This window comes from Leopardus geoffroyi, chromosome D4, assembly GCF_018350155.1.
Source record: "Leopardus geoffroyi isolate Oge1 chromosome D4, O.geoffroyi_Oge1_pat1.0, whole genome shotgun sequence".
In the NCBI taxonomy this organism is placed as follows: Eukaryota; Metazoa; Chordata; class Mammalia; order Carnivora; family Felidae; genus Leopardus; species Leopardus geoffroyi.
In genome coordinates, this window is record NC_059342.1 from 64,657,051 (window position 1) to 64,801,229 (window position 144,179).

The 144,179-nt window shown below is 33.6% G+C and overlaps 1 protein-coding gene, 1 long non-coding RNA gene and 1 other non-coding gene across 10 annotated transcripts; all 3 read left to right on the forward strand.

Annotated features, from left to right (window-relative positions):
* The first annotated feature begins 19,853 nt into the window (after positions 1-19,853).
* On the forward strand, positions 19,854-34,587 carry CYLC2 (cylicin 2). The gene is made up of 5 exons (XM_045468597.1): positions 19,854-19,918; positions 29,804-29,844; positions 31,226-31,347; positions 33,025-33,511; positions 33,827-34,587. Exons 1-5 carry the CDS (start codon positions 19,902-19,904, stop codon positions 34,264-34,266), a joined length of 1,107 nt encoding a protein of 368 aa, XP_045324553.1. The 5' UTR covers positions 19,854-19,901; the 3' UTR covers positions 34,267-34,587.
* Positions 34,588-34,612: 25 nt separating this feature from the next.
* LOC123593072 lies at positions 34,613-101,564 on the forward strand. 8 transcript variants are annotated; one of them, XR_006710100.1, is made up of 9 exons: positions 34,613-34,920; positions 35,539-35,600; positions 48,189-48,257; positions 48,377-48,507; positions 50,423-50,567; positions 61,987-62,120; positions 63,227-63,340; positions 96,328-96,479; positions 100,729-101,564. It is a non-coding gene; the product is annotated as an uncharacterized LOC123593072 (long non-coding RNA). The 8 variants fall into 8 exon arrangements; XR_006710102.1 differs by lacking the exons at positions 96,328-96,479; positions 100,729-101,564 and adding exons at positions 37,487-37,534; positions 63,672-63,833; XR_006710099.1 differs by lacking the exons at positions 96,328-96,479; positions 100,729-101,564 and adding exons at positions 60,867-61,009; positions 63,672-63,833.
* On the forward strand, positions 56,649-56,754 carry LOC123593960. The gene has a single exon (XR_006710634.1). It is a non-coding gene; the product is annotated as a U6 spliceosomal RNA (small nuclear RNA).
* Positions 101,565-144,179: the final 42,615 nt, after the last annotated feature.

Consider the following 144,179-nt stretch of genomic DNA (forward strand, 5'->3'; position numbering starts at 1 on the left):
TTTCTGGCTTCATATACTTTCACACATATGTAGAAAAAAATGTAGATATACTGTAAACATCAGCAATTAGGTACATCATAAGTATGAATTTTATTCCCTCAAGAATTAAGAAACACTCAGAATAGCAGCTATAGAAATCTATATCCATATGTACTCTATCTCTATAAAAGCCCGCATTTCATTTATAAATTACTCATTTTGTATTGCTGAAGTTTTATAAAAGGAGCACATCCATCCATTTTGTAGGCAATTACATGATAAATTAATGACAAAGGCTTTATGACCATGTTTTTGGAAGAAATAAAAGTATGCAAATACTTATTTACATATATATTTAGAAATTGAACAGCTTATTTCTATCATTCAAAATCTTGCAAGAAGGTGTGAATGCTACTTGACATTGTTATGGGAATTATTAAGATATAATGATTTTTCATAAAGCCATTACAGAGTAAATCTATATCCAGTTACCTGTGTTATAATAACCATTTTGTGAGGCTGAGTATCTTTCCCTTACAACGAAATTTAAGATCAGTTTTAGCTTAGGAATTTGAGAGTCATCACTATTAATGAATCAAATTCAATTGTGTGTATTTCCTTATATTTAAGATGAAGATGTTATGGTGGATCAGTGTTTTTTTTAACAAATATATATATATATATATGTATATATATATATATATTATTTTGAGAGAGAGAAAAAGAAAGTGAGCATGAGTGAGGGAGGAGGAGGAGGAGGAGAGAGAGAGAGAGAGAGAGAGAGAGAGAGAGAGAGAGAGAATCCTAAGCAGGCTCCATGGTCAGCGTGGAATCTGATGTGGGGCTCAATTCATGACTGTGAGATTATGAATGGAGCTGAAATCAAGAGTCAGACACTTACCAACTGAGCCACCCAGGGACCCCAGAGGGTCAGTGTTTTTAAGACTGCAATATATGACCTGCCTCTAGGTTACAGAGTTTGTTTAATAATCTCTGACCAGTATTTTAAGTGATAATCTTAGAATGTACTAAAATAATAGAAAAGAAAATGAAAGTATGGTTCATGCATAATGAGGATAATTTTTTATAATACACAGTGATTTTTGTATTCATATATATTTGAGTATACTGGTCAAAATAAACAAAAAGTATATTGTTGTGGGTCATGGCCAAAATTTTCCAAATCACTGGTTTTGTGAAGACAAAGATTCCTTTCAGAATCAGATGAATTTTATGCATACATATTTCCATGCCAATTAATTATGATTTGCCAGAGGTCCTCCACGGATTAATCCCTTGTTGAACACAGAAATGTAGGTCAAATCACAATAGAATATATGTGTCCTGATTGCTTTTCTAGCTTTAAATATTCTACTAATGGTATTTTTGAAGTTATCAAATGGCCTAAGTAGGAGACAGGTGTCAGATAAAATCTATTAATTATAATGAAAATAAGGAAAAACCATGAATTTCAGCTGAAATGGGCTTAAGATGACTTAATTTGAGTGGTGATAAAAATGTAGCTGAGTTGAAGAAATAATAGATCAGGAGATGTGTACTGAGAAGGTTATAAATTCGGGGCCAATGTTGAGAGACTAATAACCGTTATTATTTAAATACCTATATATTAGGCATACAGTATACAGTAATAACATAAGAATTAGTAACTAGTGATACAACAATGAAAAAAAGAAATGAAAATTACCCTCTGTGGATCTTGTGTTCTAGTGGGACCTATGGAGAAAAGTTGTGTGTAAGATGATATTGTAGTTGAATGCTGACAAGGCAGGCATACAGATTATAGTAAAATGGAAACAGTAGTATGGATTTATGGAATTATGGAAACAGTACTATGAACCAGAGAATTTTAAATTAGTTTGGTAATGTTAATAAGAAATACAGGAAAACATAGTTTGGAGCCTGTTTGCAAACACCTAACACAAAGGTAAGAAAATGATGAAAAATGTTTGATACACTAAAACTACCATTTTTATTTTACACATAACATTCAAATCTTCCCTCAGGGTGTAAGAGCATTTTGATGGTATTATTGAAAAATTTAAATAATCCTAATTGTAATGAGTATATTTTTTGTCTGCAGGTCTGTATATTAACAGAATGTTTGAGAAGTCTTATGGAGGATTAAAATAATTTATATATGCTCTAGTCAGTAAGGAAAAAAATTAAAAATTAGTTCTCAACTTCCAGAAAATATTCTCATGCTACATAAATTTGTCATGTCTATTCTCTTCACACAGTATTTTAATATTTTACGTACAGAATGAAAAATCTAGTATTTCTGCAAAAATAAATTAATTTTACAAATATGAACTAGAAAAAACAACTTTAGAACAATAAAACATCTGTTGCACTATCTGTTTTCTCATTACATTCCTTTTAAAAAGTTAACTGCAAAATTTTACATATTGGATATAACACAATTCATCATGTGTAATTATTTTAGCATTTTACTGAATTCTATTACAGTTTTAGCATAACGGATGCTAACATTTGCACTTGAGAACAATGTAAGTGAATCACTGATATTTTATAAAAATAAACAACTATCATTTACCTATATTCAAACTACTTTTTCACCTTTGAATAAAGATATGCTAAACACATATGCATACCAACACTTTATCCATATCAACCCTTCTCTTCTGTGTAATACTATTTCTTACACTTTTTAAGTTTATTTATTTATTGAGAGTGAGCATGAGTGGGGAAGGAGGAGGAAATCCCTAGAAAGCTCTGTGCGCAGAGCCCAATGTGGGACTCACTCCCACGAACCATGAGATCACGACCTGAGCCGAGATCAAGAGTCTGATGCTTAACCGACTGAGTTACCTAGGCACCCCGACTATGTCTTACACTTTAATTACAAATATATTTATATGTTTATTTTTGTGTATAGACTATCATCTTCCAGAAGGCAAAAAACATATCTTCTCGGTCATTTTTAATTGGTTGAACTTTTATTGTTCTTCTTTCATAATTGCTGTAAATTTGTTTTGGCATCTTTGAAAATGAGCAAAATGTTTGAGAAAACCTCAGGTATTCTTTGAGTGCAGGGAAACTTAAATTTTGTTGTTGTTACAAAGGATCAATTTTTTAGTTTTATTTTATTTTTTTGCAAAGTATAATACACATTTTTATTTTTAAATTTTTTTTTTTAATTTAAATTCAAGTTAGTTAACATGCAGTTTAGTCTTGGCTTCCAGGAGTAGGACTCAGTGATTCATCTCTTACATATGACACCCAGTGCTCATTCTGCAAAGTGCCTTTCTTAATGCCCATCACCCATTTAACCCATGCCCCCAACAACTCCTCTCCAGCAATTCTTAGTTTGTTCTCTGTTTTTAAGAGTCTCTTCTGGTTTGCCTCCTTCTCTGTTTTTATCTTATGTTTCCTTCCCTTCCCTTATGTTCATCTGTTGAGTTTCTCAAATTCCACATAAGAGTGAAATCATATATTTGTCTTTCTCTGACTGAAGTATTTCACTTAGCCTAATACCATCTAGTTCCATCCACATTGTTGCAAATGGTAAGATTTCATTCATCGCCAAGTAGTATTCCATTGTATATATATACCACATCTTCTTAATCCATTCATCAGTCGATGGACACTTGGGCTCTTTCCATAATTTGGCTATTGTTGATAGCTTTGCTATGAACACTGGGGTGCATGCACCCCTCTGAATCAGCATTTTTGTATCCTTTGGATAAATACTAGTAGTGCAATTGCTGGGTGTAGGGTAATTCTACTTTTAACTTTTCAAGGAACCTCCACACTGTTTTCCCAAGTGGCTGCACCAGTTTGCATTCCTACCAACACAGTGAAAGGGTTCCCTTTTCTTTGCATCCTAGCCAACATCTGTTGTCTCTGGAGTTGATACAAGGTTAGTATCCAAGATCTATAAAGAACTTACCAAACTCAACACGGAAAAAACAAATAATCCAGTGAAGAAATGGGCAGAAGACAACTCTTAAAATTTAACTCTTGAAAAATGTAGTTTTTTTTTTTGACTATTGCAGTTTTTAAAATGAGCATGTTTACCTTTTATAAGAATAACACCATTCCTTTTTATTAAAGCTTTAATATACTAATTTTAATACCATATTATATTTTTATAGGTAACTTTTTAAAAATGACTACAGGAAAATTCCTATTCAACATGAATGTTCATTTACTTGACCAGAATTCTACAGTCAGCTTCTTATTCAAGGTTAATCCCCAAGAAGTAGTTCTCAGCGCTTATTGGATAGATGAAGACTTAAAAAGATACTTCCATTGTTTGTAAGGTAATATTATGCCAAAATTTATGCTCAAATTAATGGGCTTCTTTTATTTTACTTTACTCAGCCTTTACTCGCATGAAGCTACTACTCCCTATTATTGTGTCTTGGGCATTTTGAAGAACATTAGACAAGAAGTGGGAAGGGAAACTATTATCCTTATATACTATTATGATATTGTTTGTAGTTTGTGTCTTGTCCTGCAAAATCTCAGTTTAATCCATACCATAACCCTGTAAATCACGTTTCCAAATTACAAAAATATTAACTTTACAGTGCCAAATATTAAAGAAGTCTAATACTGAACCTAAATATACTCAGATGAGTAGAAAGCTTTTAAATGGTCACTCCCTCTATTCTCCTCACAGAATATCCTCAAGGCAGAGTAGTTTTGAAGGCCCTACATTGGACTCTAGCAAGAATGAACTTTTATAAATCAAATGATCACACCGCTTAAAATCTTCCCATGACACAGGGTGCCTGGGTGGCTCAGTCAGTTAAGCATCTGACTTCAGCACAGGTCATGATCTCATGGTCGGTGAGTTTGAGCCCCACATCGGGCTCTGTGCTGACAATTCGAAGCCTGGAGCCTGCTTCAGATTCTGTGTCTCCCTCTCTTTCTGACCCTCCCCTGCTCACACTCTTTCTCTCTCAAAAATAAATAAACATTAATTTTTTTTTAAAAAATCTTCCCATGACTCTCAGTTATTGGAGGATTCCATACGAAATCTCTCCTGCTGGGGTGCCTGGGTGGCTCAGTCAGTTAAGCATCTGACTTCAGCTCAGGTCATGATCTCACAGTTTGTGAGTTTGAGCCCCGCGTCAGGCTCTGTGTTGACAGCACAGAGCCTGGAGCCTGCTTCAGATTCTGTGTCTCCCTCTTTCTCTCTCCTTTCCTCACTCTCTGTCTCTCTTTCTCTCTCTCCCTCTCAAAAATAAACATTAAAAAATATTTAAAAAAAAAGAAATTTCTCCTGCTATCTTTGTTACATTGGTTTCCATAATTTGTTCATCACTAACAATATCAATTGAAGCAGAAAATGTCATTTAAAGTTATTAATAACATCGATAGATTATAAGGGATTTAACCCATTCACTGCTCAAGTTACAGTTATTTACTTATTCACACACTTAATGATCTAAAAGGAAAAGCACTTCCATCCATGAATTTTTGCTTTAATAATAGTGTTGATTCAGTAGAAATGGAACTGAAAAGAACATCAAGTTCCTTACTTTTCTTTTACACACGGGAACACTGAAACCAAGATTAGTGCCTTGTCTATTTCTCATGCAGGGTGACAGAGACACTAAATAGGTGGGGAACTGTATATAACTGCTTGAATTCCATGGCAACATATTATTCACATTTTTCACAAAGATCACTATTTTGTCTTATGTTTCTAAACTGTGCATTTGCCCCCTCCTCTACCATCACCTTAATTTTTCTTTGCAGAGACATTATCCCAAATTTACCCCTATCTAAATCCCAACTTAATCATTCAACACTTTTTCTTCCAGTTGTTCCACATACAACTGCTTTCTTTTGCTCCTTGCTTTGTTTAGACCTCTATGGCTTTATAGATGGTTCATATACTTCTTGTCCCTTGACAAGCAGATTAAATATTAACTTTCTATAACACATTACTCTCTGAATTCTCTGGGCAGGAATGGTTCTCTGTGATTACATAATCTCTCAGACTTGCTTCTGCAAATAGAAAAATTATGATTTATATGCATAGTGGTTAAAAGAACTGATTCCAGAGCCATATTACCTAGGTACAACCCCTCAATCTGCAATTTAATCAAATGTTACCCTTAGGAATCAGGATAATAATAACAATGGAACCTGTTCTGTTAATTGAATTATAACAAAATGTAAAGTAAATCTTTGATAATTGTTTACTTTTACTTTTATAACACTTCTTAAATTTGTTTGAAACTATTTGATCCCATATTTCTCTATTTTAATATATTTAAGGAAACAAAATTCATGCATTTGCATATCATAAATAATACAACTCCTGATATGCCATAGAAATTTAATAAATACCTGTTGTATGAGTGAAAAGCTGCATATCTGTAATCCTGTAACAACTGATTTAGCCAAAGCGGTTTCTCTAGAATCCCATGTTAAGAAATACTGTGTTTTGACATTCACAATACAAAAGATGCTTGGGTTTGACAGATGCCTACATTTGGAGAATATCCCCAAACAAATAAAATAGATGTACTTTAGCATCAAAGTGAAATGGAATAGTGTAAAAAGAAGATTTTGTGATCAAAATCAGTTCTCTTCAAGGCAATGTATTTTGTTCTATGGTTGTCACTTGTATAAGTTTTTCTGTACTTGGCATAGCAGCAAAACCAAAATTTGCACGTTATATCTTGCATGTTTAAACATCCTTTTCACTAACCGTTTAATTACTGTCACTTAGGTAACCCCCCCAAAAAAATACATTTGTCAGAGGAAGAAGATTCTGAAGCTAATAAATTTGCAGCTAAGCACAAAGGAAGGAAAGCAATCTTCTAATTATGTAGTTTAGGTAATTTTCCAAGCCAAAAATGATTTATGGATAAATGTCATTGATGACAAACTATTTATCCAATAGCATTTGCATTCTCTTGGTTTTAACAGAAACATGAAATATAGTATAAAATGTATTTAAAGATGAACTAAGAATTCTTATCTATATTTTTTTCCTAGATTATTCCTTATGAAAAGTATCCCCAAATGATGAATACATTTTATATGTAGATTTTTATTTTAACACAGGAAAAGAAAGATATTTTCATTTTTCCCAAAAAAAGACAATGTGATGTCATTACTAATAGATGTTTACATATGGTAATAATGACTCACTCTAACAATCCCCTATAACAAAATTAAACAATCATTTACAAATTTATCAAGTCATAGCGTAAAACAAGAGTTTTCAACATGGTCCCCTGACCAGAAAGAAGCATTATATCCACCTGGGAACTTGTCAGAAATGCAAATTCACAAGCCTACTAGAGAATCATTAAATCAGAAACTCTGGAGTTGGGTCCTAACAATTAGTATTTAATAGGTTCTCAAGGTGATTCCAACATGTGCTAAAGAAATATTCCCACATAGAAAGATGCATACTGATAACCAGCATTAAATGGAGGAGAGTAGATGTATGTTAATTGTCGAGTTTAATGGAGCACACTAAATCACTGGTTTAAACATCTAAGGTTCTTAGAGATAGTATGAAATTGTTGGATCACTATGCATCATCGTATTTCAACTATACTTCAACAAAAAGAGTTCTTAAAGTTTATCAATAATTTTGTCTACATTTACTGATAAAAATTTGAGAATAAGAATGGTTAGATCTTTTATATACCGATACAAGTTAATCAGTATTTTGGAAATCACTTTTTCTATGGCAATAACTTGATTTCTTCAATATGTCAAAATTCATCAGGCCTGAAAACACTCGATCTAACTTTATTAATACACATATGTTTTATGAGACTACTTTGACACTTAACTTTGCAGACATTTGGACAAGGGGATGAAAAGCCCAAACTGCCTCTTTCAAATTCTAAGTTGTGTTTCCAAGAAAGACAATGGTAAAGACTGTGGCACTTATTTACTTGATCTCTTACTCAATAGCTTATTTGATTTCTAATTATTAATTTATTCAAAAAATATTTTTCATCATTTATTTTCTTCCAGGCAGCAGGTAAGAGGCAGACTGCTCCTGATGCTTCCTGAATGGGTGACATCAGCTTAAAGAAAGGAAATTCTTGAGGGTCACAGAGAGGCCACTTGTTAAATTTCCATAGTCCCTGTAGACCAATGTCAGGTAGTTTCTAAATGGATCTGAGGTATCTTCATATTTTAAAGACAGAGCTACTGATGATTCACAAATATATAAAAAGCTATGAAGTTTGTTTTGCATCAGTCATTATATGAAACAGAAGAATACTTCAGTTTCAACTCACTGATAATCCCCCCATATTTACATGTTCATATTTGATGTGGAAATTCAGACGTTACTTCAATAGTTAAGTAAAGGTCTGCCTTCAAATCCACAGACACCTTCAGAAATGCACAAACCATGGCAGGCAGTAAACTGAGCACATGACAAAAAAATCTCTAATAACTTCTCAATACATAGATATATTAAATATATTTAAATGAACACATAGTTGTGCTTGACACCAAAGAAACTTTTTATAACCCAGAAATAGATATTTTCACCAAAAGAAAGCTTTATAAATAGAAATATACAGATTTCCGATAGAAGCCTAGATAGCTTTATAAGAAATTATTGGGAGTTCTGTCTCACAGGACCTAGACAGATGTGCGTCAAGATTCTAGTAATTTGAAAAAGAAGCCCTAAACTCAAGGGGAAAAAATAAGGAAAATAGCAGCCACCATATAGATCTATTTGGATAAGATATTTTGTAAACCAATAATAGTATTAGAAAGATCTAATTTTTTTGCACTCAAAATTTTGGTTTATGTTAAGAGACATCATTAATCAGTAGATAATTCAGTCTTACTTTAATCTGTAATGCATCTTCACTTTCTCTGGGAAGTAATTTTATCCCTAGGTAAATTCTGCATTTTTTGTAGTATTCTCATTACATTTGTCTTTTCAGTTTTAAGTTTTTAAATTTCAGTTGGTTAACATAGTGTAATATTAGTTTCAGGTGTACAATATAGTGATTCAACACTTTCGTACCACACCTGGTGCTCATCACAACAAGGGCACTTTAATCCCCATCACCTATTTCACTCATTCTCCCACCCATCTCCCTGTTGGTAACCATTAGTTTGTTCTCTAGAGTTAAAAGCCTGTTTCCTGGTTTGCCTTTCTCATTCTTCCTTTTTTCCCTTTTGTTCATTTGTTTTGTTTCTTAAATTCCATATGAGACAAATCATATGGTATTTGTCCTTCTCTGACTCACTCAGCTTAATACTTTCTAGTTCCATCCATGTCATTGCAAATTGCAAGATTTCATTCTTTGTCATCACTAATATTCCATTTTGTATATATACTACTTCTTCTTTACTCATTCATCAGTCGATGGACACTTGGGCTGTTTCCACAATTGGGTTATTGTAGATAACGCTGCTATAAACATCAGGGTGCATGTATCCCTCTGAATTAGTGTTTTTGTATCCTTTGGATAAATACCTAGTGCAATTGCTGGGTAGTTGTATTTTTAACTTTTTTGAGGAACCTCCATCCTGTTTCACAGAATGACTGCACCAGTTTGCATTCCCACCAACAGTGTGGCTCGCCTTTTACTACATACTCACCAACACCTATTGTTTCTTGTGTTGATTTTAGCCATTCTGACTGGTGTAAGGTGGTATCTCATTGTAGTTTTCATTTGTATTTACCTGATGATGAGTGATATTGAGCAACGTTTCATACATCTGTTGGCTATCTCTACATCTTCTTTGGAAAAATGTCTATTCATGCCTTCTGCCCATTTTTTAATTGGATTATTTGTTTTTGGAGTGTTGTTTCATAAGTTCTTTATATATTTTGGATACTAACCCTTCATCAGATATTTCATTTGCAAATATCTTTTCCTATCCTGTAGTCTGCCTTTTATGTCTTTTGCAGTTTTATAATCACCTTTATTAGATATATTTACATATATGTTGCTAGAATCTACATTGAATATTTGAGTGTATCTGGGAGTTTGGAGTTTAAGAGGAAAAGTGTAGTCCTGGGCATTATCCCTGGTACCAAGAGACCTTTTTTATCTTAAAGAAACTTTCTAGTGTTGATTAGTTGATATATATGCAGGAACCATGAGATCCCAGGATATGACACTGGTGAGCATGGCTCTGAAAAAGTGGTTTAGATAGCATTTGCAAAATCATCTCTTTTTCTTTCTAATTCCCTCACTGTAAATTGAAGAATGTGCGTTGTTATAAATTTATAGAGTATCATTAAATAAGAGAAACTGTTTACCTGATTTGTCTACAGTGGGCAGGAGAAAAATAATTTCAAATGTCTAATGACTAAAGAGTTATGAATTGTTGCTAATGAATTACACATGGGAATATGTGATGGATATTAACTGAAAACATCTATGCACAACAGTATCAATACATAGAGTTGTTTACGTCTAATCCTTTCACACTAAATGTTAAGATCCTTTACATATATGTATAATGCAAACATAGTTTTCATGTGTCTTTACAGATATTCTCTATTTATATTCTTAATTAATTTTTTAACTCTTTTCTGTGAACTCTGGTGAACTATGCCAAGTTGATACCTTTATCTACATTGATATAATTACTGTTGGACATTATTATTCTCTTACTCTGCTACTGCACATAGTTTATAGGTTCATAGTAGATCAAGGCATGACATAATGCAATAGATAAGAAAAAGACTACATAATAACAAAAGTTAGTGTGAAAAAAGATCTGACTAAAGTTGCAAAAATTGTGATTCAGATTATACTCTCCTCTAACATCTGCTGGGGCTACCACAAGAATACAGCTGTAAGCCCACATGCCATATAAATTAATCTGTAACTTGTATATCAAGTTAAGGAGTTGGCCCACCAAGCATTCCTGCCCAGGGCCAAGTTGCTCTAGACTTTTTCTGATCCAAGAGCTGATTCTGATTTTTCTCATCCCTACCCCTCTCACCCTATTCCTGAAAGCTCTTTGGAGAACTATGTGTGTACATACATGCACGTACACTCACACACACATATGCATACGGGCACAAAGACATACACCCACACCCACACATATATATGCTGGAGCTCCATCAGCGCTGAACCTCTGGCCTAACGGCAAGTTTGGTTTAAGATCTCTCTCCCATGAGTTTAGTTTGATCAAATTGTCACTGACCTTTCAAAACACTCTTACAAGACCAAATTGAAAAATATATATAGAAAATTTTGTATTTCTGTTTGTGACCCAGAGTCTTCTAAATTCATTGATTTCTTTTGAGAAGAAAAAACAAAAATGTGAACAGTTTTGTAACAACAAAATATTAAATATACATATACAGGATTTAAGATGATTTCACAAATATACACAAGAATATAGAGGTCTAAAATATAGGCAGATAAATGATTAAAGTATCACATTTGAAAAGCTGTTGTATCAAAATGGTTTAAACATTTGCCATTCTAATTTGCAATCTGACTGAGTCACTTGTTTGTATGCAATATAACAACTACATTTCTATAGTGGTGATTTTTCTATTCAGTGTTTTAAATTCAGACTTAATTATTCATGTCATATTCTAATGACATTTTCTAGGTCCTTCAAAGCTTCTGCGTTTATTACTGGATTTATTCTCTAAGGATGAGTTGTCTCTTTTCTCTCCCTTAATTTATTTATACAACTATTTATGAACTCATGGATATTTACACTATTTCATGGATTACAGTCCAACACACATATTATTTTGTTTTCAAATTGTTCCAGATTTTGCTGTTGGAAGATCTTTCAGTTTGGCTCCTGTGTGTTTTCAACCTATTCCCACCATTTTTATTGAGCAATTCAATTTTCAGTTTATTTTAATCATAAATGGGTTTCAAGATAATGATAAGTCCAGAAAATATATAAATCTGTATTCATAATATCATCTCAATTTAATAAGTATTTGTGTGGAATAAATGGTATTCCATCATTTAAAATCTATTGATTATAATTTTACACTTCTTTTGTGGTATAAACACTATATTGTGATTTCAAAGCTGTTATCTCTGTGAAGTGAGTTAAAAGAACAAATTCTATTATGTGTATTTTTGTATTTTTAAATTGCTTTCTAACATAAGTTTAAATTTGATGTTGAGAAAGAGTATTTTATTCTTTATTTTTTAATTTTTTTAATGTTTATTTTTGAGAGTGATAGAGACACAGTGTGAGCAGGGGAAGTGCAGAGAGAGGAGGATACACAGAATCTGAAGCAGGCTCTAGGCTCTGAGTTGTCAGCACAGAGCCCAACGCGGGGCTCAAACTCACAGACCACAAGATCATGACCTGAGCCGAAGTTGGATGCTCAACTGACTGAGCCACCCAGGTGCCCCATGAGAAAGAATATTTTAACCTGAAAAGAAGTAATACTTTCTGGATAAGGGGAAGACTTTTTTCTTCTGTTTTAACTTCTTGAATTTGACATATCTGTGGAACATCTTCAAAAAAACAGATACGCAAAACCAACAGCTGGCAGTAAATATCTGTTAATATCTTGGTTTTTATATAAGGGACCAGGGCTTAGAGAAGTATTTGATTTTAGAGCCAGAGAAAGAAAAAATATTGATGAGCCTAATTTCATAGTTTTGCTCGTTGTGAATGATGTTAATGTAAGTTTTGGTTAGGATACAAGTTGTTAACATCAGGGGGATTTGGATAAATGTGACAATATATTATTTTACAATTTATTGACAATTCAAAAATGAGTTAAAATAAAAAGTTAAGCAAACTTATATATTCACTTGAGTTTTCTTGATACCTGAGCTATTTGAAGAATTTTGTGGGTTTTTTTAATGTTTATTTATTTATTTGAGAGACAGAGAAAGAGAGTGAGAGAGGGGAAAGAATCCCAAGCAGGCCCCATACTATCAGTACAGAGCCCGACACAGGGCTCAAACTCACAAACCTTGACATCATGACCTGAGCTGAAATCAAGAGTTGGATGCTTAATGGACTGAGCCACCCAAGGTGCCCCTAGAAGAATTTTGTTTAATCTCTAAATAGCTGGTGACTTTCTGGATATTTTCTTATTATTTTCTAGTTTAATTCCATTATGGCCGATGAACATACTTTGCATGATGTATATTTTCAAGATCTTTTTATGGTTGATGATATGCTTTATTTTGGAGAAAGCTGCATACACTTACCTAAAAACCTGAATAAATATTCTCCTATTGTTTGGACTGAATATTTTAAATGCTTATTTATTTATTTTGAGAGACAGAGAGCTCTCATGAGTGGAAGAGGGGCAGAGAGAGAGAGAATCCCAAGCAGGCTCTGCACTGTCAGCACAGAGCCCAATGCAGGGCTGGATCTCACAAACCATGAGATCATTACCTGAGCTAAAATCAGGAATAGAATGCTTAGCTGACTAAGCCCTCAAAGCACCTCATATTGGACTGAATATTTTGGCTCAGGTCTTATGGTTCAGGAGATCAAGCCCCATCTAGGTCCCTGTGCTGACAGTGCAGAGCTGTTTGGGTTTCTCTCTTCCTCTTTCTGTCCCTCCCCCACTCATGTGTGTGCTCTCTCTCTCCAAAATAAATAAATAAATAAATATTAAAATAAAAAAAACAAAAAACCCATAGTTAACATCATACTTAATGGTGAAATACTGTGAGCTTTTCCTCTTGGGTCAGGAATAAGACAAGAATGTCAACTTTTACCATTTTTATTCAACATGGTACTAGAAGTCCTAGCCACAGCAATCAGATAATGAAAAGAAATAAAAGGCATTCAAATTGGTAAGGAAGAAGTAAAACATTCACTATTTGTGGATGACATAACACTAAATATAAAAAAACCCAACGACTCCACCAAAAAACTACTAGAACTCATCAATGAATTCAGTAGGGTAACAGGATACAAAATCAATATACAGAAATCTAATGCATTCCTATACACTTAATAATGAAACAACAGAAACAGAAATTAAGAAAACAACCCCATTTGAAAATGCACCAAAAATAATAAAATACCCAGGAATAAGCATAACCAAGGAGGTAAAAGATTTGTATTCTGAAAACTATAAAACAGTGATGAAAGAAACTGAAGATGACACAAATGGGATGGTATTCCATGCTCCTGGATTGGAAGAACAAATGTTATAATGTCCATACTACCCAAAGCAATATACAGATATAATGCAATCCCTATCAAAATGCCCACAGCATTTTTCACAGAACTAGAAAATTCTTAAATGTGTATGAAACTATAGAAGACTATGAATAGCCAACACAGTCTTGAAAAAGAAGTACTAAGCTGGACATATCACAATCCCAGATTTTAATATATACTACAAAGCTGCCATAACCAAAACAGTATGGTACTGGCACAAGGAAAATATAAATCATGGAACAGAATAGAGTCCAGAAATAAATCCACCATACATGGTCAATTAATCTTTGACAAAGGATGCAAGAATATCCAATGGGAAAAAGAGTACCTTCAATAAATAATGCTGGGAAAACTGGACAGGTACATGCAAAAGAAAGACTGGACCACTTTCTGCATATACAAAAATATACTCAAAAATATACAAAAATAAACTCAAAAAGGATTAAAGACCTAAATGTGAGACCTGAAATCATAAAAGTCCTAGAAGAGAGCATAGGTAGTATTTTGGCAATAGCAACACTTTTCTACATAGGTCTCCTGAGGCAAGGGATATAAAAGTAAGAATAAAAGAATGCAACTACATCAAAATTAAGTTTCTACACAGCAAAATAAAAAATCAACAAAATAAAAAGACAAGCTATTAAATGGGACAAGATATTTGAAAATGATATATCTGATAAAGGGTTAGTATCCAAAGTATATGGAGAATTTTTTGCAACTCAACACCAAAAGCAAATAATCCCATTTTAAAAACTGGGCAGAAGATATGAACAGGCATGTCTCCAAAGAAGACATACAGATGGTTATCAAACAGGAAAACATGCTCAATATCACCTCTCATCAGAGAAATGCAAATCAAAGCCACAATGAGCTATCGCCTCACACCAGTCAGAATGGCTAAAATCAAAAACACAAGAAACAACAAGTGTTGGTGAGGATGTAGAGGAAAAGGAATAGTCATGCACAGTTAGTAGTAATGCAAACTGGTGCATCCACTGCAGATAACAGTGTAAAAATAGAATTACTATACGATCCAGTAATTCCAATGCAGGGTATTTACTCAATGAAAATGAAAAACACTAATTCCAAAAGATATATGCATCCATGTTTATTAATGAATTATTTACAATAGCCAAAGTATGAAAGCAATCCAAGTGTCCATCAATAGATGAGTGGATAAAAAAGATTTAGGGGACACACACACACACACACACACACACACACACACACACACTGGAATATTACTCAGCCATAAAAAAGATGCTTAACTGACTGTGCCACTCAGGTGTCCCTATGTAATATTCTAGGAAATATAATCCTTGGTTATATTTCTTGGTCTGATACCTACTTTGTACAAAGTTAATATAGTCATTCCAGCTTCTAGTTGTTATTTCTTCTTCTTAATTTTTTTAATGTTCATTTTTTTTTTGAGAGAGGGTAAGCAGCAGCAGGGGAGGGGCAGAAAGAGATGTTGAGAGAGAGAATCCCAAGCAGGTTCTGTGCTGATGTGGGGTTTGATCCTGAAAACGGTGAGGTCATGACCTGAACCAAAATCAAGAGGCTTAATCGACTGAACCACCCAGGCAAACATTCTAATTATTATTTCAATATGTTATATAAATTTCTCTTTTGCTTTTAATACATCTATGGCTTATGTAATTTTTTTATGAAAAGTTTGCTATAATTCTTCTTTTTCTCCTTTGGTAGGTTATGTGTCGTTGTTGTTGTTTTCCCTACACCTTCTCTTTCACCAGTGTTCCTAATCATTAATAATCAGGAAAATGTAATTTAAAACAACAGTGATATACAATCACATAACTTCAAACTAGCTAAAATTAAAATAATTCATAAAAACCACTGTTGAGAGGACAGGGATGAACAAGAGATCTCTCTCATACACCACCAGTGATACAGATACTTTGGAAAATTATTTGGCATTGTCTAAAGTTGAGCATCATTAAACCCCACCATCAAATACTTTTATAAATGTTATATATCAACATACACATATGATCATGTCTGCCAAAATACATATGAAAAATTGACCATAATAAAATAATTAAAAATAGTTAAAAATTAGATGTAAAATAAATTCATCAATTTAAGAATATATAAACAATGTTATATACATATAATGCTATAATACACAAATAATTACACATACAGAAAAATTATGAACAAACTGCAAACATATGCAACTAGATGGATGAATATAAAAGTGCATATTGAAAGAAACCACATTAAAGAAAATACATATTACATACTATTATAGGATTTCAAAAACAGACAAATTAATAGTATAATAGTTATGATAATTGTGGTCACTTTTGGGGAGGGCATAAGGTTAACAATTTGAGTAGATCATAGGCTACCAGTAATAATCCATTTGTAACTGAGATCATTGTTAAAAACTTTGTTCATTTTACAATATTTTATCATGCTGATCACTTAACACTTTAGTTACATTAAAAAATAATAAAAAACTTTAGATATTTATATAATTTTGTGGTTAATCTTTACAATAATGATACAAACTACTATACAATACAAATGGCTTAAATTATATTTAATCATTTTATTTCTACATTTATAATACCCTTGTTAGGTGTCTTAAATCTTTTAAGCAACACAGAGAGAAATAAATAAGTTGATGATACATGGATACATAAATAAGTTAATAATCACATATATATATTGTATACATAATTCTGTGAACTTTGAAACCAGCACAAGCTTGAATAATCAATCTATCTATCTATCTAATGGTCTATCTTTTATGGGCAAAATTATATAACCATACTTTTAAATTGGTAATCTATTATAAAATGTTAGGAAATAGCTGTAAATATCAAGGACCAACTGTACCCACTTCATACTGTATTATTATAAGAAAAAATGAGTTAATATACACAAATTATTTTATAACCTATAAAACACTTAAAATATATTATCTATTTATACTTTTATATTTTTATTTTACACATAGTTTTTTTTTTAATTTTTTTTTCAACGTTTATTTATTTTTTGGGACAGAGAGAGACAGAGCATGAACGGGGGAGGGGCAGAGAGAGAGGGAGACACAGAATCGGAAACAGGCTCCAGGCTCTGAGCCATCAGCCCAGAGCCTGACGCGGGGCTCGAACTCACGGACCGCGAGATCGTGACCTGGCTGAAGTCGGACGCTTAACCGACTGCGCCACCCAGGCGCCCCTTACACATAGTTTTTAAATACAATATTTATATTTGAAGACATACTTACTAAGCTGAATGGCCTTTTAAAAAACAACAAAATGCTTGTATATAATCATAGTGCTGCTGGATAGACATTGGCAAAATCTTAGGACATAAAAATAACATATATCAGTTTGATATATTTCTCATAAGCCTCAAATAAAGTAAGATTTTAGTCTAATTTTGGCTTTATGTGAAGCCATAGGCAGAATGTGAAGAATGACCCCCAATGACCTTTCATTTTGAGCACAGGTGGGACTTGTGACTATGAAGAGATATTATCCCCATGGTTATGATCTGTTATGACGGACAGGTGACCTTCAGAGAGATATCTACAGGGGCCTAATGTACCCAATGAGCTGTTTAGAAAACAAAATTTTCCTCATCTGGTAACAGTGGACGAAGGGAGAAAAAGAACACAGATATAAACTAGGAGAAGGATTTGAAACGCTGCTGGTTTGAAGAGGGAGGGGGTCATCTGAGAAGGAATGTAGGCACCTTCTAGGAGCAAAAAGTAGCAGACAGTGATAACACACAAGAAAACACAGACATCAGAACCAGCGACAAGGAACTGAATTCTGCAAGTGGAATGTTGCTTGGAAATAGATTGTTTCTCAGAGCCTCCAGATAAAGAGACTAGTCAACAAATTGACTTCAGCCTATGAGACACTGAGCAGAAGAACCAACTGAACCTGAGATTTCTGAACTACAGAATATGAGATTATAAAATTTTTTTAATGTTTATTTTTTGAGAGAGTGAGAGAGAGCGAGCATGAGCAGGGGAGGAGCAGAGAGAGAGAGAGAGGGAGACACAGAATCTGAAGCAGGCTCCAGGCTCTGAGCTGACAGTTCAAACTCACGAACCACGAGACCATGAACCGAGCTGAAGTCAGAAGCTTAGTCAAATGGGCCACCCAGGTGCCCCCAGAATTATGAGATTATGTTTTCTATTATAACACTAAGTTTGTGACAATTTGTTATACAGCAATAGAAAATTAATACAAACTTAGAATAAAAAGATCATTAGCTCTCTGAGATCTTAAAAGATTACATACAGTTAAAATGACTGAGAGATTAATTCAAGAGGTCATGGTGCAGAAGGCAAGTATTGTTGGCTGCCCACTAATGATCTGGACCTTACTACATGCTGACAGAAGAAATGCACTGGGTATACCTACTTTCATAAACCAGGTATTTATTATAAAGTCTTAACAAAATACTGTGGATTCAGAAATCATACTTTGCTAATCATCACTTTGCAAAAAACCAACAGCATTAATAGTGTTAAGTTAGTGGATAATGAAGCCATTAAATCAGAGAAACCTGAATTACTAAACATTGTTTTGGAGGAGCACCCGGGTGGCTCAGTCAGTTAAGCGCCGGACTTCAGCTCAGGTCATGATCTCGCAGTTCGTGGGTTTGAGCCCTGTGTCTGGCTCTGTGCTGACAGCTCGGAGCCTGGAGCCTGCTTTGGATTCTGTGTCTCCCTTTCTCTCTGCCCCTCCCTTGTTTTCTCACTCTCTCTCTCTCAAAAATAAACATTAAAAAAATTTAAATCTTGTTATGGAAACCTCCTACCTCAACCACCCTAGAGCTTACCATGGTCTGAGACATAAGATAGTAAGTTTCACTGAGTTAAAACCACTGAGATTTTTGTAACTGATCTCCTACAGTAGCTGAAGTTTAATCAAACTATTCCTTAAGGGGAAAAAAATCAGCTGAATTTCCCTAAAAGGAGCAAGATAATGGCAGCATGTTCAAATACTACTTGTATTTGCATTCATCTGTTAGTGGGGTGGAGGGTGGGTATAGTAAAAATGACCTGAGATCTATCAGTAACTTGATAATTAAAAAAAATTAAGTTTATTTATTTTGAGAGAGAGAGAGAGAGAGAGAAGAGGAGAGGAGAGGAGAGGAGAGGAGGGGAGGGAAGGGGTAGAAAGAGAGACAGAGAGAGAATCCCAAGCAGGCTCTGCACTGCGAGAGCAGAGTCCAATGGTCATGAACTGTGAGATCATGACATGAGTTGAAATCAAGAGCCAGATGCTAAACCGACTGAGCTACTGACGTGCTCCTAAATTCAAATTTTAGTAAGCACCTAGCCTTCTTTAAAATCTTGTATCTATGAGCAACCCGTGTGTTTAAGATGGGAAAAGGTAAAAGGCACAAAGTTATACAAAGAATTTAACAAAAGACACATGAATATCAAGGAAGTTAGGATTACAATTTATTTTAATAGATACTCACATTCACCTTTTTGTCTTATTAGTCAATAAATTAAAATTACATGAAAATCTGAAACAAGAATTTTATAAGATGAAAAACCAACTGGTTATTTTTAAACCATCAGTTGTAGTCTGTCAGTAATAATGAGTGAAAGAAAACACAAATCTTAGACTGAATATTAGAAAACATAAAATACAAGTTAAAGTGATTGTTTTTGTTTTCCCCTTTAACTCCCAGGGCTCCTGGCCTCTTTATGATGTCACCTCTCAACATCATTAATTTGAACTTACAGGGCTTACTTAAGTCCTGGCAAATCATAGGTGGTGGAAATGTCTATACCAAGATTGTAAGTCCTCTTGTCAAATTTTATATTTTAAAATAACTGAAATGCTCTAGTTAGCTTTATATTCATTCTCTTTAGTATAAAGAGATGTCCATTATTATTCATTATAAACAAGAAAGTATGTGTTTAGCACATACATTCTCAAGCAACACTCATAGGCTGTTTTGATCCAAGACTTAACTAATTCATTCATTTCAGTGAAATATATGCATAGTTTTGGATAAATCTTTTTGAATGTGATCCTTACTTCATTTTTTTTTTTTATCATACTGTATTTTGTAACATACAGAATAAAATGTTTCATGGTTCTTATTCAGGGAACTTTCACCTCTTGGGGCCTATTTGGAAATCTCTGGGAATGTTTTTTGTTTTGTTTTGTTTTTGTTTTCTGTTTTGTTTTAAACTTTATTTTTGAGAGAGAGAGTGGCACTGAGAGAGGAAGAGAGAGAATCCCAAGCAGGCTCCTCACTGTCAGCACAGAGCTCGATGTGGGGCTCAAACTCATGAACTGTGAGATCGTGACTGGAGCAGAAATCAAGAGTCAGACACTCAACCGATTGAGCCACCCAGGCGCCCCTTGTTTTTTTTTTGTTTGTTTGTGTTTTTAATGTCACAGTGACTGAGGAGTCTACTGACTTTTAGAGGGCGTGTATCAAGGATGCTAAACCTTTGGTAATAAGTGGGGCATCCCAACAGAAAGAAGATCAATTAAATACTAACTGTATTCCCCTTGAGAAATACTGAGTAGGCAAAAATACTTTGCAATGAAAAGCAGATTATGCAGACATGGGAAGTTTGATGATAGTAGCTTCCTTACGCTTAATTTATGTTGTGTTATAATGAGGTAGGGAAAGAAGACCTTCAATTATGTAAGCCTTTTAACTATGTAGACTTGGAACAAAGGTGAAAGTATGAACTATGAAATAGAAAGAATGTAACTGGTTTTTATTTTGGACAGTAGTTTTGAAGAAAAATAAAATACAACTCTTGAAAATAAACAAAATGGGCTTTAAAAGTCCCTAGTGCCTACTCCCTTATAATGCAATCATAAAGGACTACCATCAGTAAAAGGGTTCAACGTATGTGTGATAATTAAAGGGTGAGGGACTTGCTGATGATTACAAAGCAATCTGTACTTTGGCATGTAACATGAAAGAATTACACTGTATAATAATTACTTTAAAATGTTGAAGCACAATAAAATATTGATGGCATTACTATTATCATGAGCACTGCATGACTTTCAGAGAACTTCACACAAAGAGTTAAAAACTTATTTTTGGTTCTATGACTATTTCTTTGTGTTGTTTTCTGGTATAATCCTAAAACTCTCATGTATCACAGAAGGAACATGTGGTTCAATTCATAATCAAATGGCCTCACTGTTAGCTAATGAAGCACACATACAAGTCCTTAATAACAAAATCTTATATTTCTTTGGGTTCAAATGGCAACTTTCAATTCACTTACAAGAGAATTTGAGATGCAGAAAATAATTTTGTGCTTTTTCCTCTGAATTCTATGACAGGACCTTAATTCTGGACTTACATTTCTGTGTCATGGCTATCAACTTATAGTTGATAGAAGAAATTTTCTTTCAGTTCAGTTTTCCTCCTCCCCACTTATTCCTCTTTAATACCCTTGTTCATCAAAACCTCAACAGCACCATTCAAATGTTTCTCCTCTTCCTGCCTTTTCCTCCAACTCAGGTTGTATCAGTCAACCCAATCCTTCCATTTCTAATACTGAATAGACCTAAGGTTACTGAAGGAAGTAAGAGAGGTTTTCGCAAAGAATGGGGCTATCTAAAACGTGAACTTCTTAAACTTCCAGTATTAACTTTTGGATCCCATATTGACTATACATTTTTTTCATCCCTCGAGTTGCATTAATAAGGTCCTCTCCTACCATCTTGCCTAGGAATTCACCTTGATACAGAACAAGGTATAAGAATCTTAACACTATTGACTTATTAGGAAGGATAACTACTTATTGGAGGACTGGGCAGGCGGCAGGGAGGTACTCTGCAGTGTAAGTAGCTAGCAGCATCCCTGGTCTCTACCCACTAGATGCCACTATCAGCGCTGTGTGTACATCCCCTCCCCCCAACCCAAAAGATACACACAATTGTGATAAAAATATCTCAGACGTTGCAAATGTCCACTGCAGGCAAGGCATTAGTAATAAACCCAGGTTGAGAAACACTACTCTAGAAAATGTTAAAAAAAAAAAAAAAGACAGCGAATTTCACCATATTATACCTAGAGTCATCTTTCACCAAGACAATAACCATGTGACAGTTGAGTTTTGCCTTAAAAAAGAGACCTCTAGAGCAAATACAAGAGTGACTCAGACCCAGTATGTCCCTGGAAAACTTTCTGCCAAGTACTTTATGGCTTTATTTGTCATATATCTGATGCAGAATACAAAAATCCAAAGTCAGCCAACAGGATATGTTATGAAACTCACATATAATGATTGTCTGTAGCCATTTCAAATCAAAATAAATTAGGTATAACATTATTGAGAGCCCTTATTCTTTGAATTTATTATACATTTCAAAGATATACCAGAGATACAGTTAAAGGTAAGAGTAAGGGCAGGTTTACTGTATACAAAGATTAAAAATTTTAAGACTAAGAAAAAAAAGTCCTACAAATACAGTTACACGTTTATTCCTTTAAAAGGAAAAAAACAACTTATTTCCAGTGGTAATATAAAAATAGATTTTTGTCATAAAAAATAAAGATCCCTATGTCTCCTACTTTGGGATCTCAATTTTTTATTTAGGAAAACCCAAACCCAGTTTCCCTTTCTAACTCATGAATGCATGACATTCCACAATGCTAACAATGGGCACCTTCTTTACTTAAAGCTCACACATATGTGGAATCTAACACAAAATGAAGAATCAGACCTATAAATACAGAGAACAAAGTGCTGGTTGTCAGAGGGGAGGAAGATTGTGGGGATGCGCAAAATGCATGAAGGAGAAGGGGACATACAGGTTTCAAGTAATGGAAGAAATAAGTCATAGAATAAAAGGCACAGCATATGGAATACAGTCAATGACACTGTAATAGTGTTGTATGGTGACAGATGGCAGCTACACTTGCTGTGAGCAAAGCATAACATATAAACTCATCCAATCACTATGCTACACACCTGAAATTAGTGTAACACTGTGTGCCAACTATACTCAAATAAAAAAAAATTAAAAGGAATTTTGAGATTAAGGAAAAAAAAAAAAGCTCAGAGACACTGAGACTGATTTTGAAATGATTAAATGTGTGCACTACACCTGAAGTGAAGGCAGGTTTTTGTGGCACCTGTTTTCCATTGCACCATGGTTAAGATGAAGTACTAGTTATTATGTTTCCTTATATATATATATAGCCAGAGATCTTAATTCAAAAACTAGGTATATCAAGACAGAACAACCTTTTTGACTTGTTGCATTTTTTATGAATTAACCAGTTGTTTCAAAATAGAAAATATAAAAAAAATATGTTGACTCTGTGTGTGTGTGTGTGTGTGTGTGGTTTAATAAAAACTTTAAAAATGGAATCTAACTGCATCCTGGTCTAGAAAATTTCTTGATGTCCCAGAGAGGTAAAGGGAGAGATGCTATTACCAGCAGGACCAGATTTAGGCAAAAAAGTAGAAAAATGCTATCTATTCCCAACAGGTTAAATTTATTGAATTGCTTATGGCATATGTAAATTTACACAGGAAGTGAGAACTAGAGTATTAAGATCATGGCTATTTTGGGGTCCTATAAAATCTTCCCAGTGAAAATGAAAGAGAATTAAACTTATTTGTCACTAACCCTAACCTAACCAACCTTAAGAAACGTTAAGAATTTTCAACACCATTGGGGCGCCTGGGTGGCGCAGTCGGTTAAGCATCCGACTTCAGCCAGGTCACGATCTCGCGGTCCGGGAGTTCGAGCCCCGCATCAGGCTCTGGGCTGATGGCTCAGAGCCTGGAGCCTGTTTCCGATTCTGTGTCTCCCTCTCTCTCTGCCCCTCCCCCGTTCATGCTCTGTCTCTCTCTGTCCCAAAAATGAATAAACGTTGAAAAAAAAAATTAAAAAAAAAAAAAGAATTTTCAACACCATTAAGTTACATTGTGTCACTTTCTAATCAACCACTCTGCCCCTCCCCCACAACAGGCTGTTAAATTACCATAGAGAGCCTTGCCTATGCTTGAAATGCATACAAATTAGATCATACAGTATATACTTTTGTGTTTCTGGATTTTTTCTTTCAGTATAATTTCTTTTTGATTCATTCATGTTGCATATATCAAGGGTACATTCCTTTACATTGCAGAGCAGTATTCCATTACATGAATATACCACACTTAGTTTTTTGATTCTGCTGATAGACATTTGAGTTACTTTAGTTTTGGGTTATTATGAATAAAGCTGTTATACACATTTTGTCCAAGTCTTTTTGTGAACTTCTCCTGGGTAAGGTACAGTGGAAATGCTGAATCACACATATAGCACACATATGTTTAACTTTATTTTACAAACATCAAGTGGTTTTCCAAAGTGACCGTACTATTTTACACCTACCACCAATGCTGAACATGTCAGATACTCTACACCTTTGCTGTTATGTCATTAGCCTTTTATTTTAGTTGTTTTGGTAGGTATAAAGTACAAAGGATGTCTGTGAATCAGAAAATATATATTATGTATATGAATAAAAATATAGGTTTATACATATGCATATGCGTGTAAGTATGTATGTATGTGTGTGTGTGTGTATATATATATATATATATATATATATATATATATATATATATATAATTTTCTCAAAAATTCACACAGAGCCCAATAATCTCATAGACTGTGAGATCATGACCTGAGCCAAAGTTAGACACTTAACGAACTGAGCCACTGAAGCACCCCTTTTAGTGTTTATTTTTGAGACAAAGAGCAAGCGACCAAGAGCAAGCATGAGCAGGGGAGGGGCAGACAGAAAGGGGGACAGAGGATCTCGAGTGGGCTATATGCTGACAGCAAAGAGCCTGATCCAAGACTTGAACTTGTAAACTATGAGATCATGACCCAAGCCAAAGTCGGACACTTAACTGACTGAGCTCCCCAAACGCCCCTTAGTTTTCTTGCACATATTTCAATAAATTTACCTCTAAGTTTTCTTGCACATATTTCAATAAATTTACTGTGTTCTTAAATTTATATTTTTAAATTTCTCCAGTTATATTTAAAAATATGTAATTTTAAAAAAAATTTTTATTTAAATCCAAGTTAGTTAACATATAGTGTATTAACGGCTTCAGGAGAATAATTTAGTGACTCATCATTTACATGTAACACCCAGTGCTCATCCCAACAAGTGCCCTCCTTGATGCCCATCATCCATCTTGGCGATCCCCCCACCCAACACCCCTCCAGCAACCTTCAGTTTATTCTCTGTATTTAAGAGTCTCTTATGGTTTGCCTCTTTGGGTTTTTTTTTCTTATTTTTCCTTCCTTTCCCCATGTTCATCTGTTTTGTTTCTTAAATTCCATATGAGTGAAATCATATGGTATTTGACTTTCTCTGACTTTCTTTGCTTAGCATAATACATTCTAGCTCCATCCACGTTGTTACAAATGGCAAGATTTCATAACTTATGTAATTAGAGCCTATATCATACAATCTTATTACATTCACTTAACAGCTCTAAATAATTTTTTAAGTTTATTTTTTTATTTATTTATATTATTTAAAAAATTTCTTTAAACGTTTCTTCATTTTTGAAAGACAGAGGGTGAGCAGGGGAGGGGCAGAGAGAGAGACACAGAATCTGAAGCAGGCTCCAGGCTCTGAGCCTTCAGCACAAAGCCTGATGCAAGGCTCAAACTCAAGAACCATGAGGTCATGATCTGGGCCGAAGTCAGATGCTTAACCAACTGAGCCACCCACGTGTCCCAATTTATTTATTTTGAGAGAGAGAAAGAGAGCACAAACAGGGGAAGGGCAGAGAGAGAGAGAGAGAGACAGAGAATCCCAAGCAAGCTCTGCCTTGTCAGCATCGAGCTCAACACAGGGCTTGAACTCAGGAACTGTGAGATCATGACCTGAGTGGAAACCAAGAATCAACCAAAAGTGGGATGTTTGACTGAGTCACCCAGGTGCCCCTCCCTAAATCATTCTTTTTGTAGATGTTACTGAATAGTCCACTCAAGCATGTCTTCTATGAACAAAGACAATTTTACTTCTTCCTTTCCAATCTTAATGTTTCATTGTCTTATGGAACAAAATAGTCTGGATTGCAAGGTTGATTAGAAAGAGTGAGCATCTTTGCCTTATTTCTGGTTTCTAGAGGAAAGATAGTCAACATTCCACAACTGATTTTAGAAATGAGTATTGTCCGGAGACATTTTATCCATTTGAGGAAGGTGTCTTCTATTTCTATTTTTCTCAGAGTTTTAAATTATGAATTGATATAATTTTTTTCAAAAATTCTTCTGCGAGACGCCTGGGTGGCTCAGTTGGTTAAGCATCCGAGTCACAGAGAACTCTCTCTCTCTCTGTGCCCCTACCCGGCTGTGCTCTCTCTCTCTGCCCCTACCCCACTTGTACTCTCTCTCAAAAGTAAATATTAAAAAAAAATCTTCTATATATCTTGAAATTATTAGATGAATTTCTTATTTGTTATTTGGAGTTACTGCCTGGGTTGATTTATACATGTTAAACCAAACTTATATTCCAGAAAGTAAATTTCAATGACCATGATGTATTTGCCATTTTATATATTGTTCAGTAACTGGTTAACAAATTGCTAAGGAAGTTTTGTGTCTGTGTTAATGCAAGATATTAGTCTATATACTCATTTCTCATACTTCTCAAAACTTCTTTGAGAAGTTTTAGTGTCAGAATTCTTTATATTGGTGTCAAAAATGAGTTGAAACTTCTTTCCCCTACCTCTTGTTTCTCAAAACCTTGTGTAGAGTTAGTATTTTTCCTAAATTTTTTTTAAGATCCGAGTTTAGGTCTGTGCTTTCCTTTCTTGGAAGGTTTTTGATAATGGATTCAATTTACTTATTATGGAGCCCATTCACATATTTATTATTTAATCATGTGTTTTGCTAAATTAGTTTTACAAGGAGCTCATCTATATCATTTAAGCTGCTGAACTTTTTGCCATAAAATTATAAATAATATTTCCCATTATCCTTTAAAATCTACGTAGTTAAAAAACTTGCATCAATCCTGATATTGGTAATTTGTATTTTCTCTTTATTTTATCAATCTAAGAGTTAATCAATTTTAATAATTAAAAAAACAAATTTTGGATTTTTTAATTTGCTTTAATTTTGTGTTCACTTTGTTTCTGGCTTATAGCTTTATTATTTACTGCAACTTTGAACTTAGTTTGATATTTTCCTAATTTTATTCATTTATTTTTCATATTTTCCTAACATTAAAGCAGGGATTTAAAACACTGTTTTAAACTTTTTTCTAATACCAGTCATTAAAACTATAAATTCTCCTTTGTGAACTGTAGTCCACAATTTTTGATACTATGTTATTGTTAATTGTTTCTTTTCGTAAATGTGCACTGTGATTTGATAGGTTATTTAGAAGAATGATTTTTTAAAAAATTGTATATTTTCTATATAGTGACTTTGATTTCTAATTCAATTACTTGTTGATTAAAGAACAACTACAGAAATTATACAAGGAATAAATGGATCATGCCTATGTACATTTTAAATCACAAATTTAATATTGTTTCATGAATCTGAAATATTTCCTCTTTCAGAGTATTTAAAACAGAGATGTTCATAACCATAGCTGAACATCAAAATTTGTTCAGCAATATATTAACATACATTGGCTATATCCAACCCTAGGATTCAGATTGGCCAGATCCAGACTTAGAGATTCAGATACAACAGGACAAGTGATTTTAATGCATGTCCTCAGTTAAAAAGAAAAACCATCACCAGCAACAAAACCCAACTGTGTGGATGGAGCTACAGAGTATTACGTTAAGCGAAATGAGTCAGAGAAAAACGAATACCATATGATTTCACTCATATGTGGAATTAAGAAACAAATGAACAAAGGTTAAAGAAAAAGAGAGGTAAACCAAGAAACAGACTCTTAACTACAGAGAACAAACTGATGGTTACCAGGGGGAGATGGGTGGTGAAGTAGGTTAAATAGGTGATCGGAATTAAGGATTGTTGTGATGAGCACTGAGTGATGTATGGAAGTGTGATAGCACTATATTGTAACCATGAAACTAATATTACACTGTATGTTAACTGGAATTTAAATAAAAGCTTAAAAAAAACTAAACCAGGTAACTTATTGGTTAATACATCCTAAATTTTATTCAATTAAAATCATTTAAATTTTTATAGAGTGACAAAAATGTGCCAAGTTTTGTGCTAGGAAATAGAGCCTAAATAAAAATATCAAGATACTTATTTTAATGTACTTTATTTTTCAATTTTTTTGAGTACAGTTGACATGCAATGTTACATTAATTTAAGGTGTACATTAGACTTCTCTATTCATTATGCTATGCTCATCCCAAGTGTAGCTACCATTTGTCACCATAAAACATTATTACAGTATCATTGCCTATATTCCCTATACTGTGCCTTTTATTCTCGTTTATTCTAGTGACTTAGTCATTCCACAACTGGAAGCCTGTATTCCCACTCCCGTTCACCCATTTCGCTTTCCCCCACAAACCATTAGTTTGTTCTGTTTATGGATCTGGTTCTGCTTTTTGTTTATTCACTGTTTTGTTTCTTTTTAATTTTACTATGTACTTAATTCTTAATACTTATATAATGTCAAAATAAGTAAGATCCTGTGTATGTGTGTTTGTGTGTGTGTGTGTGTGTGTGTGTGTGTGTGTGTGTGTGTTTATGCGTGTCTGTAAGCCCCAAACTCACACACGATCAACAATGGCTTTATTTTTGTAATGCAATGAGATGCTGTAAAATAACATTTTTTAGGGGTACCTGGGTGGCTCAGTGGGTTGGCATCTGACTTGGGCTCAGGTCATGATCTCAGTTTGTGACTTCGAGCCCCACATCAGGCTTTATGGTGACAGCTCAGACCCTGAAGACTGCTTCGGAGTCTGTATCTCTCTCTCTCTCTCTTCTCCCCTACTCCAATTCTGTCTCTCTCACTCTCAAAACTAAACAAACATTTAAAAAATGTCTAAAATAACCTTTTTATATGAAATATTAATGTATGCCTCCAATGCAAATATTAGATAATAAAATTCCCCTTTGTGGGAGCAAACATGCTCATATAGTACTGAAACAAATGGAAACTTTTAAATGAAAAATACTTTGCAAAATAGTTTTTATTTCTCAGATATTCCTGAAGAACAAAAATTAAAACAAATAAAAATCCGTATCGATACTTATGGTGCACACTGACACACACACACATTCACACACATATGTCATTGAATGATTCAGATTTGCTTAAGTTCTGAGAATATTTTGAGGATCTGATTTTGCTTAAGTAATGCTTTTAAAGTGACATATTTGCTAAAATTCAATTGCAAGTGAATCTGGAGCATGAGACAGAGAAAAATAATTCAACTATGATGTCACAATTCTTTTTTAAAGTTTATATTTCAGATATGGCAATTTGGTAACTTTCTAAACTGTTTTCTATCTACTTTCTTCTGGTTATGTTAAAGTTTGTGCAAAAGACACACATGTACTCATTTCTGTTTCTTCTAGATTGAAGTAATCTTACATAATAGTAGAGATCTGAGAATGCAAAATATTTCTCTAGTTGGTGATGGCAAGTGCTTACACATAATAGTGATCATTAGAGTGATTATATATAAATTAATTAAAAACTTTCCCTCTTATTTTAATAGCCAAAAAATAAACTTTGGAACATATGATAATTACATTCCAGGTAAGAAAGAATTTAATATTTACTTTTGAAACATGATTAATTTTAGGATTATGATTATTTTAAGGATAAGTGATTATTATCCTCTATTCAAAGGGATAAAGCAAGAGCTCTTACAGAATATTATTAAGAATAAACCCTTTTACTTATAAGGCATCTTACTCATGGACTCAGCAAACACTTTCTAAGATAGTTTGTTTTTACATCAAACAAAGTTTAAGCAAATAGGTTCAGCAACATAAAGGTGTTATGTTAGAAATCATACATGTTAGAAATAAAAAATCAGATAATCTTACAGTTGAAAAGTAGTCTAGAAACTGGATAAACAACTCGCCAAAATCCACAATGACTTGTACTACATTCCTGCTAGACTATATCCCCCTGATAATAGGCCAAAAACCCAACAATCTGATGTTGAAGGCCTTCATATATCAAATGATTTTCCCTCATATAGTGAGCTTAAATATCTCTTTCATTCTGTGTATTTTCTCATCGATCCTGTTTTCAGGAGACTCATGGGAAAAGTATATTTTCTCTTACACAAAGTACTACTACTGCACGTGTTTAAATGCAGTGAAAATCTCTCACTAGTTTCATTTGTACCCTAAATGTCTCTAACCATTCTCTTATAGTTTCCAGGTAACTTTACCCTCACAGTCACAATTCTATAGGTACTCTTAATTTGTTAGATTTTTTCATTAATATGCCACTTACATTTTTTTCAAATTTTTATTTAAATTCTAGTTGGTTAACATATAGTGTAATATTGGTTTCAGGAGTAGAATTAAGTGGTTCATCACTGATTTATAATACCCAGTGCTCGTCAAAACAAATGCCCTCCTTAATACCCATCACCCAATAACAACAATGCTGTTATTAAGTGCACAACATTTACTCTTGTAACTTGGAAAATTACTAACTAAAGGAATCTTAAGCAGTAGCATTTAGATTCAATCATATATTTACAAAATATTTTATAACAAGTACTAAGTACTTGTGCTAAGTACTAAGTACTTTGGAGGCTACAGAAGTAGTTACCATATTTTCTGATCTCAATAGAATTTATTCTAACCTAAAGAATCTATAGCAAGAATCCAGACCTGGAGAGACAGATTATAAGAAAGCAGTAAAGATGTTTCTTTGCATTTATATCACAGACTATATTAGTTTTACAACGACTAGTTATCTGTAAAACTGATCAAAATAGAAAAATAAATTTTTACTTTCATGTACTGATAGCAGAGAATTCCAAATATTAATAAAATAAATGAAGCCATAATTCGTATCATTTGTTTATTCATGAAGTCTATTATCTTACTGCCGTTTTAGTTCTGATGAAATTCTACTTACTCTAAAATGTTTGTTAAATATTTTCTTATTTCAGTCAGTGAATTAAGCAAAAAATCATGGAATCAGCAACACTTTGCCCTGGTATTTCCCAAACCACCACGGCCAGGAAAAAAAAGGAGATCAAAACCATCTCAACTACGAGACAATACAGCTCCTGTGAGTATTCAAAAGATCATATAATCTTACTAGTGATAAACTTGTGAAATCATGTATAGTTATGTGCTTTACAGATCAGTGCTGACCAATGGGATTTCTGTGATGATGGAAATATTTATGTCTTTGCATTCCAATTTAGCTATTGAACATTCATTTTGAGAGGCTAGTCCAACTGAGGAATTGAATTTTACATCTCAACTCAATTCAATTCATTTCTCTTGAGGCTTGTATACCATATTGGACAGCACAGTTAAAGGTAATTCAAACTCTACTACTTGACAAAAGTAGATATATTTTATTTTCATTTCACTGTATAAAAATTGGCCTCTTATTTCACATTATTTCTTTAGTAACACCACACTATAGAAAATGTGTGTTCAAGAAGCACAAAAATCTGAGGATCCTAATGCTGCAGTTAATAAGAACATTCAGAAAATGTTCCCTAGCTAGAGAAACTCCCTCATTAAAGTTGTGGGGTTATATTATACCCTGATGAAGTTTTAATACTTCTTCAATGTAGAATTCAGTATTCTGAATACTTGAAGATAAATATTTCTTTTTTTTTTTTTTTTTTTAATTTTTTTTTTTTTCAACGTTTATTTATTTTTGGGACAGAGAGAGACAGAGCATGAATGGGGGAGGGGCAGAGAGAGAGGGAGACACAGAATCGGAAACAGGCTCCAGGCTCTGAGCCATCAGCCCAGAGCCTGACGCGGGGCTCGAACTCCCGGACCGCGAGATCGTGACCTGGCTGAAGTCGGACGCTTAACCGACTGCGCCACCCAGGCGCCCCGAAGATAAATATTTCTTAATGTGTGTGGAGTCATGATGGGATATGAAATGTTAAAAAAAAAAAAAACTTTCACAAGATAAATGTATCAACTCTTGTTTGTTTTAGGGAGTGTTTCTAATCAGTAGTGATCCTAGCTTATTCTGTAATCTCACACTCTTTGCTTTTCCTTTCTTTCTTTATTCAATTTATTTTTCCATTATTTGTTATCATTACTTGCAAAGTTTGCTTTTTCTGCAATTAAGATTTTACAAATACTTGGTTAGGAGTTGAAAATAAAATGTACCATTCTGCACAAATTTACTTGCACTGAATGTTACAGATTTTATCATTGTAGTTTCCTATCTGAAATATATCAATTTATACCTTGCCAAACAGTAGCAGTTTTAGGCTTGTACTTTTAACCACATATAGCAATCCAAATTCCAGAGACCTTGAATGTGATAACAGAGAACAGGATATGCCTGAACATGAAACTATTAGATATTAGAGAATAGTTTCTGAGTTAGCCTAGTAATGGAGAGTGGGCAGAATATTTTAAGAATTCTCCAGAACACTGAGGAAAAAAAAGCCTCCCTGATTGTGAAATCAGAAATTCTGATATGTCATTAGTCAGTGGAGGTCTCTACCAATTTTAACATAATATCTTGAGGGAATTATGAAGATCCTCTAAATTGAAATAAGGCCCACAATAATACATGAATATCAATTAGTCATAAAAAGAATGAAATTGGAAAAGCAAAATAAACTATGAGATCTACAATGTATCCACTTATCAAAATCTAAAATCGTTTAATGGTTGAAGTTAAAATGTATTTGATATCTGGTAATAAAGGCTGTGTAACTTGCACACAAGTTGTTCATCATTATTCTAACCAATATTTCAGAAATATGATGAAGAGAAATTAAGAGAAGGTCCTAAACGACCGTTATGGATGCACAGTTCTTTAATGAGAATTTCTGAAAGACCATCTGATTATTTAGCTGCCAGGATATGGCCCCAACATAAACCAACCCATCACCCCAAGGAGGTTGCTAAAGTAGCAGATGTACACAAACCTGTATCTCCAGCAAGAGGTAAGAAAGATAAAGAACACAAGAAAGCAGACAAGAAAGACAAATCAGAATCAGAATCAGAATCAGAATCCACAGTTTCAAAGGGGCCACTAATAACTAAGAAGGAGTCAAAGAAAGATAAGGATATAGAAACAGGAACTAAAGATGAAAAAGATGTTGCAAAAACAGATGTCAAAAAAGAGAAGAAACATACAAAGAAGGGTAAGGAGTCAGCTACAGCATCTGAAGAGGAACAAAAAGGTGCAAAAAAAGATACCAAAAAAGAAAGAAAGGATTCAAAGAAGGGTAAGGAGTCAGGTACAGAATCTGAAGGTGAAAAGAAAGATGCCAAGAAAGGTGCCAAGAAAGAAAAGAAAGATTCAAAGGACAAGGAGTCAGGTACAGAATCTGAAGGTGAAAAGAAAGGGGCCATGAAAGGTGCCAAGAAAGATAAGAAAGATTCAAAGGACAAGGAGATAGGTATAGAATCTGAAGGTGAAAAGAAAGGGTCCACAAAAGGTGCCAAGAAAGATAAGAAAGACTCAAAGGACAAAGAGTCAGGTACAGAATCTGAAGGTGAAAAGAAAGATGCCAAGAAAGAAAAGAAAGATTCAAAAAAGGGCAAGGAGTCAGGTACAGAATCTGAAGGTGAAAAAAAGAATTCAAAGAAAGATGCCAAGAAAGATAAGAAAGATTCAAAGAAGAGCAAAGAATCAAGTATAGAATCTGAAGATGAAAAGAAAGGTGCCAAGAAGGATAAGGATGGGAAAAAAGATTCAAAGAAACCGGGAGAAAAAGATGATGAGTCAAAAGACAAGAAAGAATCCAAGAAAGATGCAAAGAGAAAGGTGAGTAAAAAAGAGAAGAAAGATGAAAAGCCCAGTGGGACAGATACTGAATCAAAAGATGATGCCAAGAAAGAAGCCAAGAAGAATGCCAAGAAAGATGGCAAGAAAGATGCCAAGAAAGATACTGACACAGAATCTCCTGATGCAAAGAAGGATGCAAAGAAGGATACAAAGGATGCAAAGAAGGATGCAAAGAAGGATGCAAAGGCAAAGAAAGGCAAGTAGGCCTTGGATAAAATTCAAAAGCATGTTCAATAAAACAATTTTAGCAATCTGATACCAAATCTATGAGTGACAGGGGGCCTGAAAGAATCAAATAATTTTTAAAATGGAGCAAAGAAGAATACAAAGAAAGACTCATAAAATCATAAAAATATAAAGAAGAAAAGAAAAATTAAGAGATGATTCAATGAAGAACTTGGAGGATACATATGCTAAGTTTGGGGATATGAAGGATTCAATGAAAAATCCCTAGAAATGTTCAAAGAAGAATATTCAAATCAGGATGTAGAAGTTAATGACACTGGATCTGTGGATAGCAAAAAAAAAAAAAAAAAAAAAAAAAAAAAAAAAAAAAATATCAAGACTTCAAAAAAATCCAAGGAGATAGACATTCAATCTATATAATCAAACTGTGAAGCTGCATCCACAGATTTAAATAAAGAACTATAGGGTATCAGAGGAGGTCAAAAAAATTTCAGAAAGTCTTTCAAATAAATACAAATTAAAAGTAGCATTCTTCAAAAAAAAATACGGAAGGAAGGAAGGAAGAAAAGAATTGCTTCCTTGTGAACCTATACCGTCATCTCTGAAGCGTAAACAGCCACACCAGGTTGATGGAAATTAAATTCCACATCCAAGCCAAGACAAACACACTTGGTAAGTTAGTTTTGTTTTTTAAGCAAAACTGGATTAAATAATTGAATCAATTTAAGGAAAATTGATTCAATTTAAGGTTTGAATTGAAATATACCATTCTTATAAAAATCTGTGTCATCTGCCGAGTATGTTCTGCTGGAATTTGGTAGAATTGAGTAGAATTTACTTACGGCTTTCTCATTATAGAAATTACTGATGAATTTGGTAACAATAACACAAGAATGAAGACTTTAAAAGTATCAACAAAAAGGTTAATTAGAATTACTTATCATGAGAGAGGAGACTGAGTTTTTTTTTTTTTTTTTTTTTTTTTTTTTTAATTTTTTTTTTTTCAACGTTTATTTATTTTTGGGACAGAGAGAAACAGAGCATGAACGGGGGAGGGGCAGAGAGAGAGGGAGACACAGAATCGGAAACAGGCTCCAGGCTCTGAGCCATCAGCCCAGAGCCCGACGCGGGGCTCGAACTCACGGACCGCGAGATCGTGACCTGGCTGAAGTCGGATGCTTAACCGACTGCGCCACCCAGGCGCCCCAAGAGGAGACTGAGTTTTGATACATGGAAACTAATAATTATCAAGAGTTTGTTGTTGTTTTTTTTTTTTTTTTCTTTAAACAGAATATAGTAGCCAACTTCTCTCCATTTAAGACAGGAAAATCAAACTTTTCCAAATTACCAAGGTAAGTAAATTTATTTTTTATTTTATTTATTTTATTTTTGGGGGTGTGAGGGGAAGGAGAAAAGGGAGGGAGAGGGAGAGAGGGAGAGAAGGGGGGGGAGAGAGAGAGAGAGAGAGAGAGAGAGCGCGCGCGAGAGAGAGAATCCCAAGCAGCCCCCATGTTCAACACAGAGACCAACATGGGGCTCAACCCCACAACCGTGAGATAATGACCTGAGCTGAAATAAAGAGTCAGATGCTCAACCTACTGACCCACCCCAGGTGCCCCGCACCATAAGTAAATTTAAACAAGTCATATTAAAGAGACACCTGATAAATTGCTAATACATATACAAAACCAAATTATCCAGAATTCAACAGGGTCTAACAGAGTGAAAGCATTTACATATTTTTTATATATGAAAACAATTAACTTTGTATTTTTATAACTATGTTAAACTCTCTCGTGATCCATAAGTCCTATTAATGTGACAAAAAATAAAAAAAAAGCAATATAAAGCACAACGCAAAACTCTCTGAATGCCCAATTAGTGGAAATTAAATTTCTTTAACATTCTCTCTCAGATAAACTCAATATTGTTGCAGAACGTGCTAAGTGACTTTCTCTCACTTTTATGCATCCCAATATAAATTCTGAATACAAAATAAAGCTTCTCCTTGATACTCCTATTCCACATACTTTCAAGAGCTAGCTTTCTGTGAACAGAAGTATAATTATGTTGCCTGGTCTTTAAACATTGGCCCTGTTCCCCTACATCAACTACTCAAGGATTCATGGCTATTGTAATTTATGGTCTTCCAGGCTGCCCTACCTTGCAGATCTGACTCAGCTGTAATGACAAAGAGTCAAATCCTGTCCCACTATTCTCTCCCTCTTCCAGGAAAATCATTCTTTTTCTCCCTTTGGTTTATAGTAAAATACTATATTCAGATTTTCAAAATTTTCTGAAAATGCTAGCGTCTCTCCGAGGATTTAGGGAATCATTTAAAATCCCCTAGGGGAGCCTGGGTAGCTCAGTTAAGTTTCCAGCTTTGGCTCAGGTCATGATCTCATGGTTCGCGAGTTAGAGCCCCACATCGGGCTCTGTGCTGACAGCTCAGAGCCTAGAGCCTGGAGCCTGCTTCGGATTCTGTGTCTCCCTCTCTGTCTGCCAACTCTCCCCCACTCATGCTTGTCTCTCTTCCTTTCTCTCTCTCTCTCTCAAAAATAAACACTAAAACATTTTTAAAATCCCCTATTCCTTTTAAAAAAAAAAAGCCCTTAGATTATTGTCTAACATAGTATTCAAAAGTCAACTTTTAGGTTAAAATTTAATGTATAGTACAATAATAACTGAGCTCCTGTCTTTACCATTCTACTGAAATGCATGAAGGTCCCCCGAGAACCTCTTGGAGTTCCAGTTGCAATGTCTTTTTATCCTAGCCCCTCTTTTCTGTCTATGTATTTCTCTATATTTATTCCATCTATTCCCATGGCTTTATACATCATTCTTATTCTGCTGAATCCTTCGTTTTATTTTTTTTTAAGTTTATATTTGAGAGAGAGAGACAGAGACAGTGAACGGAGGAGGGGCAGAGAGACAGGGAGAAAGAGAATCCCAAGAACACTCTGCACTGTCAGCACAGAACCTGATGCAGGGCTTGAATGCATGAACTGTGAGATCATGACCTGAGACGAAACTAAGAGTCAGATGCTTAAACCCACTGAACCACCCAGGTGCCCTGAATCCTGTATTTTAAATCTAGTACTGACCTTTCCATTTAGATCCAAAATCATGTGTCTAAATATTAAGTTAAAGCATATATTTGACTGTCTTCTAGACATCGCAAAATTAACAAGTCTCAAAGAGAACTCAATACCTTTCCACCCAAACCTGTTTTCCCCAGGTATTCACCAACTCAGTAAATGATGACTTCTGACTCAATCAAAAATTGGTGGGTCATTCACAATTATTTTGTTTCTCCATGCTTATCTAGTATTAAGTCCTGCCTGGCTACCACCAATATTTAAATTGTTCACTCCATTTATACCACTTTTACATTAGAAGTCCAATCAGCCATTATATTTCACTTGGAAATCCTAAAGCCCCCTAAATGCAGGTAAAACCGCCTACTTCAACTCTCGTAACCACCCAACACCCCTTCTCAACACAGAAATCATGTTCCTCCATTACTCTAAGTCTTCTAGTGTATTGATGTCACATTTAGCATAAGCTTGCTTGCTTTCTTTTTTTTTTTTTTTTTTTTTTGCTCTAGCTTATATAGCCTTTAATTATCTGGCTTCTGACTACTTATCTGCCTTCATGCGGTAGCAAAATTGTCTACCATGTTCTTGTCACACTGGATTTCCTTCTGTATTTAACCATATAGATCATTACACTTTCAAGGCTTCACACTGTTTCCTCTGCCTATAACACAATTCTTCTAGAACTTCACATTGCTGACTCCCAATTATTTATACTTAGCTTAAATTTTACCTTTCCAAACATTTAAAATATATTTTATTTTTAGAGTATTTTTAGGTTCACAGAAATATTGATGATAAGGGGCAGATTTTTCCCATATATCCACCTATACATGCATAGCTTCCTCCATTTATCGACATCCACCACCCGGGTAGTATATTTATTACAACTGATAAGCCTACATTGACATATCATTATCACTCAAAACACATAATTTCCATTAGGGTTCACTCTAGGTGGTGTACATTCTATGGATTTTTAATGCATAATGACATATATCAACCAACAGTATCATACAGAGTAATTTCACTGCCCCTAAAAATCTACGTGCTCTACTGTTTCATCTCATCTTTCCCTCTTACATCTGGCAACTGCCAATCTTTTCACCGTCTCCATAGTCATATAGCTGAAATTATAGAATAGGTAACTTTTTCAGGCTGGCTTCTCTTATTTATCTACATGCATTTAATATTCTCCCATGTCTTTTCATGGCTTGAAAGCTCATTTCTTTTTAGCATTGAGTAATATTACATTATCTAGATGTACCACAGATTATTTATCTATTCACCTACTAAAAGACATCTTGTTTGACTCTAAATTTTACCAGTACTGAATAAAGATGCTATAAACATTAATGTGCATTTTTGCATGTACATATCTTTTCATCCTATTTGAGAAAATACTATGGAGTGCAATTGCTGGATTGTATGATAAGGATATGTTTAGTTTTTTCAGAAGTAATGTATGCTTAAAAAATTGCTAAGAGGGGATCTTATGTTATGTTTTCTTATCATATAGATGATGATAATAGTATATAAAAAAGGTAGGAGGAAACTTTTGGAGGTTATGGATAATGCTTATGATACAGATTGTGGTGATGGTTTCAAAGGTGTATACGTATCTCCAAAATCATCAAGTCATCAAGTTGTACACATTAAACTTGCACAGCTTTTTGGGTGTCTCATATATATATATATGTGTGTATATATATATATATATATATACATATATATATACATATATATATATATGTATATATATATATATAAAATTCTAATTCTGTTATTTATTTAGCTCAAAAGGATATGGATATGGCCCAATCTCATTTGACAAGGCTCCTCTAATGTAACTTTACTCCATTTCAAAGGGCATTGTTTTTTTTTAAGTTTATTTATTATTATTTTGAGAGAGAGAGACAGAGAGCACACAAGTTGGAGAGGGGCAGAAAGAGACAGAGACAGAATCCCAAGCAGGCTCTGCACTGTCAGTGTGGAGCCTGACGTGGGGCTCTAACTCACCAACTGTGAGATTATGATCTGAATGGAAGTCAGACACTTAACTGACTGAGCCACCCAGGTGCCCCACTTTACTCCATTTCTAATGGTTAGCTCAACTTGGAAGTTGTGTTACCTAGCTTAGTACCCTCCTTCCTATTTATAGACTGGTATTAGTAGACTTTTAATTTCCCATTCCCACTCCATAAGAGAAATTAAGATTTTATCCCCTCTAAAATCCAGGGGGAAAGTACACATAGTTTTTTGTTTTTTGTTTTTTGTTGTTTTTTGAGTCTTTATATGTAGCTCTGATTTCTGAACTAAGTTACTTAATTCTTCCATAAGGACTACTAGGATAACCTCTAAATGACTTTATTCATCAGCTTATATCTTGACATATGGCAGAGGATATTAGCTTTTCTCCAAAGCTGTGTTCTATTTCCCAAATGTAGGTTATGAGTTGTTAGAAATATATGGAAATGATTAAAGAAAAAATTATATTGCCACTCATATGAAATATAGGGTTTTGGCCATTAAAATAAAAATATAATACAGCAATATAAATATCCTCCTATCGATGACAATTATACATGTCTCTAAGAAGTATCCAGTTTTCTAACTTTTAGTTATTTGCTAACTTTTCTTCACACATAACAACGAGCAGCAGAGACAATTAGTTGTCAATTATAGGGTGTTTTTCTAACCCTCTTTACCTTGTCTCCTTAGTACCAAAGCCAAAAGTGGAGATGAAACAAGTTAGCAGATCAATTCAAAGGCAAAAATCCACATAAAGGACAACCTCCTACTCAATAATCCTGCCATATCTTTCACTTCTCAATTTAGCCTTTTAATCACACAGTTTGAATGTATAAGATATTTTTCCTCTTTTACTGATTCATTTTCCCTCGAGTAAAACTGAGAGCTGTAAAAGTGAAATACAGACGTGAAAGAATTGCTAGCTTTGTATGCTTGTTAATATATGATTAATTCACTGCAAAGGCTTGGAGTGGTGGCTAAAGAATTTCAAATGTGACTAAAACCACAGAATATCATAAAAAAAAGAAATATCATAAAACAAAAACAAATCTTTAGAAACGTATATGTCCTGATAGAAATATGTCAATCTTCTGGCCTCCTTATGTGAAAAAATAAAGTAGTATAATAGATCATTAATTAGTCATGTCTGATTTTATAGAATTCTATAAATATTCCACATCATGACTTATCAACTGCAGTGGTATGGTTATTTGCAAGGTGCTTTCGAATTATTTTTCTCCTCTGTATGTGTATGTCTGTGTGTGTCTATGTAATATTGTCAATAATACAGAACAAGTAAGAAAATCTGTTAAAAGTGAATGTCATGAAAGATGAAATGACTGATGGATTTGAGAACTCTGTTTTATGTAGGGGGAACAAATATCACATTATGTCCAATTTTCTAAAACTGTAGGAAAATTTAGATATTATCATTTTTCTTTAATTCTAATAAAACTATCAACAATAATTTTAAACATATAAGTAGGAAATAAGTACTAACATCAGTAACAATTGATTTTGCACTCAAAACAGTATTTTCTGCCTGTGTTTCACATAACTCAAAGCACCACTTATCTGTTTTATAGATGGAAATAGTTCAAGCCTTGTCCTAGACTTCTAAGATGCTACTCCAAATGAAAAACAACCTAGTTATACCTGTATTACAATCCACACTCCAGCATGAAGTAGACATCTGGAGATTAACATGACTTCTCCATGCCATTCATTATCTCCTTTCAGTTGCTAGTATTCATGAGCTTCTTTCAAAGGGTCACATTTTATCCTTCCATGTCCTCAGTGATATCTGCACTGCAGTATATATATTATCTCCTTAGGAAATGTTGCTGTAAAACTAATTGAATTAAAAACATTTTCTCCCATTCCACAAATTGCCTTTCACTCTGTTGATTGTTTTCCTTGCTGTGAAGATATCCTTTGAAGTAGTGCCACTTGTCTATTTTTTGCTTTTATTGCCTGTGCCTTTGTTGTCATACAATCATTGTCTACACCAAAGCCATAAAGATTTTCCCCTGGATTTTCTTCTAGGTTTAAGTTTTATATTTTGCATTTTTTAGACTTTAATTCATTTTAAGTTGATATTTCCATACAGTGTAAGATAAGGTAATTGCCCACTTTCATTCTTTTGCATGCAAATGTTGTTTTCCTAACACCCTTTGTTGAAGGGACCATCTTTCCCCATTGTACTCTTGGCACCCTTGTCAAAGCTCAGTTGACCATTATGTGTGGATTTATTTCTGGGCTCTCTATTCTGTTCCACTTGTCTATATGTCTGTTTTTATGTAAGTACCATACTATTTTAATTACTGTAGCTTTGTAATAAATTTTGACATCAGAATGTTGATTCCTTCAGCTTTGTTTTTCTTTATCAAAATGGTTTTGGCTATTTGGGGTATTTTATGGTTGCATATATATAATTGTTTTTTCTGTTATAGTAAACAATGCTATTGAGATTTTGATAGGGATTGCACTGAATCTAGAAAATGCACTGTGCAGTATAGACATTTTAACAATATTAAGTCTTCCAATCCATAAACATAGAATGATTTCTATTTGTTTCTAATTTCTTTCATTAATGTTTTATAGTTTCAGTACACACAATCTTTTACCTCCTTGGTTAAGTTTATTTTTAAGTATTTTATTTTTGATGCTATTGTAAATAGAATCATTTTCTTAATTTCCTTTTTCAGATAGTTTATTACAGAAACACAATTTTTTTAATTAAAGTATAATGGACATGCAATGTTATATAAGTTTCAGTTGTACAACATATTGATTCAATAATTCTATACACTACTCAGTGCTCACCATAAGTGTAGTTACTATCTGTCACCAAACATTATAATATTATAGACCAAACCCTCTATCCTGTACTTTTCATCTTCATAACCACTTATTTTATAACTGCAAGTTGTATCATTCTCTTTATGTATTTTACTCATCCTCCTACCAACCTTCTCTTGGGCAACCATAGTTTGTTCTCTGTATCCAACAATGTCTATGTGATACAACTATTTCATATAAATTTCACCTACATCAGAATCTAAAAAAACAAATGAACTAAGAAGCAAAGAAACAAAGTAACACAACTGATTTTTGTATGTTGATTTCACATCTCAGGAATTATTGAATTTGTCCACTAGTTTTATTTATTTATTTTTTGAGTTTACAATAAGGGTATAGTGTATTTATTATTATTTGTAAATTGTGTGGTATACACCCTATATATAAAGTGTATAATAACCTTATGTATAAAACACATACATTTTTTCTGAGAGAGACAGTTGTTAAACATTTATCGACAAACCACCACCTGTGCCTCACTCTCATATAGGGAAGGGGGGATTGGTTTTGTTTTCACTCTTAGAACAATTATCTCTTTTTATTGAGAAATATCCAATTTCAGATTTCTGGCTATTGGCCCTTTGTTGTTTTCTACAGTGTCAAAAGAGCTTGGCTTAAGGGCTACTACAAGGAAAAGAAGGCAGCAATTACCTATTTTCTTTATAATTAAAAGTGGCTTTTAAGGATGAATGTAGATGACCCTTGAAACACAGTTTGAACTGTGTGGTCCACTTATACGCAAATTTTTTACAGCACAGTTCAGTAAATATACTTTCTCTTCCTTATGTTTTTCATAATATTTTTTTCTCTAGCTTACTTTATTATAACAATACAGTATGTAACACAAATAACATACAAAAATATATGATAATTGACTACTTATGTTATGGGCAAGGTTTCCAGTCAACAGTAGCTTACTACTAAATTTTGCGGGGGCGAGGGTGTCAAAAGTTATATGCAGATTTTTGACTATGCAGGGGATGGGTCAGCACCCCAAATTCCTGCATTGTTCAAGGATCAACTATATGTACACACTGCATTATCTTTGCTAATAATCAAACTGACTCAAAATGTATTAGTTGTGTCTCTGAAATTATTTTATGAGTTTGAAAAAGATTTATGTTTGTGATACTAGAAAAACTTAAAAAAAATTTTTTTTTTTACTTTTTAAGAAACCAGTATGCACTCTGAGAACCAGAGTACCTACATTTTAAACCTGCAAACTACCAACTCTGTTATCTGATTAAATAACCTCTCTGTACTTAAGTTTCCTCATCTGTGAAATTAACATGATAATAGAATCTATGGCACAGGGTTGTTGTGATAGTCAATGTGTGTAAAACATAAACAGTGCCTGGCACACAACAGAAGGCTTGCCATTATCATTACCATTGCTATTACTACTACAATTGCTGCTGCCCCACAAAGAAGTCAACTCACTGACATCTTCTTTGGGTTCTAATACTACAGACTGTGTGATCTTTGGTTAAGTCACTCTTTCTACACCAGCATGGATCTAAGGTTAGGACTCTTTACAGTTTACTTTTAATATCTGTAACTCAGTGAGTTAACTACTTTGTTTATTAGTTCCACTAATTTTTTGTGGAGTCTTTTGAATTTTCTACTTATATGTTCATGTCATCTACAAAGATAACTCTTTCTTTCTGTATTAAATGCCTTTTATTTATTTTTCATGCCTGACTTCTCTAAGACTTCTATTAAAATGTTGAATATAAGTTGCTGGAGTGGGCATCCTGGTCTTGTTACAGATCTTAGCGGAAAAGCTTTGGGTGGCAAGGTTGAGTAAGAGGTTAGTCAATGGCTTTTCATATATGGCTTTTATTATGTTGAGGTAAATTCTATATTTCGTTTTTTTAAAGATTTTTTAATCATGAAAACACGTTGAATGTTGTGAGATGATTTTCCTGCAGCTATTGAGATGATCATTGATTTTTGTCATTCATTGGTGTTGTGTATCACATTACTTGTGTATTTTAAACTATCCTTGCATTCCCAGGGATAAAACCACTTGATCATGGTGTATGAGCCTTTTAATAATGTGTTGTTGAATTCAGTTTACTAGCATTTTGCTGAGGAAGTTTTCATCTATATTAATCAGGGATATTGGCATGTAATTTTTTCTTATAATGTTTTTATTCAGTTTTAGTATCAGAGTAATGGCCTCACAAAATGAGTTTGCAAGTATTCTCTGCTTTTCTATTTTTTCTGGAGGAGTTTGAGAAGAATTGTTATTAATTCTTCTTTAAATGTTTGTTTTAATTCACCAGACAAGCCATGTGGTCCTGGACTTTTCTTTCCTGGGATTTTTTTTTTTTTTTTTTTTATTGAGTCAATCTCTTTACTCATTATTGATCTGTTCAGATTTTTTATTTCTTCATGATTCAATATTGGTAGGCTGTATGTTTCCAGGAATTTATCCATTCTTTGGGGTTATCTATTATGTTGGTGTATAACTGTTCATAGCAGTCCCTTATGATTCTCTTTATTTTTGAAGCATCCCTTGTAAATGTCTCTTCTATTGTTTTATTTGTGTTTTACCTTGCTTGCTTTCTTAGTGTAGTAAAAGGTTTTTCAAGTCTGTTTATCTTTTCAAAAGCCGTCAGTTTTAATTTTTTTCTATTGTATTTTTGTACTATATTTCATTTATTTCTGCTTTATTATTTGTTTCTTCCACTGGCTTTGGGCTTAGGTTGTTCTTTTCTTAGTTACTTGAGTTGTAAAGTCAGGTTAAGATATCTCTTCTTTTTTAACGTATATGTTACTGTTACCGGCTTTCTTCTTCCTACTGATTTGGCTCCATCCCATATGTTTTGGTATTTTGTGTTTTTTTTAATATGTATTAAAAAAAATTTTTTAATGTTTATTTATTTTTGATAGAGAGAGACAGAGCATGAGTGGGGGAGGAGCAGAGAGAGAGGGAGACACAGAATCCGAAGCAGGCTCCAGGCTCTGAGCTGTCAGCACAGAGCCCAATGTGGGGCTCAAACTCACGAACTGTGAGATCATGACCTGAGCCGAAGTTGGATGCTCAACCGACTGAGCCACCCAGGTGCCCCATTTAATGTTTATTTATTTCTGAGAGAGAGCACAAGTGGGGTAGGGGCAGAGAGAGAGGGGGACAGAGGATCCAAAGCAGGCTCTGCACTGACAGCAGCAAGCCTGATGTGGGGCTTGAACTCACAAACCATGAGATCATGACCTAAGCTGGAGTCAGACACTCAAATGACTGAGCCATCCAGGTGCTCTTGGTACCCTGTGTTTTTGTTTATCTTGAGTTATTTTCTTATTTCCCTTTTGATTTCTTCTTTGACCCACTCATTGTTCAAGAGTGTGTTGTTATATTTCCACACATTTGTGAATAAACCCATACATATACAGTTAATTGATCTTTTTAACAAAGGTACCAAGAGTACACATGGAGAAATGATAGATTCCCAAAAACGATGTTTAAGAAACTGAATATCCACATTCAAAAGAATGTTATAGCTTATATCATATACAAAATATATATGATACATATATCATATACAAAAATGAGCTCAAAATGGATATAGGATCTGAAAGTGTGAAATTCCTAAAAGAAAAGATAGGAAAACTTCATGACATTGGTCTTGACAGTAATTTCTTAGATTTATTATCAACATGCAGTCAACAAAAGCAAAAAATAGACTACAAAAATCCTACAACTCAGCAACAAAAAATCAAATAACGAACTTAAGAAATGGTGCAAGAACTTGAAGAGGAATTTCTCCAAAGAGAACATAAAATCGCCAACAGACACAGGAAAATATTCTTGGCATCCCTAATTTCCTCCCAGAAAAACAAAGATAACAAGTGTGGGTGAGAACATGGGGAAATTAGAACCCACGTACATTGTTGATACAAATATAAGATAATGCTGTCACTATGGAAATCAGTACAGAGGTTCCTCAAAAAATTAAAAATAAAACTACCAAATGATCTAGCAATCCCACTCCTGGGTATATATCCAAAATAACTGATAACCGGATCTCAAAGAGATAGCTGCACTCTCATCCTCACTATGGTATTCAAAAAGCCAAAATATGAAAACAACCTAAATGTCCATCAGTGAATGAACGAAGAAAATGTGACATATGCATACAATATTTGACTTTAAAACAGAAGGAAATGCTGTTATATGCAATTACATGACTGAATCTGGAGAACATCATGCTAAGTGAAATAAATATGTTACAGGACAAATACTGCATGATTCCACTTACATGAGACATCCAAAATAGTCAAGCTCATAGAAACAGAGTAGAATAGTAATTTCGAGGGGATGGAAGGAGAGAGATTAGGGGAGCTGTTCCTCAACAGGTATTAAGTTTCAGTTATACAAGATGTATACATTATAGAGATCTGCTGTACATCATTTATTAACAATACTGTACCACACACCTATAAAAAAATTAAGATAGATTTCATGTTAAGTGTTTTTACCATAATGAAAAAAAATGAGTATCTAGGATTAGATAGCTAACCTTGAAAGTGCTACCTAATCTACTAGCGAATCTCTGTACCTTTTTCATGGAAAAGTACTTTTCTTGGTTTTCCAATCTGATAATACCCCTTTTAGATATATCACATTTTCTAGCCTTGGATTTTCTAAACTATGTAGATATTTTAACAGGTGAAATCTGAGAGAATTTTTCTAATGCTACCTATTGAAGAGACTGAGGTCAAATGAGATTCAGTAATATACCAGTTTTTATAGTTTCTCAGTGACATAATTTGGATAAGGATGCTGATCTTCAAATTCCCATTCCACTGGTTCTGCTTATGCCTACTAAGGAAAAAGTTTGATTATTAAATGTGTGTCTTTATTCTCCCTTCTCACATCATCTCTAATCTAAGTTTTCTTTGGTAGCTCTATTCAAAAAGAAAAAGGAATTGATATTTTCAGGCTTTATTGAAGAATAGAAAATAATGTTCTAATCAAAACCATAGAAATATACATATTTTAATCCTCAGGAAAATATATTTGACAGGTAAAATACAGCATTTCCTAGTAACAATGTTTTTTTTTTTATTTCATCAGTAATATGGATTAAATGTCCAAGAAAACTGACCTTACTATTTTTTTTTTTTTGCTTCATATAGAACTAATTTTTAGTCCTAAATATATAAATTCTGGGAAATGTACTTAGAGATAGAGTTGGAATTTTTTCAAGTAGAATGTAAACAAAATGTATAAATTCAAATCATTTAAACAATTTTAATTATAGATTAATCTCCAAATTTCAAGAGAAACAGATATTCTTGCAACAAATTTGGATGAATGATACACTGTCTTGTTACTTGCTATAAAAATTTTTAATTTTAAGATAAAATGTTTTACATTAGGTTTGATAATGATTATCTGCTACCAAAGAAGAAAAATTAAGCTCTATTACTGCAACTTTTCTGAAGACTGAAATTATGACAAAATGAAAAGTTAAAAACAAACTACTGAAAAGTAAAATGCTCTGATTTAGGCATAATCACTATTAAAACATTATATTCTTTGTATCTGAAAAAAAATCTTGACTAAATTAAGTACCATCCCTTTCTCTCTCTCTCTCTCTCGCACGCGTGCGCGCGCACACACACACACTCCTGATATATCTAGTGTTCATGTATATGTATGTGTGTGAGTAATCAAATTACCTCTTTCTTCACCATTTTTTGTGAATTTTTACAGTATCTATAAAATATTCACCATTCATGGATATCCTATGACAAGGCCCTTAATTAAAAAAAAAAATAAAAAGCATGGTTATTGGTCCATGTACATCTAGGAATTTTCTATATATATACATATACATACTATCACCATATAGAATGGAATAAAACGCTTGAATTCCTAAGTTCTATAGTCAATAACTTATTTTCTTTTCACAAAATTCATATGATTTTTGTATTGCATAGACACTGCTATGAAAGAAAACATTTGCAGTAGACATTGTATAAGAAGAGTGAAGTAATAGCACCCGAGAGGTACATCAAGTTCTAAATTTAGAAATATTGGTGTAGTTGTTTGAGTGGTGTAAATTTTTATTCCATTAAACTCATCCCCAGAGGCAATCATTAATTCTTTGTAATGTTCTATCATTTAGAGAATATTATAAGACAAGAATATGCTAAACAGCATAGAGATAACTGCAAACATGAGCATGGAAGAACTAAGGAAAGATATGTAGAAAAAGAACACTTATAAAGGTCTTTCTGGAAGTACAAGGGAACCTTGGTGAAGATTTTTCATGGTTTTATTATTTAAAGTCTATGATATATACTCAGTTTTAATTATGCTGATTTACATAATGTTTAAGCGCAGGATGGTATACAAGAAACCATCATTTAGGTCATACATAAACCTTGTCTGCTGGTCATCCAAATTCATCAAAATATTCTCTGTCCAACCTCTGTGTACAATGCATTAGTTTTTGCAATGAGTTAAAATGTCTTTAAATTATTATCAATTCAGTTTTCTAGATTTGGAAACATTTCTTATTATTGGTACCATAGAAAATAACTTAAAATAGTAAATTATTTGCATGGAAAATTAATAGATTTTCCATTTTGTTTGCAATTAATTCATATAACTACGTAGAGTAGGAGATGGTCACACCATTTTCCCCATAAATATCTTGCTGTATACTCTAGAGAAACTAGAGGTAGCAAAGATATTAGTAAATCTAGATTTTATTATGAGACAATTGTAAGAATTTTGCTCCACTAATGAAAGGGGATTGACTCAACTTTGAGCCATTCTTGAATTGTATATATAACTACGTTTCCTTAAAAAAAAAAGAAAAAAAAAAGTGCATGACTTCCATCCATCCAAGTATTAAACTTTATTTGTGCTTTTTGGTTAGACATAAGTCACATAAAGAAATTATTTATTTAGACTCTAATTATTATTCTATATTTTAATATTTATATTTCTCACATTATTATACTATTATATATCATATACTAATATAAGTATTAAATTATCAAAAGACTACATTTGAGAATAAAACAAACTATTTCTTCTGTATATATTCAATATTGAAATTAATGTGAATCACTAAAAATATTATTACATATGAAAACAACATTTCACATTCTGGTGCTGTGAATAAACATAATCTAGTTGGTTGAAAAGGCTATTTATTTGCTTTATTATTTGAGTAGTGGCAAACATTTAAGAAAGCAGTTTTTATATCTGTGGTCCTAATTCCATATCAGAAACATCAATAATAGTAATAAAATAAAGAAAAATTTAAAAAATTATTAGATATATTTAAAATATATGTCACTACTTGTGGATATATTCAATCTTATTTCTAGGAGGTATCAACTAGTGTTCATGAAAAAAGCCAATAGTAAATCACTGAAAAGAGACAGAAAAGTTAGAAGTTATCTACTGAGAAGTCATATACCACAATTCTGCACAACCAGGAAAATCTTTTAAAAGCAGTGGCAAAATACAAAAATATTTCAATATAATAATAATTCATATCACTACTCAAATAATCAACAAAATATTTCTAAATTGAAATAACAGCAATAGCAAAATCACCCAATATTTATTTGCCACTAACAATTTTCTAAACACTTTTCTTGTATTGTCATTTAATCCTCATACCAGTCCTAACATGTTGTCTCTGTTTAACTGAACATAGAGCAGTTAAGCTAACAGGAGAAAATTTTCAAAAATAATGGTAAAAGCAGACTTTCAATCTGAATTTAAATCTCACAGCACACTAGGATTTAGACCAAGATTTGTGGCTTAATTGTTCTGGGATTTGGGGAAATTGTTCTTTAACACCTCGCCTCAGTTTCTTCATAGCATCATTACTTTATCTGCAAAAATGTACAGTTCTGTTAAAATTACATAAAATTACATCACATATGTAAAGTTCCCACTCTACAATTTTTTAAGAAAAGCAGTTGTTCAATGCATAATTGCTTAATGCCTAACTCCATTATGTTCAATGCATAACTCCATTAGTCTCAAAGGAACCTGTCCTGCTACTACTCTTCCCACTGCTGATAGCCTTTAGTGTGTCTCTTCACAAATATTGCACTCTGATTAGTAAGTCATAGGAGTTGTATTTGCAGGAATATGCTATAGAGAACAAAAATACGGAAACTGAAAATATGCATTTTAATCCTAGCTCAACCATCATGTCATCATGAAGGAGAGACAAGAAAAGAATATAAAACACAGAACTCAAGGCAGAATGGGAAAGTACCATCTCACATCCAAATACCATTAATTCTAAAAAGCATTAGAAAAAATGAATTATGCCTGGAGACAAGGTAAAGATTCATCTATTTATCTATCTATGATATTATTAAGGAATCAGCTCTAGTTAACACAATATTTTCCAAATTATTTCATGTTTTCCCCTTATCTTTATGTATGTCATCAAGAAATACCTCTAAAGGGGTGCCTGGGTTGTTCAGTCGATTAAGCCTCCTACCTGGGCTCAGGTCATAATCTCACAGTTGGTGAGTTCGAGCCCCACATAGGGCTCTGTGCTGACAGCTCAGAGCCTGGAGCCTGCTTTGGATTCTGTGTCTCCCTCACTCTCTGCCCTTCTCCCACTCACGCTCTGTCTCTCTCTCTCAAAAATAAATAAAAATGTTAAAAAAAAAAAAAAAAAAAAAAAAAAAAAGAAATACCTCTAGGGATGCCTGGGTGGCTCAGCCAGTTGAGCGACCGACTTCAGCCCAGGTCATGATCCTGTGCTTCATGGGTTTGAGCCCCGCATTAGGCTCTGTGTTGATGGCTCAGAGCCTGCAGCCTGCTTCAGATTCTGTTTCTCTCTCTCTCTGTCCCTCCCCCACTCTCTGTCTCCCATAAATAAACATTAAAAAAATGTAAAGAAATACTTCTATAATTCCTTTATTTTACATTTCAATTAATCAGTTTATGGTATCTTAAATTCTGCTAAGAATTGAATAGAATAAGAGAAAACTGATGTCTAGTGTCAAATAAATCACATAATGGTGAGTACAAGATAAAGATTACTAGAAAATTGTTTCATGTATGGTTTCTGCAAGTAGTGAATATTGATAACAGGCCAATTGGTTTTGCAATGTTTTACTTTGATACTGATAGTTTAAAAAAAATTATTTTGAACGAGACTGAAAGTGGGGGCAGAGGGAGAGGGAGAGAGAGAATCACAAGCAGGCTCTATGCTGAGCACAGAGCCAGACATGGGGCTTGATCTCATGACAGTGAGATGGTGCCTGAAACAGGTCTGGATCTCACCACTGTGAGATCATGACCTGAGCCAAGAGTCTGTTGTTTAACCCAATGATCCACCCAGGTGCCAGACATTGATACTCTTTAAAGCAGACATTCTCATATATATAAAAGGAGATTTCAATGAATGAGAGTTGCAGGTCAAATGATATAATACTAGCAAATCCACACACACACAAAAATCATGCTTATACATTATTGAAATACCCTAGTCTAAATTAGAGGGACTTAGTTTGGTTAACTAGTAATCAGGAGAGTGGGGTTTAAGTCTAAGGTTAGTTTAGACAAGTAAACATTACTGAGCTTCAGTGTTTCTTCAGTAGCATAAAGGCACTGAAACAAATTCTAATATCTCAACAAGTTACATTATATGGTTTTAAAACTCATTAATAAAATGAAAAACAAATATTTTTAATAATGTCAAGTCATATAGACCAAAGTCAATATTGCATTTTATGTGGTATTTTAATCCATGGTAATATAAAATATTACAAATGCCAGAGATATAATTTGAACAAAGATAAGTGATTTCTTGTAATCCTTCATAATGCCCATGTCAACTACTGGGGATTATAAAACAAGAAGTAGTAAACACATTATTTCTGACAAAGAAACTAAATACCAGATATTCTGCTGCTCTGACATTTCAGAAAACTGATACTCAAGATTATATTTTTAAATGCCAGCATGCTATTACTTTATGTGCTATGTGAATGCAGTTGCATGCATTCAAAAAAAAAATGATGGAATTTAGTTTATCTTAAAACAGAGCATAATAAAATAATTATAAGTTAGAATAAAATTAACAGGACTATGTCCCATTTTAGTACAAATATAGGGAAATACACTTTTCATTCATAATAATTTTGTTATTTTAAATATTTTCTAAACATATGGTTTTACTCTTATTCAAATACATTTTTATGCATTTTAATTGTCTTATTGTGAAAGCTATGTATCTGAGGGCAATAGAAAGAATTCGGAATTCAAGTGTTACATTATAGAAAAATAACTAATAAACTAAATTTTCTGCAGGAAATTCAAATGAACAATTCTAAGAAATTTTAATGATAGTCACTAAAATCTCAGTCTAGATAATTATATATTTGATTTGAAAAATAAACTGTAGCTTTTAAATGTTCTTCTAAAATTTTATGAAAGTACAACAAAATTTATGATAGATTTAGCATATAACACAATCATGATACACAGAAATACTTATTGAATAATTATTACATTAAACTTTTATTATAAAAGGATATAAAACTAGTATTTTGTTTTACTTTTATGAAATGTAAGTTTAATAAAAACTGATGGCATATGCAATAAACATTTACAAAATTTAGACAAGTCTATGTAAGTAGAGTGTAAGTATATGTGTATGTGTGTGTGTGTATATATATATATATATATATATATATATATATATGTTTGTGTAATGTATATGTGAATGCATATGTGTGTACATATAATGTGTTGTATTTCAGAAATGCTACATTAGAATTTTAGGTTGATTCCTTGGAACTCTTTATTCTAGAAATATATAAGTATCTCTAAAAAATTTAAAGCATATTTAAATCGACTTCTGACTCAGGAGGTAAACCTTGACAAAGGTAAAGATCTTCTACAGAAATTTCTAGTAAGCTAGTACGTACTTACAGAGTAGGTAAATCCTTCACCCCTTAGTAAGATAAAACTTCTCAGAATAAATTGTGTTTAAGTACTATCCATAATTTCCTTCGAAGTCCATGATGTGGCAAGCTTAACAGCCTTTGTTTTTGCAACCTAGTTACTTTTCTCAGGACACATGTGTTAAAATAACTCAAGAGAAGCTGACAAACTGGGAGGTCTGACAAACTAAAAATTCTGTATGTAAAATTCCCTCTCTCTCTCTCTTTGTAGGCATACATGTGCACCTGTTTCTTTCTCTGTCTCCAACCCCATTGGTTTTTTTCTATAATAGTTGTTATGGATTGGTAAAGACAGGGCAATGCTTTTGGGTGGTTTGCTCTGCCTAGGAAATTAGAACCTTGAACTCCAAAAGAATGAAAGTGACACATCTGAATTCCAGGAGCACATTCTAGTTTTTCCCTACAATTATCAAGTACAGTTTGATCTAAACAATATGATAAAACTCATGAAAGGCAGATACATTGTATTTATATATCATTTCATACAAATGTTATATTTCACACTAAACAATAAGCCACCTATTACAAATATTTTCCGTATCAATAAAATATATCAAAAATATCAATAAAATGTAAATGTAAAAAAATTAAAAATAATAATTAAACAACAATAACATTAAAAAATTGTAGGTTAATACCAAAAGCCCATTGGTATCAATATTTTGAAGTCAATAAAAGAATCACTAATTAGGGAATTAAAAGTTTGAAATGAGAGTCACTACCAATAACATATGATTCAATTCACCAGGAAAATATGATAATTCTAATTTTTTATGCACCTAATTAAAAGTATCTCAAAAATATAAAGCAAAAATTGACTGAAGTAAAAGGAGACACAGATCCACTATCCTAATGGGAAAATTTAACTCATCTCTCTCTGTAAATGATAGACATTAAATATCAGCAAGAATTTTAAAAGTTCAACATAATCAACACCTAAATATAATCGATAAATTATCCAACCTTACACCTAATAACTAAGAAAATATATACCCTTTTCTCTACCATGCAAGGTCCACTCATGAAAACCGTTCTCATTCAAATCTCGAAAGCAAGGTTCAAGAAATGAAAAAAAAAATCATATGTTAAGTTACAAATAAAGAATACACATAGTTTTGGAAAATTCTAATTGTTTGGAAATTAATAGCTATCCCTATATAAATTAAAGAATAAAATATTTTAAATAAAATCAGAAAGATAAAGAAATGACAAAGTTATACAATAAAACTTGTGGATCTAATTAAATTACAGTAGAGAACTTTCTATAATGCAACTTAGCAAGTTAGAAAAACTAAAACAGAATGTAATAAAATATCAAAGGACAAAGAGAAAATTATAAAAATAAAATTAAAAATATATGATCAACATATCAACAAAAGTGAGATTCACAAAATAAGATTCATAAATCTTTAAGATTTACAAACTAAGATCAATGAAGAAAGAGAGAAAGCAAAAAACAGATCACATTAGGAAAGCAAAATAGTGTGAAAAAAGGGGACAGCAATATTAAAAAATAATGGATGGAAATTGTGAAAACTTTATCCCAATAAATTCGAAAAACATAATATTTGCCAAAACTGACTCAAAACAAAAAACTTAAGTATTACTCTAACCATCACAAAACCCAATATGGTTTCTAAAAATCATCCTATAAAAAAGGGCAGGTCCAAGCAGTCCTACCTTCTAACATTCAAGGAACAAACAAATCAAATTCACCACAATTATTGTAAAGTCCAGAAAGAGAACACATCTATGTTACTTTAACCAAATCTCTTAACCTTGGTACCAACATAAAAATAATATTAAAGGTAGAAATTATAAGCAAATCTCACATATAAATATAGATGCAAATATCTTAAAATAAATACCTTCACACCAAATTAAGAACAAATAAAGGTGATAACACACCTTGAATAATTTAAACTTACCACAGGAATTTACTGTTTTTAAGCATTAGAAAAAAATTATTATAAACTGACTAATTTGTATATGAGAAAATCAAGTAATCATCCCAATGGTTACCAGAATGGGGATTAAGGAATCACAACCTGTTATGTTAAAAAACATCTCACCAAAATAAACAGAAAATAGAGTTTTCTCAATGTGACAATCCTTAACCATTATAAAACTGGAAAAAAAAACCACATAATGTGAAATATTTAAAGTATTTATTTTATGACTAGAAACAAGTAAAAGGCATCCATTTTTACTGATGTCATTTCATATTCTGCTGGAGACACTGTCCAGTGCAAGTCAAAGAAAATGAAGGGGATAGGAAAAAATAAGTCAGATCCTTTTTTATAAATGATATAGTAAAAAGAATCTACAAGTAGATTTATAAAAATTTTAGATTGTACAAAATTATTAAAATTAACACTGGAAAATTTGCTTCTATACAAAATTAATATTTGAAATTTTATTGCACTTTAATGTTAAAACTACAAGCATTTCTAACATTTACTTAAAATATATCACTTAACATAGAAACAAAACCTCTAATGTACCTAAGGGGTAAAATCTAAGAAAATGTGGGTAAAATTTTTACAGAGTAAAATGAATTTATAATATTTATATATAGTTTATATATTTTATGTATAGTTTATATTGAGTATACATAAAAATTACTGATATATATTGGAGAAGACATTAATAAATCAAGAGATATGTACTCATACTCAATATAACAAGATCCCATATTTATCATAAATGAGATATAAATTCAATTTAATTCTAATCAAAATTTCAACAGGATTTGATAGAAATTAATAAACATAAATTTAAGTCACAAAATGCCAAGAATAGTCAAGGATTCCCAAAGAGTAAGACTTATCTGCCACATAACTTTCAAGTATTATTTTTAAAGATGCCATATATGTCAATGTCATATGACAGCACTTTAATCAATGCTATTTTCAACCCATGTGACTGCAGAATTTAGAGCTGAGATTATATATAGGATTCCTATAAACTTACAAAAAAACCCCATAAAGTATCCAGATGATAAATGGACATACACAGAGGCAATTTACAGAGAAGGAAATATGAAAGCCTAATTATTTTTATGATATCACCTATTGAAATGTCAAATACATGTAACTTAAAATATAATTTTTAGCAATTCACACATATGTGATGACGTTGTCAAGAAAGACAAAACATAAAACAAAATTGAGGCTAGTAGTCCTCTAGATGGAAGAAGAGGATGTTGATTTTTGTCAGGGAAAGGCCAGTAGGAATTCTACAATGACCACAAAGTTCTGGATTAAAGGTGATTAGTGGGCACACAAATATTTTTTTCTTATTCCTTATGTGTCACATGTTTCTTATATTTTTATTATATATTTTCATATAAAATGCACAATTTAAGGAATATCATGGTAAATTATTAAAAAAAATTAAAAAGACAAAAACGTAGTATAAAAAGTTTCCAGAGAGACCTTGCTTCAGCAGCACATAATACTAAAAGTGGAAAGACACAGAGAAGATTAGCATAGTCCCTGGACAAGGATGACACAAAATGCTTCCAGAGAGAGTAAACCTCTTTACTCATAACAAACTCAACCACAGTAGTATATACCACAGAAAGCTAAATAAAACCATTTTCAGAAATGCAAGCAGTGAAAATCTACCATGCAATGACTTTCTAAGAGTGAACTACTCCTAAGTGTATTCTTGCACACTAATAAATTCATCAATGAAGAATCATGAAATATAAGAAATAATGATGAGAAAGAAAACTGGTAAAATGTATACTTAATACTAATAATTATTAACAAAAAACAAAACTCAACAAAACAAAAATGGGCCTTTCTCTGATTTTTCATTCTGAATGGAAATAAATTTGATTCAAGACTTAGGTGGTCCTATTTTAGTGTATGGCACAAGATGTATTTTCCACTGCAGGTTCTGCCAGAGTCTTTCATTGGCGATACAGACTGTTCAAATTATACACACACAGCAATTGTGTGTGTGTGTGTGTGTGTGTGTATGTGTGTGGCTGTGCACACACACTACAGATCCAACAAATCCTAAAGAGAGCCTAAGTAGAACACACTGTACCCTCCTTTATACAAAGGTGTTCTGGCTAAGCTTCAGTAAGTACATGTAATATTTTTAATATTTGCTATCTAAATGCTACATGGGAAGATGAAGGGTTATGTTGATCAAATTCTGTATCATTTTAACCATCCTCCTTCCTTGCTTGGCTTTAGTATACACAGGTTGATTAGTAATGTAGTTTCGAGTATTGTGCTTACTCACAAGATCACAATTGGGGTTAAAAAGAATAAGAATCTTCATTTTTTTTCAGCAATTTCAAGGTATTAGTTTCAGAATTCAGGCCTTTTCTAGGGCCAAGTAAGATGTATCTCACATCGAACTTATTTCACATTTGGCCTCTGGCATTAAGGGGAATATAAGGTCCAGCAAGTCCATTGTTTGAGATTTCCTTTGAAATATTAGGTAACAGGTATGGATTGAATTATCTTCCCAGATGCTTTCCTTCAATTCTTTCTGTATGAAATGCTAGGGTTCTGTTATTTAAGACTGCAACATGAAAATAGAGCCAAAAATATATTCTGGTTGTTTTGGAGCAATGAAGTTTAACGAAGGCCCAGTTTATGAAAAATTTGAAGATGGTAAAAAATTGTGAGAAAGACCCTAAAGCACACTTTACGTTGAAATTCTGAAGGCTTAGGGAATGTACCAACTGGAACTGAAGTCATACCGTAGAATAAATATTGCATTATTGAATATCTGCTTATATATTTGTATCTTGTGAATATAATGTTGCTGCCATGAAACTATGCGGGTGCTTAATAAAAATCATTTCACTTGAAAGATGAGCCAGTATGGAGCTGTTGCAGATAGAGGCTAGGATATAGGTTGACACAAAGAAAGGGGTTATGAAGTTTAAATGAGGTGAAAAGAAGGAAGCTTCTCTTCTGCCCTCAGCCCTCTCCATGTTTTCTACTCACTTTTCTTTCATTTTTTTATACAAATTCTTGCCAAAATTAAGTTGATACTTGATTTCCTTATCTAGTAATCTATGCATGTAATGCTTACTGGTCATAAGCCTGTAGAAGAGGAGGGGTCAGTGGAAGAATACACTGCTGGGCTACTCCTTAGACACTGATGCCATTTAGAATTTTTCAAAAATAGGATGCTTATGCTTTTGATTTGGTGATGCTGCTAGATTTTGTTTCTGCCACTATTACTGGAAGGAAAAACGACAGTGGTCCTACAAATTTCTAATTTCTATTCTGACATATATGCCCAGGGGCATATCACTCTCCCCCCATTGGAGTTGCTTAAGATTTTATACTTCCATAAAATCTGGACTTGGTATAGGAGAAGATGTCTACTCTTGTAATCCAGATGTTTGCCTCATATTCTGCTCTATTTTCAAGGATGATAAAGAGCAGGGACATCCATTCTCTTATGAAAATCGTTTATCCTCAGCTTTTCAGCCATTTACAAGATTCCAATGGAAAAAAAGGATATTTATCATGTGCAAATTACATAATTTTAACATGTTTGAATATTGTAGTCAATTTATATATATGTGCATATATATATACACTTATATACATAGAAAGTGCAGTCTTTGTCAGAAAATATATATTTAAATTAGCTATATTGATAAAAACGACAATTATTGGAAGGATTTAGAGATATTGTTCAGAATCCAAGAAAAGAAATGTAGCAAAAATCCATGAGGCTCTGGAATCAGGAAATACAATGTTGAGAACTCAGGGCATAACATAATACAGATGTTTAGGGATTAAAGCTTTGGATAGTGGAAGCTTGTTAATATTGAATCACGAATAGGTCAGTTCTTTATTAACTAGAAAACAATATACAACTGTAGTGAGTTTGTCATAAAGGGTATCCATATTATATGAAAGGATAGAAATCATCCAAAAATGTTCTCTAACCCCTTCTACATAAGGATTTCCTTGGTATTCATACATGTATTGAAGGATTGACATTTAATGCTCAAACTATCCATATATGCATACATACACCCCTATATATAACTAATTGATTGAAGTTTTCATTTTCCTGATCATTGTTTTTACATATAAACAAAACTTGCATTTCTTCTCTATTTTTTGCTTCTATAAAGCTGAAAGTTGCTTGGATTTTCTTAAGTTACTATGTAACTTTGATAATGTAGGCTTTCCAAATACTACAAGACATGAACTATATTATTTTTCTTAAAAAAATGCTTCATGTTTGACATTGTCAACGTAGGTTTGATGGCTAAGTCACTTACTATTGAATTTTGGTACTTCAGGTTAAGGGAATTTAAGATTTTCTATAGAAGAGGTGACAGTCATTCTGCAGCAGTTCTTGAAAGCTGATGAAACCACCTAAGTGACAAAAATGGGGTCCGGTTGAAGCTAACCAATTTTGAAAATTGGGGGAAGGGAGGATGGCTAAGTGGATAAAGCATTACTAATACAGTTCTAAGTAGGGTTCAATTTCACAAGAGATGTCAGAAATCCAAAACCACTACTCTGTGGGTTTACAGTGTGAAGTTTTCTAAAGTTTCCTTCTAAAGTTTGCCTACCAGTAAGATGGGATTAACCTAAGGCCCATAAACATCCAGAATTTTATTTGTATTATTTGTATTTGTATTATTTGTATTTATTTGTATTATTTTTTACACAAAGTTTGGTCTCTTTGAGAACATGTTAAATCCAGAGAATAGATGAAAGTAACTCTTAAGAAACATTACTCAAATTCCCTTGGCAACATATATCTTTGTCAAGTCACAAAAAATAATTTGCTAAATCTTGGATTATTCTTTTTTAAAAATAAGAGGGGAGTAATCATTTTAAGATAGAGAATTGCTCAAAAGCTTATAAATAATGTGGAATATCCATTTATCTCTTCTGGTCTTTTTTCAGTAATTTTAGTATTTTTCATCATGCTCTGTAAGATCTATTTTTAATCTATTGGACAATAATTCATGAGAAATTTGGAAGAACTCTGGTGTTTTGATCTTGAATTCAATATGGCATCTGGAGAGATCTAATAATTTTTAATAAAGCACAGCTTCCATTTCAACCTTCTCCTTGTTAAATGATTTATTTTTAAAATTTTTCTAAATTTAAATTTTTTTTTCTTATTTGAGAGATAAGAGAGAGAGCAAGAGCAGGGAGGGACAGAGAGAGAGAGAGGAAGAGAGATCTCAAGTAGCCTCTGCGCTGACAGCCAGGCTCAAACTCACAAATCATGAGGTCATTATCTGAGTGGAAATGAAGAGTCCTACTCTTAACCCACTGAGTCACCCAGGTGCCCATTCTTGTCAAATGATTTAAATGAAACTCGTGACTTCTTCAGCCTAATCTGGAGCCTCATACGTGATAAAATCAAAATTGCCTATGGAGATAAAGTATAATATGTTACAAATGAATAATATTTTTAGGAGAGAATATTGAGGGGGGTAACTAAAGAGTAACTCCTAGTTTTCTTATTAGACAAAAGTATCAGAGAAAAAATAACAGGAAATCTACTCAAGGTGCTGAATCTGTTCAAGAATTAACTTTATGGTTCTCAAAAAGTTATAAGCTAAATTTATACATTTCCTAAGTTATTACATGCAAAAGGAGATAGTTGCCACAGTAATTACATTTGTAATTCCTATAGCTGGCAATAACCAGAGAAGGAAGTTTCATGGTGTATAGAGAGGGTAAAAGAACATGGAATGGTAAAGTTCAGCCTTTGGATAAAGGAAATGAAAAAAAAAAAAAAGCCTGGGCATTCGAAATATATTTTTGTGGAGAAAAAAGGTAAGATGTGGTTTTAACTGATACCACAATTAAGCACCACACAATATGTTTGAAAATCTAACGATTTATCTAAATAAAAGCATCCTTAAGACAATTTCAATATAAATCATGTCCAAAATATTTACCTTGAATGTTCCTTGGAATGCCTATGTGAGTATGTCAAGTGATATGGATCACTACCTTTCAGCGTAGGGATTTTTATGTAATTGAACCACAGTTGATATACAATATTAATTTTACATTAGGTTCAGGTGTACAACAATGTTTCAACACAGAATAGGGCACTTTGGCTTTGACTAGCTATAACTTTTAGAAGATGTTCTCCTTAGATCCAGGATTGCACAAATATCAGTATCTCTTCAACTTCAAATATATGCAGAACCAGAAAAAATTGGGAAGATGGAAATTAATGTGTACTGCTGATTCCCAGTTCAAGTATAGATCTGGAGATATGAATGAATGAATGTTAAAGTTGATAAAGAACTGAAAAGCTGGGTAGAGAGAGTGGCCTAAGATTGAGGAAAAGCAGCAACTTCTCTGGTAGCAGTTGTTTACCACTATGGTCAGAAAGTAGGTTATGGGGCAGATTTTTTTTTTAATTTTTTTTTAACATTTATTTATTTTTGAGACAGAAAGAGACAGAGCATGAATGGGGGAGGGGCAGAGAGAGAGGGAGACACAGAATCGGAAGCAGGCTCCAGGCTCTGAGCCATCAGCCCAGAGCCTGACGCGGGGCTTGAACTCACGGACCGCGAGATCGTGACCTGAGCTGAGGTCGGACGCTCAACCGACTGAGCCACTCAGGGGCCCCAGATTTTTTTCTCTAACACATTGCCATGGGAACATCATTGCCTACTCCTGCTCTTTCCGGGCAGAAAAAAGATACAAAACTAACATAATGCTAGCACCAGAATTGTTGTGAGGTGCAGGTAGCAATTAATGCAGGATGATTATTCTTCTCCTGACCTTTATTCAAGGCTTACAGCCAAACCAGGAGAACAGCTTTAATGGGAGTCATTTGCTAAACCACCTAATGAAAGTGAAACAAAGATGATCAAGATTATGACTATGTGAAGTCTCCCACCCATCAGAAGCCCTACTGTAATTGCATGTAGGTAAAGTGTATTAAGAATTTTAAAACAATGCATTTTGCATTTATCGATTTTTTCTTTTATTCATATCATTTATTGTTTCCTTTAGAATTTTCATAGACTTTTTGTGTGTGTATGCACAGTAATCCTATAATTGTTATATTTTCTCCCATTTACTACTTCTAAGAACAATATACTCTAGTATAGAATTTAATTTTTTTTGGTTTGAATTATTTTATTTCTGATAGTTCCCAATTAATTTCATATTGTTGTCTTACCTTCTCATTAATCATTGCTCGTAAAAAAGTAGCAAAAAAGAAAAAGCTGTATGCCAATTGATTCAGTTGATTTACCAGGGAAAGTAACTTCCTCTTAGGAAGAGAAATTCACTTTGTCTTAAAGTACGTTAACAGAATAATGGGGTAGTTGAGCATGAAAGATGAGGCCTTCTAAACATAACCCAGATAGAAGGTGTTTACTTTACAAAAAGTCAATTTCTCTACGTAAGAAACAAACAGGAATTTTTTTTTTTTGGAGTTGGGGCTGGGGGTGGAGAGGGAAGGTGATGGTTAATGCTGGAGAAAGTTATCCTAAGAGGCAAGAGTAAGACACCAATAAAGGGCATAAGAAAGCCAGGGAAAAATTATCTTTTATGTGTAATGGACATCTAATTTTGGGAGAGTGATATTTAGTATGTAAGGTCTTTGTTGCCACATCTATTGTTATCATCTGCTAGCCCCATACTTACAAAGAAAGACATTTGTACCGCTAGTTTTGTTTAATGGCATAAATGATGTTTAATTGGGAAAATGGTAATTATAAAGAGGACAGAGAAGGAATTTCAAAAGGGGGCTTAAGGTGAGCAACACTTGTGAAACAAGCTTATAAATGAATTAACCATTAATATCTATCTCCTATTAATACTGAATCCTTCTGAAATTCAGAGTAATAGAGAAAATCTCAAAGATGATTTAATTATACTTAAAGATTTCTTATTTAGATATAAAGGGCATCCAATAATGCTGAAGGCCTAGAATCACCTGGAATATGTTTATTTCATAAAGAGCTCTTTAATTTTCAAACAAATAGAGTTTTTATTTGTTGCCTCTGATTTTCTTTAATAAAGGAAATGATCTGGAAAAAAAAGAATGGCCATCAACTATATTCAGCATGCTCTGTTTATCTCTTCAGAAACTTCTCCTTCATGATGTTTCCCCCCATCACCCCAGTGAAACATGCAGTAAGTATGTCTGTGTCTCAGATATCTTCTTAGAGGGTACATCAGTCATATTGGTTTGGGACCCACCTTAATGACCTCACTTAGCCATAATCACCTACATAATTTACTTATCTCCAAATACAGACACATTCTGAGATACTGGGGGTTAGGATTTCAACATTTGAATTTGGAGGGACACAATTATGCCCATGAAAATGGACATATGAAACTAGTTTATTTCACAGATTTAATCACTCAGAATCCTAAAGTGCTGGGTTTGGAACTCACAGCTTCAGTAGAGGAATAGAAGAATTTTACCATCTGATGTGACTTTGCTCTAATTATATTTTAGGACTACCATGAAGATATACTAAAAATTCTAACACCCTGGAGGAGTCTAAAATCCCATTCAGTTGCAAATCTTCCTGTCATGGGAGTTGATTGCCAGCTCTAATTTTGAGTGAACGCATTAAACATGATGGTGAATATCAATTAAAAAAATCTACTCTCCATACTACGTGTGTCTATTTCCATGTGTGTTCTTCCCTAACTTACATTCCACCTACACATAGTTGTTTGTGGCTTCTATTTTGTCAAACTCTTAAAACATTCTTAGTTAAAATCATCTATTTTTTTTTTCTACTATCCTACCTTGACCTTGTCTTCAGCTCTTGCTCCTTAAAGATTGGGATGTGGGGGGACACTTCTCTTCTTTACCACATAATTCTTTGGTCAGGAATTTCAGGATTTCCTCAAAGTTTGCAGTTCTATGTTTGACATTCTCTAATTTCAACACTGATGTTTTTCATTTTATATTTTCATATTTTTGTAATTTGGGTTGGTTCTTGTATGGATTTGAAAACTTACACTTATTCTAGGCTATTATTCCCAAGAATTCCCCCATTACAAGGTTTGTATCTATCTGAATGCCCCAAAGATCCCAAAAATACCAGTATTCCGGTTCCTAATTCCTAGTTTTCCCCATTTTTAAAACAGTCCTCCTTGACAGTTTGAATTTTAGCAGATAAACTTGTGAACATGAAGTAGTTTTGAGTTAATTCAAAATCATCATCAGGGAAGAAAATTCTTGTCAATAAAATTAAAATCTGTACCCATCAATACTAGTATAGATCATTTCCCTTTAACAGATTGCTTTTGAATTTCAAACATTTTTTTTTCAATTTAAATATTAAGCATTTACAATCAAGTGCTAATTTATTTTCAATCCTATTTCCACTATTTCCCCACCTTTCTTCTTTAATCCAACATTGTATGTCAACATTCCTTTTCTTCCAAAATATATTTTATCCTTCCTTTCCCTGGTATTTTTACAATACTATTTACTTGATCTGGAATATCATATTCTTCCACTGTATCTGTTAAACATTTTTATATCCCCCAGTGTTTCTATTTAGGCAGCTAGCCTCATGAAGAATTTCCAGTCCATCTTCTATAATCTGAGTTTAAGGTCTTAAGGGGCATCTACTAGAGAAATGTTGAACTCTCCTTATCTTCATGAGCAGAAATCAGCATTAAATACGGACAGCAGTGTAATTCTTCCAAAGGAATTATATTTGAACTCTCTATCAATTCCTCTAATCAGGACTGGCTCCATTGATGAGTAAAGTTGCACAGTGTCCAGCACTTAAAAAGGCTCTACACTTGGGGTTTCATGTTCTATAGACATCATTTAAAAATTATCTTTGAATTGGTGTTTTATAAATGAGTCCCATTAGACAATGCAGGACTGGAATGGGTAGGATCAGATTTAAGTGAGAGTCTTGCGGTGTCTGGGGCTGGGCAAGGTTGCAGCCTCCCTGACTCTGGCAGTTAGCTGAATAGTACCTTCCAAGGGGATTTGATGGGGAACTCTTCACACATTACCCATCCAGATACTGAGTGCATCCCAGTATGGAATCTGCAATCCTTTGGAGGTCTGCAGGGTTAGGGTGGTGGGCTCTGGAGAAAAAGAAACTGATTCCCTGCCCCAAACCAGGGCCCTGCATTTTCACTTTGTACTGGGCCCCGTAAATTATATAGCCAACTATACCTCCAATGAATACCAATTAATCTAAAGTAATAGGGGGAAAGGAGGGGAAAAAAGTATTAGGAACTCCTTTTCTCCCATTCACACAGTTCAACATTTAAAATTAAGTAAGAGTATCATGGGTAAAAAGGCACTTCACAGCCACTGTCTGTATTTTTTGTCATTTGAATGGTTTCAATAAATATTGTTACTCTGTTAAGTTGAATTAATATAGTTCTGAAGGTAAGATCTGTACGTATCTGAATAACTAGAAAGCAAATATAAGTGTATTCTGAGAAAAAAGAAACAAAGATTCTCTAAATAAAAGATATATATATATATATATATATATATATATATATATATATATATATATATATATATATGTTGTTTAAAAAAGCAGATGATGTAACTGGTACATTGTAAGTGTTGATGGTTAGTGAGAATAAAAGACTTTTTAAGGAGATGGGGGTGAGGTCTTTGTTATATAACTATATATCAGAAAATATCTCTCAGTGCTCAATAAAATTCACAACCACTTGAGCAGTAATTTTGTGAAGAGTAACAAAGGGGGACCTACCAAAGTAGTGCACTAGGGTGCTGATCAGTGGTAGCCTATGAAGCCAGCATAGTCGAACTGTGTTATTTCACCAGGACTAAGAACTCAGCCCAAACATGTGAGCTTCCTGTACCATCTTTGCTGCAGAGAAGAGGATAAAAATGAACTATCACTAAAAATAAGGGCAGACACTTAGATATGATTAAATATGTTATGGACATATCATATACACCATAAAAACTATACTGAGACAGATACTATTAACATACAGATAAGGAACCTAAGGCACAGAGAGGTGATTTGCACACCACACAGAGATTACAGGTGGAATAGCCAGGATTTGAACTATGTATGACTCTTCATCTCAGGACCTATGCCCTTAACCTCTACGTCTCTATCTCTCTATTGATTCTTAGTTTCCTAATATAGGTGAATGTAATTTCAAGTTTTTCCTCAGACAACATCTGACTTATACTAACTTGGATCTTTTTTCTCTCATTCTTAGTCAACATGGGGAAACAGCCAAAAATGCAACACCATTCTAATACGTTAGGAGTCCGTCCTCTCTCTCTCTCTGTCTCTCTGTCTCTCTCTCTCTCTCTCTCTCTCAATTGCTTGAAAGCGTGTAGTCATATTTCTGATAGACCAGTAGCAATAAGACTAGATTTTTGAAACAGTTTATACTATAGTTATTTTATGTTTATTTTAGTCTGCAATTTGTATCTTTTGAGTGATATTATAAATGATGATATTTGTTCAGGATTGGTCAATATGATATTTTCCAATTAGATAATCATTTTAACTTCTACATCATTTTTCGTAGTATATTGTCCAAAAATGGGTAAAGGTATTCTAGATTAGACTTCGCAATTACTATTATACTGAGATTGTACTGAGGACTCCACAGCATACCATTTGACAGGTGGTATTTATTAAATACATGACATTAGAGAAGGCAGAAAATAACAAAGGCAGAGACAGACATGATAAACATGTCTGTATTTCACCTATGATTTTTAGTTTTCAGTGACTTTGACAGTTAAGATAATGCGAGGCTAGTGTCACTGCTGAATTTTTTTTTAAGTTTGTTCAGAAATTCATTTTTCTTACCTTCGAGTTAAAGAGTCAGTGTTTCTAGCCAAGATAGACAATAACAGGGTCACACAAGTTATAGGAAACTACAGAATATAAATTATTTTTGTGACTTTGACTAAAAATAAAAACAGATTCTCATATTGGTGTATATTTTAAAAATACTAGAATGTATTAAACACTTATTATGTGTCAGGAAATATGATCCTAAAAAGACAGCACTCTCTCTGCTTAAATTGCCTTAATATATTTTCTTGATCTACCCTAAAAATACACTCTCTCATTCTGTTATTTTTCCCTGCTCTGACTTAACATAATCATATATTCCTTTTCTTTGACTTTGTTTGCATAAAAGTAAATGATGGTTAATCAATCACCCTTTTCTCCGTACTTTCCAGGAGTCAGCCTGCCTTTGCACTCAACCAACTTTCCTTCTCTAGACAAATTTATTACGAGTAGCTCTGCTTCTCTTTGGAGAGGTGTGCAAGAAGTCTAAAACTTCAACTGAGGTGTGCCCTGCTGAACCTTATTCAAATCGCCTGGGGATCTCACCGGTGGATGTAGATAAATAGCCATGGCCTTTGCAGTATGAGCTCTTGATATTCTGTTGGCTATATTTAGCTTTACCTTTTATTGCAGGAGATGCTGAAGCTGAATGCAATCTTCCTGATGCAATGTTGAACAAAATAACATGTCCTACTTTTCTTTTTTTAAAGCTGTTGATTTCAATAAGTCCCACAGAGCATTTAGGCGTGAGCTTCTAGCTTTAACTTAATGCTAAGTAGACAACACTGGATAAACTACCCTGACTTCCATTTGGGATTAAAAGCTAGGACAGGAATAGTAAATATTCAAACTTAGATGCATGTGGTTGTCCCCAGACTTAGGAATCAGGGTCCTATATGGTGTCACATGAATTCTAGGTTTATAAACTATGTATGAGAGCCAAACATAAGTTTTCCCATGAAAAGGTGTCTGATTTTATTAAAACACAAAAAGAACTGATGGCTCACTCTGTTGTGAAAATATGCCAATTTCTTAAGTCAAGTTAGTTAAAATACTCATGAAACTATTGCATACCCGAAGGATAAGAAAGCAATTTAAAAGGCCTGAAATTAAGGCACTGCCCCTGGAAACCAATAAATCAACGGGAAACTAGAGTGGATTCTGTCGTACTGTCAGAATGAAAACGAAAAGGAACGCAGAAGACACATAAACTAAAAGTGGAAATAGTTTTCCTTAAGACAAATGAGAAATCTTAAGAGACAGATTAGATACATATAAAATGAAAAATGAGATACTGATAGCCAAAAAGACCAATATAAAAAAAAATGTAGGCTTACATTACTGCTTTTAGGGAAGACACTGGACAATGTGTCTTAATTAGTAATGTGGTGTGGGATTAATAAAGCATCACATTCTCAAGACAGCTCTCTTTTGGTACAATTGTGGTATTCAAAAGAAAAACTGAAACTAAGTGATTTGATTACTTTCGTTTTCTAAGAGATAATTTGCACATGTGGAAATATCCCTCAAGATATTTTAAAGTATCATAGATCAAATGTTTATGTCAATTTAGTTTAAATGCAAAAGGCATGGATTCTGAAATAGAATGCTGTTTTGATAAATAAATTTATAAATAAATCTAATTTTATTTATTTATTTATTTACTTATTTATTTATTTATTTATTTAATGTCAGTCTCTGCTAGGCTCCTAAATACCACCAAATTTATATTCTGGGACATAAATTTTGCTGGGAAGCTTGTTGAGGGCTAGGATTTAGCTTGTTTTTATTTATTTATTTTTTATATTTTAAATATTTGGTAGTACGGGGCTGGTGCAGTAACAGTTTTATTTCACATTAAGCTCTATAAAAGTGATATTCATGAGAGACTTGGCACTGGTTCTAAACAATTTCTGATGTCCTAAACAACTTAGCACCACTCCATTGAGAAACACCTAAGACTGAAATTTCCATTTGAATCCCAACTTTACCTATGCTTTGATCCAAATTTATCATACTAGAAAATAAAAGCTAGAACTTGGCTTACTAGGTTAACATCATCAATTCAGTCCACCAGCCATTTGCTGAAGTTCCAGTATCGTGTATTTTTTATTGAGGCTTTCAGCACTTGATGCCAATGCCAAAACTGTTCAGTTAAGCTGATGCCAAATTCTTGCACAGAAATTGTGATACGATAAATGTTGTAGTTGAACCCATTAAGATTTGGTATACTTTGTTATTCAGCAATAGTAAGTGAAGCACAGAGCAAAGAATTTCATAAAAAGCTTTGGCTTGCAATCTTAATATTCTGCTTTGTTGAGCTAGTCTGAACCATGGCGTGAATTATTTTAGCCGCTCTTCAGGTCCTCAATTGTATGACAATGCAGTATAAAGGTCTGCTATGATTCTAAACCCTTATATCAATCCTGGATCTTAAAATCTGCAGAAATTTAGAAAGGAAGAAACAACAAACTGGACCAAACCATTCCACTCACAATCTATACATACTCAACCCCAGAAAAAAGTTTTTGTTTTTGTTTTTTTTTACATTTTTCTCACTGCTGTGAACACAATATCTTATTCCACATCATTACCCTTACTAGCACTCTGGTACAGAAAAAAAATCCATGATATTTGTGTATTTATTACACAACAAAAACTCGACTGAAACACTTATTACTTTTTTTTCAATATATGAAATTTATTGTCAAATTGGTTTCCATACAACACCCAGTGCTCATCCCAAAAGGTGCCCTCCTCAATACCCATCACCCACCCTCCCCTCCCTCCCACCCCCCATCAACCCTCAGTTTGTTCTCAGTTTTTAAGAGTCTCTTATGCTTTGGCTCTCTCCCACTCTAACTTTCTTTTTTTTCCTTCCCCTTCCCCATGGGTTTTTGTTAAGTTTCTCAGGATCCACATAAGAGTGAAAACATATGATATCTTTCTTTCTCTGTATGGCTTATTTCACTTAGCATCACACTCTCCAGTTCCATCCACGTTGCTACAAAGGGCCATATTTCGTTCTTTCTCATTGCCACGTAGCACTCCATTGTGTATATAAACCACAATTTCTTTATCCATTCATCAGTTGATGGACATTTAGGCTCTTTCCATCACTTGGCTATTGTTGAGAGTGCTGCTATAAACATTGGGGTACAAGTGCCCCTATGCATCAGTACTCCTGTATCCCTTGGGTAAATTCCTAGCAGTGCTATTGCTGGGTCAGAGGGTAGGTCTATTTTTAATTTTTTTGAGGAACCTCCACACTGTTTTCCAGAGTGGCTGCACCAATTTGCATTCCCACCAACAGTACAAGAGGGTTCCCATTTCTCCACATCCTCTCCAGCATCTATAGTCTCCTGATTTGTTCATTTTGGCCACTCTGACTGGCGTGAGGTAATATCTGAGTATGGTTTTGATTTGTATTTCCCTGATGAGGAGCAACGTTGAGCATCTTTTCCTGTGCCTGTTGGCCATCCGGATGTCTTCTTTAGAGAAGTGTCTATTCATGTTTTCTGCCCATTTCTTCACTGGGTTATTTGTTTTTTGGGTGTGGAGTTTGGTGAGCTCTTTATAGATTTTGGACACTAGCCCTTTGTCCGATATGTCATTTGCAAATATCTTTTCCCATTCCCTTGGTTGCCTTTTAGTTTTGTTGGTTGTTTCCTTGGCTGTGCAGAAGCTTTTTATCTTCATAAGGTCCCAGTAATTCATTTTTGCTTTTAATTCCCTTGCCTTTGGGGATGTGTCAAGTAAGAGATTGCTACGGCTGAGGTCAGAGAGGTCTTTTCCTGCTTTCTCCTCTAGGGTTTTGATGGTTTCCTGACTCACATTCAGGTCCTTCATCTATTTTGAGTTTATTTTTGTGAATGGTGTGAAAAATTGGTCTAGTTTCAACCTTCTGCATGTTGCTGTCCAGTTCTCCCAGCACCATTTGTTAAAAAGACTGTCTTTTTTTCCATTGGATGTTCTTTCCTGCTTTGTCAAAGATGAGTTGGCCATACGTTTGTGGGTCTAGTTCTGGGGTTTCTATTCTATTCCATTGGTCTATGTGTCTGTTTTTGTGCCAATACCATGCTGTCTTGATGATGACAGTTTTGTAGTAGAGGCTAAAGTCTGGGATTGTGATGCCTCCTGCTTTGGTCTTCTTCTTCAAAATTCCTTTGGCTATTCGGGGCCTTTTGTGGTTCCATATGAATTTTAGGATTGCTTGTTCTAGCTTCGAGAAGAATGCTGGTGCAATTTTGATTGGGATTGCATTGAATGTGTAGATAGCTTTGGATAGTATTGATTTTGACAATATTTATTCTTCCAACCCATGAGCATGGAATGTTTTTCCATTTCTTTATATCTTCTTCAATTTCCTTCATAAGCTTTCTATAGTTTTCAGCATACAGATCTTGGACATATTTCGTTAGATTTAGTCCTAGGTATTTTATGCTGCTTGGTGCAATTTTGAATGGGATCAGTTTATTTGTCTTTCTGTTGCTTCATTGTTAGTGTATAAGAATGCAACTGATTTCTGTACATTGATTTTGTATCCTGCAACTTTGCTAAATTCATGTATCAGTTCTAGCAGACTTCTGGTGGAGTGTATCGGATTTTCCACGTACAAGATCATGTCATCTGCCAAAAGTGAAAGTTTAACTTCATCTTTGCCAATTTTGATGCCTTTGATTTCCTTTTGTTTGATTGCTGATGCTAGAACTTCCAGCACTATGTTAAACAACAGCGGTGAGAGTGGACATCCCTGTCGTGTTCCTGCTCTCAGGGAAAAAGCTCTCAGTTTTTCCCCATTGAGGATGATGTTAGCTGTGGGCTTTTCATAAATGGCTTTTATGATGTTTATGTATGTTCCTTCTATCCCGACTTTCTCAAGGGTTTTTATTAAGAAAGGGTGCTGGATTGTGTCAAAGGCCTTTTCTGCATCGATTGACAGGATCATATGGTTCTTCTCTTTTTTTTTGTTAATGTGATGCATCACGTTGACTGATTTGCGAATGTTGAACCAGCCCTGCATCCCAGGAATGAATCCCACTTGATCATGGTGAATAATTCTTTGTATATGCTGTTGAATTTGATTTGCTAGTATCTTATTGAGAATTTCTGCATCCATATTCATCAGGGATATTGACCTGTAGTTCTCTTTTTTTGCTGGGTCTCTGTCTGGTTTAGGAAACAAAGTTAATACTGGCTTCATAGAATGAGTCTGGAAGTTTTCCTTCCCTTTCTATTTCTTGGAATAGCTTGAGAAGGATAGGTATTATCTCTGCTTTAAACGTCTGGTAGAATTCCCCTGGGAAGCCATCTGGTCCTGGACTCTTATTTGTTGGGAGATTTTTGATAACTGATTCAATTTCTTTGCTGGTTATGGGTCTCTTCAAGCTTTCTATTTCCTCCTGATTGAGTTCTGGAAGCATGTGGGTGCTCAGGAATTTGTCCATTTCTTCCAGGTTGTCCAGTTTGTTGGCATATAATTTTTCATAGTATTCCCTGATAATTGTTTGTATCTCTGAGGGGTTGGTTGTCATAATTCCATTTTCATTCATGATTTTATCTATTTGGGTCATCTCCCTTTTCTTTTTGAGAAGCCTGGCTAGAGGTTTGTCAGTTTTGTTTATTTTTTCAAAAAACCAACTCTTGGTTTCATTGATCTGCTCTACAGTTTTTTTAGATTCTATATTGTTTATTTCTGCTCTGATCTTTATTATTTCTCTTCTTCTGCTAGGTTTAGGCTGTCTTTGCTGTCCTGCTTCTTTCCTTTAGGTGTGCTGTTAGATTTTGTATTTGGGATTTTTCTTGTTTCTTGAGATAGGCCTGGATTGCAATGTATTTTCCTCTCAGGACTGCCTTCACTGCATCCCAAAGTGTTTGGATTGTTGTATTTTCATTTTTGTTTGTATCCATATATTTTTTAATTTCTTCTCTAATTGCCTGGTTGACCCACTCATTCTTTAGTAGAGTGTTCTTTAACCTCCATGCTTTTGGAGGTTTTCCAGACGTTTTCCTGTGGTTGATTTCAAGCTTCATAGCATTGTGGTCTGAAAGTATGCATGGTATGATCTCAATTCTTGTATACTTATGAAGGGCTGTTTTGTGACCCAGTATGTGATCTATCTTAGAGAATGTTTCATGTGCACTCAAGAAGAACGTATATTCTGTTGCTTTGGGATGCAGAGTTCTAAATATATCTGTCAGGTCCATCTGATCCAATGTATCATTTAGGGCCCTTGTTTCTTTATTGACCGTGTGTCTAGATGATCTATCCGTTTCTGTAAGTGGAGTGTTAAAGTCCCCTGCAATTACCACATTCTTATCAATAAGGTTGCTTATGTTTATGAGTAATTGTTTTATATATTTGGAGGCTCCTGTATTCGGCGCATAGACATTTATAATTATTAGCTCTTCCTGATGGATAGACCCTGTGATTATTATATAATGCCCTTCTTCATCTCTTGTTACAGCTTTTAATTTAAAGTCTAGTTTGTCTGATATAAGTATGGCTACTCCAGCTTTCTTTTGACTTCCAGTAGGATGATAAATGGTTCTCCATCCCCTCACTCTCAATCTGAAGGTGTACTCAGGTCTAAAATGAATCTCTTGTAGACAGCAAATAGATGGGTCTTTTTTTTTTTTTTTTTTATCCATTCTGATACCCTATGTCTTTTGGTTGGCTCATTTAGTCCATTTACATTCAGTGTTATTATAGAAAGATATGGGTTTAGAGTCATTGTGATGTATGTTTTATGCTTGTAGTGATGTCTCTGGTACTTTGTGTCACAGGATCCCCCTTAGGATCTCTTGTAGGGCTGTTTTAACACTTATTATTTCTGATACCTGTTTAGCTGATTACGTACTTTTTTAATGTAGATAATCCTATCACCTGTAGCATGGGAAAAACTCTTCTAATACTTAACTCTTACATAATTTTCCTATAATTGCACTGACTAGTACTCAAAGAAAATGTAAATAAGAATAATACAAATTATAACTGGGAATAGTTTTGTTAAAAACTTTAATGTAGCTACCTTTAAGGTCCATAGTTCAGGGCATTATATGCTTACTTGTTTTATGTATTCCATGTGTGATTCATTTTTATAAACTGCAAAAAATAATTCCACTCCTATCATTTTATCAGTGGACTTTTTAAAGTTTTTGTTTTGCCCAGTAATCTCTTTTCCTATTAAGATGTTGTGGCTGGAGGAACAAAATAGATGGGACATCATACAGGATCTCCATTACACAGGAAGTCCAACTGTGCTTCTGACTCTTCTTTTCCATTCCTGTTTTGGTGTAATGCTAATTTCACCCTGTCAAAGCAGAGTCAGCAATTGTGACTTGACACCTACTTTGGTTTTGATTTTATTACAAAGATTTTAGAAGACAAGTCATGAAAAGCATAGAAAATGCTGAATTTTATACTGCTAGCCTCCTGTCTTTTTCATTGACATTTTCTAAAAATTTAAATGTAATCTAAATTGGATATGGCTCCAAAATATCTTATTCCAAGATAGTAATAGCTTCTAAGTCACTAATCCACTCAAAGCTTTTCAACTCCTTCATTACTTGGCCAGACAGTACCAATACTAATCATATCCTTCTAAAAGTACTCTCACCCTCAAACACTATAAAACAATAGTATTGTGACATGTTTGTACTACGCGGGTTGTTTCTTTCCATTTCCATGGTCACCTTCTCTGTCAGCTGATATTTAAAAATTGAAATATCTCTAGTCCTTTTTTGTGCCCCCCATGCTTTTCTTTTCTCTTTTCCTTTCCTCTGTCTGCCTTATCCCCCAACCCAACTATATAAATATTCCTACCTACAAGGAGATCCTATCTACTCCAATGGTTTAAACTCCATCACCACCATCTCTTAAATATCCATCTTAGGCTTTGAGCTCTCTTGAACTCTGATCTGAATATTCTACTAGTTCTTCATATTCTTTGATTTTTCTCCTTATAAATACTCCAAACTAACAATGTCTCAAGCTAAAATTTTTATGCTCCTTTCTAAAACTGGTCTTTTTCTTTTCTCAATATCCTGTATCAGAAGTTACAACTACTTTTCAATTAGTTGTTCAAGCCAGCAATCTGCATGCCACGATTTCTTTTTTTTAATGCTCATTTCTCAAATCTCCTCCCAAATACCTCTCAGATTTATTTATTTCCTTACAGACCTATTGCTACCACCCTAGTCCAATGCACCAATACATAGGACACATGAACTATCAAAACAGTCTTCATCTTCCTGCTTATACTCTGGTCCCTTTGCACACTATTCCCAGTGGTAAGTAGGAATGTTGTGGTATTTTTAGTGCAAATCTAATTGTCATCTTCATGCTTAAGTTACTTAATGGCTTAACTTTTACACACTGAAAAAATATTACTTTCTAGAACCCTCAAGTTCTTACACCTACATCTCTCTCAACAAACTCTTCATTGATTCACTAGAATTCAACTATGAAGGACCGCTTTTTGTTTCCATAATGCAGCTATTCTCCCTCAAGGTTAAGATGTTATCAAGGTGAACTCGCGTAACATTTAACACTCGTTGTTTCTTGTATCTTTATCTTTATGGTGTTTGGTATACCTTATTTTGCTTTTTAATTAACTCTTTTTGTCACTAATTGGATTTCACTCTACTATAATTTTAAGCATGTGACTTAATTTCACACTTACTATCGTTACAATCGTGTTCCATTTTTCAAAAATACTTTTGTAATTAGTATTTTCACATACACAAACATACACAGACACTCACTTCTATATGGCTCCACAGACATTCCCATATTAAGCTTTTATTATAATGTTTCTTATGATTTATACCAGTTTTTTATAATACTGTACAGCAAAATTAATAGCTGGATTCTAAGCATTATAAACACAATGATTCCTTGCCAAATGCAAACTATTTCCTAGCTAATGGAATCATCTCACAAATGTCTCTGTTCATTCTTTTGCCTGAGGGAAGGAGTAAACGTCATGATGCTAGTTTTCATTATTATCATCTTTGTCTCCTCTCCCCTAATTTTTTATGAGGTATTTTTGGCTATTGTCTTTTCTTTAGAATCATTTTTTTTTGTTTAAATATGTGTAATTTATCTACTGGTGGAACAGTTGGCATTGTTGAAGTTGGGCTAGTATCAGAAACTTAGGCATTATTTGCTACTTAAATCTCAAAATACATGGGGATTAGATGCATCCACCACTGTGGTAACTGTTGAGGTACTAAAAATCTCACATTTCAAAAGGCATGTTCCAATTTCTAGAATATCTCAGTGTCCCAAACCTATGCTATATTCTGCTCCAAAGTTTTGGAAATTTGCCACTTTCTCCTTCAGGGTATACTAACATTGGAAAAACAAAGTAAGGCTCCTAACATGTCAGAGATATTTCTTCCAAAATAGTCCTGTCATTGTTAGGTGTGGGGTGTGTTTGCATGTGTGTGTGTGCACAAACATGCGTGCACACGTGTTTATATATCTACTTATACTACTGGTTTTCAAATGTTTAACTGAAAATCCCATGAAGAAGTAAGACTTCCAGAATGACAGTTTGAGGAACTTGGGGAAACCTCTCCCACTGGTAAGGTATCTATCGAACAGATATAAAAATTGGCAATAACAATTATTTAACGTCTTTGGGGATTTATTAAAGAGCATGCAATAGTTTAATAAAATTGGCCAAATTTAACAAAATATCTATTGGGCTTAATATGCACAGCCTTGGCACTTGATCTAGAGGCTTCCACCATCTACTCACAGTTCTGCCAGTGACTGTCCTCCAGCTCCATGGGTACAAAAGCTATTCTGGGTAGATTGGGCTGATGAACACCAGCAGATCCCATTACTCCTTATATTCTCCTCACTGTAGAAGGCTTATATCAAGTGGGTAGTAGCAGTGGGACAATGGTGTTATCATCCTATCTTCAAATTCTAGTATGGATCCAGTGGGGTAGCTGGTGAAAAGTGGAGTCCCCCTTTTCTGCCGACTTGTGTGTTGCAGGACAGTTGCTCTGATAATCTTGCCAGTCAAGTGTCAGTTCTAATCTCTAGCTTCCTTGGGCAGAAACAATAAATTTGGCAGCCACTGAACATGGCAGAGCCCATCCCCCCATTTCTGCACTAGAGGAGGTCCACACTGGGCAGTTCTCACTCCTCCCCACCCCCCCCCCCCCAGAAGCAGCTCCTCTCCACAGGAAAGAGATCTGTAAGGCAGCTGGAGAAGATCAAGTTCCTGCCTTCAACAGCCCAAACATGCTCCTTCTGCTGTATACTCAGAGGTTCTTCCAGGGTGGGGTGTGAACAAGCATCAAAAACTAACCACTCCATAGATCTTACCAAGTAATTCAACTTTAATCATATCAAGTTGTGAAACAATTTATAACCAAGACATGGTCATCAACAATAAAGCAATAAGCTAGCAATTAATGGAGGCTAACATCTGGGTTTGATACCAACGATGCAGATTTGCTGGAAGCTTAATGGGAGATCAGGAGAAAAGATTGTCAGAGTGCTCAGCTAAATCCAAAATGAAATTAGAAAGCAAACATATACACAGTAATATTTTTAAATGTTAAGAATAAAGTAAACATAACAAGTATAAGAAACTACACTAAAGTTACAAAACATTGTTGAAGGAAATAAGATCTAGCTAAATGGAATTATACCCTATACACAAGACTAGAAGACTTACTATTGTTGAGATGCCAATACTCCTCAAATTGATCTTCAAATTCAATGCAAAGTCTATTAAAACTTCAACTTCCTTTTTTGTAGAAATTGACAAGATGATCCTTAAATTTACATGAAAATAAAGGGACCCAGTATATCCAAAATAATATAAATACAAAATTATGAAAATAATAAAATAATATTGAAAAAGAAGAACAGAAAAGTACTAATGCTTCACAATTTCAACACTTACTACAAAGGTATAATAATCAAGATAGTGAATTACTGATGTAATGCTAAATGAATAGATAGCAATGAGAGCCCTGAAAGAAAGAAACCTTAAACTTATCCTTCAGTGACTTTTGATAAGGGTGCCAAGATAATGCAAAGTTTAAATATAGTTCTTTCAACAAACTGGGTTGGAACAAGATAACCAAGGCAAAGGTATGAAGTTGGACCCATACCTTTTATCATATACAAAAATTAACCAAAATATGCCATAGGCCTAACAGCTAAAAATCTATAAAATTCTTAAGCAAACACCAAGGAATAAATCGCTGTGATGTGGGTTAGTTTGGTTTCCTAGATAGGACATCAAAAGCACAAGCAATAACAATAAAAACAGATAAATTGGATCTCATGAAAGTTTCTAAAAAACACTTCTGTAGTTCAAAGAACATCACCATGAAAAAGAAAACCCACAGAAAGAAAATATTTGCCCTAAGACTATATAAACATGATAGACAACTCAATAACATAAATAATTGAAATGGACAAAAATCTGAATAGACCTTTCTACAAAGATGATAGACAAGGGACCAATAAGCATATGAAAAGGTGCTCAACATCATTAGCCACTAGGGAAATGCAATTCTAAACCACAGTGAGATGTCACTTCATACCCACTATAATGGCTAAAACAAAACAAAGATAATGACATGTGCTGACAAGGCTATGGAGAAATTGGAAGCACCATGTATTGCTGGGTAGATACAGCCACTTAAAACAACAACAACAACAACAAAAACCCCTCCATGGTAGTTCTGCAAATAGGTAAACATAAAGTCACCATATGAACAAGCAATTCCACTCCAAGAGAAATGAAACATGCAGCCATACCAAAACAACAAAAAAGTATTTACAAGTTCATAGTAGTATCATTCATAATAGCCAAAAAGTGAAAAGGGCTCAAATGCCTATCAAATATGAAAGGATAAATATAGTATATCCACAAAATGAATTATTAGACAATTAAAAAGAAAGAAAAATTGTTACCTGCTACAACATGGATGAAAAGGATCAAGTCACAAAGGGCAATATATTGTATGACACCATTTATATAGATTGTCCCATATAAGTAAATCTATAGAGACAGAAGTGGATTAGCAGTTGTTTAGGACTATGGTAGGAGTGGGAGTTTCTGGAAATGGGGAGTGAATGCTAATGGGTATTGGGTTTCTTTTTTGGGGTGAAAATATTAAAACTAATTGTGGTGATAGATACATGACTTAGAAATATACTGAAAACATCAAATTGTATACTTTAAATGGACAAATTGCATGGTATTTGAATTGTATCTCAATAAAACTTAAAAATAGAAATATTACTACATTTTTACATTATGACACATACACGTTTGAATTTTCCATAGTTCAGATACATTTCAGAATTTTTAGGCCCAATTTTACAGTATAATCACTACATACTCAAACTTAACTTTATACCACTTAAGTAATAATCTCCTACCTCATTTGCATTCTCAAATATTACTTTATTGTCTAGAATTTTAATTATAATTCATGTGTAAGCCACAAAGTACTTATGTTTTTACTTATATTGTTTTTTATAACTTGTTGCATATCCCATGTTGCTAACTAGTTGCTTTATGTCTTCCAAAAGCAGAGAACATATAATTGATTACATTTGCTATTTTTTATTTATGAAATACAAACTTTAAGAGAATAATTTGACACATGTACAATATACTTATTGTCCTAACACACCTTTCTTGCTATAGTTTTATATTTCTCCCCCACCTTTCCTCTTCTTCCTCTACTACCTTCTACTCCTACTGCTTCTGCTCCTTCCGCTATCCTTTCTCTTTTTCATCTTTGCCTCCTCCTTCTACATAAATCCCTACAGTTTTATTTTATATTTTTAAAAAAGAAGTTATTTGCCTACAGAGAACCTTATTTTTGTTCAGTATTTTTAAAAATAATTTGGAAGCCATGTAGTGATATGTTACTTTTGTGCATTATACTTGAAGCCATATTTTCACAATTGAATCTCTACTTCTCTAACTCATCATGTTAATTTTTTTATTGCCTTCTACCCAGTGAAATAAAGAAACTGACACAATACTATACTCCCATCCCTCTCCTGCATTGTTTCTAGTTGGTGAAATCTGGGATGGCTAATTTTTGGCTCAATTTCTCCTCTTTATTCTCTTTTATTTTTCTTATGGCAATTATTATTATAGTTTTCATAGACTGATTACCTAACACAAATATTTTTAATCTTACTAGGATTCTTTTTTACACATAGTTCTGAGATTCCATAATTTTGCTTCTCAGTATCTGTCATTTTAACTAATTATATTTTGATTCTTTATTTGTTTTTATTCATTTCCTTATTGGCTTGTAAACTCCTCTTTATACAGATTTTCAGGGAAGTCATTTTTTTTTTTAAAAAAAATTTTTTTTTTCCAACGTTTATTTATTTTTGGGACAGAGAGAGGCAGAGCATGAACGGGGGAGGGGCAGAGAGAGAGGGAGACACAGAATCGGAAACAGGCTCCAGGCTCTGAGCCATCAGCCCAGAGCCCGACGCGGGGCTCGAACTCACGGACCGCGAGATCGTGACCTGGCTGAAGTCGGACGCTTAACCGACTGCGCCACCCAGGCGCCCCCAGGGAAGTCATTTTTAGTGGCACCCATTGATTTCAGTTCAGTGACGTTGCTGTTCCCTTTACAAATTTATAAAGTGTAGCATTTCACGTCTTTCTCTTTTCTTATCCTCCCCACCCCCAACTTACTCTCCCCACCTCCCTGATGAAATGATTGGAAGTTCATACTCTATTGACCTGTGACTTTGATTTTACTATGTTCATTGGAGTAACATTACAGAATATACCACTGGAAGACAGTATTAGGAGTTCACAAATAAAAGTATGAGATTAAAAACAAAAACAAACCTTGAAAACACAAAAAAGCTAATTTCCTCAGAACAGACTTTTTCCTCGCACGTGTCTAAATTTTTCACTGTTTCAATTAAGGCATTTATTCAATCCAAGAAAGGTTTCTTATGATAAAACTGTGATTATTTCTGATTTTAATGTTCTTGAATCAAATACAGTGATACTAAATTTCTATACTTTAAATCTGATCTTTCACTTACAAATTTGTTTCCTCTCTAAATGCTTTAGAGATTTTTGCCATATTAATTTGCAATTGACAGAGTGGCTTTTTGTACTCAATATCACTAAAAATTTTTGTAGTGATGATTTTTCTATTCAGGGCTATGACTCAAGATGTAATTATATTACTGAATTCACAGACTCCTTACAGTATGTCATTTCATTCAGATCTACTTCATTTCTTCTACTTTTTTCTACAAGCCACTCGTCTATATCTATTACCTGATTTTTTTAAATCACTAATTTCATAATACAGCAATAAGAAAGACAAATATATATGGTACCTTAAATTTACTTTTTTATACTAATAACAGTAATTGATAACCAAGTAGGAAAAAAATCAATGAGGTATAACTGTAAATAGCAGTAGCAATCAACCTGATCTGACACTTATAAGATCTAACAGTAGCAAAATTATTTTTTTCAAGCTTACACAGAACATTCACCAAGACAGACCACATTCAAGTCCACAAACATACCTTAGGAAGAGAACTTAAAAAATAAATCATACAAAGTATGTTCTCTGATCACAAAGGAATTAAACTAGAAATAACGAAAAGATAGCAGGAAAAAGTCCAACATTTAGAAATTAACAACACACATATAATGAGTGTATCAGTCAAAAGACAAGTTTCAAAAGGAATTTTAAAATATTTTGAATGAAGTGAAAATGAAAAATCAATTTACCAACATTTTTCATGAATGGAGCATACAGAAGAAAAATTTAGGATTAAATATACATTAGAAAAGAAGTTAAGATCTAAAATCAATAACCTGAGCTTCCATGTTAGGCAAACACTGAGAGAAGAGCAATTTAAGCCTATGGTAGAAGAACAAATAAAAATTACAGCAGAAATCAGTAAAATTGAAAATGGGGAAAAAGAGAGAAAAAGCAATAAAAAACAAAAGCTGTTTATTTGAAAAGATAAAAAAAAAAGATACCAAATCAGCAAATCAGAAATAAAAAGGGGATCATCATTACTGATCCCACAGATATGCAAAGGATTATTACAGACCACTCTATGTCCAAAACTTTAGTAACTTTGATGAAAGTCAGGCCAATTACCTGAAAGAAAGAAACACTTTTTACAACAACAACAACAACAACATGAATAGCCCTGTATTAAAGAGAGATATTAAATCAATTATTTAATCTTTCCAAAAAAAGATATCATCAGGTCCCAATAGTTTCATTTTTAAATTCTACCAAACATTTAAGGACCTTTTCCAGAAAATAGAAGCAAAGGAAGAACCTTCTAACTCATTCAGTGAAGTCATAATCACCTAAATATCAAATCCAAATAAACACATTACAGTGAAGGAAAATTATATACCTCATGAACATAAACAGAGAACATCCTCCAAAAATATTAGCAAATAGAATCCAACAACATATATAATGATTATAAAACACAATCACAACTTTTTACGTTTTTTAAGGTGTGCCAGGCTAGTTGACATCAGAAAATCAGTCAGTACAATTTATCACATTTCATAAATCTACCAATTGACATTAAAAAAGTGTTTGAGAAATCCCACACCAACTCATGAAAAAACTCAGCAAATTAGCAGGAGAGAGTAACTTTGTCAATTTGATAAAGAACATTTACAAAATATCTACAGCTAAAATCCCACTTTACTGTGAAAATTGGATACTTGTTCCCTAAGATCAGGGACATGTAAGGCAAGGAAGTGTTATCTCATTACTCATACTGAACATGACCCTATATGTTCTAGCTGGTGCAATATGACAAGAAAAGTAAGTATGAGGTACACAGATTAGAAAGGAAAAAAAGAAACTGTTTCTATTTTCAAATGGTTGTATAAATATTTCTTTATGTACAGAAAATTACAAATAATTTATAAAAACTAACAATAATAACCTCCTAGGACTAAGTGAATATAGAAAGGTCACAGGATACAAAGCTGATACACAAATCAATTGCTTTCTTATGTAACAGCAATGAAAGGTAGGAGTTTGAAATTTTTTAAATAACATTTACAGTAGTATATCCTCCAAAAGTATTTATTCATACATATCTATAACCCGGTATAAATACAAGAAACCATAAAGGACCTCTGTGGAAATCTCAAAACAAAGTGAAAACTTATTATAATAGCAAACAATATTTAAATATATGGAGGGATATGTTTCATGTTCATGGACTAGAAAGTTGAATATTTTTAAAATGTCTATCTTGATATATGGGTTTAACAGCATTCCAATCAACATCCCAGAATTTATTTTTTAGATATCAAAAAACTAATTCTATTTTTTTCTTAATGAAAATGCAAAGGACCTAGAGAAGCCAATATAACATGGAAAAGGAACAAAGTGGAGAACTCAAACTACCTTACTATAAAGCTACGCTTATTATAAAACTATCTTAAATAAGGCAGTGTGGTACTCATGAAAGAAAAAATAATTAGATTTTACTAAAATTTAAATTTTCTGCTCTGTGAAAGATACTATTAAGAGAATGAAAAAAGCTATAGATTGCCATAAAATAGTTTCCAATCACTTACCTAGTAAAGGGCTAGTATCCAAAGTATTCAAAAAACTCTTAAGATTTAAAAGATCTAAACAGTGGGTACCTGGGTGGCTCAGTCAGGTAAGCATCTGACTCTGGATTTCCACTCAGGTCATGATCTCGCAGTTCCTGAGATCAAGCCCCACCTCCAACTCTGTACAGACAGCATGGAGCCTGCTTGGGACCCTCTCTCTCCCTCTCTCTCTGCCCCCCCCCCACATTCTCTCTCTCTCTTAAAATAAATAAATAAATTAATTAATTAATAAATATATATATATATATATTTTAAGATGTAAATAAAATAGCTAAACAACATCTCAAAATGAAGTTATAAAAATGGCAAACATCTTGGGAATAGATACTTAACATTTGTCATTTGGAAACTTACAGTTAAAACAGCAAAAATATATCACTGCACAACCATTAGGGATGTCTATAATGCAAAGGAAGAGGAAGAGGAGGAGGAGAGGGAAAACTGAAAGGAGGAGAAGGAGGAAGAAAAGAAGGTGGCTACAATGTCAACTGTCAACTACTGGTGAGGATATGAGCAACAGGACTTCACATTCATTAATAACAGGAATGCAAAATGATAGGTAGTTTGATAGTTTCTTGCCAAATTCTAAATAGTCTTACTTTGCCATCTAACAGTCACATACCGAACTGATTTCAAGTTATGCCTATACAAAAACCCATATATAAATCTTTACAGAAGCTTTATTTATAATGTCAAAACTGCAAACAACCACAAAGTCTTTCATAATGTGAATGGATACACAAGCTTTAACACATCCATGTAACATTGTTCAGTGATTAAAACAAAAAACAAAAAACAAGACATCAAGCCATAAAAGAATGTGACAGAAACGTAAATGCATACGTTAATGGTAGGAGAATCTGTATTGTGTGAATGGAGGTCTGGGTCCTTGGATTCCTCAGGAGATTTACAGTGAGATCCATGCTCCAATAAAGGGCCAGAAGGAAAGTAGCAAGCACAAGTTCATTAAAGCAAGAGTACACAATCAAGATAGGAGAGCAGGCAGATTCCATGAGGTGGCATGGCCTCTAGGTTGTTTTGGAATTGGATGTTACCGGGAATCTCTGGGCTGGGAGGAGCTGTGACCTAGGTGGGGTGGTCTCTGATGGAGGCTGCTTCCAATCATTTGGGGGACTCCTCCCACAGGTTTGGAGGGGGGTTTTTGACACTACAAAGTTTGTAGCAGGACTGTCATGGCAGCCTTTCTCCTGGGGGGCAGAGCTTCTTGAAGGGTTATCCCAGGGCAGAGGTGGAGGAGGATAGTGCATGCTCTGCACCTGTGGCTCTTGATCTGTCAGCCCCAAAGTTCTTAGAAACCACAAGTTCAGGGTGGTGTACCGCAGGGATTTTAATGTGCAGCTGACTTCTCATGGTCATATTTCTATCATTCCCCATCAAGGACTTAGGACTCTGCCTCAGTCTGTTCCTTCCACTGCTCATGTCTAGTTTCTACCTAATACATATTGCAAAGTGAAAGAAGCCAGTATGGAAAAGCTACATACTGTATTATTTCAAATAAATGACATTCTGAAAAAGCTATAAAAAAAAATCAGTGCTTGCCAAAAGTTTAGGAATTCGTGAGAAGTTTGAATACATGACACATAGGATTTTTCAAGACTGTCAAACTATTTTGTATGGTACTGTAAGTAGAAAACATCATTAAGCTTTTCTCAAAACCCACAGAATTTAGAGTACATATAGTAAAATTATGTAAAACAAAAAACTATTTAGGAGATTATGGGGTCACAGTATGGAATGCAGAATGTGGCAAAAGAATTTCAGTTTATTACCAATGTATGAAAGAAACTCCATCAAGGAAATGAGAAGAATAAGCTGCTGACCTAAGAAATTTTGGAAATTAATAATATCAGTAAGATTAAAGACCACAGTTATTTTGCAGAAGCACTAACGATAAAGTTGTTTCCTACATGGATATAGTTAACAATTCAGATACCACTATACATGTATACTTGAATAATTAACTAAATATCTGGCTGAATGATCTCACTTTTCAAGTGAGGGGTTACAGACAAGCAAAGGGAGTCACGTAGTAAAGGATTAGAGTTGGAGACTTTACTACAGATCCGTGCTTAACTTAAAATAATATATATAGTTGGTTACATATAGAAATGTATATATGTGTGTTTGTATATGTACATGTATACACAAGTTAGTATATACTTACAAACACAATTCCCTTGCCTAGAAGTAACAACACCATAGTAGCAATGTATACACACATTGTATATACAATGTATAACACACATATTTTGATTTCTATTTCTTCCTTCCAATAAAAGAAACAGAGATCCTTACAGAATTGGTTGACTCTAGGACGGGGCAGAAAACATGCAAGATGAACCTATCTGGCACATTTTGTTGTATCAGAAAATAAGCATGTTGAACATTTTCAAAACAAAACAAAAAAACCAACAGAGTATGTCAAAAGGTGACAGGGGCCAAATGAAAGAGTTCCAATAGCCAAAACTGGAAGAATTAAAACAACAACAACAACAACAAAATATACAAAGTAATATTGGATACTAACTCAAAGTATAAATAAATGAGTCCATGCTAATACAAATACTTGATTAAACAAATGGGATATATATATATATATATATATATATATATATATATATATATATATCCCACAGAAGAATTGCAAATAATTTATGTAGATACTCTGCCTTCAAGGAACTATGGCATAATTCTCCATTCTTCCAGTGTAGGTCAACTGCATATAGTGAATTTCTTCCAAAGGATACATTATGTGAAAGGAGAACAAAAAAATAGTAACTTTACAGGAGAGACCTGAAAAGTACTATCTCAAGGTAGATGACCAATATTTACATCACTAGTGATAACATATTAATACTGTCACCCTTGATAGGATGTGAGAATCTGATTTACCCTTGGGGTCTTTCTCTCCAAAAGCAGGTTACCCCAGTTTTACCATGAGAGAAAACAACCAATATTAGTACAATGCTCTGTCTACAAAATATCTGACAAGACCTCCTAAAAAAACATCAAAACAAGGAAAATTTAAGAAACTGTCACAGCCAAGGAGATCCTAAGAAGAGAAGACTCCTAAATGTAGTGTGATCATCGGGACAGAATCCTCAAACCAAAAAAAGATACTAAGAAAAAAAAAACTTAGGTCTGAAAGAGTATAAACTTTAATAATAATGTATCAACATCAGTTCATTAATTGTGACAAATACTAAGGTAAGGTGTCAATCATAGGAGAAACCAGGTGTGGTGCATATGGAAACTCTGCTATATTTACACTAATTCTGTACATCTAAAATTATTCTAAAACAAAACATTTACTAACAAACTATATACAACTACACAACAAAAAGAAGGTAAAAGAAAAATATTCTAAAAGTGTGGCTTTATTTATTAGGTGAATAAATACAATGTGATTTGAAAGCTATTTACTCAGTAAAATTATAGTCAAGGCAGGTATAACTTTAGACCTTCTGTCTCTCATTTCTCCCATAAGCAATGAGCCATGCATAGCTCTCTGAATTCTGAATTAGAATTCCTTTTTAGAAACCTCTCATTATTCTAAGAGTTTGAGTTGTAGGATAAATGTAGGGCACAGTTGGATTGACCCATAAGCCAGAAGGCATTTTTCCCAGGAAACTCTCTATGCAGCAAGTTTCGTGAAGAAGATACGGAGAGGGAAGAAGCACTCTAATCCTATTTCTTCAAGGGCTACATTCTCCATTTAGTTCATCTCTAATGCAGATTTGAACTCTTAATGAAATTCATTAGAAAATGTTTGCTCAGCTGTGCAGGTTGATCCAAAGTTACAAATGTGCCTCAGAGCAGTTTTTGATTTATGAAAACTAAAATGTGTTGAAAGCATTTTATTGATGGAATAGAACAGCAAGCTGTGGCATTTTAACATTACCATGTGAATTTCAGATTCTAGAGTTTAAGATCAATGGAGCCAATCATATTATTTGGGGAAAAATATTTGATATTATCTTACTAACTGGATGTCATAAAATCGGATGTTTTGAAATTTTAAGTAAAATGGGGTATTAATTTTGTTTGAACTATTAAAAGTCAAATGCACCAACAACATTTGCATGTTATTTTCATCTAAATTGCTTCATGCAAATTATAAAATAATCTAAGTTATCAAGAAAAAACCGTGGACTCATTCACTGAAGGGAGTCTATTTTTTTAATGTAAATTGTCCACCGCATTGGTAGGGTACAGACCTTTTAGCATTTGAGTTTACCTGCATTTATCACAAATTTAGCCAAAATTTGAATGACTTCTCGTTCACATAAGATGCCAAAATCCTTCAAAATAAATTTTGGATTATGACCACCAATTTAGAAAATAGGGCAAAATATTCTATAAAACACTGCAAGTCATTATCTGCTCCCATATTTTATCTACTCCATTGACTCACAGTTCACATTAGCTAATCATATGTCTGCTTGCAAGTTTAAGGAGCCATGCAACTTTCTTGCCCAGGCTGATCTTTGGCTTTCTTCTCTACAAGGTTGGTATGGAGAAGGGCATTAATAATTTAATAGGTATGATATGAGGATTAAATGAGATATCTTATGTTAAATATATATTACAAGGGGTGGCACATAGAATTCCTGAGTAATGTTAGTTGGTAGGAGGAAGATGAAGGAAAGGAACTTAAGGAACACATTGATTGGGTATCTATTTTGAATAAGCACTGTCCTAAATGATAGAACCATAAGACAAGAGGTAGATTCTGTTTTTACAGAAGACTCAAGTCCAGTGGAAAAGAAAGAACTGCAAACCAGTAACGACAAGAAAACATAATAGGCCATACGGTAGACTGGAGAAAAAGAGCAAGTCCCTGCATGGAAATAAAGGAGATCAATTAAATGATTTCAATACTTCATCAATTTCTATTGATATCAAGTTGAAGTCTCAGTCTTGCTCCAATTTTTAGAACAGTTTCCGTTAGACACAGGAATTCTAGAACCTACCTTAACATCCCATTTTTAACAAAACAAATATTTATATCTCTTTCTTCTTCCAGGCCTATCTGATCTCCTTGATTCAAGGTCTACCTGGGGCCCTGCCCCATAAATACTTATAGATGGTAGCTGATCACACTGCTGATAATTCCAAGCATATTATCCTCCTAATTCCTTTCTACTTTTCTCAGATCAACTTTTAAGTTTTCAATTCTTCATCTTGAAAGATGAGAAAATGGAATGCTGCATGAAAATCAAATGTACCACCAAAGGCTTTTATGTACCTCAGAAATAGCAATCAACGTAAGACAAAATAGAAAATGGAACATATTGTTAGAATTCCCATGTTATATATAATGAGAATACAAACCTCAACTTAAACCTTTCAGTATATAATGCATATTCCAATTCTGAATTCTATAGTTACTTAATAATGTTCAAAATATTTATTTTATGATAAAATTATATATATATTTTTAGAAAATATAAAAGATTTCAAAGAGAAAAAAAATCAACCATAATCTGACAATCCACTAAAAACACCACTAAGTATTTTACAATAAGTTTATTTTTTTCTATATTTATATATGGTTTTTAATATATACACTTGTATAACATTTTTTTTCTTAAATGCTATTCAACAATATTCATTTATCCTGCATAAAATTTCATTTCACCAGCACAGAAATTAGCCACTCCACTTTTTAAAGTTATTTGGTCATTTTTGCAATTATAAATTATGATACATTAAAATTCATTATATATATATATACATATATATATACATATATATACATATATATATACACACATATATATGTATATATATGTGTGTATATATATAATGAAATTTAATGTATATAAATGTATACATATATGTATATATATGTGTGTGTGTGTGTGTATATATATATATATGTGTGTGTGTGTGTGTGTGTGTGTGTATGTATATATATATATATATATATATATATATATATATATATATTTCTTTTTTTTTCCCCAGAATTCTAATTTTTTCCTTACAGAGATTCTGTATGGTATAAAAAATACACCATCAAAAAATACAGTGATTTTGAGGCTCTCAATACAACATAAAATCCTTCCAACAATGTAGGAGAATAGCAATTTTAACATGTAGTATCAGCACTTACTATCATTTTCTTTCTAAATATCTGAATATTTGGTAAGCAAAAACAAAAGTCACTGCTACTTCCATTTGTTTACCTTTTAATTTTTGTTTTTCAGTTGAAATATTCATAATTTATTACTGAAAATTTCTATCTCTTCTGTGAATAATCTGTTATTTTCCTCATTGAATAATACTGTCTTATTCATTTTTTTTATTATCCTAGGTATATTAAGAATATGGAAGTTTTGTTATATTATCTGTATCTTTCCTAGTATTATCTTTGTCTTTTACTTATTTTTTTTCTTAATTTAGAGAAGGACTTATATTCTAGGCTTTCTGATCTATTAAACATTTGATTTTTCATTTCCCTTTTTATTAGAAATGTTCTAAATATTCAAAAACAATCAGAAATGTTTGTTCCAGGCTTGATATTAAAATATTTAGTCCAATTGTAATTTGTGTGTGTAATATAAAGTAGAAATCCACTTGATTTTTCCCCCTCTAAATGCTACCTATGTGTTACATACTGGGTGTCTGTGATCTCAGAATGGCTGTAGAGAGAAAGAAACTAATAACAAAGCTAGAGCCAAGAGACTGGCTCAGAAAATTGTTACCATACTTCAGAGGGATGGATTTCTGCTTTACTTGTCATTGCAGACTTTATAACCCACAGTTCTACCTACACATGGGGACTTAGTATTTCTATACTTATTTGAAGCTACATCTCAAATATTGTTTCAGAAAATGTAGCATATATTTTTAGTTCAAGGATATTCTTCTTTATTACTGCCAAATATGATTAGTAGAATGAACCTATATTTTTTTACAGTTGTGGTAAAATACACATAATATTTATCATCTTAACCAGTTTTAAGTGTACTGTTCAATACCATTAAATATATTCACACTGTTGTGCAACCAATTGCCACAACTTTTTCATCTTGCAAACCTGAAAGTCTGTGCACATAAAAGAACTCCCCATTTCTTCTCCCTCCACCCGAGCCCTGGCAACTTATTCTATGAATCTGACTACTATAGAGACTTCATATAAATCGAATCAGACAGTGTTTGTCTTTTTGTGACTGGCTAATTTCACTTAGCATCACTGTCTGCAGGGTTCATCTATGTCATAGCATGCGAGAGAGTTTCCTTTCAAGTCTTAATGAGACTGCATGTATGCATATGCCATATTTTGTTTATCCATTCATCTTCGAAGGGATACTTGGTTTGCTTCCACCTGTTGGCTATTGTGAAAGTTGGTGCTATCAACATGGGTGTACAAATCCCTCTTTGAGACACTGCTTTCAATTCTTCTGAATGTATTTCCAGCAGTGAGTGATACTTCTAGATCAAATGGCAATTCTATTTGTAACTTTTTGAGGAACCTCCATACTGTCTTTCATAGAGGCTGCACAATTTTACATTAAACCACATTTGAACCTATATTGTGAAATATAACTTTCTCTCCTCTATTGTCGAAAGAACTGGTACCAGCTTTTCTATTTTATGTTATTCAACTTTATGGACACAATAAAATCCTAAAATAAAATTCCTTAGCAGTGATGCAAAACTAGTTTTTAATCAGTGACTATCCCAGCCCTGTTTTTCAGAGTAAGGGCTAAAGCTGTTTTCTTTTGCAGGGGATGAGAATTTTGAAGTAACTGTCTCATTTCAGAATCTCTTAGATGCGTGTTTGCTCAGTTGTGTTTTAAAGTTTATACTTTTGAACTTCATGTGACAATAAAAACCAACTACAAACATTGTTTTCCATCAACCATGCAATAACCCAACCACATATTATACACAATTTACTTTTGGGCTCTATCACTAGCATCAAAGAAAGCTCTGATATTTTGGTTACGGGCATGGGCATATTTTGCAAGGCAGCTGTCATCATATTTACCCAAAGCCCAAGACTGCTTAAGTTCTGGTTGCCTGCCAATTGCAGATTCTGTAGTGTCTTTCAGTTTCTGAAACTCTTTTGGAACTGGTTCCTATTGTTTCCTCTGAAACAAGATTTCTGGCAATTGCTTAGATGGTTCTGTAAATGACCCTTATCCTGAATTAGCAATATTTTCACTAGATGCTAAATGCCATAAAACTTTTTCTGGCTAACAAATGTGTAGAAAGTTAAAAAACGTTAATAAGCACAATAGCTGTTCAAAATTGTACCTCTTTCAAATAGATCCAGAGCTAGAGAAATGTTCTTAACAGTAAAGCAACTACCCAGGCAGTGTACCTTTCTACATGGAAATTCCATGAGAATCTCTTCAAGAAAATAATTCTGGATAAATACATAGGAGGCAATGAGAATAAGATGAAGCACTGAAAATCAGATGAGAAAAGATCACAAAAACTGAATTTCTAACTTACAAATAATAGAGACTTTGAGGGAAAAAAAGTTTAACCATCTTTTAGGTATTTAAAATTAAGCTGTGTTTTGATTATGAGTAAATTAACTTCAAACATTAAAAATCAACAGTATACTTACTTTACTATTACTATGTTATATACCTGGTACATTTAAGAAGGTATCCACTAACAGACAGACAGGAATTTAAAGGCTACGTAATAAATAGGTCATTATGTAAGTAACCACTAGCCCGCTCTTTAGGTAGATATATGTGAAAACATTTGTATCACTTTATCCAAAAGCAGTGAGTTAAACTCTAAGAGAATAATATATATACGCCAAAGAGTAATATATTTATTTATATTATACACTGTGGCTAATGGACAAGATAATGAAATATTTCCATCCATAATATACCAGAAAATCCAATAAACAATAGCTTAATAACCTCTTAACATTACCAGAAATCAACCCAAGATTTCTAAGTCCAAAATATTTCCAAAAACTATAATAGAATAGGAGAATTCCATCTGGTATACAGAAAGGAAATATCCTAGGGGAGATGTGGGTATACCAGACCTAAATGGAAAGGCTTTCACAAATACTATAAGAGCCCTAAATTTCAAATGATCTTCTATCAATTTAAACCTTAATATCATTTTAACTTCCTGTATCCATTATGGTAAAGAAGTGGAGGAATCATGGGATTGAGAAATACTGCTTCAATATCTACAATTTTATATAATTAAGTCTTTGTCATTATATAACCAATATACCATAACCAAAATACCTCTTGTTCTTAGTAAAAACAAAAAGACTAAATTCTAAATAAATATACATTTATGAAATCTAGGCATCAAGATTTATTTTGTTTGGTACTAGATGAAATTATTCAAACTGTATATTAACATTTTTCTTCAATCTAACAAATTATAAGAAATTTATTTATATTTATTTACTCCAAGTCCCACTTTTACTTTTTTTATTAGTAAAGTAGTTAGGCACGTTAAATGTTAAAAGTACATTTTACATCCTTACATCTATTAGACAAAAGATGTAACATTTTACCATATATGATATACAATTACCATACCACATTACCATCTTTTCAAATAAGTGATATAGATACTACTAAAAATCACTCTGCAATCTTTTCCCACATTCTCTGCAGAAGTAGCAACTATACCAAAGTAGATGCGTATTTTTCTCATGAATACTTTCCTTCATAAGTTTATATCCATAAACAATATATCCTAAGCCTTCACGTAGAAGGTATTTTACTATATTGGAGAAATTTAACAGTATCTTTATATTTGGCAGGAGTCAGGAGAGGTTAAGTGCTATGACAAACCCAAAATTTCTGTTTTACACAGTAAAACTGTCCTTCTAACTTACCTCTCAGCACGGAGCAGGCATATAGGAAGGCTCTGATTGCTGCAGGCATTCGGGGAGGGATCTATATACCTTTCGCCTTAAGGCTCCACACTGCTCTATGTACAAAATGTCTTCTGTATTTAGTCGATGGGGAAAGAAAGTGCAGGATTCAAGTGGGGAGGTTTTATAAACCAGGAATGGAATTAGCATATATCATGACTTCCCACAGTCTACAGGCCAGAATTCAGTAAACTGGACAAAATTTCCTGCAAGGGAATACTGAGAAATGTATTCTAACTGGTCCAAGGTATAGTCACTTCTCTAGTATTTGATGGTCATCTATTTTCCCCTTTGTGAACTGCATTTAGTGTACTTTACCATTTTCTCCTAGGTTGCTCAATTCTTATTGATAGCGTTCTTTAAATATTTCCCAACTAATTGTCATTGATATGCATTTCTCTGTAATCTCTACCACTGTACCTTGTCCTTTTTTCTCCATTTTGTCATACAAAGTCTTAAAATATTTATATAATAACTATATCTATCTTTTATTTACTTTTGTCATATTTTTTTATCCTAATCCCATATATCCCAAATAGAATATTCTATTGCCTTTAAAAAGTATTAGAGGTATGCTTTTCACTTAAAATATGTCTGTATGTAAGTGCACTCTGTGCTTTAGAAGATGACATATATTTTGCTTAGATTGTCTTCTCTATTCTATTATTTTTGAAAATCCAAATACAGAGAATTTTGCAATGCCTGTTCCCCCCATGCCCTCCAACTTTTTATTTATGTGCTACATTCTAGTTACATCCCTTAACATTAGTCTGTAACAACACTACTTAGTCTTTCAACTTTTGTCCTTTCGGCTATTCAGCCTGTTTTTTAATTTTTAAAAAAGCAGCAATTATATCTATCTTTCCTAGGGCCTCTTCTTCTATTTAATGAAGATGATTGTTTATTTAATTCCTTACAATTTAAAATGGGTTACTCTGGGAGAGCCTGGGTGGCTCAGTCAGTTCTAAGTGTCTGACTCTTGATTTCACTCAGGTCATGATCTCACAGTTTATGGGATTAAGCCCCACATTGGGCTCCATGCTGGGTGTGAAACCTGCTTAAGTTTCTTTCTTTCTCTCTCTCTCTCTGCCCTTCCCCCACTCATGCTCACGTGTGTGTGCTCTGCTCTCCCCCACCACAAAAAAAACATTCTTTGATTGTTTAATAAATCTACAATTGGTTTAGTTTGTTTCTTTGATTGTTTAATCTACAATTGGTTTAGTTTGTTTCTTTGATTGTTTAATAAATCTACAATTGGTTTAGTTTGTTTCATCTTGTTCATGTACAGCATGGCTTTCCTAAAACCATGCTGTTCACTGAATTTATACTTAGCATCTGGGTAGGATAACCAACACATTCTAGGTTTCCCAGGATGTTCTTGTTTTTAAAACTGGAAGTACACAGCTTAGATAGTAAGGCCTGAGCAAATTGGAATAGTTAATTGGAATGGTTGGTCTCCCCATTCTAGGTCAAAAGTCTCTGATGTTAGTCCTGGGCAGTGGCTTTTTACATAAGACTTTAAAGGCTTCTGGATATTACTTAGGAGGATTTTTATTATATTCTTAATAATCTGTCAATCAATTATTTTACGGCCACTTGTAACCATTTATTGAAAAGCTGATCCTTAACTAATGTACATAGCAGTTTATTATTTTATAACATATATATAATAATGTAAATAAAATATATTTTATTTTAACAGAGAGGCACTAAAATACTGTCAGTGTATAATAGCCTACTTCTTGTTTCTTAAAGAAATATGCTAGAATTACTTCTTGTAAAGGATGTGTGGAGTAGTAAGTACAATTTTCTAAGAAAAAAGACATTAGGTTTTATATCAATCATGACAATGTCTTAAGAATAATAAGCTCAACAGACTTTCAAACCAGAACATAACACAATAGATAAACTGTAAATGAAAGTAAATTATTACAAAAAAGTATATGTCTGGCTTGATTTTATAAAATGTATCAAGGTTCAGGTACTGTAACACACTATTTTACAAGCATAAGGTCTAAAAGTATGTCAGATATGTTACTGAATGCTATTGAATGATAGCCCAGCGAAGAAAGTAATTCTGTTTATAGTATAAATAAGGAACAAAGATATTGAAAAACAATGTGACTAACCATACCCAGAGGAAACCATTCAGGCTCAATTTAGCCTTCTATTCCTAATAATGCTGTCTGTATATTCAATTTTGTGACTGGAACTCAGAGAAAGAGTTTATATATATGCTTAACCATATAATAAATGCAGCCAATTCTCCAAGTTCATGTTCGAAAGTAGATGTGATGAAACAATATTGAGTAGATCTTCATAGTTTAATTCTGGGTGAATGCTGCCACCAACAGAATTGGGCTTTAAATACTCTGAAATCAACTGATTCTGCCAGTGGCCATAGATCATTCTTATTAATGTCTCCCAGATGCAGAAATCTCTGGACATAGGAGGTAACTCTACAGTTAGAATTCGTAATCAGGCACTCAGGGCATGAGAAGCAAGAACCAACATGGCAAATGTAAGCTGAAATTAGATGTGTGGTAAGGCACTCAAACCTTAGACAAGTAAGAAATACTGGTACAAATTTAATAAAAATATAAACAAGAAAGAAACTTCCAAGATAAGATACATGAGATCTTCAATTACTGAAACAGAAAGGACTGACAGAAATCTATCTTGATGTCCAGTCTTCACACAGTTATAAATAGATTAAGAAGGTCCTGACTCTCTTAGCATATCTAAGTTCTTCTTCCATTCCAGGTCTTCTTCAACCATTTTGAAGACGGATGTCAAATCAAACAGTATGAGTAATACAAAGATATATGAATGCCACAAGTTACACTATTGTCTGTACACTTCTTTCATGATCCAGTCCAACATTTGAAACACTTCTACAGATCTGATTCTGACAGGTACATTTATATGTCTCTGGAAGTCTCAACTTGCCTTATCCTGTTTAAATTAAGACAAAGGAGTATTTATAAACCTGTATCATCCTACAATTCTCTAACTGAATATTTTTGGAAATAAGTTGAAGGAATTTTGACAGGGACTCAAGAATGTCAGATTACTATTTTGTTAATCATCACTTCTGAGGGATTCCCAGGAAAGCTATACATGTAAGGAATAATGAACATGATGATATTTGAAAAGTATTTAGAATTGCACAAAAGCATAAACCTCCAATTTAACATTTTCTGGGAAAGACTAAGGTAGAAGCAACTTAAACCTCAACGTTTAAGTGCAACCTACAACTCTCCTGGACTCCAGATCTTAGGATATTATCATTTTACGAAGGATATGATGGAACTCTTACTTTTTTACTTTCCAGAAGGAATTATGATCCATAACCAGATTAAGGAAAATTTATAATATTAAAATATCAAGACTTTATGTTTCAGTACTTCAGATAAATTCATCATTTTCACAAAATGAATAATTTCATGATGGCTATGAGTTGACTTTACCTTATTTAAAAATAGCTCCTGTACTTCATCATAACCATTAGAATTAGCTAATATTACAGGTGATATATCCTGAATGCATAACTTAAGTTTGCAAACTTGCTTAGAAGCAAGTTTAAAATTAGAAATTACTCCCGTATTAGTACCCTGGAAATATTTGAAAGATATGACACTCTCCAACAATGATGGAGGCACACTAAGGCAGTGATTTCAACTATGGGTTGAAACTACAGGTTTCAAGGCATGCTTATATACAATGCAGGATGTGGGAGGTGGTGCAAATGAGGGGAGCCTGAATAAATGCTGGAGGATGGGGCATATAGGTAGAGTTTGAAAAGAAGTTCTTCTCATAGTATACACATAAAACACTCATCAGTTAAATAAAATTCTAATTTAAAAAAGAAACTGGATCAATGATAAGAAAATGGAACTTCCAAGTTAAAAAAATATTTTAAAATAAAAATTTTCACTCATGAGACTGACAAAGATTAAAACCACAACAAAAAATTTAGTTCCTATTACTGGGACACTAATGGATATGGGCATTTTTATACACAACTGGTATGAGTAACATTATAATTGCTCTGGTGCACAATTTGGAACGCAAGATACTTAGTTTACAGGGTAACCTGACAAGGAAACAAAAAGAAATGTAGTTTTATTGTATAATCAGGAAAAACATTTATAACTTTGTACTCATTACTGTCTAATTATCTAAAGGCAGACTCATCTGTAGCCAAGAGGAAATGCCTGTCTCTTATTCCTTCAAAGCCTTGTTCAATAGTTGTATTCTCACTCCAACATTACTGCTTAAATCCTTGACCACCCAAGCTAAAGGAGTTATCATCTGAAACCCAATTTTCTGTTCCATTATTCATATATTTACATCAGATTTCTTATTATGAACTGAGGTAATTTTCATATATATTAACTGAATTATTCGATTGTTTTTCTGCTTATTTGTTCCTACCACCAGAATGCAAACCCTTTTATCAAATTGTACTGCAAAACTTAGAGTTTGTTTCTGCTCTTTGAGAGTAAAAAATGACTGGTTTTTATAGGTGTAATTTGATTTTAAATCAGCAATTATTGATTTTAGCAATCAATATATACCTATTATTAGAAGAATATCAAGTTTCTCCCATAATCAAATAAACAGATTTTAAAAATCAAGTTCTAGTGAGAACCAACAGGGTAAGACATACTGACACTATTTACATGGGACAAGCATATCTGATACAATGGGAGGTCAACACTCTGTCATTACCTAGAGACCCACTGACAACAAACACTAGTCAACAGAACTCTAGACACTAAATCCAGCTGTCACACTTTATCTCCAACTGACCCTGAACATATGCATGATTTCTTCAAGATTAAACATCCTGAGAAGAAACAACTGATTAGTTGTAAACATGTAATTGAGTCATGTTATGTGCAATTTTTCAGGGTATCCAAAAAAAGAGGTTTTCTGCTTTACTTTGGATTAATGACACATTGGATTAAAAATCTACCATCTTGCTATTTTTTTCCTCTTTACCAATTTGGTTTTTTCCCTTTTACTTTTCTCTTTATTCTGCCTTATTTTGAATTAATTGATTTTTCTATGCTTCAATGTTAACTTCCTTTTTACTTATCTGCTATAGCTCTTTTAGTTGTATTAGGAAATATATATTGTATCTATCTTTAATTTATAGTCTATTTTAATATCAAAGTACTTCATGAAATGTGTAAGAATATTATAATAGTATATTTCTATTTCTCCCCTGCTAGCACATGTACTATCATTTTCATAACCTTATTTTGTATATACTATACTGCCTCATTGCATTTTTTATATTCAGTCATCTTATGTTAAAGAGATTTGAATAAGAATAAAAATCTTAACTCTGTGTCTTCATCATTTATGGTGCTATTTCCAAGATCTATACTTTCACCAGGTATCATTTTCCTTCTGCCAGAAGAACTTCTTTTAATATTTCTTACAGTGCATTTCTACTAATTATGACATATTTCAGATTTCCAATGATTAAAAAGGTCTTTATTTCATCTTCATTTTTCAAAAATATTTTACTAAGTATAGAATCCAAAGCAATTTTTCTTTCTATACTTAGAAATATTGTTCCTCTGCCTTCTCAGGTGCATTGTTTATGATGAGAAATCTGCTGTCATTAATTGTTATTTTGCTATAGCTAATGTATCTCTCTCTCTCTCTCTCTCTCTCTCTCTCTCGCTACCTTTAAGATATTCTCTTTATCACTCATTTTAAGTAATTTGAATATGATGTGCCTTTTTTGTAGTTTTCTTTGTGCTTCTTGTACATGGGATTTGTTCTACATCTTGGATCTGTGAGTTTGACATATCAAATTTGGAAAAAAAATCTGGCCATGATTTTCACATACGTTCTTCTGTGTCCCACAATTTGGGGGGGATTCCAATGTTTTCAGTTACTTTAAGTTGTGTTAATGCTCACTCTAACTCTGTACTTCTCTTAAAGTCTTTAAACTCTTGTGTTACATTTTGGATAGTATATGTCACTATGTCTTCAAAATCAACCTGTATTTTCTTTAACAGTGTTTTCTGCTATTAATCACATCCTGTGTATTTTTAATCTCAAAAATTATAGTTTTTTTATTGTTTTTTTTTTATCTCTTGAAGTTCAAATTTAGATCTTATATCTTTTAGGTCTTATTTTTAAGCTTTTTGGGGATATAATTCACATACCTTACAATTCATTTGTTTAAAATTTATAATTCAGTGCTTTTTCATTTTCTTCCATGTATGTGCAATTATTACCGTAGTGAAATGTCATAATAATCTCTGATTATTCCCTTAATATTTAGTAATAGAATTTCTGAGACAAAGGATATATAAAATTGTAAAGCTTTTGGTATATACTGGCATCCACAAAGTCATCAACACTCTCTACAGAATTACATGTGTTAAAAACATTTTTATGAAGGCTTTTCTTTTTAATTTTTTTCATTTCAGAATATTTCACACACAATGTTACATTAGTTTCAGGTACACAACATAATGATTAAACTTCTCTATGTATTATGCTATGCTCACCATAGTCTAGTTATCATCTGACACCACATAACACTATTATAATATCATTGACCATATTCCTTTTGTTACAGTAAAATTACAAAAGCAAAAAACTATGATTGAATAAATTTACATTTTAAAATATTTTATTCATAATCTTCAAATGTTTCTACTTCAGATTCTTAGACCTATAGGCAACCCTATACCTTTACCCTGTTGTTTTCAAATACTGTACACATTTTCTCAATAACCATGAATTCAACACCCTCCTCAAGTCTAGCTCATGTAGAGGCTAGAATGCTGGAATGAATGTGAATGGTGTCTGTTTTTAAGAAGTCATTCCTAAAGTAGTAGAATCAGTGTGGACAGAGTTGGTTTTGGACTTAACATTTGAGATGGTGATAGAAACATAGCTATTACTATTTGCTGGTCCTTTATAGACTCAAAAATGTCATTTAAGCATGGAGTTAATATTTAAATTTATTTTCTGATTAAGAAAAGTGGAGAATATTTAATCATAGTGTATTTTGAAAAGGAATGACACCCATTTGAAAAATATATATCAGAACAGTGGACTCAAGAAAGGAAAGTACAAAAGAAACAGGACAGATTTTCGACAGTATTATTTTCTCTTCTCATACTACAGGTGATTTGTGGAATCAACATCTTCCATCAATGCTCTTACTCTTTACAATGATCAAGTATACATGCATTTGGATCAAATGAAATGCCTTGGCTTACTCTGGGAATGTTTATTCACTACAGGAGCCACCTGGACACTAGACTTTTTTTTTCACTTCATCCTTTTTCAGAAACTTGAAGTGTTCATAAGTGTGTACTCCTTGAGTTTATAAGGGAATATATGGAGGAATGAAAAATCACAGTAATTATCTCAATAATTTAAAAAATTAAGAGAGCTTGATATAAAGGCAGAGATCTAAAATGATATTTAAAAGTAGGCAACTAACCTCTGTAATAAACTCAAATTTCAAATATGAATGCCACCTTTTATCTTTCAAGTTCAAATAGAGGTGATATTCAAACAACATTATCGAGGCAGTGATCTGAAAGTTTTAATTCTGTGTCTTACTCTAAAATTTTACTTCATTTATAAAGCACATCTCTGATTACCTAATAAGAATGCCCTTTTCTTCATTATCCTCTTCAGAGCTTTATTAGTGCCACTTTAGACAGATTACAATAAATTGAGGGTTTCTTATCACTTATTTCCAATTTTTCAATGAACAACTGTTGCAAATGCACTATATCACTGCTTCTTACTGCTGTCCTTGGACCCACTGACCACAATTTAGATCAAGGACACCAAATCTTTGTATATTAATTACTACTTAACATTTCCTTTGAGAATGAAAAGAAATATATAATGTAGCCTTATAAAAATCTCCCCTTACTCCTAACAGTCTCCCATTAAAGATGTGCACTTATGAAGACTTCATTTACAGAAGTAATTAATTTTGAATAAAAGATAATACAAAAAGCCTTTCAAAAATTTGTTCTTTCAAGCCTCATAAGCAATTCCAACTTCTTACATTTTTTTTACTGGCTGTTGTCTTTGCCTCAGATCCTGTTACCCCAGATCTTTCAAATGATTGGTTGGCTTCTCATTATTGAGGACTCACCTCCTCAGAGTTTGTTCTCCTTTAACAACCTATTTAAAGGAGTCATGAATTATCCCGTCTTATTTTCTTTTTATATGACTGGAAAATATCTTTAATCCCAATGTACTTATGTTTTGGCATGCTCATTATCTGCCTCCCATTGTAGAATGCAAAACTCCTTAAGGGCTAATACTCTGCCTCCCCAACACCTAACATGATTCCTGGGACAGTAGGCACTTAAATGTTTATGGATATGAATGCTGAAGTAGTATATCTGCATGCAACTTTTTCAGCAATTTTACTGGCTCTTATCTCTCTAATGCAAAAATGAGCAAGCAGGATAGGTCTTGCCCCGAGAAGCCACAATGGAGAGACAAATATAAATTAATATTAATAACATGACACAATAAGGGATCTTCAAGGTGGTATTTAACTGTTACAGGAACATAGATAGGGTAGTTAGTTGTTCTGCTTTGAGAGTCTAAGAGGCAACATAGATTACCTTGTACTGAGGCTTATGGGAGAAAAGAAAGCACAAATTGTTTAACAGGCATTAAAATAAGCATTAGGAGAGGTGATAGCAGGAACAGAAACTAAAAGATAAAATCCTATTAATATTTTGCATTGCTTCTGGCAAACATTTTACCTTAAGGCTATAGGGGTGGTTTCAACACTGAGAGTTATTTCAATAATGACTGTGATAATATCACTATTTATAGTGCTTGTATGAAATTCCTTTCATGTGTTATCTCATTTAATACGATCTTGAATAACTGATTTTATTTCTCTTACAGGGAGGAGTAAACCATCTCCAATCTAGTTTTATATGCAAAAATTCATTACGACACTGAATTTTTTTACCTTGACCATTCCTGCACACTTGTTCTTAAGATGACAAATACAGGGGTGCCTGAGTGGCTCAGGTGGTTAAGTGTCTGACTCTTGATTTTGGCTCAGGTCATGATCTCACAGTTTGTGAGTCTGAGGCCCACATCAGGCTCTGTGCTGACAGTGTGGAGCCTGCTTGAGGTTCTCTCTCTCCTTCTCTCTCTGCGCCTCCCCCACTCACGTGTGCTCTTGTGCTCTCTCTCCCAAAAATACATAAACGTTAAAAAATAAATAAATAAAAAGATGACAAATACAAAGGGAAACATGGTGGCCCTGTCGATTTAGAGCTGCAACTAGCTTATTGCTTTTTAGGGACTGATTTTCTTAGTTTTACAAATTTTATGTGATGTGTTTCAAGAGAAAATTGATCAAGAGAAAATGAACTTCTGTATGAATTTCTGCATGATACTGTAGTTTTAATAAAACACAAGCTGGGGAGCTGTAATAGGAGTCCATCAAAAGCAATAAGAAATATAAATCCCAGATCCTTAAAAGAGATGTCTACATATCCCTTCGTTTCAGTCTTAAGATATCCCAAAACATGGTGAAATAGAATAAGAAAGGGGAGAAAACTAAAAAGACAAAAACTCTCATTCCTGCAGTCTATATTTTTCATCCTTCTCTTAAAACATTAAACAATTTTGTTAAATAATGTTTTAGTCTTCCATGCATTTCGGTTTAACATTCTGGACTACATTTTCAATTTCCTAGTTCCAAGGACTATGCCGCTTTGATATTTTCCACTATATGTAGTTCAGAAAACAAAACATCTTTAATTATTTCTCAAATGTGATTTTTAAAATATCTTAAGATGTCTTATTAATTTTCCTCAAATGACCTTATATTCAGATTAACACATTAAATTATTTGAATAATGTCATACTTTGTATTTACACAAAATGCATCTTTATTGCTGCGGAATAGGTACACAAGAGGAACTAAGATGTGATTTGTTGTATAAAGCTCAGATACCCATTCACAGATAGAGAGATGGAATTTGGAATCAGAACAGCCAAGTTTGAATCACATATTTGAGTCCAATCAATCCATGCTTTGGCAAATCATTTAGCCTTTGTGAGACTCATTTTTTTTCATCTCTTAATTTGCATAGTAGTAATGACACTTATTTCACTTATTATTATAGTGAATATAAAATATAATGTATAAGGAAGTACCTTGTAAACTATAAATTTCCATTCTGTTATTATGTAAGCAATTGCATGTAAGAAATTTTTTTTACCAGAGATTAGTTTCTTGCATCTGCCAACCAAACCCAGCCAATGCCAAATTTTAAAATATAGCCATTTAATATCAGCTCTTTTTTAAGGGACAAAAAATATACATCTCCCTTGAGGCCCACAAATAGGTCAGATATTGGACAACTCATTAATTTCAAACTGCATCCATCTCTTCAGAGAAAATAAATAATCCAGGGTTGTTTCTAAAACTATAAAGCGAAAACCATTATATTAAAAGATTGATAATCTCTCATGTTAAGTCATGATCATAAGTCATTCCTGTCAAAACTGGACCTTACAATTCAAGGGTAATTTAATCAGGTGTCAAATCGTAGTTACATTAGTATTTTTAAACAACTCTTTTTAGTGCCTTTTATTTAAAATTAGCGTTAAATGGCACATGTTCTTATTCAAAACTATCTCACTTTGTCAGTCTACTAATTCAATATCATTTTAGGAAAGCGTTTAATCCAGAACTGTAGTATTTGGAGAAGCATTATTTTAAAGGACTTTTATAAGGGTTTTTAAATCTTCAGAAATTGTGTACAAATCTAATATCAAGCTTCCTCTTTTGCATTTAGAAATAATAGTTTTAAAACTCTTCACCCAGAATCTAAATTACAGAAGACCAGAAACATTACAACTCTCAATAATTCAAGAGCTATTTGTCACACAATCTGATGGAAAGTAAAACCAGGTAGTCAAACAAATCAATGGAAATACAACAAAGAAATGCTGTGCATATCATGACTTGTTCTTGGAAATTAAGTTACTTTTGAGCAGAGGTTCAGCCCCTCTCTTCTTCCCCATCCCCTAAAGGAATCTGTGGAACATTGTTTTGGTCTTCAACAAATACTAACTTAAGAAGGAAAAATAAATTAAATAACTTTGGACTTCCACGTTTTTTTTAATTTTTTTTTTAACGTTTATTTATTTTTGAGACAGAGAGACAGAGCATGAATGGGGGAGGGTCAGAGAGAGAGGGAGACACAGACTCTGAAACAGGCTCCAGGCTCTGAGCAGTCAGCACAGAGCCCGACGCAGGGCTTGAACCCACATACCACGAGATCGTGACCTGAGCCGAAGTGGGACGCTTAACCGACTGAGCCACCCAGGCACCCCTGGACTTCCACTTTTAAAGAAGAGTAGAGCTGTCTTAGGTTTATAAGTAGAACATGTTAGGATGCATTTGGAGAGAACAGAATGGGATGTTATAAAGGGTACTGAAGCAAATTTCACTTCTTTCTAGTAACTTGGTAAGGTAAAATAGGCCAGAGCCAAATAGGGCAAATCCATCTCTCTATTTGGCATTCTCTGTCTCTTTCCTGTCGCCCAGTGACTCTCAAGTTTCCTTACTTCTGCAAACCTGTAGGAAAGCCCAACAGGAATTAGGGAGAAGAAAGTCACTTAGAACAACAAAGCTATACTTACAACTAACTGCAAGAACAGCTGCCGTTAGTGGGATTAAAGATAAATACCGAGGAACACAGAAGGATTATCAAACTACTAGAACAGCTACATTTAGGTGGGCAAAGTCTTAAGAAAGAGGAAAGCCATATACACGGTCAATGATCTCTATAAGCAAAACTGATCATATGGGTTTTAGGAATTCTCAGTATAGGTTGCCTTGAAAAATCTCAGAATGCATTCAGCTGCACTTTTGGTAAGTAAATGCCTATCTGTAGAGGGAAAAGCTCTTGGATCTTGATCATTCTTTTTTCCTGGTTAGAGAGATTTCAGTGTCTTCCTGCTCACCCCTTCCAGGGCACTGGGGTAGGAATTGCTCCTAACAGGGAAGTCTGACTTACAGACTTTCCATTAATGATGTCCATTGTGGTAGGTGGGAAAATATTTGCTACCCAGATTCCTTTTCCCTTTATTCTGTTACTCAACCATACTTTACAAACATTTCTCAGTGAATTCCAAATGCAGCAGAAAAATCACACAAAGACATTTTATTCTGCAACTGTGATGGTTAATTAAATGCCAAGAGATGCAAACACTAGGGAAAAGCAAGATATGAATGGAAACACATTTTTATTGTTTTTAAGGTTGTTTGTTGGCTTTTCTTTGAGAATAAAATTAGAGAAAGGCTAATGGATGCAACATTTGGTTTATAATAAAGTTCTCAGGAGTGAAATCCATACACATATAATAGAGATCCCTCTAAAGGTTCCTCCAATTGAGCTTTTACATTTACATTGTATCATTTCACAGTAGGTTTTAATTACACAAGCATACATTTTGCAACATGCACTTTATTAAAATGTGTGTGTATATATATATATATATATATATATATATATATATAGTACCAGATTTATATTTTAAAAAGTTCTTCTCATTCCTGTCTGATCTCATTCCTAAATGGTAACTAGTATCAGCAATTTGATTTTGTTTTTCCTTTTTGATGTTAAAATATATACAGTAAGTTCATTCATTTTGGTAACTGCATTGACATGAGTTACTGAATCAATTACTATTTGAAAACATTTGGGTGATGATATTTTTATTGAATAAATAATGCTGCAATTAACACATAAGATTTAGAGTTTAAAGTGTTCTCAAGAGAACCACCAAGCTAATGCCCTGTCTTTAGGCTAGCAGATAGTATCATGATGAATGAACACCCAAAGTACCAAGCAAGTCTCTTAACTAATAGAGTTGTGGTTAGTATCAGTCTGGTTAAGAAACAATGAGAAAGTCGAATTTGTACTAATACAAATGCTTCTAACAGGTAGAATAGCTTTAAATGAAAAAAAAATGCATGTGTATTTTTAAAAACTTTAAATAGTGCAGCTCCCCAACTCCCAAACCCAATTTACTTTTAATTTCACAGGTTATAAACTCCAGACAACTGACAGCAATTGGCAGGGATTCTGCCAAAATTACAAAACAGGAAATCTTATCTTTTAGCTCCCAATTTCCCTATCTTTCCCCCAAATATTATAAAGCCTTTATTATCAATCCTAGTTGTTAATAAAAATGTGAACCTAGATTATAGTTCGTATTTTTTTCTCTGGGAGAACACTTTTGCTTATTATAAGAAGTTTGGCCCTTATGTATAGGAAGCTACTGTGGCCATATTTGATTCTAGATATATATTTGCCTTTCCTGAATTTTATGGATACTTAGCTGGTGCTTTGATCATATTATATGTCCTGTTGTTCTTCCAGACTATTTTCATATGAAAAACACTAAAAGAGCGACACAATTCCTACTAGAGGACAATCACAACTGCTAAAGGGGAAACTTAGAACTCCAAATAGGAAACCAAGATTTCTCTATTGTAATGAAACAGAATAATTTAAAGAACAATATAAAGAGGATATAGTGTACGTGTTTAAAGGCCATGATATTTCATGTATGAAGAACACAAGAATTACTCTGAAATCTTTTAAATTCTCTATGTAAAAGCAGAAAGATATTTGTTTACCATTTATTACTGAGTAGTAGACTATTTCACTATCTCCTATTTTGGGCTTTTTGTTGTAGTTGTTGGTCTCTAATGCACATTACATAATCTTACTTGAATTTGTTCAGGCACCAAAAATGAGCATAATCAATAAGTATCTTAAGTCAGATGGAATTCCCAAACTGAGGCACAATATGTCCTCATTTAATTAATGCATAGATTTTCAAATTTCAGTAACTTTGAGGGAAACATCATATTCCCTTCTAAAAGCTTTCAACAACTTTCAACAGTAGTCCCATATGGATGAGGGGGCATGACTGGGGAGAGAAGTAATGACCTGAAAAAGTGTGGGCAGAGATTCCCTAATTCTTTGCATATTTCTTCCTTTGATAGAAAAAGAAGAATCTACAGTTGACTGTGAATGGGCTATAAAACGGTTTGTTTGGGTAAAGATGAGAACTAACTATTTGAAGAAAAGCAATAAGGACAAAACCAGAAAATAGCTAATAAGGAGAATATCACAGCTGGCCTTTCCTCCACAGCACTATCAACTAGAACTCAACAAAAAGTGTTTATGAAGACATTAATAAGTATATTTCTCAGAAGAAGTGTAAAAACTATTTTTTTTAAATCAAATGGCCATTTGATTCCTTTCTCCAAATAGAAAATTTCCAGGCCATTCTCACTTGACTCTCTTTCTTGATTCTGCTCTTTGTATTCTCTGGAAACATTTTTCCATGATTCCAAAAAAATAAGATTAGCTTTTGCTCTGCCTGGGAAGGCCTAGGTAAATTCAAGGCCAAGAAAATTTCAAATTAATATTTTGCTCTGATGTTTTTGTTTCTTGCTAACATATTTGTATATTGGGACAATTCTATTCTTGTCACTAGAGTCCTGAAGACAGAGAACATTGAGCATCAATGTGGAGTTTGGAGTAAAGGGACTATAGAGTCATTTGCTACTGTTTGACCCAGGCTCTGGAGTTGTCTGTAGTGCAGCCATTAGTGATTCCTTGTAGTCCAGGAGTTCATGAGGGATTGCATTAGAGTTTGGAATCAAATCCCCCAACATTGTAAAATAGTCCCTTGTATTCATTGTAATCTCATTGTAATCATAGTCCCTTGTTCTATGAAACCACAAGGATTGGTAGGTGACTAGATGAGAATAACAATCAAGGACTTAGGGTCCCATATTTTCAGGAAAACTGGGTTTAAATAAACATGCGTAACTGAATATAAACCTGAAACATGACACTAAAGATAAAACAGCCAAATATAAAGGAAATTCTGTGGGATATTTCAAACTTTTGAAAGATGTTAATTAAAAATCAAAATTAATTGTTTTAGGATAAAAAAGAAAGAAGTGCAAACAAGAAAGAATCTCATATATAAAACCAAGTTATACTCGTTTGATTTCAAAAAGAACATTTCAGTATGAAGAATATTTTTTGTTTCAGCTTCTAAATGTATTGTCCCTTATTACAGATACTAAACCACATAATGGTGCATATTATTGCAGGTCCGTTCATTATTTTTCCTTTACTGGATCCTGGGCTCAGAATTATTTTCCAGTTTCAAATGTTGAAAAAATAAACTCCCCTAGTAAACACTAAACATGATAATGACTTTGAATTGACATTTTAAAGGTATGGGTGTGTATATACAAATCTGAAGATGAAGTTGTGGAGTGCACTCAGAATTTTGGCCCATCTGCATAGCTGGATCTTTCTTACTTAAAATACCACTTTAATGCAAAATTTTCAGCGATTGTACACAAATTCTTTCTACCTAATAACAATGTCACCTAGGAAAAATACTGGAGTATATCAAGCTACTACCAAAACTTTATGATTCTGTGTTACTGATTTATATCCAATTTATGCGGGTACTCATTTTTTCTTTAGTGATTTTAAACAATCAGAGTTTACAGTGAATTTGTAAAAGTGGCTAAAAAATAATTTGAAAATTTTTTAGGGATTCTTACAAGCCTCTAACAATTTGGGGGAATAAATTTTTGAAACTGACAGGCCATATTTTGCAAAAGTACACCAGTGAATCTTTTATCATAACAGAATCGGAAAGAGAATGCAAATATATCAGTGAAAAATACACCATCTCTCCTAGTTGATAATTTTAAATCCAAGTGTTACCAAGTGCTGGAAAGTGCTAGCACTTGACTTTATAAACATCAGAGAGTAACTAATGATTCTGAGAAGGACAAAACTAAAATTAACTTAAGGTTGCATAATATTCCATTGTATATACATGCCACATCTTCCTTATCCATTTGTCTATTGATGAGCATTTAGGTTGCTTCCATACCTTGGCTATTGTAAATAATGCTGCAATAAATATAGGGATACAAGTATCTTTCAAATTAGTGAATGATATCGCTATATTGTTATAGTGATGTATTGGGAAGATTGTAGATGGCAGATGGTATCTACACTTGTGGTGAACAGAGCATAATGTATAAAATTGTTGAATCACTATGTTGGATACCTGAAATTAATGTAACATTGAGTGTCAACTATACTAAAAAAAAATATGTCCAAGATTGGTTAAATTGTGATTTTAAATAATGTCATAGAAGATTATTCATTTACATGGGTAAATTTTTATAATATATCAGGTGAAGAAAGCACATAACAAAATAGCATATTCAATATGATTATATTTTATAAAAAGTATAGAACTATTTCTGGATAATACAGTGATACATGATTTTTATTTTCTTCTTTGTATTGTTTCATGTTTTCCAAATTATCAGTAAGCATGTGTTAGTTTCATGGTCAGAAATAAATGAATAATAAATGCTTAAATAAAACTAAATCAGTTTATCTGGTAATAAATGCACTAACCTACAACATAAATATTATAAATATAGGGAAGAAAGGAGATTTATCATTATTTACAAATAATAGCATCATATACAAAAGAGCAAAGAGAAATAGTTACAAAACAACCCAAGGAATTGAAGAATGATAAGATAAAATTAGAATACCAATAGCATACTTATTTATCAGGAAAATAAAATTGAAGAATATAACGAAAACACACTTAACCTTGAAAGTACCAGACAAAAGTCATAAATACATAGGAATAGCCATAATAAAAATGTGCTACATCTGGATCTATTTTAATAAAAATTAAGGAGATAGGACTAGAGTGTATAGAGTTTTATACTATAATGCAAAATAGAAAGCCTATTAATTATTTTCTAAAATAAAATTATAGGTTTAACACACATCTACCAATATTTAATGGAATGTATATTGGAACTCACAAATTTATTCTAAAGTCCACATAAAAAATATTGTATTTCATTGATTCTACAATGTACAATTTTGTTACATGTTAACAGCTCTAAAATCAAAGTGTGTTTTAAAATTGAGGGAGTGTCCTGCTTTATTTGAATTTTTTTTCTTAGTTTTATATACTATAAAGGATTTTATTATAAATTATAGTACCTCATATATGATAAGGTATACAAATACAGTTAAAATACTTTTCAGAAGGGAAATGATTATTGGACAAGAATAGTGAAAGTAAAATCACTATATAAAATATCAAGTAGAAAGATTAAAACGTGTCTACAGAGTGCTAGACAGAAAGAACACAAAAACAGAACTAAGACATATACAAGGATTTAAGCCTAATCAAAAAAGAATTATAAACTAACTAGAAAAGGGTTATTCCATAAAATGTGTTGGGGTACTTTCAAATAAAACTTAGAGTCTCACACCTCAACTTATTTAAAAAAATAATGTTTATTTTTGAGAGAGAGAAAGAGAGGGAGAGACAGAGAAAGAAAAAGAGAGCATGAATGGGGGAAAGGCAGAGAGAGCGGGAGACATAGAATCCAAAGCAGGCTCCAGGCTCTGAGCTGTCAGCACAGAGCCCAACATGGGGCTCCAACTCATGAATCGCGCGAGATCCTTATCTGAGCCGAAGTCAGACGCCCAACTGACTGAGGCACCCTGACACCTCAACTTTCATTAAAATATACTGTAGATGAAACAGTTAAAGTATCTTTATATAAAGTATATCAACTATGAAAATGGAATTAGAAAGTTGAGGGGTATCTGGGTGGCTCAGTAGGTCCCACTCAAGATTTCAGCTCAGGTCATGATCTCACAGTTTGTGAGTTCAAGTCCCATGTCCAGTTCTGTGCAGACAGCATGGAACCTACTTATGATCCTTATCTGTCTTTCCCTTGCTTATGCTCCCTCTCTCTCAAAATAAACTTAAAAAAAAAAAAAAGAAATACAGTAAAACCCTGGTTTGCGAGCATCATTCATTCTAGAAACATGCTGTAATACAAAGCACTCATATATCAAAGCAAATTTCAAGAACCAATGGTTCAGTTGTGATCATGTGACATTCGTACCACTTACTACACGTATTGAAAGACATCACTCGTTTATCAAGTTAAAAATGATTAGAAATGTTTTCTCGTCTTGCAGAACACTTGAAGAACAATTTACTTGCAATCTAAGATTTCAATGTATTTGAGACTTTAATAATGGAAATAACTTACCAGCTTAAAAATTACTGAAGAATCACACAGAATAAATATGATACATTTGTCTATTTACAATGTTTTATTGTGCTTGATTTATTCTTTTCCATTATGAAACTTTTACGTATACACTAAACTAAAAAATATATTTGTACAATTTATGCAGTAATAATGAATAAGTTGTGTAAATTTCTACAGCTTAATAAATAATGTATTACCATAACCTCAAAACTCCTTGGATACCTTTTCTGATTTCACAGCCTCCTTAGAGGAAAGACTTATATGCAATAATCATTTCCTTGCATCCCTCAATAATTTTACACATATAGCTGCCCTTACTATTCAGATTCCACATTTGAAATTTGCATACTTGCTAAAATTTATTTGTGATTCCCAAATCAACTATCACAGTACTTTCATGATTAATTTTAGCTAAACACAAACAGGTAAAAAAAAAATTGGAGTCTCCTGATGCATACATTCCCAGGTGAGATAGAACAAGGTGATGTTCCATCTTTGGATTTCAGCTCTCATACTATAAATGTGTCTTTTTCACTGTCTACTTAGTGTCAATTTTTCTCAGGTTTGTATTTTTTAGTAGTGATTTCACTTTTAAAATGATTCCCAAGCATAGTGCTGAAGTGCCATTTAGAGTTCCTAAGCATGAGAAGGTGATGAAATGTCTTATGGACAAAATATGTGAGTTAGATAAGTGTCTTTCCATATGAGTTATAGTGCTGTTACCAGTGAGTTCAAAGTTAATGAATCAATGGTGTATATTAAAAAAAGGTATCTTTAAACAGAAACACACATAACACAAAGTATGTATTGTTTGGCTGATAAAATGTTGTGACAAGAGACTCACAGGAATCTGTCCCTATATTTCTGCTAGGAGCAATGGTTCAGTATTCATCAATCCATTGTTTGCAGGACACTTTACTATAATGAGGATCAACTGTCCATATTAACCACAAGTCACTATAAGATTCAGTTCTGACTCTTCATGTTTACATTTAGCTTTTCATACTATATGTATTCTTCTGTAATACATTCTTCTTGTCTATTTTGCTAAGTATTTTGACATTTGTCAATGGTGAAAGAAGTCAACAACAAAATCGGTTAAAATTGTTATGATAGCTAGAGAAAACTGGTTATAGTTTTGGTTGTTAAATACTCATAGTACTTCAGAAGGAAACAGTGCAAATAAGTCTTATAATGAAAGTCTGGTGTGTGGTCAGGCAGTTTAGAGCAGAGTCTCACTATATTTCAGGAGCAACTGTAGATTTTTTAAATATTTTGCAACGTTGTCTGGACCCAAGTCCTATACCTTCATGCTTCCTCTCAGTCTGGTGGTAGCTTTCAACAAAATATTTTAGCATATTGATTTAGCACTGGCACTTACTTCAAATGACAGAGAAGAAGGCATGCTGAATACATTGATGAGCATGTCTATAATAATGGCATTCCATTTTAATGGGATTTAAGTGGGGTAACTTCTAATTTCTAGTGTCCACACTCTGTAAACATATCTGCAATTAGATGGAATTATCAAATAGGTCTATGATTATTTAACTTAATGATCTGACCAGCTTGGTACATAGGGCAACCATTATAGTGAAAGCAGTAATGATGATCTTTAGATGGAGTTTTATGACTATGACATAAAATTTTATCTAATTGCCAAAAACCCTTAATTTTCAAAAATCAAATGCAGCACTGAGGATAATACATCCAGCTATACTTAACCAAAGGAAAGTTATCTGCCTATTTATTCCCTGCTCCAGGAAGCAAGGTGCTGGGAGTCACCCCAGACTTTCTGAAAGTAAAATTTAAAGATATGCTCCTTAAATTTGCAAGTCTGATCATTTTCAAATGTTCATTAATAGCACAGTTTCTGTGCTAGAAAATTTGAAAATCTTGACTCAATACATTGAAGTAATTTAAGCAAATGTGCAATGGTTCCTCTATTAGACATCTTAGTGGTTAGATGGGAAATGTCATGAACTGCATTAATTACACTAGGATTCAAAATATGGGCAGCAGCTTCTCTGTGTGTTCTAATTATGCTGCTCACAATAGTTATTTCAGTTAGGTTTCTTGTAATGCTAAGGTTTTCATTCTTGAAACCTAAAGTTTTTGTTTGTTTGTTTGTTTCAGAGGGTGAAAGGACTGCAGAAAGAGTGGACAAAACAACATATTAGGGAATCTCCTACTGACCCTTTTCACCTTAAGACCACTATTAGAAGCTGCTGGTTTCTGTTTGTTTGTTACAAGGTATAGAGGTTTTCCAAAGGCACTCTAATTTCTGCAGCTCTAAGCCCTTAATTGTAGTGGCTGCTGCTCTAGCTAGAAAAAGTGATATGTGTACTAGGAAATGAGAGTGAATTTTCCTATCCCTATTTTGTCCTTCAACAGCCTCCAGAGGCAAAAGTTGTTTGTCTGTAATATTGGATTTTAAAGGTCACTTTTTATTTTATAGCTCTAGGTTGGTTTTTATTTCTAGATATTTTACATGACCTGTGGTAAATTAGAATCTAACCTGTACTGAAGGACAAACTCTGTGTCTAATACCCTAGAACTTCATTTTCACACTTTAAAGTAAATATTTTAAAGCTGCCCTAACAAAGCTCTGTGGTAATTCCTTTGGATTGGTACTTATACAGTGTATTATAACTTTTAAAAACTTAAATATTAGCATAAGACAAACACGGTTGGGCTTTTTAAATATTTACTAGCTGTTGGACATTCTATATGTTCAAAATGAAACATAAGGACTTGATATGTTTTATGTAAAACTGAGGCAATCATGGTTCTATATTATGGGATTGCTGTAAAAATTAAGTGGAATAATACATTTAAGACATTAATAAAGAGAACAGATGTATAAGAATGATCAATAAATATATTATTAAATGAGACCATATTTTATATTTTATATCCTAAAAGTCATTAAAGTATTTAATGATTTTTAAAATCATTTTCATACAAAGTTAATGACAGTGACTTTAAATTTCACTATAAAATCACGCAAATAGTAAGAATATAACAATTCAATTAGATAAGTATGGCAGGTAGAAAAATGTTCTAATTTCACCTTTCAGAATATAACTGAAATTAAACTTGAAAAATAAGCTTACACTTGCTATTTTTATATACCCTTAAAATAGGTATATAAAACCTAACACCAGTGGTTAGATAGATGCTATTCCCAATGTTGTTTATGATATGATGGCTTCCTTTGCATTTATGAACAGTGAAAGATCTTGTAATTTCCAAAAGTTTATCCATATTTAACTTAATAGTGAGTGTAATACCTGGTGCTAAGTAAACGCCCTTTGAATGAACTAGTGTTTGAATGAGAAAGCCTTTGGTGATTGTCCAAGCATGTCACTTTTGGAAAACTACTGTTCACATGTTTATTTTTTTTAACCATCTATTTTTTAAAATAATCTACTTTACTTGAGTTATAACTCAAAGATATAACCAATGAAATTATCTGGCATAAAATGTGGAAAATACCATAAGCCTATAAGAATATACAGTACAATTCAGTGTATTTGTTCCCTATTAAAAGCACCATAAACCATATATTGATTCTTTAAAAAAGAAAGGAGAATAACCTTGTACCAACTGAGGCATACAAATTACCTGGCAAATAAAACAAGTCCCTTTCATGGAGTTTCTACACTGTAATTGGTATGCTGACTGTGTCAATAAGAATAAAGGACAAGAAAAAAGTGTAAAAATGAATGTAAAGCAACAAATATTTACTCACAGTGATCCCAATCCCAGTTCAAAAGAAATATTAATCAAAAAGACATTTGTCCAGAGATCAGTATAATATTAAAAGTTCAGATAATGGTAGTATATTTACAGTTAGGAAAAAAAATTTCTAAATGAATCAAAAAGTTGTATGATGCTAAGTCATTCAGTCAGAAATTTGGATTCTATTTCTTATCGGCACACATACTTACACATACATGTGCGCACACACACACACACGAGTCCAAAATTTATGAAAAGGTTTTTATTGGGAATAAATGCCAAGGTCACTGAAATAATTTCCAGTATATATAAAAACACTAAGCACGATAGAAATTCTATTTCAAAGAGAACAATCAACTTCCTTTGACAAAAAGGTAGATTAGACTTCTATTTCCCTACTCTTCGCACTAAGTACAATTAAATATCCTTCATATTACATATAAAGCAAATAATAATAAGGCTCTGAAAGTTGGAAAGAAGGAAAAACAACGAAAGACCATGGAAGCCAAGAAACAACACAGTGGTGAGTTTCCTGGAGTTTCATTTTGCCTCATATTTCCTAGGCTTAGACATGAAGAAGCTGGCAAACCAGAGAGATAAATGGACACAAATCAAGAAAGCCCCAATAAAAACTCTCCCTCTAATCAAAAAACCAGGAAAGGGATAAACTAGCAAGACAGAAAAATTTTAGACTACAACTTCTATATATAAATATGGCCCCATTCCACCATGACCAGCAAAGGCGACCTAGGGAGTTTGGATTTCCTCCTTTGCTTGGCTATAAAAAGTCACCTACTACCCCACTGGGGTAGTGTCAGAGATGATCCAATATGAAGCTGGGATTTTATTCCCACTTGGTACTAACAACCTCTTCTTCTCATATTAGTACATATCATGTGCAGAACTTGTATTTCTATTCTTACAAATACAGTTAAAAAGCAAATTAGAAAATATTTTTCAGGAGGTGCTTGGGTGGCTCAGTTTGTTGAACTTCCAATTCTTGATTTTGGTTTAGGTCATGATCTCATCATTCATGGGTTCAAGTCCCACACTGGCCTCCTCACTGACAGCACAGAGCCTGCTTGGTATTCTCTCTCTCTGCCCCTACCCACTCACGTGTGCTGTCTTTCTCAAAATAAATAAATAAATAAACTTAAAAAAAAAAAGAAAATAGTTTTCAGAAGGAAAATAATTATTGGACAATAATAGTGTGAATAAGATCACTATATAAATTATGTTGCAGAAAGATTAAAAATTATGCCTATAGTATGCAAGACAGAACATAAAAACAGAACTAAGACATATAAAGGATTTTAGGACTAATTAAAAAGCATTATAGGGGCACCTGGGTGGCTCAGTCGGTTGGGCGGCTGACTTCAGCTCAGGTCATGATCTCAGAGCTCGTGAGTTAGAGCCCCGTGTAGGGCTCTGTGCTGACAGCTCAGAGCCTGGAGCCTGCTTCAGATTCTGTGTTTCCCTCTCTCTCTTTACCCCTCCCATGCTCACGCTCTGTCTCTCTCTCTCTCAAAAATAAATAAACATTAAAAAAATATTTATTTTGGGGCGCCTGGGTGGCGCAGTCGGTTGAGCGTCCGACTTCAGCCAGGTCACGATCTCGCGGTCCGTGAGTTCGAGCCCCGCGTCGGGCTTTGGGCTGATGGCTCAGAGCCTGGAGCCTGTTTCCGATTCTGTGTCTCCCTCTCTCTCTGCCCCTCCCCCGTTCATGCTCTGTCTCTCTCTGTCCCAAAAATAAATAAAAAAACGTTGGAAAAAAAAATTTATTTTTAGAAAGTATTATAAGCTAACTGGAAAAAGTTATTCCATACACTGTATTGAGTTAGCAGTTAATAGCTTGCAAATAAAATTTAAGAGTCTCACACCTCAACTTTCACTAGAATATACTATAGATGAAACAGTTAAAATATCTTTATAAAAGGTATATCAATTATAAAAATGGAAATAGGAATAGCTGAAACTTCAATAATGAAAATAATTTACCAGCTTAAAAATTACAAAAGAAACCATGCAGTAAAAGTATGATTGATACCTTTGTCTGTTTACAATATTTTTATGTTTGAGGAGTTGGTTTCAGGACCTATTGGAGAGTCAGGATTTTCGTCACCACCAAGTAGTAACAAGATCCCTATGGTGTCAGCAGAAGTCATAAGAGAAGCAGTAACAAGGCATTCCTATCCTCACCAGTAAGGTAACATCTGTAGAGGTCTGGAGAGAAGCCAGAACTCCCACAGCAGTAATGAGGAGCCCTCACCCTTACAAGTATCAATAGAGGCAGGGGAGGGAGCCTGGATTCCTACCCAATTCTTTTACTTTCTTTTTTTTCTCTTCTCTTCTTTTTCTTTTTTTCTTTTCCTTTCTTGTTCTTTTTTTTTTTTTCTTTGCCACAACAGTATCAGGGAAAGCCAGATCAAATAAAATCTTTGAATAAGTTCCAGAGTCTTATAATAACCACAAGATAAAAAATCACCCATATTACTGAAAATAAGGAAAACTCCAACTTGAATGAAAAAGACACAATCTATGTAACAAAGACATAAGAATTATCTAACAACAGTTTTAAAGGAGCCATTATAAAAATGCTTCAACAAGCATTTATCTACATATTTAAGACCAATGGAAAAAAATATATAAAAGTATAAGATATGAAGAACCAAATACTAATTTTAGGACTGAAATATACATAACTCCTTCCCACAACACACAAATTCAGTATTGGTTTTAATAGCAGAATAAAGCATACAACAAGAAAAAATCAGTGAATTAAAACATAGAAGAAGGAATTACCCAATCTGAACAAGAGTCAGAAAAAAGAAAACATGAAGACAGCCTTTGGGACCTGTGACAAGTATAGCTAAAGATTTACCATGTATTTTGTGGGAGACCAGCAGAGATAAGAGAAACAGGGTGAGGTTGAAAAAGTACTTAAAGGAATAAAGGAATACAACTTCCAAAATTTTGCAGAAGATGTAAATCTATAGATTTAAGAGGCTAAATAAACCTTAATTAGGATAAACACAATAACAGTCACTGCAAAGCACATCATAGTTACAGCTGGGAAATGAAGGCAAAGAAAATACCTCACAAGAAGCCAGAGAGGACTGACGCTTAACCTGGAACCAAATCTAATGACAGTGGATTTCTCACATGAAACTATGGAGGCCAGAATAAAATGGATCTCCATGTTTTAAATGCTGAAAAAAAAGAACTGTCAAATCAGAATTCTATTTCCAGTGAAAATATCCTACGGGCATAAAAGAAAACTAAGTGAATTTGTTGTCAGCAGACCTACCTAAAAAAATGGCTAAAGGGAATTGTCTAATCTCTACAGAATCCTGTAATACAAGGAATGGAGAAAGAACAACAGGAATAATAAAAGACTGGGTAACTGGGCAATTATACACATTATTATTTTCATTTTGAATTTTCTAAAGAATGTTTTATGACTAAAGCAAAATTATAATACTAGCTGATATACTTTTTAATATACATAAAATATTTAAATCAATTATATGATAAATGAAAAAGGTAAAGGGACATAACGAGAGATTAATTTTATACATTGTATACTTTGTTCAACCTGGTAAAATGTCAATACCAACAGACTGTGATGTTACATATATATAATGTAACACCAAGAACAACTATTAAAAAATAATGCAAAGAGATGCATTCACAACAAAAAAATTACATCAATTCCAAAATAACCCAAAGAAGGCAGCAAAAGGAAAACAGAAATAAAAGGCAGAGAGAACAAACAGAAAGCAGAAAATAAAATAGCTCACTAAATCTCTGACATATCAATAACTATATTAGATGTAAATGGCCTACACACAAAAATTAAAATTCAGATACTGGTAGAGTGAGTTAAAAAAATTACCTAATTATAAAACTGCTGTAGAATTACCTCTCCCTTTGAGAAAAGTAGACAATAAAACACAAGAGATCTCTGAATTCTGGTAGCAGCTTGCTACTTAGAGATCTGTGGATCCTGTAGGTGCACTGGGAGTAAGTCCACATTGGCCTTGTATGAAAATCAGATCATCTAAGGAGCCAAGAGATTAATCAGGTAGGCCGAATTTCTGTGCCACTCATGTAGGAGGATCAGAAAGAAATCCAAGACCAGAGAGGGTTTTTCTAGATAACTATAAAGGATAGGCATCGTGTCTACTATTACATTGTAGGCTCACAAATGTGGGTATCACTGTGTTTCACTATCCAAAGAATTGATTCCATTCGCCTCATAAGATACTGAGATGAAGTGAGTTAGAAGGAAGGAGGTAGGAAGAATGGAAGGAAGGAAGGAAGGGAGGGAGGGATGATGGTAGTCCCAAATCATCCATGAGGGCCATGTCAGAGAGAGTATCAAACAAAATGAATACAAACCATAGGTGGTTAAATAGTTTAACTGTTGGAACACATGGTCAAGAAACTGAATTGAAAATTTTTTAAAATAGGGGTGCCTGGGTGGCTCAGTCAGCCAAGTATTCAACTTCACCTCAGATCATGATCTCACAGTTCATGGGTTCAAGTCCCACATCAGGTTGGCTCTGTGCTGACAGCTGGAGTCTGCTTTGGATTCTGTGTCTCCCTCTCTCTTTCTGCCCCTCCCCTGCTTGTGCTCTCTCTCTCAAAAGATAAACAAATATTAAACATTTTAATTATCTCATTAAAAATTAAAGAAAAATAATAACGAAAAATCCTTTGCGAGCTTTAAATGAAACACTTTCTGGAGACAAATGTGTGACTTTACAATGAAAGGAGACTGATCTGGTTAAATATATATGAATGTACAGACAAAATTTTAAAAAATCATAACAAAACATGAAGTATAAACCAAGGAAAAATAGCTTATAGATAATGGCTGTATCAACAATAATTGAAAATAATTTCTAAACGAAAAATGAAAATTCATTGAGGTAAAGAAAGGTCTCAGTGTCAAAATTGAAAGGGTTCTCTAGGTTCCAGGTTGCAATTATTTGAAAACACACACACACACACACACACACACGCGCGCGCGCTCTCTCTCTCTCTCTCTCTCTCTCTCCATTTACACACGTGAATCTGAACCTTCAGGATAAATTCATGTTTGACTGTGTTCAAAAACAGAAAACTTCTCAGAAGCATGTGACTCCTTCCATAGAATAAACCATATCTAGACTTCTTATAAATATATAGTGTATTTCCATAATTCTTCTTATACATGAATACAGTGGAAAATATCTCACTTGTCTCTATTAGTTCTTAAAATGTGATAAAAGCTAAGAATCACCTGACAGCAATAGTCCCAAATAATTTTACACCACTGCCCCAGGTCTTCCTTTTGCTATCTATTAACACTCTGGTATTAGATCTAACATTATGTAGCTCTCAATATACATACAAAGCAATACACACTTCTAATTACAGATGTTTAAAATTATGTTACATACTTTATATACTTAGCTTTCAGTAATTTTCATAATGCTTCAGGAATACCAAAAAAATATAGTACTCAACCAGGGTTTTGAAAGCATAAAAGTAAACTTCTTCTAAAACTCTCTCTGAGTTTAATCAGAATCATTTCAACCTTGAAAATACATAAATGGCTATAGTTGTGATATCACTACAAAAATTTGGGCAAAAGCACACACACATACACACATGTATGTACACATATATTGTAATTGTATATGTATATGCATATTATTAAGGAAATATAATTAAAAACAAAATTCTAAAATTCTGTCAACTCAGAAATCCTTTCCACAAAGGTATTAGAGAAAGAAAACACTTTCACTGTTAAATAAGCATTAAGCTGAAATGTAATGCACATCACAGGCAACCCACCCTCACTCCTACATAGCCAAGCAGGTACAACATAAACAACATAAACAATGACCAGTCTTCACATAAGAGGTTGACAGCACCTTTTGTCACACAGAGTTCACCCTAAATGTATCTATTAGTTGGGCTGACCAAATGTTAAGAATTGACCTTATCTGGGGTGCCGTGGTGGCGTAGTTAGCCTTGGACTTTGGCTCAGGTCCTGATCTCCTGATTCATGAGTTCGAGCCCAGATCTATGCTGACAGCTCAGAGGCTGGAGCTGCTTTGGATCCTGTGTCTCCCTCTTTCCCTGCCCCTCCCCTGCTCATGCACAGTCTCTATCTCTCTCAAAAATAAACATTAAAAACATTAAAAAAAAAAAAAGAATTGACTTTATCCAGAAGAAAAAAAAAACTTCATATGTCGTTATTGCAAGAGGTAGTTTTACAACTTGAAGCAAGGTGTCTACGGGTTAAGTTCAGGCCTTGCTGTAGAAACTGGGAGTCAGGTGTGCTATCTAGCTTCATGTTTACATTTCAAAGAAATGGTTCCCACATCTTGAGAAAGATATTGTCGGGTCATAAAGCTGACAAAATCCCTACTTAGTTTTCAAAAGGATTTATATAGATTCAAAGAGAAAAAAGTACTTACAATTACAAGCTTTCTAAAGTAAATGCTCTAAGAGAATGGATAGGAGAGAAATCTCTTTTCTTACTTCAATAAGGAAAATCAAGTCTCTTATTTTTAATTTACTTTTGCCCTTACAATATCTAAGTTCATATTCATATGTATTATGTATGTATTTGTAGAGGAACATGTATATGCCATATATATTCTTCAGTTTAGTCATTCCTAGTCCTCCTCCACTCTTTATTTTCTGTACCTGGTATCCACTGCTGTATCCCACATCTTATTTTCTATTGTCAATATCAATATATAATCCCTTCTTCCTTTTCTTCAAATGAAATATGCTGCCTTAAGTGAATCAGCTTATTCAATTACAAATTAATAAAGTTGATGAATAAATCTTGTACATGGAATCATAAGTAAATATTTAGGAATTTTAAAAATATCTTAATTCAATTTAAAATAAATCCTTCTTGGGGCATCTGGGTGACTCAGTCTGTTAAGCATCTAACTCTTGATACTGGCTCAGGTCATGATCTCATGGTGTGACTTTGAACTCTGTGCCAAGGTTGATGCTAAGTGTGGACCCTGCTTGGGAACCTCTCCCTCTCTCTCTTATTCTTTTCCCTGCTTGCTCGCTCTAAAAATAAATAAACATTAAAATAAAATTAAATTAAATTAAATTAAATCAAATCAAATCAAATTAAAATTAAATTAAAATAAAATAAATCCTTCTATTGTCATTATCTGAAATTTACATATGATCTTGTTGATTTCTGAGATCTCTGTCCTAAAAATCTCACCGGGAATATATCCACATTTGGCAGTACATGTAATTATGTGTTATTAATTAATGAGATGCAAATAAATTCATACAAACTATGTTCTTGGGCTTCTAAAACCATAATTCTCCACCCAAGAGTAAGTGCAAAAGGCTGAGGTAGAAAAAACTGAAACTAGGACTAGTTATCTAATTATCTTTACCTTTAGGAATGATACATTTCCCTTGATAGAGGTTTTATTCCTTACTGCTTCTGTCAGTTTTTTGTGGCTTTTGTAGTCAGAGACTATATTTTCCTCTAACAAATATTATATTGGTTTGAAATTCAATAGAATAACACATTTCATATGTAAATAACAAATACATTTTAAGGTCATTTGTAATTCAGGTATGTTATGTGATGAAAATTCCTATATTGTACACTCCCCAATTAAATATGGTTGAAATAGAAATTTTGTGTTTCAAGTTTATTTCCCCATTACAACCCTAGTCCTAGAGTGAACAGGCATTCCATAAATATATTGACCAAAAAATGATGATAATGCCTCATAACCAAAATGTCATGAGAGTTTTTTTAGCTCTATAAAATTATAAATCATAAAACTGCCAGAATATGTCCAGCCTGGCAACTATAATATTTACATAAAAAGGCAGAATATCAAAAATGAAAGTCACTAATGTAAACTTACAGATTTGAAATAACAACCATGTTTTTAAATGTTTAAAAATTCTATAGTTTTTAATGTATACTTTTAAAAAGACTAAGCATGGAATTGCTCGAATGTCTAAATATCTTCACATACCAAAAACAATTTAAGACAAAGGACAAAGATGTTTTAGTTAAGATTATGACTAGTTCCTCATTTCTTTGTAACCTACCTAGGTAATCAGGTTCTCTGATGCCTCTCATTTGGCTGTTTACCAAGATGCTTAAGGAGAGCTGATTCTTCAAAGTCAATTACTTGTCCTGAGTACCAACTCCCTGATACCATTAACTCCTCCTAATTCTTTCAAGGAGTAGAGAGAGACTATTGAGCTAATTGAACCATATTTCCAATGGCTGTTAATGATTTAATGTGCTCATCCTCCCAGATAATATATTTGCATTTTAACAGGAAAATAAAATGGCTAAGTGGAAAGAATGACTACTGTGACGACTTTCAGATAGATTATGAATATTAATGCACTTTAAGTGAAGTTCCCTGGGAGATAGGATTGTGTTTGTTGAACAGGAAAATGTAACTGACAACTGTTCCAAAAATATGTTTGGGGAAATCAATTCCTTTGTACAGTCATTTTAATAAAAATTTTAGTCCAAAAACTAGGCAAAATTTGTCTATTTAATCTAGATGAAATGACATATAGTAAGTAAAAATTTGGGAGAATAAAACTTTAAACAATTACCAGTTGAGATAAAATTATTAGTTATTTATGCAATTATATTTTCAGCTCTTTCAGTTTTATTGCCTCCTTAGTTTTACATTTAATAGACTTGTTGAGTATAACTAATATATAATCAATTTCATAAATTAAAAGTGTACAGGTTGATAAGGTTGATATATCTATTAAACTATGAAGCCATTACCACAACCAACATATTCATTACCTTCTGAAATCGCCATGCAACCGAGGTAGGAAAGCTGAAGGGACTCCTTTTTAGAATGGCTCCATCTCAGGGCACCTGGATGGGTCAGTCTGTTGAGCATCCCACTCTTGGTTTCAGCTCAGGTCATGATCTTGTGGTTCATGAGTTCAAGCCTGGAGTCAGGCCCCACACTGACAGTGCAGAGCCTGCCTGGGATTCTCTCTTTGCCCCTCCCCTGCTCATGTACTCCCTCCCTCCCTCCCTCCCTCCCTCCCTCCCTCTCTCTCTCTCAAAATAAATAAATAAACTTTAAAAAAAGGCTCTGCTATTTTTCTACTAGGCCTCATTTGCTCATGTTCTATATTTTGCTTCTGAATCAGACAAAGAAGTTTTGTTCCTACTTCAAGGGGGAAGCAATAAAGTAAATCATTCTGAGTTTTGTCCTAGGCCCCCAAATATCTGATAATATCTAAGAGCCAGATCCCAAACATGTTCCAGGACATTAGCTTCACACAAACCTCAACTGATTCTGGCATCAACACCCCCTACCCTCATGATTTCTAAAATAACACCTATTATTCACCTGTCACTTGCCTTTGATTGGACACTAGCTTGGATTCCTACAGGAATACATATCATAGACACCTTTTCCAATATAGCCCCTAAACCCTAGTGACAATGAGACCCCTCCTTTCCTTTCTGAGCCTCCCAGACACTCCATCTATTATTCTCTACCTGCCACTTACAGTATTCAATAAATTGTTTTCGCTTTCGCTGGCTCCAATTTGATTTCTATCCTGTGTGAAGCCAAGGACCCTCTTGGCTGGTCCTGTGGGACCCCTCTCCAGATTCTCAGACCCAGCTTGCCTGAATCACAACTTTCTGCAATCCATTCTTCTTCCCTCCTATCCCTACCCACAGTCCTCTGGCATCTACTGATCTTCTCTGTCACTAGAGATAACTTTGTATTTTACAGAATTTTCCCAGAATAGGATCATACAGTATGCAAAATATTTTTTCTGAACTCTCATTCAGCATAATTGTTTTAATTTTCATTCATATTTTTGCATGTATCAATACTTGATTGTGCGGCTGAGTTGTACTACATTGTTTGGATAAACCACATTTTGTATATCCATTTGTTGATGGACACTTGTATTGGTTTTAGTTGATGTCTATTTCAAATAAAGCTGCTAAAAATGTGTGTACAATTCTTGGTGTGATCATATGCTTTAATTTATATTGGGTAAATTACCTAGCAAGAGAATCTTTGGTATATAAACACCTTTAAAAAGTAAACAGTTTTAGAAACACAAAACAGTTGAAAAGATGGTACAAAGAATTCTCATAAACCTCGCACCCCAATACCCCTATTATCAACATCTTACATTAGTATGGTATATTTGCCACCAATATTGAACCAATATTATTCATTAATTAGAAACTAAAGTCCAAACTTTATTCATATTTCTTTAGTTTTTAACCTAATATTCTTTTTCTGTTCCAGATCTCTAGCCAGGATTCCACATTTACTTATCTATTTACAATGCTCATGGCTGTAACAGTTTCTCAGACTTTCCTTGTTTGTTTTTATTGATGGACAACTTTTCCCCCAGCTTTACTGAGGTAACCTGACAGTGAAAAATTATATATATTTAAGGTATACAACTTAATATTTTACATATGTATATACTGATAAATATGGAGCACATCACCTCAGTTACTGTTTCTCTTTGTTTTATAGTAATAAAACTTAAAATCCATCATCTTAGCAGAGTTCAAATATGCAATACAATTCTGTTAACTTTGTTTTTGATAGCCTTCGGAGTACTGAAGAGTATCAGTTAGTTATTTTGCAGCATGCCTCTCTACTGGGATTTTTCTGATATTGTCTCATGATTAGACTGCATTTTATATTTTGGGGAGGAAAACCAGAGAATAAAGCTTCTATTTAAATAACATATCGGAAGCACATTCTGTCACTCTGATTTGACATTCTTAATGTTAATCCTAATCACATGACTGAGGTAATAATGACTGTAAGGTTACACTTTCCCCCCTTTCCATACTGCACTCTTTAGAACAAAGTCAATATGCACAACCCACATGTAAGGAGTGGGGAGTTATGTTCTATCTCCCTGGGAAAAGGTATTGATACAAATTTTGGGGGATTATTTGCGTGGACATTTGTCTGTTTTCCTCTATCTTGAGTAAGTAGCCAATCATGTATTTATATTAGCATGGACTCAAAGATATCTATTTTGTATTCTAAGAGTCCTTACATATTCTGAATACAAATCATTTGTCAGATACACAATTTGTAAATATTTTCTCCTACTTTGTTGCTTATCTTGCATTCTCTAACGGTAACTTTCAAAGAGGGGAAGATTTTACTCTTGAAGAAGTTCTATTTGTTACTGTCTTCCTCTTTTATGGGTCATACATTTGGTATCATACTTAAGAAGTCTTTGCCTATCCAAAGTCCCAAATATTTATATCCATGATTTCTTTTAGGATAGATACATTTTAGGGGCACTTGGGTGGCTCAATTGGTTAAACGTCCAACTTCGGCTCAAGTCATGATCTCATGCTTTGTGAATTTGAGCCCTGCGTCAGACACTATGTGGACAGCTCAGAGCCTGGAGCCTGCTTTGGATTATGGGTCTCCCAGTCTCTCTCTCTCCCCTTCCCCACTGGTGCTCTCTCTCTCTCGCTCTCTCTCTCTCAAAACTAAACATCAAAATATTTACAATGTATACTTTTTAATATTTATAGCTATGAATAATTTTGAGCCAATCTTTTTTTTTTTCAACGTTTATTTATTTTTGGGACAGAGAGAGACAGAGCATGAACGGGAGAGGGGCAGAGAGAGAGGGAGACACAGAATCGGAAACAGTCTCCAGGCTCTGAGCCATCAGCCCAGAGCCTGACGCGGGGCTCGAACTCACGGACCGCGAGATCGTGACCTGGCTGAAGTCGGACGCTTAACCGACTGCGCCACCCAGGCGCCCCGAGCCAATCTTAATATATGCTGCATAGTGTGGTCAAAATTCAGTTTTATTTTAGACTAGGCATTAAACTAGAATGTAATGTACAACACAAGCAATCCCCTAAGAGACTACAAAGACAGAAAGAAATCTTACCATTGTATATATAGTCAATCAGATACAACCGATTACATACATGTTCAAAAAGCACATGGTAAGTAGTCCTCAGGCAAGAGGACTTGATAGCTCTATTTGTCACACATAGTTTATCTTAATTTCCCCTGACAACTGGGGTGGTCACTGATATTTGCTAATTATTGATTTTTCTTTAAAGAGCTAATTATCTTTAAAAGATTTTTAAAACTAGAAAAATAGATGGTAAAAACATATTGCCAAAGATATTTATCATTTTCCCTACTCTTAATTCCTTTGTGTAGATCCAGATGTCCCTACATTATGTGCCTATAAGACTTATTTTAACATACCTATAAGTGAGGGGTTGCTGGTGATAAAATCTTTTTACCTCTTTTATGCCTGAGGTATTATTCTTATTAATATTTAATGGTTGTTTGAATACAAATTTAAATAGTCTTGTTTATTTGTGATTGGAGTATTTTGACATTGGCATATCTGTAGCTTTATGGTTTTAATCAAATTAGGAAAAGTTCATCAGTTATTCAAATATTTTTTCTCTCTTCATCCCTTTCCATTAGGAATTCCAGTAACACTTAGAAAAGCCAATAATGTCTCATAATTTACTGATACTCAGTTCATTCTTTTGTAGTTGGACCTTTTTTCCTTCTTTGTGTTTTATTTTCAGTAGTTTCCAATGCAATGCATTCTATTAACTTACTTCTTCAATGTCTAATCCGCTGTTAATTACATCTAGCATATTTATTTTATTTTTTTAACTTAAATCCAGGTTAGTTAATATACAGTGTAATAATGATTTCAGGAATAGAATTTAGTGATTCATCACTTACATATAACACCCAGTGTCCATCTCAACAAGTGCCCTCCTTAAAGCCCATTGCCCATTTAGCCCATCCCTCCACCCACATCCCCTCCAGCAACCCTCAGTTTGTTCTCTTTATTTAAAAGCCTCTTATGATTTGGCTTCCTCTGTTTTTATCTTATTTTTGCTTCCCTTCCCCTATATTCATCTGTTTTGTTTCTTAAATTCCACATGAGTGAAATCATATAATATTTGTCTTTCTCTGACTTATTTCACTTAGCATAACATGCCCTAGTTCCATCCAAGTTGTTGCAAATGGAATGATTTCATTCTTTTTGATAGCCGAGCAATATTCCATTGTATATTTATACCACATCTTCTTTATCCATTCATCAGTTGATGGGCATTTGGGCTCTTCCCATACTTTAGCTATTGTTGATAGGGCTTCTAGAAACACTGGGGCGCATGTGCCCCCTTTGAATCAGCATTTTTGTATCTCTGGGTAAATAACTAGTAGTGCAATTGCTGTGTCATAGGGTAGGTCTATTTTTAATTTTTAGGAACCTCCATACTGTTTACTAGAGTGCCTACACCAGTTTTCATTCCTACCAGCAGTACAAAAGAGTTTCCCTTTCTCTGCATCATCACCAACATCTGTTTTTCCCTAAGTTGTTAATTTTAGCCATTCCAAGTGAAGTGGTATCTCATTGTGGTTTTGATTTGTATTTACCTGCTGATGAGTACTGTTGAGCATTTTTTCATGTGTCTGTTAGCCATCTGGATGTCTTATTTGGAGAAGTGTCTATTCATGTCTTTTGACCATTTCCTCACTGGATTATTTGTTTTTCGGGTGTTGAGTCTGATAAGTTCTTTAGAGATTTTGGATACTAACCCGTTATCTGTCATTTGCAAATATCTTCTCCCATTCCATTAAGTTGCCTTACAGTTTTGCTGATTGTTTCCTTCACTGAAGCTTTTTATCTTGAGGAGGTCCCAATAGTTCATTTTTGCTTTTGTTTCCCTTGCCTCTGGAGACATATCAAGTACAAGCTTGCTGTGACTGATGTCAAAGAGGTTGTTGCCTGTTTTCTCCTCCAGGATATTTATGGTTTCCTGTCTTACATTTAGGTCTTTCATCCATTTTGAGTTTATTTTTGTGTATCGTGTAAGAAAATGGTCCAGGTCATTCTTCTGCATGTTGCCATCCAGTTTTCCAAACACCATATGCTGAATAAACTGTCTCCCCGCCCCCCCTCCCCCCACTGGATATTCCTTCCAGCTTTGCCAAAGATTAGGCGGGCATACATTTGTGGGTCCATTTCTGACTTCTCTATTCTGTTCTATTGATCTACGTGTCTGTTTTTGTACAAGTACCATACTGTCTTGATAATTACAGCTTTGTAATATAGCTTAAAGTCCAGAACGCTGATGTTTCCAGCTTTGGTTTTCTTTTTCAACATTGTTTTGGCTATCCAGGGTCTTTTCGGGTTCCATACAAATTTTTTAATTGTTCTATCTCTGTGTAGAATGCTGTATCATTTTGATAGGGATTACAGTGAATATGTAGATTGCTGTGGGTAGTATTGACATTTTAACAATGTTCTTTCAGTCCATGAGCATGGAATGTTTTTTCCATTTCTTTCTGTCTTCTGCAATTTCTTTTATAAGCTTTCTATAGTATTCAGTACATAGATTTTTCACCTCCTTGGCTAAGTTTATCCTAGGTATTTTATGGATTTTGGTGCAATTGTAATTGGGATCAATTCCTTGGTTTCTCTTTCTGCTGCTTCATTATTGGCGTAAGGAAATGCAACCAAATTCTGTATGTTGGTTTTATACCCTGTGACTTTGATGAATTCATGTATCAGGTCTAGAAGTTTTTGGTGGAGTCTTTTGGGTTTCCCACTTAGAGTATCATGTTGTTTGCAAACAGTAAAAGTTTGACATCATCCTTGCCAATTTGGATCCTTTTCTTTTTGTTGTCTGATTCCTGAAACTAATACTTCCAGTATTATGTTAAATAGCAATGGTGAGAGTGGATATCTCTGTCTTGTTCCTGACCTTAGGGGGAATGCTCTCAGTTTTTCCCCACTAAGGATAATATTAGCTGTGGGTCCTTATATATGGCAGTTATGATCCCGAGCTATGTTCCTTCTCTCCCTACTTTTCTTGAGGGTTTTTATCAAGAAAGGATGATGCATTTTGTCAAATGCTTTTTCTGCATCTATTGACAGGACCATGTGGTTCTCTTCCTTCCTTTTATTGATGTGATGTATCACATTGATTGATTTGCAAATATTGAACCAGCCCTGTATTTCAGGAATAAATCCCACCTGATTGAGGTGAATAATTCTTTTTTTTTTTTTTTTTTTTTTTTTTTTTTTTAATTTTTTTTTTTTCAACGTTTATTTATTTTTGGGACAGAGAGAGACAGAGCATGAACGGGGGAGGGGCAGAGAGAGAGGGAGACGCAGAATCGGAAACAGGCTCCAGGCTCTGAGCCGTCAGCCCAGAGCCTGACGCGGGGCTCGAACTCACGGACCGTGAGATCGTGACCTGGCTGAAGTCGGACGCTTAACCGACTGCGCCACCCAGGCGCCCCGGTGAATAATTCTTTTAATGTACTCTTGGATACAGTTTGCTAGTATCTTGTTGAGAATTTTTCATCCATGTTCATCAGGGAAATTGGTCTATAGTTCTCCTTTTTAGTGGGGTCTTTGGTTTTGGAATCAAGGTAACCCTAGCCTTGTAGAATGAGTTTGGAAGTTTTCCTTCCATTTCTACTTTTTGGCACAGCTTCAAAAAATAGATGTTAACTCTTCTTTAAATGTTTGGTAGAATTCCCCTGGGTATCCATCTGGCCCTGGACTCTTGTTAGTTGGGAGATTTTTGATTACTGATTCAATATCTTTACTGATTATGGGTCTGTTCAAATTTTCTATTTCTTCCTACTTCAGTTTTGGGAGTTTATGTTTCTAGGAATTTGTCCATTTCTTCCAGATTGCCCAATTTATCGGCACATAATTGCTCATAATATCCTCTTATTATTGTTTGTATTTCTGTGGTGTTGTTTGTGATCTCTCCCCTTTGTGATTTTATTTATTTGGGTCCTTTCCTTTTCCTTTTTGACCAATCTGGCCAGGGGTTTCTCAATTTTGTTAAATCTTTCAAGAACCAGCTCCTAGTTTCACTGATCTGTTCTTTTTTTGTTTTTCGTTTTTCCCATAGCATGGATTTCTGCTTTAATCTTTATTATTTCTCTTCTTCTATTGGCTTTAGGCTTTATTTGCTGTTCTTTTTCCAGTTCCTTTACATGTAAGGTTAGGTTGTATATTTGAGACCTTTCTTCCTTCTTTAGGAAGGTCTGGATTAATAAATAATTCTGTCTTATGACCGCCTTTACTGCCTTACAGAGGTTTTGGACTGTGGTGTTTTCATTTTCATTGGCTTCCATGCACTTTTTAATTTCCTCTTTAATTTCTTGATTAACCCATCCATCCTTTAGTAAGACATTCTTTAATCTCCAAGTATTCATTGTCTTTTCAAATGTTTTCTTGTGGTTGATTTCAAGTTTCATAACATTGTGTTCTGAAAATATGCATGGTGTTTAATCAATCTTTTTGCAGTTGTTGAGGGCTGATTTGTGAACCAGTATGTGATTCATTCTGGACAATGTTCCATGTGTACTCAACAAGAATGCTTATTCTGATGCTTTAGGAAGAAATGTTCTGAATATATCTGGTAAGTCAATCTGGTCCAGGGTGTCATTCAAAGCCATTGTTTCCTTGTTGATTTTCTGCTTACATGATCTGCCGATTGCTATAAGTGGGATGTTAAAGTCCCCTACTATTATGGTATTATCAAAGAGTTTCGTTATATTTGTGATTAAATGATTTATATATTTGTGTGTTTCAAGTTAGGGGCATAAATATTTATAATTGATAGATCTTCTTGGTGGATAGACCCCTAATTATGATATAATGCCCTTCTTCGTCTCTTATTACAGTCTTTATTTACTTGTATTTATTTTTAACTCTTTATTTTAAAATATAGGGGTGCTTGGGTGCCTCAGTTGGTTAAGTGCCATGATCTCGCACCTTATGAATTTGAGCCCTGCACTGGGATCTCCACTCTCAGCATAGCGCCTGCTTCAGATCCTTGATCCTCCGTCTCCCTCTCTCTCTCTCTGCCCATCCCCTGCTTATGCAAGCACTCTCTCTGTGTCTCAAAAATAAACATTAATAAATAAATAAGACAAAATAAAATAAAATATCCAGTTTTTCTGATATAAGTATGGCTACCCCAGCTTTCTCTTGACGATCATTAACGTGATAGATGGTTCTCCATCCCCTTACTTCCAATCTGCAGGTGTCTTTAGGTCTAAAATGAGTTTCTTATAGGCGGCATATAGATGGGTCATGTTTTCTTATCCATTCTGATACCATATGTAGCATATTTTTTATCTCAAATATTTTTGTTTTCATATCTAGGAGTTTACTTGGGCCATTTTATTTCTCCCATATCTCTACTTGATATACAATCCTCTCTCAGCCTTTGTGAGTATAGAGAATATATTTATATAACATTTAGTGCCCTTGTTTGCTAGTTCTATTATGAATGCTCTCACAAAGATTATTAATATTGATTTTTCCCCATTATGGGTCAAACTTTCCTGCATCTTTGTATTCCTGATATTTTTCTTATTTGAATGCCTGATATGAAGAATTTTATCTTGTTGGAAGCTAGATATGTTGTATTTTTATAATTACTCTTTAACTTTGCCTTGGAATTAAGTTAAATTGCTTGGAAATCCTTTTCTGGTTTTATTGTTAAAATTTCTTAGATAAGAAATTAGTCTTTGGCTAATTTTAGGTAAAATTCTCCAATTATTCCATCCGATGTCCTATGAATAATGATGTTTTCCACTCTAGTTAGTGGGAAATGAAGTTTTCCCAGCTCTGTTTGAGCCTTGGGATTGTTCTCTGTTTCTTTTGCCTACTTCTTTTCCCAGCCTCAGACAGTTTTCTAACTTACATCCATTGATACCTAAATAAAAACTAAGGGACCTTACAAGTCTCTGGAATTCTCTTTCTGAGGTTTCTCCTCTCAGGTATTCTGCTTGCAATCTCTAACTGCCATGGTCACTGTATTCCCAATGATTACCTTAACTCAAGTAGTTCTGGATTCTGACAGATTTTCCTATCTCTATAATGTAATTTAGGAACACCTTCCAATCTGGAAGCCTGAACAACCCTAAAGATGCAAAAAAAACAAAAAAACAAAACAAAAACAAAAACAAAAAAAAACCCAAACACTTTTTTCTGGTGAAGGTACAACTAATTCAATTTCATACCTTTCACCACCCTGGAAGAAGTCAAATTTGTATCTAATACAAATTTATTTCAGTAATTGCCACTGTCCATGCATGTGTCTGTTCCCTGGATTCTCCCCTGAATTATTTTTTAACACCTTACTGTATCCTTTACTTATAGGTCAAATAATTAGCACTTGTTCATTTTATATTTGAGAAGTAACAATTCTACCTATTTTAAAATTATCTTTTTAAAAAGTATAGGTGTAATATTCCATGAGTGGAATTTTCTTAACTCCCAACTGATGGATATTCGGATATTTTTCATTTTTGCTATTATAAATTTATCAATTCATTCCATATATATGGCTTATTTTTTTCTATTTAAAACTCTTATTCAGGGAAAATCCAAAGTATACACAGATATGCCAAGAAGACTATCATTTTTAAAGACCATGGCACAGATTGCTTAATTGGGACATTAGTTCTGACTACTCACCTACAGGTATGCCTGCCCATATCTAATTAAATTGCTAGTTGCAGAAATTTTGGCTGTAAAGATATTGTGCTTCAGCATTCAATAACTTTGCTATTGGCTTTGAGATAAAACTTGAAGATGCACAGTGGGATTTTAATTATATTTTTGTTAATAAAAGCTGATAGTAAGTACAAGAATGAAGTTCAAGTTTCCTAGTTTAATATGTTTACAGTTGGGGCTTCTGTAGACCCTACTAGCACTAATTTATAGTTTCCTGCTGCAGCCACTTTCTTTCTTTATGGCCTCATTTAAGATGATGTAAAGTCACCAAGGGCATGTATGGCATAAAGACTCATTTCTGAGGTTAAAAATAAATAGTAAGTACTGCCAAGAGAGTTCCTGTGCATATATGTTTGAGTGTGTGTGCATTTTTCATTTGGTAATGCTTCTTTAAATAAGAAACAATTCTTTAACTTTTATTCCTAATAGTAGGTCAGAGAAGTTCATGAGAAAAAATTATCTTCAGTGACTTTGATTTCACAGCCATCGCCTACTGATGTGAAATAATAGAATTCAGAACCTAATTCCTTCTCACAATATTTTAACTGTACCTTAACTGATATTCCTACCAATGTGTCTAGGTCTAATTGAAGCCTCATGATTGCAGTACTGTTATTTCTTATTAGACTGAAATCCAAATCAAGTCAAGCAGAATTGACAATCCGGGATCTTAATATAAACTTTAAAAACTGGTCCTTGAACTTTACCAAAATTTACAATTGGGAAGCATAACACTGGATTGTCCTCTAATGCTCAAAAATAAATTACTGTACTTATAACCTTGTGAAGGGACAGTTAAATTATACATCCATTTGTTTATTCTTTTATTTATATATTCTTATCTAAACAATTATTGGGTATCTGTTTTGTGTCAGGCTAAATATTGGTATGTGGAAATAAAAATAAAAGTGCTATTTTGTCCCTGCATTGAAGACATGTTAGAAATGCTGTGTAAAAAGGTCCCACAAAATCAGAAAATTGCGGGGGGATGGGGCAATCCAACACTCTGGAAGCATCAGAGGAAGATTTGTATGTAAGCATATATTTTAGCCTAAACCATGGGTAGATTAGTATTTCTGAAGTGACAGAATAAATGCCAGGCACAAGAAACATGCACAAGTGGAAAAATTTACCCTATGGTTAGAGAAGAATTCCAGGCACAGTTTATATGAGTTTTGTGGAGACATAAAGGTAAAGGTGATAGAATTTATGTAGGGGAATTAGGTTATACTTAAATAATGCAAGATTCGTGTAGATAATATAGTATTTTGACCTTTTCAAATTGGGGAATTTTAGAATGTTCAAGGAAATAATTATATTTGCAGGACTGAGTACAAGGAGAAACCGAAGCACGTAGATCACAATTAGGAGGCTCTTATAATAATCTTGATAAAAATTGCAGTAGTTAGAATTAAGATGACCAGATGGCTCAAAGAACCTTCACAGATGGAATTTTTTTTTTTTTTAATTTTTTTTCAACGTTTATTTATTTTTGGGACAGAGAGAGACAGAGCATGAACGGGGGAGGGGCAGAGAGAGAGAGAGACACAGAATCGGAAACAGGCTCCAGGCTCTGAGCCATCAGCCCAGAGCCCGACGCGGGGCTCGAACTCACGGACCGCGAGATCGTGACCTGGCTGAAGTCGGACGCTTAACCGACTGCGCCACCCAGGCGCCCCCACAGATGGAATTTTTAGAGTGAAATGGGGAGAATAATTTTCCAAAGGTTGGGTCCTGATTTTAATATTATTTTATTAAGCATAACATTAAAATATTTTAATTCCAACACTAATAACAATAATAATAATAATAATAATAATAATAATAATTTAGTACTGTGATAGACAAGACTATTTTAAGAATAATTTCAACCTTTCTATTTTGAAAGTTCAAAAAGTCTTTAATTTTTTTTAATGTTTGTTTATTTCTGAGAGAGAGAGAGACAGAGGGAGAGACAGACAGAGCGTGAGCAGAGAAGGGGTCAAGAGAGAGGGAGACACAGAATCTGAAGCAGGCTCCAGGATCTGAGCTGTCAGCACAGAGCCCAACACAGGGCTCGAACTCAGGAACCATGAGATCATGACCTGAGCCAAAGTCAGACGCTTAACTGATTGACTCATCCAGGTGCCCCAACGGTTCAAAATACTTTTAGTAGCTAATTTTAGACATTTAAATGATCTCTTTCAAATTCTAGTATAGCATCTAGTTGGGACTTTAGAAAATTAAAAACCACATTTCCCAGATTCCCTTGCAACTACAAATCTGAATATTTCCTAATAGAAGAACTCTTTTGAGACTTACAAAGAAATAAGAAAAAAACAGCCTTGGATCTATTCCCCAGAGTTAGTAGCGTCCTTAAATCTCAGAATCTGTTTGTTATGGGAATCATATGGAAAGCCTAGAGTATAATTTGATTCTATAATCATTCCAATGATTTTAAAATATCTAGAATGGTGTTTCTGCTGTTTATGCTCAACTCTAACAATCCGGTTTATGTTAGAGAACATACAAATAGTTTCAAATTCACATTCTTGAAAAATTACAATGTATACACCCCCTAAACTAGTACTATGTGTAGATTTTAAACATTATAATTGAGATACAATTAGTATATCATCAAATCATGTAAACATGTTAATGCATGTTAGTAAGTACAGTTTTTTGTTTTGTTTTGTTTTTTAGTATATTTACACTGTTGCATAATCATCACCACTCATTCCAAAACACTTTCATCACCCCAAAGAGGAACCCTGGGGTTCCTCTATGATGAAACCTTAAAGAATATTTTTTTGCTACAATATTAAAAATATAATACATTTTGAAATAAGTATAAATAAAACCTTTCTAGATAAATGGGTAGTTGGTAAAAGTAGCCATGATGCATGATGACTGGATGTTTGCTACAAGCTTTTGTTCTAAAGCTCATGTTATATCCAATATTTCTTTTTTTTCTTCAAGTAGTCATTTGGATGTAAAGTGTAATACGCCCTATTTACAAACTGGGCCGCTATTTACAAACTGGATATTAAATAAAAATACATTAACATCCAAATCATAGCTTTTAAGTGCCAGAGCTAGGATTTAATGTTCTTTGATTCCAATGTCCATGTTCTTAAAAGTATTAAATAAAACAATTATATCTACCTCTAGGTCGTGCTATTAAGAGAAATGTTAACATTTTGAAAGAAGATACTGTGAAATTTCTATAGTGAAGTGATAGTTAATAGAGATAAAGGGATCATGAAAAAATGTATAACTGATTTTCATTTCTTCTATGTGTATGGTTATTTCTGAAATCCTTGAAGTGTCATGAAAATATGTCATAAATGTTTTGATAGTGCTTAGACTCTATAATTTTTACTCATTGAAAAAAATAGATTTTTCTCAAATTATCTTTGGTTTTGGAAAATATGCTCATCAAATTGACAGGCAACCTTAAACTTCCTTAAACACAATTTAGTTTGTCTGTATAACATTCTCTATTTGGAAAATAATTTACTTAAATATATAAATGATGGTATGCTCTTAAATTATAGCCCTCAAAATTATTACATAACAAATATTTCTGAATTTCTCTTCATATTTTTGAGTATTTTCTAAAAAAGAGGAATTCATTAAAAATCTATTTGTCTTGAAGTATATGGATAAATTCAATGCTCTTCACATGTGTCACCAAATTTAAACATACATATTTTAAACAATCATTTTCAAAATAATTAATAGACTTTATATGTAGAACCGTTTTAAACTTACAGAAAAGTTGAGCAGATAATACAGAGATTGCCATATACTGTCCTGCCTTCATACACCTTTCATCTAGTAATAACATCTTGCACTCGATTAGCCCACCTTGTATTAACATCTTATATATTTGATACAATTAATGAACAACTATTATTTTAATCTTACTAACTACAGCTCATTTCTATTATTGATATATTGATTATAATGTTTGAAAATAAGCAAAAAAAATCTACAGATACAGCTTTGGTTGTATATCTACCTATGCAGGGATGTATTTTAGGCTCACTCTGACATGGAACAATAATCTCATTCTTAAGATATTCATAATACAATCAGTGGCCATTCATTAAAGCATAGATGCAAACCACAGCATTTGTAATAATGGTAATTTAAAAAATAACAATAGAGCTAATAATAACTATGCTTAACTTTTTCGAGAACTTACTTATCAAATGCTCGTGCTTTATATGCATTGCTTCATTTGAATCTCTTAATATCATAAAGATCTAGTATTTGTTACTGTATTTTATAAAGAAAGTGATACTTACAGGGATTAAATAAATAGCTTGAGCATCATGTAGCTAGTATACTGCAGAAGTGGGATTTGAAACAAAACCCAATCTGAAGACCATTATACCATAGCTACAAATTTACAGTTGCTATTTCCCTGGTGCCAACTCCCTAAAAACTTTCCAAATTAGACTTTTAAAAAGAAACAAAGTTAACCAAAAGTTTACTTTTTATAGCCTGTAAAAGTAATAGGATACTGAGTAATAAAGGCTTTAAAAGAGCAAAATGAATTCCGAATATGATCCAGTGACTACTAAATACTGCATGATAATTCTATATTAATGGAATTTAAGAGACAGAGTAGTTCAAGCAGGTAATCCCTAGTCCCAGTTTACTGTGAATTTATCTTTTTTATTTTTTTAATGCACTTAAAACTGTTTATAAAATTATAGTGGATGTGTACCTGTGCTAGAAAGGATGAAATCTTCCACAACTGAAAACAACATTTATTTACATACAGGTCATTTTTTCCAGGTGCCCAGACATTTCTGCTTGTACTGTTTCTCTGTAAACAACTGGAAATAATTCATCAATCTGAGAAAAAGTGGATAATCTTTACTAAGCAGTGATGGGTTTCTGCAACATGATAAATCGCCTTTTCTTACCATGTGTCTATAAATAATTAAAACCATCCTTTAACAACATAAGGAGAAAAATAATTTTTTTTAATTTGTAGGTTAGCAAACTAGAGTCTGGAGAGCATTAAAAAATACTTTAGGGAAAACTTTTTCAGTCACAAAAATAAGAATATGTAAGATTTTCAAATCTTTATCTAATAAAAACAATTCCTGTAATTGATAAAATAAAAAAAAAAACAGCTTCATTAGGAGATAATATGAATGTAATTGTCAAAAGAAACATCTCAGGTATATAAATGAAATGTTGTTGATTCTTCAATAAGGTACAGGGGCGCCTGGGTGGCTCAGTCGGTTAAGAGTCTGACTCTTGATTTTGGCTCAGGTCACGATCTCATGATTCTTAGGTTTGAACTCTGCACTGTCAGTGCGGAACCTGACTGGATATTCTCTCTCTCTCTCTTTCTGCCCCTCCCATGTGCTCACTCACTCTCTCTCTCAAAACAAATAAATAAAACTTTTAAAAAATGATGTACACAAACATATGGAACACATGGTAGAGGGCAACTGCATTCATAAAAGCATCTCAGTTTCAGTTCTACAGTTTGGTATTTAATTTAAAAAAAAAATAGTCCTTGAAATAATTCCAAACATATTTTAAAAAAAAATTTTAATAGATAAGTAAATAATTTGTAGATTACACCAATCTATATCTTAAAGGCTCTGAGACATAACAGTGGCTATTATTTATTAAGAAGATATTTCAGTGTTTATACCACTAAGGACTTTGGCTACTTAAGAATGAATAATGTAAATCCTCACTCTTTAGAAAGAGAACCTGAGAAAATAAAATGTAAGATATAACAACATGTTATTGCCTACATAAACAATGCAGAGTCACTGAAGGATTCATAGCAGAGTTCATGTCTGGGAGAAGTCTTGACAGATAAGAATTTGGGAATATGGCAAGAACACTCTGTGGATAAGAAAAAAAAAAAGCATTGTGTATATATGCAGGAGCATAGGAGTACTTGAACATTACTGAAGAAATGGTTAGAAAGAAAGACAACTAAGAAGTTATTTTCAAAACATGAAAGGCTGGTATTCTTTGGGAAAAAAATAACACAAAATTATAATCATTCATTCCTTCATTGAAAAAAAAATAGATGTTTCAGTAAGTGCCAGCCATTGAAGTTATCAAGCAAATTACAGTCTATTGGGAAATGTACACTAATAAACAGACCATTAAATTACACTCTGGTAAATCCTATATTAAGGGTAAGTTATTTGGGAGGACACAGGAACACAAAGGAGAGTCACCACTGTAAGGTACCCAGAAGTTAAGTAAGTTAAGACTAAGGTCACAAATAACTGGGGAAACAGTATTCAAAAGAGCAGAAAGAGCAGTTGCAAAACACAGAAACTAACAACCATCATGCTACAGTCAAGTCCTTCTACGTGCCCAGACAACTGAAAATAAGGACTATAGAACTTTTTTTTTTCAAAGAAAATTAAGTTCATGGACTTTGAGATTTAATAGATCATGGTTCCAGTCCAAAGACTTAAAAATTAATTGTTAAGCCTTAGTTAATAGACTTCTCTTAAGTAAAGTTTTTTCCTCTGTAAAATGTAGAAAATAATAGTGGCTTTCTCGTGGGGCACTGCAGGAATTATAGGGAATTACATAATTTATGCTCAGCTTCTTTCCAGAGTAAGTGCTAGATGAGTAAAAATGGTGGTGGTTGTTATGAGATACCTAGTTAGTTCTTAGAACAGTACCTGACACATAATAAGGTACTAATTTAGGTTCCTGAATGCATCAACATTGAATTATCACAGAATCCGAAGGATAAGCTTTTGGTACAGAGGTAGGCTAAGACTTAATTGCACCCACATAAGAACAACCATGAAATATTATTTTCTTCAGTTATGAAGCAAAGAAGTCACTAGTAATTTCTATTATCAATTCAGCAATAGGTGAGTAGGAATTAATGATAAATTAAGAAATATAGAGACCAGTATAAAAACATTTTTCAAGCAATTACCATAAATAAGGAGGATGGAAATAGGACTGTGGTTGAAGGAAGGGATAGAGAATTTTGTTTTTTTTTCCAAATTGGATTTGGGAAGAGGTAGCAAAGAAAGTTAAATTTTAGTTAATATACAGTGTAAAAATGTAAATAATAAAAAAAAGGACACCCTGCCATATGTAACATGGACGCATCTGGAGGACATTATGAATAAACCAGCCACAGAAGGACAAATACTGCATGATTACACTTGAATGGAGTATCTAAAATAATCAGACTGCATGGAAACAGAACAGAATGTTGGTTTCCAAGGACTGGGGGGGAAGGGGTAGTATGATGTTATTGTTCAACAGGTATCAACTTTTGGTTATGCCAGATGAGTGAGTTCTACAAATGTGCTGTGCAACATTGTGTCCACAGTTAGTAACACTGTATCGTACACTGAAGACTTTGTTAAGGGTACAGATGCCATATAAAGTGTTCTTTATATGGCAATAATAATAGCAATAACAATAACAATAAAAAAAGACATTTTTAAAATCAAAAAAAAAAGAGAAAGTTGTTAAAGAAACAGAGATATCATGGATGAATGAATATCTCATCTGTGATGAGATAAAAAGAAGAGAGAATACAGATGGAGAATTAGGTCACAACTCCAGCATCACTTCCACTATACCATAAGGAAGATGACTCAGATGAACAGGAGAGTGGACTCAGGAGGCCTGGGTTACTCAATATTTGAACATTCAAAACCTAGACTATCCTTTGGCCAGTCATAGGAGATGATCTTTGAGGTCTTGAATTATTCTGCTTGATAATTGTTTCTATATGCTTGAGGGCTTGAGACACACTGTTACTGTTTGATCAAATAAGTTTATTCACTAATATAATTTATGAAACCTCCCATATCCTACATGTAACACTTCCATTTTGTCATGACCACAACCAAGAAAGCTGGGGAATAAAGTCTTTACTGAAGGTAAGTATATGTCTAGTTACTGAATTACACAAATTCATAATTGAATTCAAATTATGAATTTGTGTAATTCTGTAACTAGAGCATAAGAATTGAAATGGGATAATTGGCCAACAAGCAAGTTGCTATACATGGGTTTTACATAGACTCTGTCATCTAATTTACACCACAGTCTTATGAAAAAGAGTCCTAGGTAGATTCAATAGATTTCCTAAACTCACACAGGTAGTAAATGCGAGGTCCAGGAAACAAATCTAGCTACATTTGATCTCCAAGTCCATATAGTTTTCACTAGAAAAATGATTTTTAAATATGTAGGCATTTTCAAGATGACTTGAGAATCTCAAAAAGTTATAGTCCATAGAAAAACATACTGATAAGACTTCTTTAAACTTCTGAGGGCAGAGCCTGTGAAGCCAAAAAGAGTACATCACAGCAGTAATTCTTAACAACACTATGAAGGGTTATTTCTTAGAACCTGATCAGAATTTGTATTAGCAGCGGAGAGATGGATATAAATATGCACAATAAATATATGACCTGCATCTTTAACTAGTTATTCCTAGGCTACTTGTTTCCAGTAGCAAGGCCCCAGAAGACACAGGGCCTATTAAGAACTATCAAGACACCCTGAAACACACCTTGTTCCTCAAAATTTTCTCAACTGCAAAGAATTTAAGAATAGAACTGCAAGGGCTCTGGATGGCTCAGCAGTTTAAGCACTTGACTCTTGATTTTAGCTCAGGTCTAGAGCTCATGGTTGTGAGATCAAGTTCCATGTCAGGCTCTGCGTGGTGCCTGCTTAAGATTCTCTCTCCCCAACCCTCTGCCCCTGCCTCTTTCTCTGTCTCTTTCTCTCTCTCTCTCTCTTCCTTCCTTCCTTCCTCACTCCCTCCCTCCTTCCTTCCTTCCTTTCTTTCCTCTCTCTCTCAAAAAACAAAAACACAAAAAACAAGCAAACAGAATTTCAGATTTTAATGTACCTGTTTTTGTTCTTAGGCAATTTTTAAAATTGTACAAAAAACCCCCTCTATTTTGGGTGTGTGTGCGCCTGGCTATATGGAGTATAAAAGAACACCTCGCTCTCTAACCTTCAAACATTTCTAAGAATTTTAAAGATTCCAATTATTATTCTTTTTGTTTTTTTTTTAAGATTCAGAAATTGAAGAAGGTAAGGGTGGGAAGAAACAGCTTTCCTCAGATCTCAGAAGCAAATGAACCAATACCACTACTACAAATACTTTTTTTATATTAAAAGCAGGTCAAATCCTAAATTGTTGCACTTTCCCCAAGTAACAAACTACTTATGTAGATGGCATTCAAAAAAGTGTGTAAATAGTTAACATTAGTGAACTATCTTAGAAAAAAGAACTGTAAAATGCAAATAAGATATTTAGAGAGAACATTGATTATAAATACTGTAATTATCTTCATAGCATTCTATTATATCCATTTTAAAACTGGGTCATAGTTTTTCACGAAGACATAAAAGCATTACTTCTTTTCCCTTCCTTTAAGATACCTATTAGTTCAGTCATCCTTTTATGACATTGCACTTACCCTGAGAAAATTATGGGGAATTAAATGTAAAAGCTTTCCTGTCCACCCACTGACTGCCCCATCCCCTGGAGTTCCTCCTTTTCAGAGAAAATCATATAGAATTAAATAACGCTGGAGTTGTAAGGAGCTTTAGAGGTTACCCACTTAAACCACCTTTCTGAAGCATGAATTGGATACGTGATTGTAAGGTGTGACAATCGTAGTGAATGTAATTTCATGGAGAAATAGTTAAGGCTCTAGGATATGTCCTGTATACAACAATAAAAGTAGAGAAACTAGGGGCGCCTGGGTGGCGCAGTCGGTTAAGCGTCCGACTTCAGCCAGGTCACGATCTCGCGGTCCGTGAGTTCGAGCCCCACGTCGGGCTCTGGGCTGATGGCTCAGAGCCTGGAGCCTGTTTCCCATTCTGTGTCTCCCTCTCTCTCTGCCCCTCCCCCGTTCATGCTCTGTCTCTCTCTGTCCCAAAAATAAATAAAAGTTGAAAAAAAAAAAATTTAAAAAAAAAAAAAAAAAAAAAAAAGTAGAGAAACTTTCTCAAAAACTGTTAATCTGTGGAGGCCAGGACAGGACTACAGCATTCCTCTCACACT

What these genes read in the sequence shown, in the direction of transcription:
- CYLC2 (XM_045468597.1), top strand. An exon ending in ATATGATAATTACATTCCAG is followed by an intron (nt 29,845 to 31,225) that starts GTAAGAAAGAAT and finishes TTCTTATTTCAG; the next exon opens with TCAGTGAATTAAGCAAAAAA. An exon ending in TACGAGACAATACAGCTCCT is followed by an intron (nt 31,348 to 33,024) that starts GTGAGTATTCAA and finishes CCAATATTTCAG; the next exon opens with AAATATGATGAAGAGAAATT.